We start from the raw sequence: 143,342 nt of genomic DNA on the forward strand, positions 1-143,342 counted from the left end.
GGTAGATGGTTAAGAATCGAGCAAATACTGTGGAAAATTGTGCTTCTTGGTGCCAAAGAATAAAGAATAACATCTTTCAGCATTATAAATCCAAAATGTGAGTATCTTTAAACGTTATTAAACCTTAGCGTTATTCTCGGGCTGTATAATTATGAACTTTTCTTTGTTATAACTGGTTCACATGTAATAAATAAGGTCCATAAAAGAAAAGTAACAGTGTTAATGCTTAATACACTACGAAAGTGATGACATCACACCTCAAGTGGGTAACCGTGAGGAAGGGGATTACTTTCCAAACAACGAGTGTTGGGTTATAACGTCAAAAAAGGTCATTTTGTTTCCATGTAAACGCTGTAACTAACTGTTTTAATAGGTAAGTGAGTGTATGTTACTAATCATGGAACCTTTAAGCAGTGAAAAGACGTGTTGGGATGGCTGCAATGTGGTTTAAATCGCCAACCATGTGGTGGGTGTGTCAGCCATCCTTAACGCTATAATGCTTGCAGTTGGGAGCACAGTACATAACAATATTCAAATGTCCCATGGCAGAAAGAGGAAAAAGAAAACCCTCAGGAGTTGAGTATTGGAAACGAAAGGCTGAGAAAGAAAAGGACCAAGCAAAACACCAGGGATCCTTCCTGAAATATCTTCTCTTTAATAATCCAAATAAAGATGGAAGCAGTTCACAGCATCCAGATGAAGGACTTTTACTTGGAGAGGAGGTTAGCTCACATCCGCATGGAAGCAGTTTGGACCATCAAGATGAAGGTATATTACTTCGAGATGAGGGTAGCTCACATCCATAAAAAAGCAGTTTGGAAACTCAAGATGATGGAAACTTACTTCTAGATGAAGGCAGCTCACAGCATCGGACTGATATGGAAGTGGAGAAAATGTATTCGCCTTCAGAGAGACATGTAGAAATTGAAGTAAATGAAGTAGAAGGAAGAAAGGATGAGGAAGTTACAAACAAGTTACGATATGGGGACCCAGCTTCATGGCCCAGATGTGATGACAGCGTGCGGCAAATTCTCCTGGAACATGGACCCGAAGAAGTTCATGAATTTCCCTTCCCTAAGGATGGAAATAAAAGGAAATTCTCTGCTCAGCATTACAAGAGGAAACTCATTAATGGGGAAGAAATTCATCAAAACTGGTTACAATATTCAGTGTCGAATGACTCCGTGTTTTGCTTTTTCTGAAAGTTGTTTAGAAATCAAGCAATTGGTACATCACTTACTGAAAATGGTTCGAAGGACTGGAAAAACATATCTTCAATTCTCTCTTCACATGAAAGAAGTACAGAACATTTGGAATGTTTTCAAAATTGGAAAGAACTTGAATTACGATTGAAAAAAGGAAAAACTATCGATGAAGAAACTGTATGTGTGATCAAGGAAAGAAGAATATTGGCAACAAATATTAGAGTGTCTCATTGCTTTAGTGCGATTTCTCAGTGGGCAAAATTTAGCATTCTGCGGCCCCGGTAGAAATGAAAAATTATAACTCCAGGTAATGGAAACTTTTTAAAATTTGTTGAATACCTAGCTTTGTTTGATCCAGTCATGAAGGAGCATCTACTTAAAATAACTGATCTTGAAACCCAGGGTAATCGATTTATCGGGGATCGATATATCGCATCTTGTTAAGACGCGATATATCGATCCCCGAACGCGCTCCCCGTCGACTCCGGAACTCCACCGGAGCGAGCGGCGGTAGCGGAGTTGACAGGGGAGCTGCAGCCGTCGATCCCATGCCGTGAGGACGGGAGGTAAGTCGGAATAAGATACGTCGACTTCAGCTACGATATTCCCGTAGCTGAAGTTGTGTATCTTACATCGACACTCCCGCCCCAGTGTAGACCAGGCCCCAGGTTTATTACTTAGGGAAAATATGCAGAATGAACTGATTCAAATCCTAGCAAATGCCATTAAAAAGAAAATTGTAGAAGCTGCCCTTTCTGCAAAATACTTTTCAATAATACTGAACTGTACACCAGATGTGAGTCTTATTGAACAAATGACGATGATCATTCGTTTTGTGGGTATGGAAAAGTCTGCAGATAAAGATAATGTTGGAAGTGCTCAAAAAGGAACATTTTTGGGGTTTCGTACCACTGAAGGAGATGACTGGAGCATTTATGACTGAAACCATTCTATAAGAGCTTGAAACAATGTCATTATCTGTTGAAAACTTACGTGGCCAAGTCTATGATAATGGGAGTAATATGAAGGGTAAAGACAATGGTGTGCAAAGGAGAATGATGGAAATCAATCCTAGGGCCTTTTTCGTTCCTTGCAATGCGCGTTCTCTGAATTTGGTTGTCAGTGATGCTGCTAGATGCTGTTTGGAGGCAAGCAGTTTCTTGGACCTGGTCCAATGTGTTTGTGTTTTTTTCAGGCTAAACACGTCATTGGGAGACTCTGACTCGCCATGTGAATTCTCTAACTGCGAAACAACTTAATCAGACAAGATGGGAGAGTCGCATTGATGCTTTGAAGCCTCTTCACTATGAACTTGGAAACATTTATGATGCCCTAATTGAAATTTCTGATGATACTGCCTTTACTGGATCATCTGGCAATATGGCACATTCAGATGCAGAAGCTCTTGCAAGTGGCCTTTCCAAGTTCAGATTTGTGACTTCACTCATTTTGTGGTATAATATCCTTTTCGAGATTAACCTCACTAGTAACCAGCTTCAGGAAAAGAACCTGAGCATACATTCTGCTATCAAAAACTGCAGAAAACTAAAAATATTCTGGAAGAATTCAGAAATGATGAAGGGTTTGAAAGAACACTGGTAGATTCACTCGAGCTTGCTGAAGAAATAGACTTTCCGACAGAATTTGAGCCAGAGCCAGTTCGCATTCCGCAAAAGAAACAGCAATTTTCATATGAAGGATGAGACATACCCATTCAGAACCCAAAACAAAGGTTCAAAGTGAATTTCTACTTTGCAGTCCTTGATACTGCTATTCACTTGGTTGACAAAAGATTTCAACAGATGCAGCAGCTAGAGTCTGTACTTGGATTTCTATATGATATCCACAGCTTGCAAAAGAAAACAGCAAAACAGATAAGAGAATTTTATATGAAACTGGAGTTGGCATTGACTCATGAAAATTCAAAAGACATAGATGCTACAGATTTGTGTAGTGAGCTTGAGGCTTTTTCATGCCAACTTAAGAAACATTCCACTCCTGAAGAAGTACTGAAGTTTGTTTGTGAAAATAAACTCTCAGACAGTTTTCCAAACATTTTTATAGCTCTACGCATTCTTTTAATTTTGCCAGTTACTGTAGCTAGTGGGGAATGTAGCTTCTCAAAGTTAAAATTGATAAAAACTTATCTGCTTTAAAAATGGTGCAAGAGAGACTTGCTGGACTTGCAACAATGTCTATAGAGCATGAAATAGCTGGAAAACTGGATCTAAGGGTATGTCTACACTACCCACTGGATTGGCGGGTAGTGATCGATCTATTGGGGGTTGATTTATCGCGTCTAGTCTAGACACGATAAATCAATCATCGATCGCTCTGCCATCGACTCTGATACTCCACTGCCACAAGAGGTGGAAGCGGAGTCGATGGGGGAGCGGCGGCAGTTGACCCCATGCCATGAAGATGCTGTGGTAAGTCGATTGAGGTATTCACGTAGCTGAAGTTGCATACCTTATGTCGAGTCCTCCCCCTCCCCCCCCCGTAGACCAAGGCTAAAAGAACTAGTGTCTGAATTTTCAAAACTCAAAGCAAGAAAAGTCATGTTTTAAGAGCACAATGTGTTTTTTATTCAGAGTTTTGTAAATACAGGTTAAAGCTCATTGAAGAGTTTTCTTATTTCTTTCTATATTGGATGTGGTGGTAAAGGAAGTTAAAGCCATTTAGCGTAATGGATGATTTTGGATTTGTAATAATAAAAATTATAATTAACATTTTAATACATTTTTATTTGAAATTGGACTGAAATATCATCTAGCTCTCATGTACAAATCTATTCTGAAAATTTCGTGTCTCTATTTTATCTGATCTCAGAAACATTAGTTGGAAAGTAGTGTGGACGGATAAACTGAATAATTACACCTTTGTTTAAAAGAAAACACTTAAAAAATGATAAAAGGGAAAAAGGGGCAAAATGTTTCCCAGTTTATGGAAATCCTCAGCCTACATCTGCCCTTGGGGTTTGGGGTTGGGGGCACCGATTGCATGGTTCACCTAGGGCACCTAGTCTAGGGCCGCCCCTGCATTCTGATGTACGACAGAGGTAACAGACAATGCTGTCTGTCTACGTTACATTTCCCGGGCAGTGCCTAGTTACAAGGGAACTATCCACAGGCACCCCCCTCCCTTCCCGCACACACACTGCTCCCAGGTTACATTGGATTTTTTAAAAGAGACAAACTCATGATTTTTGGGGCTCTGATTCCTGAATGTTCAGGGCTGTCCTAGATCTGGTCTGATTTCCAGGCAGGTTTTAGACCTCAGCCACACTGGAGTCAGACCAGAGTCACTGCTGGCTCTGGCAGGGGGTGAGTGCAGATGGGCCAATGGGATCAGCCTCTGCTTGCCTCTCCCTGGGAGTTGCTGGGGGAGTCCAGGGCAGCTCATTCTTCAGGTGTGGCCACCAGAGGGCTCCGACTATTGCTAAGGGAGAGGAGTTTACACTGCAAATTGGGGCAATCCCTCAAAATGGCCCCTTTGATTCTGCTCTTTTTCTAGCATTTGGCTCAGAGATGCTGTTACTGGGAGGGTCTAAAGAGCTTGGGGGGAACCGGGGTGTGACATGGACCGAAGTCCCTTCCGTAACCTCCCCCATCACCCCTCCTGCCCTGACAGGCTGAGGAATCACGTCCACATTTCGCTCCAGATCAGCCCATTTTCTAGGAGACAGGGAAGGGAAATGGCTGTGATGGAGCCAGCTCAGGTAGGGGATTTTCAGGGAGCTGCTGGGTAGGGGGAGGGAGAGGGAGGAAGGAGACAGGGTGTGAGAAACCTACTCATTTTCTGAGTAGGACCATTTGTGATGGGGAGGGAGGGACATTCGCCCATTTCAAAAAGAGGACACAACCCCCCTGCACAGGGATGGAGCCTGAACCCACTAAACAGAGGCTACTGTGAAATACAAAGGGAAGCTCTTGGGATTCCTGTCCCTGGCTCAGAGCTCGGCTTCCAGTATCAGCCTGTGGCTGGCAGGTGTGTGGGAAATGAGAAGACCCTGCCCTGCTCCGTGTGCTGGGGGGGACAAGGAGCTCTCACCTTCTCCCACCCCATGAAGCCTCCTGGCTGCTCTGAGCAGGGTGGGGGTGGGATTCTGCTATTCTGGCCCTCCCAGAGCTTCCATTTCTTTATGCTTTCTCCCACATGACTAGCGAGACTGTGGCTGGGGCAGCAGGTGCTCAGTGGGGGACTCTTGTTGCAGATGCCGGCGACCTTCGAGGAGGTGGCTGTGTATTTCACCCAGGAGCAGGGGGCTCTGCTGGACCCTGCTCAGAGAGCCCTCTACAGGGACGTCATGCAGGAGAACTACAAGACTGTGATCTCGCTGGGTAAGGGATTCCCATCCCCTCGGTTATTAGAAGCCGTTGAGTTTGTATGTATGAATCTGGTCAGGTTCTTCCCTGATCAGTTAGATCCAAGGGGAATGTTTTGCGTAATGAACAGCTGCTGTGTGAGAGAGACTTGCATCTCTGCGCCCTCTCCAGTGAGACACGGTGTCAAAACTTAATGGACATCTAGCTCATCCCCACCCCTCCAGCTTTCAAAGGGGCAGAATTAATTCATTGTCCTTTATGTATTGATTCCCATACACACCAAATCCTTATTTACCTCCCTTCTTGGGAATAGCTCCAGCCACTGGGAAGGCTTAGAAATAGGCAGAGGTTTCATGCGAGAGCTGTGTGTGAGTCAGCAAGGCCCCTAGGCTGCGCAGATCTTGGGAACACCTAATGAGAGTGTAAAAATTCCCGTCACCTCCCCAGACGTCTGCCTCTCCCAAGAGGGCTCAGCGACCACGTTCCTGTCCTCTTGGGTTCCATGTTCCCCAGCAGAGCACAGGGACACGTTCCGCTCACAGGATGTCCTTTGTGACAGATGCGCTCTCAATCCTCCATGCACCCTGATCTGTCTGATTTCCACCCCCTGCGCAGGATTCCCCATTCCCAAACCTGAGCTGATCTCCCGCCTGGGACGAGGGGAAGAGCCATGGGTCCCGGATCTCCAGGCCTCCGAGGAAAGAGAGAGCCTGAGAGGCGATCACACAGGTGAGGACTGACACAGAAATCATCTGGGGAATGAAGAAAAAGTTGAGAATCCTAAAAATGTGGTGTGAGTAATGCCCTCAGTTCTTCCTCATCTTACCCAGGGCAGCACTGTAGTCAGCAGATATTGCTCACGGCTTTCCACCCACCCTCTTAGCTGCAGGAGTTTCCTTCCTGTCTCTCCTTCCCTGTGAATGTTTGTGTGGGATGTGGAATCAGAATCCAATTACTGATTCTTCCCAGATTTAGTGAGCTGGGTTTTCCTGTGCTATTCCTCCTTCTCCGCAGCACAATGATTCCTGTCTGGATTGTCTCTCTCCCACCAGGTGATGAGGCGATGAGTGAGAAGGAGGAAGGGAATCATCATGAGGAAGTCCCTGGGAAAGTGGAACCACAGGGGACATTTGTGGGAAGAGCTGAAGGGAATTTTTTCCAGTGCTTCGATCACGAAGAAGCCTGGGGAAATTGGCACAGGTCAGAGAGGCTGCAGGGAAACCACCCAAGGAAGAAAGTGGATGAATCTATTAAATGTGGGGGAGGAGACAAGGATCCCACAACCCAGCAGATAAACCCCAAGGAGGAGAAACCCTATCAGTGCCTCAACTGTGGAAAAGGATTCATTGTAAGATCACAGCTTGCGACACTTCGGACAATCCATACTGGAGAGAAACCCCTTCAATGCTTGGACTGTGGGGAAAGCTTCAATAATCGCTCAGCCCTGAGTAATCATGGGAGAAGCCACAGAAGAGAGAAACCCTCTCAATGCCCCGAGTGCGGGAAATGTTTCATTTGGAAGTCAGAACTAATTAGACATCAGCTAAGCCACAAAGGAGAGAGACCCCATAAGTGCTTAGCCTGTGGGAAAAGTTTCAACTGGAAATCAGTCCTTGTTAATCATCAGGCAATCCACACAGGAGAGAGACCCCATAAGTGCTTGGATTGTGGGAAAAGTTTCAGTTGGAGGTCAGTTCTTGTTAGACATCAGGCAATCCACACAGGAGAGAGACCCCACAAGTGCATGGACTGTGGGATAAGTTTCACATGTAGGTCAGACCTTGTTAGACATCAGGCAATCCACACAGGAGAGAGACCCCATAAGTGTTTAGACTGTGGGAAAAGTTTCACATGGAGGTCAGTCCTTGTTATACATCAGAGAATCCACACAGGAGAGAGACCTTACAAGTGCTTAGACTGTGGAAAAGGTCTAATGTGTAGGTCACACCTTGTTAGACATCAGTCAATCCACACAGGAGAGAGACCCCACAAGTGCTTGGACCCTGGGGAAATTTCACACAAAGATCACACCTCATTAAACATGGGAGAATCGACACAGGAGCTAAACTTCTCTGACACAGAGACAGAAGGTGTTAAGGAAATTGCATGTAATTCCTAGATTCAACCTTTAGAGACACGTTAGAAAAGTGTGTCCTCCTTAGACAAACTAGAGCTTCGAGAGGTAAACGTGTATTGTTAAAGACATGGAAGAAGATGGTAACTTAAGTTGTCTTTGTTTAGCTGTATCTTGTTAGAGGTTAACAATGGAAATAAACGGTTCCTGTCTAGGGCTGTATTCTGTGAATTCAGAGATCAAAAGGGAATATTAACATTTAGACAAAACTTGGTTGTAATAATGTCATTGTTTATCTCCTGAAAGTTTGTGGTAAACTGTCTATGAACTGCTTTATGGAGAATCACCTCATGTTAATCCATGTAATTAATTACCAGTGATGTTTAGGAAATAGAAGGTTACTTCTGTGACGAACTGGGACTGTTCTTAATGTGGTCTTTGAATGCTGAGTGGGGAGTTTGGCTGGGACAGTCTGCATTGGGGGATAGGAGACTGGCCTGAGCATGTAACATGAGAACCCAGGAAGGTGGTTGGAGCTAGGTGACACCTCTGCCTAGGAAACTGGACAAAGGCTGGGGGAGGAGCCGGGGGAGGAGGGGTGAGAGACGCTGGAGGGAGTTGGGGTTGGTCAGGAGCTGGCTGGTAATGGAGGAGAGCCAAGACGGGGTTCTGACCCCCCAACGGGGCTGTGGTGCCCCTGGGACCCCAAGATGGACCTAACTGAGGGGGTCCTGTTGTCTGTGCCTGCAAGACCTGCCTTGGACTGTGTTCCTGTCATTTAAATAAACCTTCTGCTTTACTGGCTGGCTGAGAGTCATGGTGAATCGCAGGAAGCCGGGGGTGCAGGGCCTTGTGTCCCCCCCCACTCCGTGACAACTTCAAAATCCTATTGTTCAGCCAAGGACTGTGTGCTGTCGAGACGCTGCAAAAATGATCCTTTCTTTTCTGATCTGCCTAACCTTTATACAGGGGGAGTGTGAGTCAGAAGACGGGGATCTGCAGTCCTGTCTGGATTGCCCTGACATTGAAATTGGACATTGGACTAGAACTTGATGAAATGATTCTGTAAAGGACTCTTTGCAATTCTAAAGCATCATCTCTACAATGAAACTGGCCGAACGACTCTATGCATGTCTGTATGTATAATGATCGTTTAACCAACACACACTCTCTCTTTTCTTCTTTTAATAAATCTTAGTTGAGTTAATAAGAATTGGCTGTAAGAGTATATTTGGGTAAGAACTGAAGTATTCCTTAACTTGGTGGATAATATATTGGATCCTTTGAGATTGGTGGGACTTTTTAATGTGATGAATAAGATTTTCAGTAATCCCCATCATGTTAACTGGGCTGTCTGGGAGGGAGCCCAAGGCTGGGTTGCTTCAAGCTGTGCTTTTTCCTCTGTGTAGCCAGTAAGGTATTGTAGAAGCTGTTTTGTTGCTGGCTTGGAGAATCTAAGTATTGGACTAGCCACCAGTTTTGAGGATTGTCGGTTCCATTCTTTGCAGTTTGCCCTAATTGAGCAATCTCAGTGTTGCCCCTGGGACCCTGGTCACAACGTAATAAATGCTTTGTGTGTGGGGAAAGTTTCATTCAACCATCGTGAAACACCCCCGTAGCTCGCAAGCCACCACCAACCGAGGTGGGGGAGTCCGCCAATGGTCCCCAGTTCTTGCGGGCCCATGACTCCCCACTCTTCCCGGGCACTGGGGAATGCCCTTCGGTTCCCCACTACCCGCGGGGATTGTGGGATCCATCTCAGTTCTCCAGTCACCATGCGTGCCTGGGACTACTGGAGTTCCCAAGGGCCCGCGGATGCGGGGGGAATCCCGAGTAGCTCCCCAGAGGCTGGGGGCATGGGGGAATCCCCTGTTGCTCCCCAGTCCCCCCTGGGCTTTGGGGAGTTCCCTGCAGCTCCCCAGGCCCTGCAGATGGGGGGAAATCCCCCTTAAACCTCTCCAGAGGTCATGGGGTTGGGAATCCCCCTCGGAAATCTGTCCCCAGCTTTATAGTGCAAGGTGCAGGGAGGAAATCTTTTGAAGCTCCCTATTCCCCATGGGTGTGGGGGAATCCAGTCTCTGTGGGCATTGGGGATCCCCCCGTGGTTCTCCTGGCCCCACAGACAAGAGAGGGTTGTCCCTCGCGGCTGCCCAGTGTCTGCGGGCCTTGCATTATCCCCCGTGGCTCTGCAGTCCCAGATAACATGGGGGAATATCCCGTGGCTCCCCAGTCCCCACCGGTGAGGGAGAAATCCCCCACACCTCCCCAGCCATCAAGTCCAGGGTGGGAAATGCCCCACAGCTCTCCAGCTGCCACAGGCAGAGGGGATCCTCCCAGGGCTCTGCACTCCACACTCACAGGAAGTTCCAGAATCGCAAATGAGCTCCAGCATGGACTGAATGGGAGACACTGGATCTGATTGCTGTATGGGGAGAAGAATCTGTGCAGGCAGAACTCCGTTCAAAAAGTCGAAATGCTGATATATATGCCAAAATCGCACAGGGCATGGTGGACAGGCTACACCAGGGACACACAGCAGTGCCGCGTGAAAATTAAGGAGCTCCTAAAAAACAAAGGAGGCAAACGGTCGCTCCAGGTCAGAGCCCCATACATACCACTACTTTGATCAGCTGCATGAAATTCTAGGGGGGGACATAGGCGGCGAGTTCCATATCCACGTGGTGCTCGGGCACCAGCAATATTCAGAACCAGGGGCCGAGCTCCACCAAAATTTGGGGCCGGGGCACCCCCCCCAGCCCCACCTGCGTCTCCCCTGAGTGTCCTGTGGCCCCAACTTGCTACCCCTGTCCCCCCCGCTCGCCTTTCCTGGGCCCCGGAGCAGAGTGTCTCTGTCTTTGGCCTGGTCTACACTAGGAGTTTATGTCGAATTTAGCAGCGTTACATCGAATTAACTCTGCACCCGTCCACACAACGAAGCTATTTAGTTCGACATAGAGGTCTCTTAAATTCGACTTCTGTACTCCTCCCCAACGAGGGGAGTAGCGCTAAATTCGACATGGCCATGTCGAATTAGGCTAGATGTGGATGGAAATCGACGGTAATAGCTCCGGGAGCTATCCCACAGTGCACCACTCTGTGGACGCTCTGGACAGCAGTCCGAGCTTGGATGCTCTGACCAGCCACACAGGAAAAGCCCCAGGAAAATTTGAATTCCTTTTCCTGTCTGGCCAGTTTGAATCTCACTTCCTGTTTGGACATCGTGGCGAGCTCAGCAGCACTGGCAACGATGCAGAGCTCTCCAGCAGAGATGGCCATGCAATTTCAGAATAGAAAGAGGGCCCCAGCATGGACTGATCGGGAAGTCTTGGATCTGATCGCTGTGTGGGGCAATGAGTCCGTGCTTTCCGAGCTGCGCTCCAAAAGACGGAATGCAAAGATCTACGAGAAGATCTCAAAAGCCATGGCAGAGAGAGGATACAGCTGGGATGCAACGCAGTGCCGCGTGAAAATCAAGGAGCTGAGACAAGGCTACCAGAAGACCAAAGAGGCAAACGGACGCTCCGGATCCCAGCCCCAGACATCCCGTTTCTACAAGGCACTGCATTCCATCCTAGGTGCGGCCGCCACCACTACCCCACCACTGACCCTGGACTCTGAGGATGGGATATTGTCGACGGCCGGTTCCTCGGAGATGTTAGTGGACGGGGAAGATGAGGAAGGAGATGAGGAGGACAAGGCAGTCGACAGCGCTTACAACGCTGATTTTCCCGACAGCCAGGATCTCTTCATCACCCTTACAGAGATCCCCTACCAACTGTCCCCAGGCGTTAACCCGGACACAGAATCAGGGGAAGGATCAGTCGGTAAGTGTTTTAAACATGTAAACATTTATTTTGAACAGAACAGGAATATTAACAATATTAACAATGGGTTTTTCATGATTAGTTTGCCCTAGGCGCTTAACGTTTCAGTCCTTGGCAGTGCAACTACTGCAAAAAAATCTAACAATGTCCGGTTTAGCATGATTGGTTTGCCCTAGGCACTCTACTGTTTAGTCCTTGCCAGTGCAGCTACAGTAAAATCCGGTCTATATGTCCGGGGATAGAGCTGAAATCCTCATGGGACATCTCCATGAAGCTCTCCTGGAGGTAATTGGAAATCCTTTGCATGAGGTTCCTTGGGAGAGCGGCCTTATTATGTCCTCTGTAGTAGGAAACGTTTCCGCGCCAGGAGATAAGCAAGTACTCGGGGATCATTGCCTTGCAGAGCATGGTGGCATACGGCCCTGGTCTTTGCAGGCTTTCCCGAAGCATCCTTTCTTTCTCGGTCTCTGAAATCCTCATCAGAGTGATGTCGCTCATGGTGACCTGCTTTGAATTAGGTAGGGGAATGTTAGTATTGGGACTGCTTGCCTGTTCCTTTACAGAACTGTAACCGGCGGTTTACAGCCACGCGGTGGAGGCGGGAGAGGGGCAGCATACAGGGATCTTTCCCTGGGACAGCCGCGAGGGGGTGGGACAGGGGCAGAGTTCATGCTTGCCGGATTGCTATCAGCAGGAACTGGCCGACGCTAGGAGCATTGCTTTGAACGTGAAAGGAGGCCAGTGCTATTATTAAAGTTTTAAGCAGCCACAAGTCTATGGCTTACCATGTCAGCCTGCTACCAAAATTCTGCTGTCCTGCCCCGCTTGTGTGATCTGCACTGCAAGACCCCAGGCACTGAATGCGAAGGCCAAAAATTCGACCTTGTCCTGAGTGCGCATGTGATAGGTGCTGTGCATGGTCTTGTTCACAGAGAAAGACTATGTTCTTTGTTCCCAACAAAATTTATCTTTCTGAGGAATTCACTCCCTTTTCCCCATCCCACAGCTGCGACTGTCTCCCGACCTACCCTGGCATCACACTCCCAGAGGCTAGCGCAGATTAGGCGTAGAAAGAAGAGGACACGGGATGACATGTTCTCGGAACTTATGGGCTGCTCCCGAGCCCAGGCAGCCCAGCAGACCCAGTGGAGGGAGAACTTGTCCCAAATCCATAGATCACACATTGAACGGGAGGAGAGGTGGCGGCAGGAAGACCAGCAGGCGACTCAAACGCTGCTTGGACTAATGAGGGAGCAAACGGACACGCTCCGGCGCCTTGTGGATGTTCTGCAGGACCAGAGGCAGGAGGACAGAGCCCTGCTGCAGTCTATCTCTAACCGCCCTCCCCCGCCACAAAGTCCCATACCCCCCTCACCCAAAGTCCCAAGAAGGAGGGGCAGCAGAGTCCGTGAAAACTCTCACTCCACCCCTGCAGACTGCTCAAGTAGCAGAAGGCTGTCATTCCCCAAAATTTGATAAGTCCTTTCCTTCCCGCCTCACCCAAGCCCCCGTCCCAGTTTCATCCCCCAGTTTCATGTGTAGTTGCTAATAAAAAATATGTTTCTGTTAATTACTGTTTCCATCATGTTCTTTTAGAGGAGAGTCTGTTTGAAGGGGGGGAAGGGGGTTGGTAATTGGACAGGACAGTCACCTTTACCAGGGTACAGACGCGGGGGCAGGTTCAGCAGCAGGGCACACACACATTGCAGTCACTAGTTACCCTGGTCAGTCTGGGAGGTGGTTTTCATGTTCTGTGTGTGTGTGTGGGGGGCTATGTGACTTTGTGGCGGGGGAGGGCGGTTAGAGATCTTATGCAGCGGTCCTTATCCTGGATCACAGAGCCACGCAGCAGGGGATCTGTAACCGTCCTCCCCCTGCCACAAAGTCACATAGCCCCCACACACAGAGTCCCGAACAGGAGGGGTGGCAGGCTCCGTTGAAACAACCAGTCCACCAGTGCGGACCGCTCTAGGAGCAGGAGCCTGTCATTCCTCGAGTTTAGAAGCGTCCTTTGCATCACTACACTACACCCGCTCCCCACCACAGTCTGCGTGCCAGTTTCAACACTTTACCACGAAAACAGTAATAAAGAAAATGGTGTTCATTAACAAATTTCCAGTGATTTTATTTTTAAACGTGTGTTGGAAGGGGGTGAACGGGGTATGTGACTGGAGAGGATAGTGAACATTCACTGGGTAAAGAAACGGGGCCAGGTTCAGCTTCTCTGTAAACAAACTTCATAGTCACAGGTTACCCTGCTCACTCCGGAACCTAGCTTTCAAAGCCTCCCGGATGCACAGCGCGTCCCGCTGTGCTCTTCTAATCGCACGGCTGTCTGGCTGGGCGTAATCAGCAGCCAGGCTATTTGTCTCAACCTCCCACCCCGCCATAAAGGTCTCCCCCTTGCTCTCACACAGATTGTGGAGCACACAGCAAGCTGCAATAACAATGGGGATATTGGTTTCGCTGAAATCAGAGCGAGTCAGTAAGCTTCTCCATCTCCCCTTGAGATGTCCAAAACCACACTCCGCCACCATTCTGCACTTGCTCAGCCGGTAGTTGAAGAGTTCTTTTTCACTGTCCAGGGCGCCTGTATAGGGCTTCATGAGCCAGGGCATTAGCGGGTAGGCTGGGTCCCCGAGGATCACTATAGGCATCTGCACATCTCCAACAGTTATTTTGTGGTCCGGGAAGTAAATACCTTCCTGCAGCCGTCTAAACAGACCAGAGTTCCTGAAAACACGAGCGTCATGAACCTTGCCCGGCCATCCGACGTTGATGTTTGTAAAACGTCCCCTATGGTCCACCAGTGCTTGCAGCACCATTGAAAAGTAGCCCTTTCGGTTAATGTACTGGCTGGCCTGGTGGTCCGGTCCCAGGATAGGGATGTGAGTTCCATCTATAGCCCCACCGCAGTTTGGGAATCCCATCGTGGTGAAGCCATCTATGATGACCTCCACGTTTCCCAGGGTCACTACCGTTGACAGCAGTACCTCAACGATTACGTTGGCTACTTGCATCACAGCAACCCCCACGGTAGATTTGCCCACGCCAAAGTGGTTCGCGACTGACCGGTAGCTGTCTGGCGTTGCAAGCTTCCAGAGGGCTATGGCCACTCGCTTCTGGACAGTCAGGGCTGCTCGCATCCAGGTGTCCTTGTGCTTCAGGGCAGGGGACAGCAACTCACAAAGTTCCAGGAAAGTTCCCTTCCGCATGCAAAAGTTTCGCAGCCACTGTGATTCATCCCAGACCTGCAGCACTATGCGGTCCCACCAGTCCGTGCTTGTTTCCCGGGCCCAGAATCGCCGTTCCACAGCATCAACATGACCCATTGCCACCATGATGTCCTCGGCGCGGGGTCCCGTGCTTTGTGACAGATCTGTGCCACTCTCAGACTTCAGGTCCTCACCGCTCTGCCGTAGCCTCCTCGCCCGATTTCTCAGCATCTGCCTCTGGGAAAGGTGGATGATAAGGTGCGAGGTGTTGACAACGGCCATAACTGCAGCGATGGTCGCAGCGGGCTCCATGCTCGCAGTGCTGTGGCGTCCGCGCTGTCACTGACCAGAAAAGTGCGCGAACTGATTGCCCGCCGGCGCTTTCAGGGAGGGAGGGCGGGAGTGACGGTTGGATGACGACAGTTACCCAAAACCACCCTCGACACATTTTTTTCCCCAGAAGGCATTGGGGGCTCGACCCAGAATTCCAATGGGCAGCGGGGACTGCGGGAACTGTGGGATAGCTGCCCACAGTGCACCGCTTCCAATGTCGATGCTTGCCCCATTAGTGTGGACTCACAAAGTCGAATTACTGTCCTTAGTGTGGATACACACGTTCGACTTTATAATATCAATTCCACATATTCGATTTAAGTAAAATCGAACTACTCTCGTAGTGTAGACATACCCTTTGTCTCCTCCATGCTGCTTCCCTGCAGCAACTGCTGCCTCAGGGTCCTAGTGCCCCCCTACTCCACTGCCAGGGCAGACTGACTCTGAGCCTGCCCTTCCCCCTCAAACCCTTGACTTTTCCGGCAGGACCCTCCAGCAGCTCAGCCCCCGCCCTCCCACCCACAATCACTGCTCCTGCCCCATGCTGGGCAAGGAGGCAGCCCCATCCCTCACCCCCAGTGAGGCTACAGTCAGGGGCAACAGCGGGGGAGGAGGCGCACGCAGCACCACCCGGCACCCACCACGGGGGAGGCAAGGGAGATTCCTGGACCTGAGATGGGCCCTAGGAGCACATGCAGTGATAGTGGTGGGGGTGAGTGTGCTGCTGGGGGGTCAGGAAAGGGGGACTCCTCCCCCAGAGCTCATTGCTGCTGGCAGGGAAAGGGCTGGGGGGAGTCCTCCTCTCTGGCCCCTGTCCCGGAGCAGCCTGCCTGCAGCCCAAACTCATCCCCAGCCCTGCCCCACCCAGAGTCCACACCCCCAGTCATAGCTTTCACCCCCCCACCACACCCTCAACCCTCTACCCTAGCCCTGAGCCCGTCCAGCACCCCAAACACCTTATACCCAATCCCATCCAGAGCCCTCACCCCTACACCCCTACTCTCACCCTGAGCCCCTCCCACCCTCCAAACCCCACATCTGCAGCCACACCCCACCACCCTCACCCCTGCACCGCATCCCTCTGCACCCCTCCCATCCCCAAACTCCCTCCCAGAGTCTGCACCCCTGCCCCAGCCTAGGGCCTGCACCCCAGACCTCCTCCCTCATCCAAACTCCCTCCCAGAGTCTTGGGCAGGTGGGGGGGGAGGAGTTGGGGGTGGAGTTTGGGCAGGGGCCGGTACTGGGCACCACCAAAATTTCTACAAATATGCCACCCTTGGGGGGTGGGGGGACCCTACCACTACCCCACCACTGTCCGTGGACACCTGCAAGGGGGGAGTCTCAGAAAAGGGAGGAGGATTTTGTGGATGAGGAGGAGGAGGAGGAGGAGGAGGAAAATGCACAGCAGGCAAGCAGCGAATCCATTCTCCCTGGCAGCCAGGAACTTTTAATCACCCTGGAGCCATACCCTCCGAAGGCGTGCTCCCAGACCATGAAGCCGGCGAAGGCACCTCTGATGAGTGTACCTTTGTAAATACACTACAGCAGGGGTCCCCAATGCGGTGCCCACAGGCACCATGGCGCCCGCCAGGGCATCTATGTGCGCCCACCTACTGGCCGCCGGAGAAGCAGCCGCCAAAATGCTGCCGAGAAGTGCTGCTGCCGAAATGCCGCCAATTTTCTGTGGCATTTCGGCAGCGACGCCTCTTGATGTTACCACTTCTCGGCAGCATTTTGGCAGCTGCTTGTCCGGCAGCCACAGTCCTCGGTGGCTAGTTGTCTGGTGCCCGCCACATGGAAAAGGTTGGGGACCACTGCACTACAGGGTTTAAAAGCAAGTGTGTTTAATGATTCATTTGCCCTGAAGACTTGGGATGCATTCACAGCCAGTACAGCTCCTGGAAAAGTCTGTTAACTTGTCTGGGGATGGAGCAGGAATCCTCCAGGGACATCTCCATGAAGCTCTCCTGGAGGTACTCTGAAAGCCTTTGTAGAAGGTTTCTGGATAGGGCTCCATGGTAGGACACTTTACCACGCCAAGCCAGTAGCAAGTATTCTGGAATCATTGCAGGACAAAGCATGGCAGCGAATGGTCTTGGACTTTGGTTGCATTCAAGCAACATTCAGTCTTTATCTCTGTGTTAGCCTCAGGAGAGTGATATCATTCATGGTCACCAGGTTGAAATAGGGGAATTTGTTTAAGGGGACAGTCAGAGGAGTCTGTTCATACTGAGCTGTTTGCGTTTGGCTGAAAGGGATCATCCCTGATAATAGCCACGCGGTGGGGGAAGGGGTGAAGGGATCATCCCAGAGAATTGGGTGGGGGGAGGGTTTGTGCTGCACATCCACCCGAAAACCGCAGCCCCTCCTTTTAAATGGCCAACCCAACAGGCATTGCTTGGTATGGGAAAGGAGGGCGCCGCAGTTCGAAAGCATTCCAACATGTTATGAAGGCGGAAGAAGCCAACCCCGCGTACCCTCTGGCTTACCATGGCTGCCTGCAAACCGAATTCTGTTGCCCAGCCATGTGTGATGTCTCACACCATACCGGCAGGCACTCGATATAAAAGGCAAAATGCGACCTTGTACCTAAAGCACATGTGCTGTCTGCTGAGAATTGCTTGATTCACTGTGAAAGAGTCTCCCTTTTGTTTTCTGAAATTTATCTTTTAAAATTCTACTTTCCCTTTTTTTCCTCCCGCAGGTGCAAATGTTTCTACGCTCCCTCTATTATCTCCGTCCCAGAGGTTATAGCAGATTACAAGGCAAAAAAAACCCCGCACTCGCGATGACATGTTTTCCGAGCTCCCGCACTGATAGAGCACAGTTGAATGTGTGGAGGCAAACAATGGCAGAGTCCAGGAAAGCATTAAGTGAGTGCAATGAGAGGAGGCAGGATGCGATGCTCAGGTTAATGGGGGAGCAAACGGACATGCTCAGGTGTCTGGTGGAGCTGATGTGGGAAAGGCAGCAAGAGCACAGACCGCCGCTGCAGCCCCTGTATAACCGCCTGCCCTCCTCCCCAAGTTCCATATCCTCCTCACCCAGACGCCCAAGAACGTGGGGGAAGGGGGGAAGGCTCCAGGCACCCAGCCACTCCACCCCAGAGGATTGCCCAAGAAACAGAAGGCTGGCATTCAATAAGCTTTGATTTGTAGTGTGGCCTTGTCCTTCCCTCCTCCCCTCATCCACCACCCCACCCGGTGCTTCTCTCCTCCCCCCACCCCACCCCACCCGGGCTACCTTGTGAGTTATCTCCCTATTTTTTTAATCAATTAATAAAGAATACATGGTTTTGAAACGATAGTGACTTTATTTCCTTTGCAAGCGGTGATGGAATGGGGGAGGGTGGTTGGCTTACAGGGAACTAGAGTCAACCAAGGGGGCGGGTTTGCATCAAGGAGAAACAAACAGAACTGTCACACCGTAGCCTGGCCAGTCATGAAACTGGTTTTCAAAGCTTCTCTGACGTGCAGCATGTCCAGCTGTGCTCTTCTAATTGCCCTTGTGTCTGGCTGTGCGAAATGGGCCGCCAGGCGATTTGCCTCAACCTCCCACCCTGCCATAAACGTCTCCCCCTTACTCTCACAGAGATTGTGGAGCACACAGCAAGCACTAATAATGATGGGAATATTGGTTTCGCTGAGGTCTAACCGAGTCAGTAAACTGCACCAGTGAGCTTTTAAATGTCCAAATGCACATTCTACCACCATTCTGCACTTGCTCAGTCTATAGTTGAACTGCTCCTTATTATTGTTCAGGGTGCCTGTGTACAGCTTCATGAGCCATGGGAGCAAGGGGTAGGCTGGGTCTCCGAGGGTAACTATTGGCATTTGAACATCCCAAACAGTAATTTTCTGATCTGGGAAGTAAGTCCCTTCCTGCAGCTGTTCAAACAGACCAGAGTTCCTGAAGATGCGATCGTCATGCACCTTTCCCAGCCATCCCACGTTGATGTTGGTGAAACATCCCTTGTGATCCACCAGTGCTTGCAGCACCATTGAAAAGTACCCCTTGCGGTTTACGTATTGGTTGCCAAGTTGGTCCAGTCCCAAGACAGGGATATGTGTTCCGTCTAGCGCCCCACCAGAGTTAGGGAATCCCATTGCAGCAAAGCCACCTACTATGACCTGCACATTTCCCAGAGTCACTACCCTTGATAGCAGAAGGTTATTGATTGCGTTGGCTACTTGGACCACAGCAGCCCCCACAGTAGATTTGCCCACTCCAAATTGATTCCCAACTGACCGGTAGCTGTCTGGCGTTGCAAGCTTCCACAGGGCTATCGCCACTCGCTTATCAACTGTCAGGGCTGCTCTCGTCTTGGTATTCTTGTGCTTCAGGGCGCGGGAAGCAAGTCACAAAGTTCCATGAAAGTGGCCCTACTCATGCGAATGTTTCGCAGCCACTGGGAATCATCCCATACCTGCAACACTATGCGGTCCCACCAGTCTGTGCTTCTTTACTGGGCCCAGAATCAGCGTTCCATGGTATGAACCTGCCCCAATGCCGCCATGATGTCCCAATCGCCACATCCCGTGCTTTGAGGGAAGTCTGTGTCCATGTCCTCATCACTATCGTCATCACGCTGGCGTCGCCTCCTTGCCAGGTTCTGCACATTCTGCAGGATAATGCGCAAGGTGTTTACAATGCTCACAACTGCTGCGGTGATCTCAATGGGCTCCATGCTTGCAGTGCTATGGTGTCTGCATGGGTTATCCATGTTTGCCGTTGCTTACACGGAGGGAGGGAGGGGAGACTGATGACATGTACCCAAAACCATCCGCGACAATGTTTTTGCCCCATCAGGCATTGGGAGCTTAAGCCAGAATTCCAACGGGCAGTGGAGACTGGGGGGACTGTGGGATAGCTACCCACAGTGCACCGCTCCGAGAGTTGATGCTAGCCATGGTACTGTGGAATCACTCCGCCGACTTAATGTGCTTAGTGGACACACACACACAATCGACTGTATAAAATGGATTCCGAAAAATCGACTTCTATAAAATCAACCTAATTTTGTAGTGTAGACATACCCTTAGGCCTTGTCTACACTACGAGAGTACTTCGATTTTAGTTAATTCGACTATGTGGAATCGATATTACTAAGTCGAACGTGTGTGTCCACACTAAGGACAGTAATTCGACTTTGTGAGACTTTGTGAGTCCACACTAACGGGGCAAGCGTCGACATTGGAAGCGGTGCACTGTGGGCAGCTATCCCACAGTTCCCGCAGTCCCCCCTGCCCTTTGGAATTCTGGGTCGAGCCCCAAATGCCTTCTGGGTAAAAAAATGTGTCGAGGGTGCTTTTGGGCGCCTGTCGTCATCCGTCCGTCACTCAAGCCCTCCCTCCCTCCCTGAAAGCGCCGGCGGGAAATAATTTCGCGCGCTTTTCTGATTACTGACAGCGCGGACGCCACAGCAGTGCGAGCATGGATCCCGCTGCGACCATCGCTGCAGTTGTGGCAGTTCTCAACGCCTCGCAGCTTCTCCTCCACCTGTACCAGAGGCAGCTGCAGATCAATCATGAGAGGAGGCTACGGCACTACCGTGACGGCATGAAGTCGGACACTAGCTCCGACCTCTCTGAGAACATGAGACCCAGCGCCCAGGACATCTCGCTGTCACTGGGTCTTGTTGATACTGTTGAACGGCGATTCTGGGCCCGTGAAACCAGCACGGAATGGTGGGACCGCCTAGTGCTGCAGGTCTGGGATGAATCCCAGTGGCTGCGCAACTTTCGCATGCGGAAGGGGACTTTCCTCGAACTGTGTGAGTTGCTGTCCCCTGCCCTGAAGCGAAAGGACACCCGGATGCGGGCAGCCCTGACTGTCCAGAAGCGAGTGGCCATAGCCCTCTGGAAGCTCGCAACGCCAGACAGCTACCGGTCCGTCGCTAACCAGTTTGGCGTGGGCAAGTCTACCGTGGGGGTTGCTGTTATGCAAGTAGCCAGGGCAATCGTCAAGCTACTGCTATCTAAGGTAGTGACCCTGGGAAACGTTGAGCTCATCAGAGATGGCTTTGCCGAGATGGGATTCCCAAACTGCGGTGGGGCTATAGATGGGACTCACATCCCTATCCTGGGACCGGACCACCAGGCCAGCCAGTACATAAACAGAAAGGGATACTTTTCCATGGTGCTGCAAGCACTGGTGGACCATCGGGGACGTTTTACCAATATCTACGTTGGATGGCCTGGCAAGGTTCATGACGCTAGGGTGTTCAGGAACTCTGGTCTGTGTAGACGGCTGCAGGAAGGTCTTTACTTCCCGGACCACAAAGTAACTGTTGGGGATGTGGAGATGCCTACAGTCATCCTCGGGGACCCTGCATACCCGCTAATGCCCTGGCTCATGAAGCCCTACACTGGCGCACTGGACTCAGGGAAAGAACTATTCAACTACCGGCTCAGCAAGTGCAGAATGGTGGTGGAGTGTGCTTTTGGCCGTCTCAAGGGCAGATGGAGAAGCCTACTCACTCGCTGTGATCTCAGCGAGACCAATATCCCCATTGTGATAGCTGCTTGCTGTGTGCTCCACAATTTGTGTGAGAGCAAGGGGGAGACCTATATGTCAGGGTGGGAGGTTGAGGCAAATAGCCTGGCTTCTGATTACGTCCAGCCAGACAGCAGGGCGATTAGAAGATCACAGCGGGACGCACTGTGCATCAGGGAGGCTTTGAAAGCCAGGTTCCTGACTGAACAGGGTCTACAGTGACTTTTTACTTTGTGGACACAGATGCTGAACCTGCCCCCGTTTCTTTACCCAGTTACTGTTGACTATCCTTCCAAGTTACATACCCCCTTCCCCACCTTCCCAACAAATAAAATCTGTTCTGTTCTGTTAATGAACAAGGTTCCCTTTTCTACTGTTTTCGCGGGAATGTTTTAAACCGGGGACGCAGACTGTGGCGGGGGGCGGGCTTACTGGTTTGATGCAAATGATGCTTCTAAAGTCTGGGAATGACAGGCTCCGCAGTGCTGCGTTGGTTGTTTCAACGCAGCCTGCCAGCAGTCCTGGGCGGGACTGGATGTATGTGTCGGCCAAGTGACTTTCTGGCAGGGGGTGGAGGGTAACAGATCCCCTGCTGCGTGGCTCTGTGATCCAGGATAAGGACCGCGGCATAGGATCTCTAACTGCCCTCCCCCGACACAAAGTCACAGATCAACCCCCTCGCACCCCAGAACAAGAAAACCGCCTCCCAGACTGACCAGGGTAACTGGTGACTGTGCTGTGTATGTGTCCTGATGCTGGACCTGCCCCCGCCTCTGTAGCCTGCTACAGGTGACTGTCCTGTCCAAGTAACAAACCCCTTCCCCCCCTTCAGACAGAATCCCCTCCAAAAGACACTCTCGGAAACAGTACTTAACAGAAACAGATGTTTTATTACGAACCGCACATGAAAAGGGGGGGGGGAAGGAAACTTGGACATGGGCTAGTGTGAGATGGGTAGGAAAGGACTTTTCAAAGTTTGGAACGAGAGCCTTCCATTGCTGCAGCAGTGTGCAGTGGCCGACTGACAGTTTTAACGGCCCTTGCCGCCCCTCCTTCTTTGGACTTTTGGTGAGGGGGGTGTGGGACTTGGTGGCGGGGGAGGGCGGTTAGAGATAGACAGCAGCAGGGCTCTGTCCTCCTGCCTCCGGTCTTGCAGAACATCCACTAGGCGCCGGAGCGTCTCCGTTTGCTCCCTCATTAGTCCAAGCAGGGTTTGAGTAGCCTGCTGGTCCTCCTGGCGCCACCTCTCCTCCCGTTCCATGACTGCTCTGTGCATTTGTGACAAGTTCTCCCTCCACTGTGTCGTCTGGGCTGCCTGCTCTCGTGAGCACTCCATAAGTTCATAAAACATGTCTTCACGAGTTTTTCTCTTCCTTCTTCTAATCTGCGCTAGCCTCTGGGAGTGTGATGCCAGGCTGGGTTGGGAGACAGTCGCAGATGTGTCTGTGGGAATGGGAAAAAGGGAGTAAATTCCTGAGCCAGATAAATGAAGTTGCTAACAAAGAGCATAGTCTTTCTCTGTGAACAACACCATGCACTGCACCTTTCACATGCGCACTCAGGACAAGGTCGAATTTTCGGCCCTCGCCTTATGTGTCTGGGGTCCTGCAGTTGCGATCAGAGAAGCGTTGCAGGACACCTCTACTTCTGCTGCGGGCAAACATGGTAAGCCGTAGACTTGTGGCAGCTTAAACATGTAATAGTAGCACTGGGCTCCTTTCGCACTGAATGCAAGGCCACTCTCTGCTGGCAGCAATCAGGGAAGCATGAGCTCTGCCCCTGTCCCACCACCTCGCGGCTGTCCCCGGGAAAGATCCCTGTATGCTGCCCCTCTGCCGCCTCCACCGCGTGGCTGTAAAGCAGTCCAAATACTAACATTCCCCTCCCTAATTTAAAGCAGGGCGTCATGTGTGACATAACCCTCATGAGGATCTCGGAGACCGAGAGGGGAAGGATGCTGCGTGAATGCATGCAGAGGCCTGGGCCATATGCCGCCATGCTGTGCCGCGCACTGATCCCCGACTACCTCATGGACTCATGGCGTGGGAACGTGTGCTACCACGGGGGACCAAACAAGATTGCCCTGCCGTTGAACCTCGTGCGCATGCTGGAGCGGTACCTCCAGGAGAGCTATGCGGAGCTATCCCAGGAGGACTGTCTGTCCATTCCCGGGCACATTGACCGCCTTTTCCTTTAAGTTGAGCATAACGGACTACAGAGTGGAGGGGCCGTGTTGTGGACTAATCATGAATATCCGGACAGTACTTGATTTTCTATACATAGTTAGTAGTAAAAAGTTTACTAAGCCAAATAAATCATGAACAACAAATTACTGATATAGTTATTATTCCTGTTTTGTTATAAATAAAAGTTTCTATGTTTAACTGAGTGACTGAAAAGCCCATTCTTAACAATATAAATATTCCACTTATGTTAAAATGAAATGTTTAGATGTTTAAAGCACTCACTGCTTGATCCTTCCCCTGATTCGGTGTCCGGGGTAAGGGCTGTGGACGGTTGGTAGGGGATCTCGGTAAGGGTGATGAAGAGCTCCTGGCTGTCGTTGAAATCAGCGGTGCAAGCGCTGTCGACTGCCTCGTCCTCCTCATCTCCTTCCTCATCTTCCCCGTCACCTAACATTTCCGAGGAGGAACCGGTCGTGGACAATATCCCATCCTCGGAGTCCACGGTCACTGGTGGGGTAGTGGTGGCGGCCGCACCTAGGATGGAATGCAGTGCCTCGTAGAAACGTGATGTGTGGGGCTGGGATCCGGAGCGTCGGTTTGCCTCTTTGGTTTTTTGGTAGCCTTGTCTCAGCTCCTTGATTTTCACGTGGCACTGCGTTGCATCCCGGCTGTATCCTCTCTCTGCCATGGCTTTAGAGATCTTCTCATAGATCTTTGCATTCCTTCTTTTGGAGCGCAGCTCTGAAAGCACGGACTCATCGCCCCAGACAGCGATGAGATCCAACACCTCCCGATCAGTCCATGCTGGGGCCCTCTTTCTATTAGATTGCACGGCCAACTCTGCTGGAGAGCTCTGCATCGTTGCTAGTGCTGCTGAGCTCTCCACGCTGTCCAAACAAAAAATGAGATTCAAACTGGCCAGACAGGAAAAGGAATTCAAATTTTCCCGGGGCTTTTCCTGTGTGGCTGGTCAGAGCATCCGAGCTCGAAGTGCTGTCCAGAGCGTCAACAGAGTGGTGCACTGTGGGATAGCTCCCGGAGCTATTAGCGTCGATTTCCATCCACACCTAGCCTAATTCGATATTGCCATTTCGAATTTAGCGCTACTCCTCTCGTTTTCGAGGAGTACAGAAGTCGAATTTAAAAGAGCTCTATTTCGAACTAAGTAGCTTCCTGGTGTGGACGGGTGCAGGGTTAATTCGATGTAACGGCGCTAAATTCGATATAAGCTCCTAGTGTAGACCAGGCCTTAGATTCACCAAGCCAGCAACAAAACAGCTTCTACAATATCTTACTGCTACACAGAGGCCAAAGCACAGCTCCGTTAAAGCAACCCAGCCTTGGGCTCCCTCCCAGACAGCCCAGTTAAACATGATGGGGCTTACTAAAAAATCTTATTCATCATATTAAAAAGTTCTACCAATCCCAAAGGATCCAATACATTATCCACCAAGTTAAGGAATACTTCAGTTCTTATCAAATACATGCTTACAGCCAATTGCGCTGCAGCATCTCTGTGTCTGGCTTCTGTTACACTCACAGGCTCTAAGGTGAGAAGGGCCCATCATGAGCATCTAGCCCAGGGGTTCTCACAATCAAATTTTTGGTGGCCTCAGAGTGTGGCCAGCAACTCTCGCTGGTGGCCGCTCTGACACATTTTCCTAAAATACTTAATTATCTTTAGGAGAAACCAATAAATATGCACAGTGATAAGTGGGGGAAGGGTCCCACCATCCCACCCAGACCTTTGAGGTTTTTTCCTTCCCCTGTGACTAGCAGGATTGTGGCTGGGGCAGCAGGTGCTGAGTGGGGGACTCTTTTTCTTTCAGATGCCGGTGACCTTCGAGGAGGTGGCTGTGTATTTCACCCAGGGGCAGGGGGCTCTGCTGGACCCCGCTCAGAGAGCCCTCTACAGGGACGTCATGCAGGAGAACGACGAGATGGTGACCTCCCTGGGTAAGGGATTTCTTTGCCCTCGGTTATTACAAGCTATGGAGTCCGCATTTCTGAATGTGGTCATTTCTTTCCTGGTAAATTAGATTGGAGAGGAATGGGTTTTATAACCCACAGCTGCCCTGTGAGAGAGACTTGCATCTCTATACCCTCCCCAATGCAGTGCCGTAACGAGGGCAAGGTGAGTAAGGCACTTGCCTCAGGCACGGGAAGCCGAGGGGGCAGAAAAGGCCTTCCCTGCTGGAAGGAAAGCTGCGGCGCTCTCTGCTGCTGCCGCCTCTATGGCAACAAGAGACACTGGCTGGCAGAGGGCTGAGGGTGAGCAGCCAGCTACATTACGTCAGGAGGGGGAGGAGGGAGGCACACACGTGCTTCACAGCCCTCCCCTCCCCCGGCATCCACCTGGAGGAGACGCCGAGGGGGCTTCCGGTGGGAGACAGGATCATCGGCAGTGGGCCTCACTCACCTGAGCAGCTGCTGGGGCTTCCGGTGAGTGTTTGACCCTGTGATCCGCCCCCCCTCCACCCAGCCACCAGTCCTGCAAACTGGGCAAGGGGAAGCCCCATCCCCCATCCCCAGTGAAGTTATGGCAAGAGGCAGCAGGGGAGGAAGGAAGCCACATGTGATGGCAGTCCCCTCCCCCCCAGCATCCACCACCCCCTCTCCGGCCCCCAAACGCTGTCCCAGAGCCTGCACCCCACCCTGTGACCGCAGGGCCGGTGCAAGGATATTGCACCCTAGGCGAAACTTCCACCTTGTGCTCCCCACCCCCACCCCTCCCCCTGGAGCATTGCTTATTATAAACTTTCAAACATGAATAGTGCATAATGTGGCATTGTTCATTAGAATTAATTCACGTTCGGCTTGAAAATTTATTAATTTCATTATTTAGTCTACATATTTAATGAAAATAAATGAAGAAGCCGACAGGGTGTGGGGCTAGCTGGCTTCGGGCAGGGGGTTGCTGGAGACAGGGGATGTGGGGCTCACTGGAGGCAGAGCAGTGGGTGCAGCAGGGGCTGGCTGGAGACAGGGGGTGTGGGGCTAGCTGGCTTTGGGCGGGGGGTGCGGCAGGGGCTGGCTGGAGACGGGAGCGTGGGGCTGGCTGGCTTCGGGCATGGGGGTGCGGTAGGAGCTGGCTGGAAAAGGGGTGTGGGGCTAGCTGGCTTTGGGCAGGGGGGTGCGGCAAGGGTTGGAGACAGGGGGTGTGGGGCTAGCTGGCTTTGGGCAGGGCAGGAGGTGTGGGGCTAGCTGGCTTCGGGCAGGGGGTGCAGCAGGGGCTGGCTGGAGACAGGGGGTGTTGGGATGGCATGGGGGTTTCTGGCAGGGGAGGGAGAAGGTGAAAGGAGGCGAGTGGTGGGTGGGGGACTGACTAGGAGGGACGCAGCAAGCCAGCAGGGGGCTAGGGGGTGAAGAGGGTTGTGATGGTGGGGCCGAGCAATTATCAGACCAATTCTAGTAATGAATCCTTAATTGATATCCAAATATTGAAGCAGCCTAGTTGCATTGTGAGTTCCCTGGAAGAAAACACCCCCCATAGCCAAGAGTGATCAGCTCCTATTGTCTAGGCTAAAGCAAACTCTTGAGTCATCAGCTTACCGATGTAAGCAGAGTCAGGATGAGCTCTACCCTGACATCTGGTGGTGAATTATGGCGAGTGTGGAAAAGAACTCCAGGGGCTGATCTTGTTTGCATTGGCACACCCACTCGCCTGGCATGAAACAACAGCAACTGAAAGTGGTTACTTTGGCTGGTGTGGGATCCCCAGTTTCTCTGTTATTGGGGCAGGAAGAATAAAGTTTTGTTACCCAGATTCTGTGAATCAAGGCCAGTGGAACTGTTGTATGACAGAAGGACTGAGTGAGTCCTTCACCATTACCTAAGTAGCACTTGCTTGACAAGGGGCATGGGTTACAAAACCCAGTGAATTGAGAGAGGATTGCTTCTTGGCTCATTGAGCTAAGATCAAGTGTAGGTAGTCTCTTGGTCTATCCAAGGCCGTGATCAAGTGTCTTGATGTTTTGGTCTTTTGGCCTCGAGATGAAAACCTTGCCTTTGTTTCTGAGACCTTGAAGTGAAAAAATTCTCTAAGTTATATCTGTTCTTATCAGTTTAGTACCTGATGGTATGGTTCCCCTCTGAGGGTTTGAAACACCAATTGCACCACCTCCTCTTTCCACTGTTGAATGTCAGACCTAACTTTGATTCCATTAGGAGTCTAGTTACAGGCTGCTGAGCTGAATTCATTTTGGGCCAATGGTGCACCAGCACTGGGGCTCCCCTACTATACTATGAGCTGAAATCACAAAAGAGCTAAAGTTACTAAGAGCTGAGATCACTGAGTGAAGTGTTAACTAGTGGGGGAGCCTGAAGCTATATTGCTCAGCAGCTGGTGGAGCAATTTGTGGGGACGACTGGAGGAGCAGCGAGCGGTGCGGAGCCTTGCGGGGCCGGTTGGAGTGGCCCAAGGAACGGCGAGTGGAGCTGTTTGCGGGGACGGCTGGAACGGCTCACAGGTCGGTGAGCGGAGTGGAGCGGAGCAGCTTGTAGAGCGGAGCAGTTTGTGGGATGGCAGGAAAGTGGACTGGCTTGTGGTGAAGGCTGCGGCTTAACCCCCATGGGGAAACAGACGGCTGGCCAGCCTCGGATCACGTAAGGTGCCCCTTAACACCCTGCGTGCCCCCCCTTTTACTCTGGGGCTGCACTGACCAGGGACAGAGACTTTGGGGGGTTGTTGGACTTTGGGGACTTTGGGTGGTTGCTGGACCCAAGAGACTTTGGGGGTGTTGGACTTTGGGGACTCTGGGTGATTTTTGGGTTGCTGGATTCAAGAGCCAAAGGGAAAGGACACAGCCCAATTTGCTGGGGTGGGTTTTGCTCATGGTTTGTGTTATGAATCCTGTTTGTGGTGTTTTTTCCAATTTTATGCTGATGTCGTTTACCTCATGTTATTAAACATTTTCTGCTACACTCAGACTCCGTGCTTGCGAGAGGGGAAGTATTGCCTCTTAGAGGTACCCAGGGGGGTGGTATGTAATTGTCCCAGGTCACTGGGTGGGGGCTCGAGCCGGTTTTGCATTGCGTTATTGAAACGGAACCCCTAGATACAGAACCCGGCCCTTGTTGCTGCCAACTTAGATGGGCAGAAGGGTTACACCTATAAACAAATCTAGTGTTCTCCCTTGAACCATTGTATTTTCTCTACAAAAATCCCTACTCACCCTCTGGTCAGGGTTCTGATGCTTAGATCCAAACTAGGGAATCCATCTTCTCTTGACTGATCATGCTGGGGACTCTGCCTGCCTCTTGCTCTCAGGACCCTCAGCTACCACCATCATCTGGGAACCCCGACCAGTTCAAGCTTCAGGGAGCGGTGAGACCCCCTTCTCTTTCTCTGTCTCTTCGTTTTTCTGTCTACCTTAGGTATTAACCTTTAATCATGTATGTTATGTTGGTTTAGCTCTCCTTGTGTAGTTATCACTATTATTCAATAAACAACTTCTATGGTTAAGTTGGTTGCTTCTCTCTCTCTTGCTGAACTTTACTCGTTTGTGTTTTTAGCTTCCCCCATTCACTCTACAGCAATGCTTCTTTTACCTAAGCTAAACATCCCTGCAGCGCCCAAAATACTGTGGGGTTTGCTCAACAAGTAGGTTAGTGCCAGTACAATTGTGTTGGGGGAGTGGGGATAGTGAATCTGGGCCGCATAAGGGTAACAGCTTGAAAGTGCTGCTTGACCCAGTCCATGGACCCCAGGGGCATATAAGGAGAGACAGCTTGAAAGTGCTGCTTCCTCCAGCCCAGTGAGTCCAGAGACATATAAGGGGTCAGCTTGACAGTGCTGGTTGACCTGGTCCGCTCAGACTTGCTCTGTTAATGTATGTGTGGGTGTTCATCCGGTTCCGGGGCTGGAGTAACCCAGCCCTAGGCCTTGGCTACACTTGCAGATGTACAGCGCTGTGAGTTAGGCCTTGGCTGCACTTGTAGCTGTACAGCGCTGTGAGGTAAACCTGTCTTCGTACAGCTGAGTAGGGAAAAGTGCTGCAGTCTGTCCACACTGCCAGCTGCCAGCGCAGTGACGTGGCCACACTTGCAACATTTGCAGCTATGTTGGGAGCAGTGCATTATGGGCAGCTATCCCAGCATTCATGTGGCTGCAACGTGCTTTTCAAAACGGGGGTGGGGTGGGGTGGATTGTGACAGGGAGTGTGGGGGGAGAGAGAGTGCTTTTTGGAGCATGTCAGCTCTCTATTTTGCAAGTTCCGAGCTCCCGGCCCCCTGCTCATTCATTTACTCACTCAAAGCAAGCTGCAAACTGTTTGCTTTTCTCTGCGGTACGAGATTTGAAACCGGCACTTCCGCATTCCTGCAGCCGGTCACAACAATGGAGAGGATTGGCCACTTGACAAGGTGATTAGTACAGCGCTGCAAGTGAGTCGTAGCCACTCCGCTGCAGCTGTTATTCCTCTTGGGGAGGTGGAGTACCTGCAGCGGTGTACCCAGGGAGATACAGCGCTGTAACTGCCCTGCCAATGTGGACAGAGAGTGAGTTAAAGCGCTGGGGGAGGCTTTACAGCGCTGTAACTCACAAGTGTAGCCAAGGCCTTAAACCTGACTTTGTGCAGCTGAGTAGGGAAAGCGCTGCAGTCTGTCCACACTGACAGCTGCCCAGCGCACTGTCGTGGCCACATTTGCAGCATTTGCTGCGCTATTCGGAGCGGTGCATTATGGGCAGCTATTCCACAGGGCACCTCTTCCCATTGTGGTGCTGTGGGTTGTGGGAAGGGGGCGTGGGTGCGGGGGATTCTGGGTCCTGTCCCAATGCCCCGTGATGCATCTCTTCACGTCCCAGAAATCCCTTTGTTTCCATTCACCATTGGCACCATCTTTCAACGGTTTCTGTGCAGCGCGATCTGCCTGCGGGAAATGGAGCCCAAACTGCTGAGGCGTATGCTGACGAGTCTCGCCAGCACGTCACGTTTGGCTGTCGAACTATTCCTTAAGATCCAAAGTGACAGTGAGAGTGAAGAGTCCCACGATGCTATCGAGCAGTGTAACGCGTACGACACGAAATTGCTGGCCCATATGCAGCTTGCCTGTGTGCAGCAATGGTCCCCCCGCCCCTCGTGGCACAGTGGCGTGGACACGTTAGCCTGGCTGGGACAAGGACCACGGTGGCTCTCCCAATAAACCTGCGCAAGCGCATTGCAAACGTACTGGATGAGACATACGAGGAGATTACCGAGGCCGATTACCGCGATGTGATAAACCACATCAATGCACTATTCCGCATCTAGGCATGCATGCCTAACCCTCCTCTCCCAAAGAGCCCGCACCGAAAAAATTCCTTCCCGAAAAATAAACAACGCTTACTGGGAACCTGCTCTTCTGTTTGTCCTCCACCAAGTACCGGCCGCTGCGACTGGCTACCTTCCTCCTGGCTCGAGAAGAGCTCCTGGCTGCATGGCTCCAGGGATTCCGGGGTGTCTCCATCCGCCCCACCACCCTCACTCCCATTTTCCTCCTCCTCCCACCCCGGCTCTGAAGTGTCCATGGTGGTGCTTGGAGTGGAGGTGGGGTTAACCCCAAGTATCGCACCCAGCTCTTTGTAGAATCGGCAGGTCGCGGGAGGAGCACCCGAGCAGCCATTTGCGTCACGGGCTTTGCGGTAGGCGCTCCGCAGCTCCTTCACTTTAATCCTGCACTGCAGGGCGTCCCAGTCATGGCCCCTTTCCATCATGTCCTTTGATACCTTCCCGAAGGTATCGTAATTCCTACGGCTGGAGCGCAGCTGGGACTGGACAGCTTCCTCCCCCCAAACACTGATGAGGTCCAGCAACACGCCATTGCTCCATGCTGGGGCTCGCTTGGCACGTGGAGGCATGGTCACCTGGAAAGATTCGCTGATAGCACTCCACGCCATGCCAGGCTGAGCAAACAGGAAGGGGATTTTTTAAATTCCCCGGGGAATGTAAAGGGTGGGTCACATGGTTGGTTACCTGAGGCCAGGGCAGTAGAGTTTGAACTGATGACCAGAGTGGCTAGAACAGGTATTGTGGGATACTGCCGAATACTTCTGGAGGCCAGTCACCGCTCATTGGGCGGCCACACTGGTGCTGCAGCGGCAGCACAGTACACGCTATTCCTCTCTGTGACGTGGAGTACATGCAGCGCCGTAACAATGGAGATACAGCGCTGCAAATGCCTTGCCAGTGTGGACGGGGAGTGAGCTACAGTGCTGGGGGCGGCTTTACAGCACTGTAAGTCGCAAGTGTAGCCAAGGCTCTAGAGAACCTAGGTCCTGCAGGATAGCTCCATTGGGAGGGGACTTGCAGAAGGGAGAAGTAGAGCTCCATATGAAAACACAAGTGACACAAGCAGTACATTGACAGGATTGCAGAATCCCCTTCCCCAGAAGAGTAACCCGAATAAATGAGCATACCCCAAAGTAAGGGGCAAATCTGGTAACAGTTCCTCATGGAAAAGTACTTGATTTAAGATGGATTCCAGTATCAGGTGACATGGTCACATGTCTCTGTAAGACCCCAGTCTCCATACTTCATGGGCTGACACACAGGTCCACAGGAAGGCTTACAAAAACCATTCACAGCTCATTGTTTCTTGCTTAAGAGTCATCACATTCTTGAAGTACTATTAATGGCCCTCACTTAGCATAACTAAATTATTAACTCAGGTTTACACCTCATATTTCTAACTTCGGATATAGGAATGATACACACACACACACATAGAAAAATCATATTCAGTAGATTACAACTTTTTCGATGAGACTTTACATGGGGACTCTCGCATAAAGCATATTCCAGTTATGTCATATTCATAAGCATATTTTCATAAAGCATATGGAGCACCCCATAACAAGGAGCATCGTATCTAATTCCTATATCAAGAAATAAAATTAAATAAATATTATGCCCACTCAGCTCTAATACTAACACATTCTGACTTCTTGTGTCAAGGCACTTATGGGACACTGGTTAGGTTTACAATTGTAATGTATATTCTTACTCAGATACACTTACTAAAGTCAGAAGGGACCATTGTGATCATCTAGTCTGACCTCCTGCACCTTGCAGGCCACAGAACCTCACCCACCCAGTCCTGTAAAAGACCCTTAACATCGGGCTGAGTTACTGAAGTCCTCAAATCATGGTTTAAAGACTTCATGTTACAGAGAATTCACCATTGACACTAGTTTAAATTTGTAAGTGAGCCCATGCCCCATGCTGCAGAAGAAGGTGAAAAAAATCCAGGGTCTCTGCCAATCTGACCTGGGGAAAAATTCCTTCCTGACCCCAAATATGCTGATCAGTTAGACCCTAAGCATGTGGGAAAGACCCACCAGGCAGATACTTGGGAAAGAATTCTCTGTAGTAACTCAGAGCCCTCCCCATCTAGTGTTCCATGTCCAAACGTTGGGGATTTTTGCTACAGGCATTTGCTGATGGGCCACACCATTGTAGGCAATCCTGTCATACCACCCCCTGCACAAATTTATCAAGCTCAGTCTTGAACCCAGTTAGGTTTTTCCCCCCCACTGCTCCCCTTGGGAGACTTTTCCAGAACTTCACTCCTCTAATGGTTCACTTAATTTAAAGCCTAAACTTGTTGACGGCCAGTTTATATCTATTTGTTCTGGGATCCACATTGATGTTTAACTTAAATAATTCCTCTCCCTCCCTGGTATTTATCCCACCCCCCGACATATTTCTACAGAGTAATCATATCTCCCCTCAGCCTTCTATTGGTTAGACTAAACAAGTCAAGCTCTTTGCATCTCCTCTTATAAGATGGATTTTCTATTCCTCAGATCATCCTCTGCCGACATAAACTGTAGTGTAGACATAGCCTCAGGGGCTTATCTTTGAGAGAGGGGTGGGGCTTAGGATGCACCCTGTTGTTAGCATTCCCCGTTGGCTAGTCTAGATGGCTCCCCACTTAGCATGCTGGCTCTTGTGGATGGCATTTTAAGGCACCTGTCTGTCTCTGTTCATCGTATAGAGACTAAGCACCTATGTCAGGCTTTGTGGGTCGCAGTGTTGTTCTTGTGATGTTCTAGACACCTAAAAATGTGGTCCAATGATGCTCAGCATTGCAACGCCTGAGTCCCTTCATGGATCCCACCCCACTCATTTAAATTAGAAGCTCACAGAAAAAAAAAGTCACAGCCCTGGCCGAGGTGGGGTGTCTCCTTCCTCACCATTTAGAGCTCATCTTTTAGCTCATGTCCACCCTAGGAGAAAGGTTTATTTCAATGCAGTACCAGATATGAGGCATTGATCTGATTATACAGTCCTAGTGGGGATGAGGCAAGTGATGCTTTCACCTCAGTGTAGCTAATCAGGGTGACTGGTAACCCTCCCATACACCCCCCCCCCCAACAGACAGATTCTTCTGACCAGTTACACTGAGGTAAAACCACCACTTGCCTTGTCTACACACAGATTGTATACAGAGTAATAAACCTGCATCCTAGTGTAGATACATGCCCAGAGACTGTCTCTCGGAGCAGGTCCGATCCCATGAACACCTCCTTGCACACCACAGCAATTGCTGATGGGCAGAAGAAATGCGAACAACATATTTCACAAACCTTTAGCCATTTTTGAATAAATTCAACATCTCACAAAACAAAGAAGAGAGTCAGCACTGCATGTTCAGCCATCTCTCCACAGAGCCCAGCTGAGGAATTCGGGATTTACGTGGCCTCATGCTGTGTCCCTGCCACCCCCACCTCTGCCTTCCCCAGCCCGGCTATTAGTTCTACCCCCTGCCCAGCCCCCACATATGCCCCTCAGGGCCCCTCTGCTCCTCTTGCAGCCCCAAGGGTTCTTCCTTCCCCCCCACCCCTGGAGCTGCAGGGAGGGGGAGGGGCTTCCACAGGTCATAGAGGAGGAGCCAGAGGGTTGGGTAGACAGGAGTCCTCCAAGATCATAGAAACAAGGGTGTCTCAGGCTAGAGGGACTGATCTCAGGGCCCCCAACTATTATTTGTAACTAGTGTCTTAGGGTATGTCTACACTGCCGCGCTAGTTCGGCGGCTGGGGATCGAAGTTCCGGGTTCAATTTATCGCGTCTGGTGTGGACGCGATAAATCGAACCAGGAAGTGCTCGCCGTCGACTGCGGTACTCCAGCTAGACGAGAGGAGTACCGCGGAGTCGACGGGGGAGCCTGCCTGCCGCGTGTGGACCGCGTCTGAACCGCAGTAAGTTCGAAGTAAGGTATGTCGAATTCAGCTACGTTATTCACGTAGCTGAATTTGCGTACCTTACTTCGACTTGGGGGGTAAGTGTAGACCAAGCCTTAGTGTATTAAGTTTAGCCTTGCATGTTGTTTTATTTTGCTTAGTGACTTTCTTTGTTCTGTCTTTTATTACCTAAAACCACTACTTTTTATACTTAATAAAATCACTTTTGCTTATTAATAAACCTAGTATAAGTTATTGTTACTGATGGGCGGGGCAAACAGTTTGTCCATATCTCTCTTAGTGATAAAGAGGGCGAACACTTAGGAAGTTACCCTATATAACCTTGATACAGAGTAACACCCAGAGAGGCTGCAGGGAAACCACCCAGGGCAGAAAGTGGATGAATCTATTAACGGTGGGGGAGGAGACGAGGATCCCAGAGCGCAGCAGACAAACCCCAAGAAAGAGACACCCTGGCACTGCCTGCAGTGTGGGAAAAGATTCATTGTGAGATCACAGCTTGTGAAACATCAGACAATCCATACTGGAGAGAAACCTCTTCAATGCTTGGACCGTGGGCAAAGTTTCAATAACCGCTTAGACCATAATAACCATGGGAGACGACACACAGAAGACAAACCTTCTCAATGCCTTGAGTGCGGGATGTTTTTCATTTGGAAGTCAGAACTAATTACACATCAGAGAATCCACACAGGAGAGAGACCCCATAAGTGTTTGGACTGTGGGAAAAGTTTCAGAATCAGATCATCCCTTGTTTTTCATCAGAGGATACACACAGGAGAAAGCCCCCATAAGTGCTTATACTGTGGAAAAATTTTCATACGGAGGTGTAGCGGGGTGGAGACCCGCTCCTGCCCTGCGCGGCTTGAAACAGCCCAGGAGAGGGCTGTGGCTTGGGCAAGAAGCCTGGGCTGATTGGGGGAAGTAGGCTCAGCTGTGGCCATGCCCCAATCAGGCCCAGATGGCCCCTATAAGTGGCTGTGAGCCAGAAGCCCAATCTGTCTCTCTCTGGTTGTAGAGGGAGAAGGGCCTGGCTGCAGGGACCTAAGCAAGACACCTAATTTGGGAGCAGGGCTGGGGAAGGGCCAGAGGAGCTGGGAGCTCCTGCCAGGAAAGCCCCTGGCTGAAGGCCTGACTATAGGCCAAATAGGTGCAGCGTTGCAACGGGGCAGCCCATGGGTAGGCAGAGGCAGCAGGTCTGAACCCCTTTGCCTGTGATGAGTGGCTTATACTGCAGTCTGCCCCAGTGAACGGGGGCTAGATGGCGACTGGGCAGTAGCCAAGACTGAGACGAAGTGGGGATAGTGGGGGGGGGTTCCCCTGGGAGGGGGAGACCCAGAACTGTGGGGGTACTGCCAGGGGGCATCACCCAGTTAAAGGGGAACTAGGGTCCTGGGAGGGACACAGGGGCCAAGCGGCAGCAGGACACCGGCCAACAGAGGGCGCTCCAGAGGCTGGATGCTAATTCCCGAGGACAACCAGCAGGAGGCGCCGCCAGGTGAGTCTGCGCACCGTTTACAAGTGGTGGAGAATGCAGGCATAGGCGGTCCACCCCTGACACAAGGGCTAGGGCAAGGACTGGGACTATTGCCTGAGACGGTGGAGAGACAGAAGCAGGGGATGATGGATCCCCGTTACACCGGGGTCTTCTTTGCCGAGACTCCGGGTGTCATCCCTGGGTGGGGCCCAGGGGCAGCGACCCGACAGAAGAGGGCAGAAGAGCTACTAGGGTGCCGGGAGACCCAACAGGGACTGTGGGAGGTGCTTTGCGCCCTCCACGAGCAGATGGACCATCCGGCAGCGGAGCAGCGGGCCCTACGGAAACTCCTTGGGAGGGAGTTGAAAGGAAACCGCCGAGCGCCGGGGGAGAGGCCCAATGCCAGGGCCAGGAGGCCTAGGGTGGGCCAACGGACATATTAACACTGCTTAAGGCTGGGACATTTGAGGCGGGACTGTCCCGACCGGGATGGGGGCGGGGTACCTCGCCCCAAAGAGAGACAGGGACAAGTCCCAAAGGTAGTCCGCTGGGTAAGGGAACCCAGACGGCTGCCAACATGCTGGGCTTGCGGGCGGCGAGGCCACATGCGCTGGACGTGCCCGGGGCCGAGGGTCCAGGTCCACCCTGACAGAAGGGTGGGACCCAGGAAGGCCCAAGGCAGGACAGGGGCGTTGAGCCTGCTGGAGCTGCCGGCTACTGGGTCATGATCAGAGGCACTGCCCCCTCAGAGGGACTGAGGGGCGCTAGGAGGAAGTGTCTGGGGGACCGGTGGGGCCAAACCTGGAGAAGGTGGGGGCCGGGATGGAGGGGACCCTGAAGGAGGTTGGGACCCAGACCATCGCCTGCCAGTAAAGACACCCAGACCGAGTGGACCCCGCAAGAGGCCGGGACCCAGGTGGGGGTGGAGAAGGTGGCTGAAAGAAGAGGGCCAGGGGGACCCCGACCTGCGGGCGTGACTAGAGGCCACGGAGTTGGCCCACAGGAAGGCCGAAGCCCAAACCCGGGAGATGGCCCGGGGCTGGGAGGCTGCAGAAAGGAGGGCGGCAGCCCTAGAGGGGCGGCCCTGGTGGGCCAACTTTGGGGAGCTGAGGCCATGAGTCTCCCCCCACCCCTAACCCCAGGGGTGGGGGTTTTGGGGCGGTGTAGCGGGGTGGATACCTGCTCCTGCCCTGCGGGGCTTGAAACAGCCCAGGAGAGGGCTGTGGCTGGGGCAAGAGGCCTGGGCTGATTGGGGAAAGTAGGTAAGCTGTGGCCATGCCCCAGTCAGCCCAGCTGGCTCCTATAAGAGGCTGTGAGCCAGAAGCTCAGTCAGTCTCCCTCTGCTTGTAGAGGGAGAAGGTCCTGGCTGCAGGGACCTAAGCAAGACACCTAGATTGGGAGCAGGGCTGGGGAAGGGCCAGAGGAGCTGGGAGGTCCTGCCTGGAAAGCCCCAGGCTGCAGGCCTGACTATAGTCCAAATAGGTGCAGGGTTATACTGCAGTCTGCCCCAGTGAACGGGGGCTAGATGGAGATTGGGCAGTAGCCAAGATTGAGGTGAAGTAGGGATAATGTGGGGGTTCAACTGGGAGGGGGAGACCCAGAACTGTGGGGGTACTGCCAGGGGGCAGCACCCAGTTAAAGGGGCACCGGGGTCCTGGGAGGGACACGGGGGCCAAGCGGCAGCAGGACAGTGGCCGACAGAGGGCGCTCCAGAGGCTGGATGCTAATTCCCAAGGACAACCAGCAGGAGGTGCCAGCGGGTGAGTCTGCGCACCGTTTACAGGATGGCAGACCTTGTTAAACATCAGGCAATCCACACAGGAGAAAGCTCACAATCCACACAGGAGAAAGTGGCCATTAATTGCTCAGCCGGGCATTCACAAGCTGTGCAGCTCTGAACAAGAGAGTTACAATTCAGGGGAAGGATGGCTGGACGCTCACTTAGGCCACACACTGATTGTCGCCTGCCCCCCGGCTGCGGGATGAACCTCAAAGAGGAGAGTGGTATAGAAGCACAAGGGAGAATTGCCTCCATTTTTATCTCTCCTCTCCCATCTTTACAGAAGTCAACAAGATGGCTTGAAAGGCAACAGGGGTCTTGGAGTGGAGAGGATGAACCAAGGCTGGAAGGAAATCCAGCCTGGGTACTAAGAACTGTGAACTGCCTGCAACATCGGGTGGGGTGGGAAAAGCTGTTTCCTTCCAATCTTCCTTTGCTTGGTAAAGTTTGGGATTTAAAATGTGTTTACCTTTTAGTTTTATTGTAACAAATTCAAACCTTTTATGCCTTTCTCATTTGTGATCCCTTAAAACAGGGGTCTCAAACACGCGGGCTGCATGCGGCCCACAGGGTTATTTTCTGCGGCCCGTCAGCACCCCATGGCCCCCCAACCCCCAACGTTTACCTAGAGCGGTTCCGGCCTGCCATGCACTGGGGGCAGGGCAGGCTCCCTGCCTGCCTGCCCTGCCCCCGCACCGCTCCGGGAAGCGGCCAGAACCTGGGGGAGGAGGGGCACAGGGGTCTGTGTGTTGCCCTTGCTTCCAGGCACTGCCCCCCACAGCTCTCATTGGCCGGGAATGGGGAACAGCGGCCAATGGGAGCTTCGGGGGAGGTACCCAGAGGAGCAGCCAGGGCAACACACCCTGTGCCCCTCCCCGCCAGGTTCCGGCCGCTTCCCGGAGCAGCACGGGGGCAGGGTAGGCAGGGAGCCTGCCCTGCTCCCAGTGCGTGCCGGGCCAGAGCCCGCCCCTGGTCGCCTCCTGCAGCCAAACCCCCTGCCCTGAACCCCAGGGCCGGTGCAAGGTTATTTTGCGCCCTAGGCGAAACTTCCACTTTGCACCCCCCCGAGCATGTATGTAGCAGGCCTCCAAAAAGGGGCTACAGAATTGGACCCCACAAGTATACACAAGAAGAGAGTTTGAGCGCAGCTATCATCCAACTTTCAGCGTGCCTGAAATTTACCAACCAGTGGCTAAACTTCCTATCTTCTTCCATACTGGCTGATTGCTCGAATCCGTTTGAAACAGAGCGCATGGAGGCGGCTGTCGTTAGAGAAAGCAACGTCTTGGAGGTGATATGGAGGCGATGTGCCATTTTAGTTTGTATCCAGTTCAAAGGCTGCTCAGCATGTGTTGCACGCGCACACACACACATATATACTGTGAATATCTATATATGAACTATCAGAAGTTCAGTTATTGCAGCAAACTCCTGTGAGGAGGTAGTGACGTAGGCAGTTTAGATCAGCTTGTGAAAACCCTGACATTAATCTCCTTTATAGAAACTCGCCAGGCGATCCTCCCATCTATTCCCCAAACTCCCATTCAACTCAACAAGACTCTGGAATGCAGGATCGGGTCCTGTATTAAGCAGATTCATGTCTTCCTGCACAAGACCAAACGTTGCACAGGGTCAGTTTTCCCCATTTCTTGTTCCAGATACGTTTTAAATGGAACTAATCCTGTCTGTCATGAAATGCCTTCTTCATTTTTTAACAAGACATCAGCATATTGCTCTTTGGCTGCAAACCTATCATTGATTAAGGCACAATAAACAGATGATATATTTAGGTCCCCCAGGATAAAAAAAAAGAGGTTGCAATTGTACATTTCTGTGATCCAATCACTTCAAATTAGAGTCTGTTCTAACAACAGGAAACAAACGTATTTCTATCCAAATGAGCTACAGATTTACCCAGTGTAACAAAGTTCCTCCTCTATCTTGGTGGGTCCTGCACTTATTGGCGGATTTTCTTGTCTCAAAGATTCACCATGTGGGTTGGGGAACAGCCCAGAGACCTTCCCCTCTGGAAGAACCCACAGTCCAGGTCAATTGGGAGGTTTGGGGGGAACCCGGGCCCGCCGTCTACTCCGGGTTCCAGCCCAGGGCCCTGTGGACTGCAGCTGTCTATGGTGCCTCCTGTAACAGCTGCATGACAGCTACAACTCCCTGGGCTACTTCCCCATGGCCTCCTGTGCTCTTGTTGCCAAGAAGGCTAACGGCATTTTGGGCTGTATAAGTAGGGGCATTGCCAGCAGATCGAGGGACGTGATCGTTCCCCTTTATTCGACATTGGTGAGGCCTCATCTGGAGTATTGTGTCCAGTTTTGGGCCCCACACTACAAGAAGGATGTGGAAAAATTGGAAAGAGTCCAGCGGAGGGCAACAAAAATGATTAGGGGTCTGGAGCGCATGACTTATGAGGAGAGGCTGAGGGAACTGGGATTGTTTAGTCTCCAGAAGAGAAGAATGAGGGGGGATTTGATAGCAGCCTTCAACTACCTGAAGGGGGGTTCCAAAGAGGATGGAACTCGGCTGTTCTCAATGGTGGCAGATGACAGAACAAGGAGCAATGGTCTCAAGTTGCAGTGGGGGAGGTCTAGGTTGGATATTAGGAAACACTATTTCACTAGGAGGGTGGTGAAGCACTGGAATGCGTTACCTAGGGAGGTGGTGGAGTCTCCTTCCTTGGAGGTTTTTAAGGCCCGGCTTGACAAAGCCCTGGCTGGGATGATTTAGTTGGGAATTGGTCCTGCTTTGAGCAGGGGGTTGGACTAGATGACCTCCTGAGGTCCCTTCCAACCCTGATATTCTATGATCTATCTCTCTATAGCTATCCATAACTAACATCCACATCTGCATTTATCTATACCTAAATATAGCTAGATTTTTAGATTAAATTTATGAAGGGCTCTGAACAATCTAAACTCTGAGTTTTTTTCTGGAGGAAGATCTATTCCTGAAAGGTGCAACTAAATGCGTTGCAGAGGGGGTGTGCTTTATTATACACCTAAACACTTGTTTTAGGAAGGGGTTACCCCGCACACCTTTGCTTCCTACTTCATAATTTGGGGAAGATTTCCCAAAGCACCCAAGGAATGTAGGAGTTCTTTTTTATGTATAAGCCCTTTCTGGACAATTTCACTTCCAGGATCTCCCGCACCAGCAATGCTCACATTGCAAACGGTGGGCCTGATTCTGCCCCCCCAAACAGCTCCCTGTCCCCCTTGATGTCGAAGACACCCTGCTGTGCTGAGATTATTACCCTGCCATGGGAAGGGAGGGATATCTCAGGAGTTTGTGCATTGGCCTGCTAAACCCAGGGTTGTGAGCTCAATCCTTGAGGGAGCCATTTAGGAAACTGGGGTAAAAATCTATCTGGGGATTGGTCCTGTTTTGAGCAGGGGGGTTGGACTAAATGACCTCCTGAGGTCCCATCCAACCCTGATATTCTGTGAAGAGGGGCTAAGCTTTTGAAGCAACAACAGGTTAATCCTGATTTTGGACAAAGGTATAAATGTCTCATTTGATGGCAAAGGATAGTCAAGGAGTGGCGCCAGTCAAATTCTGCACTGGAGTTAGTTTCCATGGGTAAATGTTCTCTAATTACGGGAACAATCGCATAGCAAAAAATATTTCTTTTCACCTCCTATCAACTCACCAAACGGCAATGTTACCAGAACACCTTTGGGTGTATGTGTAACTGCACAGGCTGCGTGGTGCTTTTTCTTTCAGCCAGCTAAAAGCTCTTCTCTTAATGACTTACTGAGTTAAAATTGGACAGCAGGCTTCATTAAAGCGTAGAGGCAACGTGTTTACCGCATTCTAATTGAACTCATTAGGGCTATGCCTTTTTGCTTTTTAAGCAGCCGCCTTCTTCTGCGCGTCAAATCTCTGGGAGCTGTTTATTAGGAAAGGGAAAATATATTGTAAATCAATTCTTCAGATGAAAAACGTGACTTTGGGGGAAAATAAAACACTGAATGATTTCTCTGCTGTTTCCTAGGCGGGGAGCAGGGATGAACCACGCTCCGCATTGCAAGCGGTGCTTGATAGACGTGCAGGAGGCTGGAAAGTTTGGGGGGACTTTTCAGTTGTGTTCTTTCCATGAGAAATGTGATGGGAGAGAAGTCAAGGGGGGAGAAGTATTCTTAGCAAGGAGTTGAGGTTGTGGCTCCAATACCACTGCAGTTTAGGCAACCCTGGGCTCTTCTGAGAGTTATTAGTGGAGGTGGGTGGGGATGCTTGTTTTAAAGAAAAGCATATTTCAAGTCTAGCCCCCACTGAGGGATCGTTTGTAGGGACAGTGCTGCCAAGGGGTCTGCCAGCCTGCTGAGACTCCTAGCCCCCCTCAGAAATGCTTATGTGGTGGAGAATCCGATTGTGTTATTAACTTTTCTATTCACTTAAACTAGGGAGAGGGGGGGCATGGGGAGCGGGGTCAGGAAATTGGGAAGAGGACAGGGCTAGGGTGCGGGGAGGTGGAAGGGAGTTTGGGGGCTGAGGGAGGGCAAAAATAGGGATATGGGGTGGGTGGGGGTGAAGTGGGGAGGGGAAATATATGGAGCTATACCTATCTCACAGAACTGGAAGGGACCCTGTCAAGGCTGTATCCCCACTTTGAACTTTAGGGTACAAATGTAGGGGCCTGCATGAGGACTTCTAAGCTTAACTACCAGCTTAGTTCTGGTCCGCTGCCACCATTCCCTACCCTGGGAAGCTTTTAGAAACCTCTCACCAATTCCCTGGTAAATACAGATCCAAACTCCTTGGATCTTAAAACAAGGAGAAATTGACTCTTCCCCCCTCCTTCCTTTCACCAACTCCTGGTGGATACAGATCCAAACCCCCTTGGATCTTAAAACAAGGAGAAATTAATCAGGTTCTTAAAAAGAAGGCTTTTAATTAAAGAAAAAGGTAAAAATTATCTCTGTAAAATCAGTATGGAAAATAACTTTACAGGGTAATCAAACTTAAAGAGCTCAGAGGACCCCCCTCTGTCTTAGGTTCAAAGTACAGCAAACAAAGATAAACACTCTAGTAAAAGGTACATTTATAAGTTGAGAAAACAAAGTAAAACTAAGACGCCTTGCCTGGCTTTTTTACTTACAAGTTTGAAATAAGAGAGACTTGTTTAAAAAGATGGGGAGAACCTGGATTGATGTCTGGTCCCTCTCAGTCCCAAGAGCGAACAACAACCTTAAACAAAGAGCATACCAAAGCCTTCCCCCCCCCCCAAGATTTGAAAGTATCTTGTCCCCTTATTGGTCCTTTGGGTCAGGTGTCAGCCAGGTTACCCGAGCTTCTTAACCCTTTACAGGTAAAAGGATTTTGGAGTCTCTGGCCAGGAGGGATTTTACAGTACTGTACACAGGAGAGCTGTTACCCTTCCCTTTATAGTTATGACATGCCCCCCAAATCACAGATAGTGTTGGACGTCCGGTTCCACACTGGCTGTGATTTTTTTCCTGGAGCTCTAGGAGAAAACAGAGTTAATAAGACACATGTACCTTTAGACATACTACTAATTATATAAAAACTAACAATATGTTTTATTTCAAGAACAATTGTTAACCAGTTAACTCTGGGAAACTTTCCCAGGAGAGTGCATCAGCCACTTTGTTAGAAGCTCCCGAAATGTGTTGTATTTCAAAATCAAAATCTTGGAGAGCTAAACTCCACCGAAGAAGTTTTTTGTTATTTCCCTTGGCAGTATGAAGCCACTGTAGCGCAGCATGGTCTGTTTGTAGTTGGAAACGCCGTCCCCAAACATATGGGCGTAGCTTTTCCAGCGTGTACACAATGGCGTAGCATTCCTTTTCGCTGATTGACCAGTGGCTTTCCCTCTCAGACAGTTTCTTGCTGAGAAACACGACAGGATGGAATTCTTGATCCGGTCCTTCCTGCATTAAAACTGCTCCTACGCCCCGCTCGGATGCATCTGTGGTTACTAGGAACGGTTTGTCAAAGTCTGGGGCCCTTAGAACAGGGTCAGACATGAGTGTTGCCTTAAGCTGGTTAAAGGCCTTTTGACACTCATCAGTCCACTGAACTGCATTTGGCTGTTTCTTTCTGGTTAGGTCTGTCAGCGGGGCGGCGATTTGGCTGTAGTGTGGTACAAATCGCCTATAATATCCGGCCAAGCCTAAGAAGGATTGGACCTGTTTCTTTGACCTTGGAACCGGCCACTTTTGGATAGCATCCACTTTGGCCTGTAGGGGATTTATAGTTCCTTGACCCACCTGGTGCCCCAGGTACGTCACTCTGTTTTGGCCTATTTGACACTTTTTAGCCTTAACAGTTAGTCCTGCCTGCCGGATGCGCTCGAAGACTTTTTCCAGGTGCTCCAGGTGTTCTGTCCATGAATCAGAAAAAATGGCCACATCATCGAGGTAGGCAACTGCAGATTCTCCCAATCCCGCTAAGAGACCATCTACAAGTCTTTGGAAGGTGGCGGGTGCATTTCGCAACCCAAAAGGGAGTACATTGAATTCATACACCCCTGCCTGGGTGACGAAGGCAGACCTTTCCTTAGCGGGTTCATCTAGTGGTACTTGCCAGTACCCTTTGGTTAAGTCTAAAGTAGAGATGAATTGGGCATGTCCCAATTTTTCCAATAGCTCATCTGTGCGTGGCATTGGATAGTTGTCAGGACGAGTTACAGCATTTAGCTTACGGTAGTCCACGCAAAAGCGTATTTCCCCATCTGGTTTGGGAACTAGAACCACTGGAGATGCCCATGCACTGCAAGAGGGGCGGATTATACCCATCTGTAGCATGTCCTGGATCTCCCTTTGTATAGCAGCTTGGGCATGAGGTGACTCCCGGTAGGGTGGGGTTCTAATTGGGTGAGCATTACCTGTGTCAATGGAGTGGTATGCCCGTTCGGTCCGTCCTGGAGTGTCTGAGAAAATCGGTGCAAAGCTTGTGCACAGCTCCTTGATCTGCTGTCGCTGCAGACGTCCCAGGGTCGTGGAGAGGTTCACCTCTTCCATGCCACCATTCCTTTTTCCTTCATAGTAGACACCTTCAGGCCACTCCGCGTCATCTGTTTCCTGGGCTGTAAACTGGCAAATGTTTAATTCTCTGGAATAAAAGGGCTTAAGAGAATTAACATGGTATACCTTAGGCTTTATGTTGGAGGTGGGGGAGGCTATGAGATAGTTAACAGCTCCTAGGCGCTCCTGGACCGTGAATGGTCCTTCCCACGACGCTTCCATTTTATGGGCCTGGAGCGCCTTTAAGACCACGACTTGGTCTCCTACTTTGAAGGACCGTTCTCTGGAATGTTTATCATACCAGGCCTTTTGCTCTTCTTGAGCATCCTTTAGGTTTTCTGTAGCAAGGGCTAAAGAGTGTCGGAGGGTGCTTTGTAGGTTGCTTACAAAGTCTAGAATGTTAGTTCCTGGAGAAGGCGTAAACCCCTCCCATTGTTGCTTCACCAACTGTAATGGCCCCTTAACCTCGTGGCCATACACAAGTTCAAATGGTGAAAACCCTAAACTGGGATGTGGTACAGCCCTGTAGGCAAAAAGCAACTGCTGCAACACTAGGTCCCAATCATTGGAGTGTTCATTTACGAATTTACGTATCATGGCCCCCAAAGTTCCATTAAACCTCTCCACCAGACCATTGGTTTGATGGTGATGAGGGGTGGCAACCAAGTGATTCACCCCATGAGCTTCCCACAGGTTTTTCATGTTCCCTGCCAGGAAATTAGTTCCCGAATCTGTAAGGATGTCGGAGGGCCACCCTACCCTGGCAAAAATGTCTGCTAATGCCTGGCACACACTTTTAGCCCTGGTGTTGCTTAAGGGTACAGCTTCCGGCCATCGGGTAGCAAAATCCATGAAAGTCAGTACGTACTGCTTTCCTCTGGGTGTCTTCTTTGGGAAAGGACCCAGAATATCCACAGCTACTCGCTGAAATGGGACCTCAATTATGGGTAGTGGCTGGCGAGGGGCTTTAACCTGGTCTTGGGGCTTTCCCACTCGTTGGCACACCTCACAAGACCGGATATAATTAGCAACGTCCTTGCCAATTCCCTCCCAGTGGAAGGACTTCCCCAACCAGTCTTTGGTTCTGTTCACCCCAGAATGGCCACTGGGATGATCATGGGCTAAGCTCAAGAGCTTTACCTGATACTTAGTGGGAACTACCAACTGTCTTTGAGGATGCCAGTCTTCCTGGTGCCCACCAGAAAGAGTCTCCTTGTATAAAAGTCCTTTTTCTACAACAAACCGGGATCGGTTAGAAGAGCTGAGAGGCAGTGGGGTGCTCCGTGCCGCCGTCCAAGCTTTCTGAAGGCTGTCATCTGCTTCCTGCTCGGCCTGGAACTGTTCCCTTGATGCTGGAGACATCAGTTCCTCCTTGGACTGTGGACTGGGGCTTGGTCCCTCTGGAAGCGATGCAGGTGCTGGGGCTGTTTCCACTGACTGTGAACCGCTGTCTGCTGGTGCACTATGTGGTATTTCAGGCTCTGGCTGAGCCTCTTGGGTAGGGTTATCTGCTGCTTCCACCAGTTCAGGCTCGCTGGTGCCCTCTGGCATTGGAGTTGTAGACGGGTTTGCAAGCGCTGGACTCAGTGCTGGCAATGGTTCTGGTGCTGGTTGCGTTGCCAGTTCCAGTTCTGGGACTGGCTTTGGCTGGGTCTCTGGGATTGGATCCACTATGGCTGTTGCAGTCGTTGGCAGGGGATCCGGTTCCACCACCTGTGTTTGGGTCTCCGGTAACACAGACGGGGCCCTGGTGGACGGCTCAGGAACAGGGATGGGGGTGAAAGCTTGCTTAGCCTGGCTGCGGGTGACTATTCCCACCCTCTTGGCTAGCTTCACATGGTGGGCCAAGTCTTCCCCCAGCAGCATGGGGATGGGATAATTGTCATAGACTGCAAAAGTCCACATTCCTGACCAGCCCTTGTACTGGACATGCAACTTGGCTGTAGGCAAGGTTACAGACTGTGACACGAAGGGTTGAATTGTCACTGTAGCCTCCGGGTTGATGAGTTTGGGGTCCACTAGGGATTGGTGGATAGTTGACACTTGTGCCCCAGTGTCCCTCCAAGCGATAACCTTCTTTCCGCCCACTCTCAAGGTTTCCCTTCGCTCCGAGGGTATGAGAGAGGCATCTGGGTCTGGGGATCTTTGGTGTGATTGTGGTGTAATGAACTGTAATCGGTTGGGGTTCTTGGGGCAGTGAGCCTTTATATGTCCCAGTTCATTACATTTAAAACATCGCCCTGCTAAGGTATCATCGGGGCGATGTTGGTTGATGGAGACTGGTGTGGTGGGGTGAGAAGGCGTCTGGGGTTTCCCTTGGGATGTGGGTGGGGCCTTGGGTTGTCCCCGGTGGTAAGGTTTTGTTTCGGCTTGCCCCTTCTGATATTCGCTCCAACTACTACTAGCTTTTTTCTTTTCTGTCACCTCCACCCATTTGGCTCCAATCTCCCCCGCCTCGGTTACAGTTTTGGGCTTCCCATCTAGGATGTACCTTTTATTTCCTCAGGAACACCCTCTAAAAACTGCTCCATTTGCAATAGGAAGGGCAACTCTTCCGTAGATTTAACATTTGCTCCTGATATCCAGGCATCCCAATTTTTCCCAATGTGGTAGGCATGTCGGGTAAATGACACATCGGGTTTCCACCTTAGGGCTCTGAACCGCTGACGGGCATGCTCAGGTGTTAGCCCCATTCTGATTCTGGCCTTGTTTTTAAAAAGTTCATAACTGTTCATGTGTTCCTTAGGCATTTCAGCCGCCACCTCTGCTAAGGGTCCACTGAGCTGCGGCCTCAGCTCTACCATGTACTGGGTTGGAGTGATCCTGTATCCAAGGCAGGCCCTTTCAAAATTTTCTAAGAAGGCCTCAGCATCATCGCCTGCCTTGTAGGTGGGGAATTTCCTGGGATGGGAAGTGGTACCTGGAGAGGAGTTGCTAGGATGGTCTGATGCATCCTGCTTAGCACTTGCTACTTCCAGTTCATGCTTCCTTTCTTTTTCTCTCGCCTCCTCTTTGGCTTTTTCCAGCTCCATCTCTCTCTTGTGGGCCTCCTCTTTGGCTTTTTCCAGCTCCATCTCTCTCTTGTGGGCCTCCTCTTTGGCTTTCTCTTCTCTTTCATGGGCCTCCTCTTTGGCTTTTTCTTCTCTTTTATGGGCCTCCTCTTCAGCTTCTTTCTCGAGTTTTTTAATTTGAAGCAGTCTCTGATGTTTTTTCTCATTTTCTTCTCCTTCTAGTCTGGCCAGTTCTATTTTGTTAGCTACTTCTTTGGTAGTCATTTTCCTGTTTTCTTGTGCTGGGTCACACCCCTCTGCAGTTGACTGAAAATGGGATGTACCCAGCTCTGGCTGCTGCTGAGTTAACAGAGATTTTCTATCTAGCTACTCACGAGGATGTAAAAAGAAAAAAAAAACAATTCAGCTTGTAAATTGCCTTTACCAGTCAAAGTTTGCTCACTGATTGAACCCTTCTCTTAACAAAGCCCCTTGTTAAAAAAACTTAACACCTCTGCCTTCAGGCAAGGAGAGATAAGATATGCATCTACCTTCAGCTCTGCTCCCAAGCAGCTAGAAGGGAAAAAAAAATCTCTTACTGGCTTTTGGGTTTAAAACGATCTCCACCGCTCTGCCACCATGTCAAGGCTGTATCCCCACTTTGAACTTTAGGGTACAAATGTAGGGGCCTGCATGAGGACTTCTAAGCTTAACTACCAGCTTAGTTCTGGTCCGCTGCCACCATTCCCTACCCTGGGAAGCTTTTAGAAACCTCTCACCAATTCCCTGGTGAATACAGATCCAAACTCCTTGGATCTTAAAACAAGGAGAAATTGACCCTTCCCCCCTCCTTCCTTTCACCAACTCCTGGTGGATACAGATCCAAACCCCCTTGGATCTTAAAACAAGGAGAAATTAATCAGGTTCTTAAAAAGAAGGCTTTTAATTAAAGAAAAAGGTAAAAATTATCTCTGTAAAATCAGTATGGAAAATAACTTTACAGGGTAATCAAACTTAAAGAGCTTAGAGGACCCCCCTCTGTCTTAGGTTCAAAGTACAGCAAACAAAGATAAACACTCTAGTAAAAGGTACATTTACAAGTTGAGAAAACAAAGTAAAACTAAGACGCCTTGCCTGGCTTTTTTACTTACAAGTTTGAAATAAGAGAGACTTGTTTAAAAAGATGGGGAGAACCTGGATTGATGTCTGGTCCCTCTCAGGCCTGGTCTACACTACGAGTTTAGGTCGACTTTAGCCGCGTTAATTTGAATTTAGCCTGGACACGTTCACACGACGAAGCCCTTTCTTTCGACTTAAAGGGCCCTTTAAACCGGTTTCTTTACTCCACCTCCGACGAGGGGATTAGCGATAAAATCGGCCTTAGGGGGTCGGAATTGGGTTAGTGTGGATGGAATTCGATGTTATTGGCCTCCGGGAGCTATCCCACAGTGCTTCATTGTGACCGCTCTGGACAGCACTCTCAACTCAGATGCACTGGCCAGGTAGACAGGAAAAGCCCCGCGAACGTTTGAATTTCATTTCCTGTTTGCCCAGCGTGGAGAGCACAGGTGACCACGCAGAGCTCATCAGTACAGGTAACCGTGATGGAGTCCCAGGATCGCAAAAGAGCTCCAGCATGGACAGAACGGGAGGTATGGGATCTGCTCGCCATATGGGGAGATGAATCAGTGCTGGCTGAACTCCGAAGCAGTAAACGAAATGGCAAAATATTAGAAAAGGTCTCCAAGGCCATGAAGGACAGAGGCCATAACAGGGACGCACAGCAGTGCCGCGTGAAAATTAAGGAGCTAAGGCAAGCCTACCACAAAGCCAGAGAAGCAAACAGAAGGTCCGGGGCTGAGCCGCAAACATGCCGCTTCTACGCGGAGCTGCATGCCATTCTAGGGGGTGCAGCCACCACTACCCCAACCGTGTGCTATGAGTCCCTCACTGGAGAAACACACAGGGAAGCGGGTTCAGGGTACGAGGAAGATGAGGATGAAGATAATGTAAATAGCTCACAGCAGCAAGGAAGCGGAGAAACCGGTTTCCCCAACAGCCAGGATATGTTTGTCACCCTGGACCTGGAACCAGTAACCCCCGAACTCACCCAAGACCCTGTGGGCACACAGGGGACCTCTGGTGAGTGTACCTTTGTAAATATTACACATGGTTTAAAAGCAAGCGTGTTTAATGATTAATGATTAATTTGCCCTGGCAATCGCGGCCAGTACAGCTACTGGAAAAGTCTGTTAACATGTATGGGGATGGAGCGGAAATCCTCCAGGGACATCTCCAGAAAGCTCTCCTTCATGTACTCCCAAAGCCTTTGCAAAAGGTTTCTGGGGAGGGCTGCCTTATCCCGTCCGCCATGGTAGGACACTTTACCACGCCAGGCCAGTAGCACGTAGTCTGGAATCATTGCATAACAAAGCATGGCAGCGTATGGTCCCGGTGTTTGCTGGCATGCAGACAACATCCATTCCTTATCGCTCTTTGTTATCCTCAGGAGAGTGATATCATTCACGGTCACCTGGTTGAAATGGGGCAATTTTATTAAGGGGACATTCAGAGGTGCCCCTTCCTGCTCTGCTGAACAGAAATATTCCCCGCTGTTAGCCACACGGTGGGGGGGAGGGGTGAAGTGATAATCCCAGAGAATTGGGTGTGTGGGGGAGGGGAATTAGTTGGGTTTGTGCTGCACGTTAACCCTGAAACCGCAGCCCCTCCTTTTACATTGCAAACCCATTTTAAATGGCCAACCCAACGGGTGCTTGGTATGGTTAATGAGAGCAGTACTGTTTTAAACCATCCCCATATGTTAACAAGGTTAAAAAAGCCAAAAGACTGTGTCTTACCATGGCTGCCTGCAAGCTGAAATCTGTGGCCTGGCACTGCGTGAGTGATCTCTCACACCAAACCGGCAGGCCCTCAATATAAGAGGAAAAATGCGACCTTGTAATGAAAGCACATGTGCTGTGTGATGTGAACAGCAAAATTTAACGTGAAAGAGTGTACCCATTGTTCTCTAAAATGTATCTTTTTTAACCACCTCTCCCTTCTCCTCCACCAGCTGCAAATCTTTCTCCTTCACAGAGGCTAGTGAATATTCGGAAGCGAAGGACGCGTGATGAAATGTTTAGAGAACTACAGACTGCCTCCCACGCTGACAGAGCACAGCAGAATGCGTGGAGGCAGTCAATGACTGATTATAGAAAAGCCCAATATGAGCGAGAGGAGAGGTGGCGTGCTGAATCGCGGGCTGAAGAGCAGAGGTTGCGTGCTGAATCGCGGGCTGAAGATGAGAGGTGGCGTCAGCTTGCACACAGAAGGCAAGAGTCGATGCTCCGGCTGCTGGAGCATCAAACTGATATGCTCCAGCGTATGGTTGAGCTGCAGGAAAGGCAGCAGGAGCAGAGGCCGCCGCTACAGCCCCTGTGTAACCAACAGCCCTCCTCCCCAAGTCCCATTGCCTCCTCACCCAGACGCCCAAGAACACGGTGGGGGGGCCTCCGGCCACCCAGTCACTCCACCCTAGATGATTTCCCGAGCAATAAGTGTTAAAGTTTTAAAGTTTTAAACTGCAGTGTGTCCTTTTCCTTCCCTCCTCCCCCACCCATCCCGGGCTACCTTTGCAATTATCCCCCTAGTTGTGTGATGAATTAATAAAGAATGCATGAATGTGAAGTAACAATGACTTTATTGCCTCTGCAAGTGGTGCTTGAAGGGGGGAGGGGGGGGGGAAGGTAGGGGAGGGGGGGGGGTTGGTTTACAGGGAAGTAGAGTTAACCGGGTTGGGGGGGGGCGGAGATTTCATCAAGGAGAAACAAACAGAAGTTTCACACCGTAGCCTGGCCAGTCACAAAACTAGTTTTCAAAGCTTCTCTGATGCGCACCGCGCCCTGCTGTGCTCCTCTAACCGACCTGGTGTCTGGCTGCACGTAATCAGCGGCCAGGCGATTTGCCTTTACCTCCCACCCTGCCATAAATGTCTCCCCCTTACTCTCACAGATATTGTGGAGCGCACAGCAAGCAGCAATAACAATGGGGATATTCTTTTCGCTAAGGTCTGAGCGAGTCAGTAAGCTGCGCCAGCGCGCTTTTAAACGCCCAAATGCACATTCCACCACCATTCGGCACTTGCTCAGCCTGTAGTTGAACAGGTCCTGACTCCTGTCCAGGCTGCCTGTGTACGGCTTCATGAGCCATGGCATTAAGGGGTAGGCTGGGTCCCCAAGGATCACGATAGGCATTTCAACATCCCCAATGGTTATTTTCTGGTCCGGGAAGAAAGTCCCTTCCTCCAGCTTTCGAAACAGAACAGAGTGCCTGAAGACGCGAGCATCATGTACCCTTCCCGGCCAGCCCACGTTGATGTCGGTGAAACGTCCCTTGTGATCCAGCAGGGCTTGCAGCAGCATTGAAAAGTACCCCTTGCAGTTTATGTACTCGGTGGCTTGGTGCTCCGGTGCCAAGATAGGGATATGGGTTCCGTCTATCGCCCCACCACAGTTTGGGAATCCCATTGCAGCAAAGCCATCCACTATGGCCTGCACGTTTCCCAGAGTCACTACCCTTGATATCACCAGGTCTCTCATTGCCCTGGCAACTTGGATCACAGCAGCCCCCACAGTAGATTTGCCCACTCCAAATTGTTTCCCGACTGACCGGTAGCTGTCTGGCGTTGCAAGCTTCCACAGGGCTATTGCCACTCGCTTCTGAACTGTGAGGGCTGCTCTCATCCTGGTATTCTGGCGCTTCAGGGCAGGGGAAAGCAAGTCACAAAGTTCCATGAAAGTGCCCTTACGCATGCGAAAGTTTTGCAGCCACTGGGAATCGTCCCACACCTGCAGCACGATGCGGTCCCACCAGTCTGTGCTTGTTTTCCGGGCCCAGAATCGGCGTTCCACGGCATCAACCTGCCCCAGGAACACCATGATTTCCACATTGCTGGGGCCTGTGACTTGGTCTAGGTCCATGTCCATTTCCTCATCACTCTCGTCGCCGCGCTGCAATCGCCGCCTCCTCGGCTGGTCCTGGTTTTGCTTTGGCATGTCCTGGCTCTGCATATACTCCAGGACAATGCGCGTGGTGTTCATAGTGCTCATAATTGCCGCGGTGATCTGAGCGGGCTCCATGATCCCAGTGCTAGCTATGGCGTCTGGTCTGAAAAAAGGCCCGAAACTAGTATCTGAAGGACCAGGGGAAGGAGGGAGGAAGGGGCGAGTGACAACATGGCATACAGGTACAGCGAATTAAAATCAAGAAAGGTGGCTGTGCATCAGGGAGAAATACAAACAACTGTCACACAGACATTCCCCCCCCCCCCCCCCGAGATTGAACTCCTAAGCCTGGGTTTAGCGGGCCATTGATTTGATGGAGGGAGGGGGGAAGGAAATGAATACAGAACAAATCTATTTTTTACATCTTAAGACGACGGTGCAGCATGACTGATAGCCCTCGGCATTTTCTGGGTTCTTGGCAGCAAATACTGGGTGCTTGGCAGTATGATGATGACGGATACCAGTCATAATATGCTATCTACTGCCAAAAGGCAAGGGGTTGCTGCTGTGTAGCAATGTAGCCCCACGTCTGCTAGCCCCATGTCTACCAGCACCCAGATTGCCCTCGGCCTCTTCTGGGTGCTTAGCAGAAAATACTCGGCACTTGGCAGAAAATAGTATACTACAACTGATACCCATCATTGTCAAGACAGTTCGATAGGACAGAGCATGTCTGCCCAGGTGCCAATGATTGATAGCCACTGCTGTACGACAAGGACGGTTACTAGTCATAATAAACCATCTACTGCCAAAAGGTAAGGGGCTGGTGCAATGCAGCCCTACGGCTGCCAGCCCCACAGCTACTAGCACCCAGATCGCCAATGAAGGCTACCAGGCATGCTGCACCGTCTACCGCCAAAAGGCAGTTAGCTGCTACTGCTGTGTAGCAATGCAGTCCCACGTCTGCCGGCACCTGGATGACATATGGTGACGGTGAGCTGAGCTGAGCGGGCTCCATGCTTGCCGTGGTATGTTGTCTGCACAGGTAACCCAGGTAAAAAGGCGTGAATCTATTGTCTGCCGTTGCTGTGACGGAGGGGGAGGGGCCTGACGCAATGTACCCAGAACCCCCCGCGGCACTGTTTTGCATCATTCGGGCATTGCGATCTCAACCCATAATTCCAATGGGCGCCGGAGACTGCGGGAACTGTGGGATAGCTACCCATAGTGCAATGCGCCGGAAGTCGACGCTAGCCTCGGTACTGTGGACGCGGTCCGCCGACGTAATGCACTTAGAGCATTTTATGTGGGGACACACACAATCGGCTGTATACAACCGATTTCTATAAAACCGGCTTCTATTTATTCGATCTAATGTCGTAGTGTAGACATACCCTCAGTCCCAAGAGCGAACAACAACCTTAAACAAAGAGCATACCAAAGCCTTTCCCCCCCCCCCCCAAGATTTGAAAGTATCTTGTCCCCTTATTGGTCCTTTGGGTCAGGTGTCAGCCAGGTTACCCGAGCTTCTTAACCCTTTACAGGTAAAAGGATTTTGGAGTCTCTGGCCAGGAGGGATTTTACAGTACTGTACACAGGAGAGCTGTTACCCTTCCCTTTATAGTTATGACAGACCCCAAGAGGTCATCGAGTCCAGCCCCCTGCCTTCACTAGTAGGACCAAATACTGATTTTGCCCCAGATCCCTAAGTGGCACCGTGAAAGATTGAGGTCACAACCCTCGGTTTAGCAAACCAATGCACAAACCACTGAGCTAGTAGTAATAATTCAACTCAGCTCCCCAGACAACTTCCTCTGCACAAGGGGACTCAGTGACCATTTTCCCATTCTCTTGGATTCCACGTTCCTCCAGAAGAACACAGGGACAGGTTCCACTCACGGAATGTCCTTTCTGACAAATACTCCACCAATGCTCCATGCACCCTGATCTGGTCTGATTTCACCCTCTGAACAGGATTTCCCATTCCCAAACCTGAGCTGAGCGCACAAATTTCCATCCATACTGTTAGCTGGAGGAAACGGGCCCAACCTTGTCGGGGTTTCAGACACCAGAGTGGAAGGGGAGTCCTCGAGGTCAGGCAGGTCTCCAGGTAAAGGGAGTGGGAGCGAGGACTCAGCTCCTTTTGCTATGGGCCTGGTCTACACTACGACTTTAATTCGGATTTAGCTGCCTTAATTCGAATTAACGCTTGACCCGTCCACACAACGAAGCCATTTAATTCGAATTAAAGGGCCCTTTAATTCGATTTCTGTACTCCACCCCGACGAGCGGAGTAGCGCCAAAATCGAATTTGTCAATTCGAATTAGCGTTAGTGTGGCCGCAATTCGATGTTATTGGCCTCCAGGAGCTATCCCACAGTGCACCATTGTGACCGCTCTGGCCAGCAATCTGAACTCGCATGCACTGGCCAGGTGGACAGGAAAAGCCCCGGGAACATTTGAATTTCATTTCCTGTTTGCACAGCGTGGAGAGCACAGGTGACCACAGAGAGCTCATCAGCACAGGTAACCATGCAGGCTGATAATCGAAAAAGAGCACCAGCATGGACCGTACAGGAGGTACTGGATTTGATCTCTATATGGGGAGAGGATTCAGTGCTAGCTGAACTGCGTTCGAAAAGACGAAATGCCAAAACTTATGAAAAAATTTCCAAGGGCATGATGGAGAGAGGCCACAATAGGGACACAGATCAGTGCCGCGTGAAAGTCAAGGAGCTCAGACAAGCCTATCAAAAAGCAAAGGAGGCAAACGGTCGCTCCGGGTCAGAGCCGCGGACATGCCGCTTCTACGCTGAGCTAAATGCATTTCTAGGGGGGGCCGCCACCACTACCCCACCTCTGACTGTGGATTCCGAGCTGGGGATAATCTCATCAGGTACACCTGATGATTCCGTGGAAGGGGAAGAGGAGGAGGAGGAGGACGAGCTGGCAGAGAGCACCCAGCTCTCCGTTCTCCCCAACAGCCAGGAACTGTTTCTCACCCTGACTGAAGTACCCTCCCAAGCCTCCCAAGCCAGCACCCAAGACCATGACCCCATGGAAGGGACCTCAGGTGAGTTTACCTTTTAAAATAGAAAACATGGTTTAAAAGCAAGCATTTTTAATGATTAATTTGCCCTGAGCACTTGGGATGCATTCGCCGCCAGTACAGCTACTGGAAAAGTCTGTTAACATGTCTGGGGATGGAGCGGAAATCCTCCAGGGACATCTCCATGAAGCTCTCCTGGAGGTACTCCAAAAGCCTTGCCACAAGGTTTCTGGGCAGTGCAGCCTTATTCCGTCCTCCATGGTAGGACACTTGACCACGCCATGCTAGTAGCAAGTAATCTGGTATCATTGCCTGACAGAGCCTGGCAGCGTATGGTCCCGGTGTTTGCTGGCATTCAAGCAACATCCGTTCTTTATCTTGCTGTGTAATCCTCAGGAGAGTGATATCGCTTAGGGTAACCTGGTTGAAATAAGGGAATTTAATTAAGGGGACTGAGGTGGCCGTTCCTACTGGGCTGTTTGCCTGTGGCTGAAAAGAAATCCTTCCCTGCATTTAGCCAAGTGCAAAGGGGGGGGGAGGATTGGCCCAGAGCTTTTCGCGTTTTGCTAGCAGGGATCTTCCCTGATACCAGCCACGCGGTGGGGGGAGGGAGAAAGCACTCATCCCAGAGAATTCATGGCGGGTGGGGGGGGGGGTTGTTAGTTTGGTTCCTGCAGGGATCTTCCCTGATACCAGCCAGGCGGTGGGGGGAGGGAGAAAGCACTCATCCCAGAGAATTCATGGCGGGTGGGGGGGGGGTTGTTACTTTGGTTCCTGCAGGGATCTTCCCTGATACCAGCCACGCGGTGGGGGGAGGGAGAAAGCACTCATCCCAGAGAATTCATGGCGGGTGGGGGGGGGGGGGGTGTTAGTTTGGTTCCTGCAGGGATCTTCCCTGATACCAGCCACGCGGTGGGGGGAGGGAGAAAGCACTCATCCCAGAGAATTCATGGCGGGTTTGGGGGGGGTGTTGTTAGTTTGGTTCCTGCAGGGATCTTCCCTGATACCAGCCACGCGGTGGGGGGAGGGAGAAAGCACTCATCCCAGAGAATTGGATGGGGGGGGGGTGTTAACCTTCAGCAGCAGAAAACAAGCTAACAGGAAAACTGCAGCACAACGGGCTTTGCTTGGTATGTGGGAAAGCAGGGCGCAGAAGCCTAAAGACAGTGGCTTACCATGGCAGCATGCAAGGTGAATTCTGTTGCCCCGACCTGCGTCTGTGATCTCTAGCAGCAAAGCCACAGGCATTCAATATTAAGAGGCAAAATGCGACCTTGCACAGAAATCACATGTGCTATGTAATGTGAATAGTATACACCGTGAAAGAGTATAAGCATTGTTCTGAAAAATGTATCTTTTAAAAAAATTCTCTCCTTTTTTCACTCCCTCCAGCAGGTGCAAATGTTTCAAGCCTCCCTCCTCCTTCCCGAAGGCTATCCCAGATAAGGCGTCGTAAAAAAAAGACGAGAGAAGAGATGTTTTCCGAAATCATGCAATCCACCAGGAATGAAAGAGCTCATCTGAATGAGTGGAAGGAGACGGTTTGCAAGTATAGGAAAGAAGCCAGTGACCGTGAGGACAGGAGGGACCAACGTGAGGACATGAGGGACCAACGTGAGGACAGAAGGGACCAACGTGAGGAGAGGAGAGACGCTCGAGATGAGAGGTGGCGGCAGGAAGATCAGAGGAGTCGGGAAGCAACGCTGGGGCTGCTGCGTGAGCAAACAGACATGCTCCGGCGTCTGGTGGAGCTTCAGGAACGGCTGCTGGAGAACAGAGTGCCGCTACAGCCCCTGTATAACCCCCCTACCTCCTCACCATGTCCCATAGCCTCCACACCCAGACGTGTAAGAACACGGGGGGGGAGGCTCCGTACACCCTCCCATTCCACCCCAGTGGACAGCCCAAGCAAAAGGCTGCCATTTTTTTAACCTTTTTTTACTGGGCTTTTCCTTCCCGCAGATCCTCCTCCCAAACCCCACTCAGGTTCTGTGCCGCTACAGCCCCTGTATAACCCCCCTACCTCCTCACCATGTTCCATAGCCTCCACACCCAGATGTGTAAGAACACGGGGGGGAGGCTCCGTACACCCTCCCATTCCACCCCAGTGGACAGCCCAAGCAAAAGGCTGCCATTTTCTTAACCTTTTTTTACTGGGCTTTTCCTTCCCGCTGATCCTCCTCCCAAACCCCACTCAGGTTCTCTCCCTCTTTTTATAATCAATTAATAAAGAATAAATGATTTTTAAACAATGGTGACTTTATTTCCTTTGAAAGCAAGCTGGGGGAAGGGGGAGGGTGGGTTCCTTACAGAGAATGAGTCAATAAAGGGGGCGGGTTTTCAGGAAGGATAAACAAACATAAATTTCACACTGTAGCCTGGCCAGTCATGAAACTGGTTTTCAAAGCTTCCCTAATGCGCAGCGCTTCATCGTGTGCTCTTCTAATCGCCCTGGTGTCTGGCTGCGAGTAATCAGCAGCCAGGCGATTTGCCTCAGCCTCCCACCCTGCCATAAAGGTCTCCCCCTTGCTCTCACAGAGATTGTGAAGCACACAGCAAGCAGTAATAACAATGGGGATATTGGTTTGGCTGAGGTCTGAGCGAGTCAATAAGGATCGCCAGCGACCTTTTAAACGGCCAAATGCACATTCTACCACCATTCTGCACTTGCTCAGCCTGTAGTTGAACAACTCCTGACTCCTGTCCAGGCTGCCTGTGTATGGCTTCATGAGCCATGGCATTAAGGGGTAGGCTGGGTCCCCAAGAATAACAATTGGCATTTCAACATCCCCCACGGTTATTTTCTGGTCCAGAAAGTAAGTCCCTTGCTGCAGCCGTTTAAACAGATTGGTGTTCCTGAAGACGCGAGCGTCATGAACCCTTCCCGGCCAGCCCACATGGATGTTGGTGAAACGTCCCTTGTGATCCACAAGTGCTTGCAGCACCATTGAGAAGTACCCCTTGCGGTTTATGTACTGGGTACCCTGGTGCTCCGGTGCCAAGATAGGAATATGGGTTCCATCTATTGCCCCACCACAGTTAGGGAATCCCATTGCAGCAAAGCCATCCACTATGACCTGCACATTTCCCAGAGTCACTACCTTTCGTAGCAGCACCTCCGTGATTGCTTTGGCTACTTGCATCACAGCAGCCCCCACAGTAGATTTGCCCACTCCAAATTGATTCCCGACTGACCGGTAGCTGTCTGGCGTTGCAAGCTTCCACAGGGCTATCGCCACTCGCTTCTCAACTGTGAGGGCTGCTCTCATCTTGGTATTCTGGCGCTTCAGGGCAGGGGAAAGCAAGTCACAAAGTTCCATGAAAGTGCCCTTACGCATGCGAAAGTTTCTCAGCCACTGGGAATCGTCCCACACCTGCAACACTATGCGGTCCCACCAGTCTGTGCTTGTTTCCCGGGCCCAGAATCGGCGTTCCAAGCCTATAACCTGGCCCATTAACATCATAATCTCCAAAGCACCGGGGCCCGCGGTCTCAGAGAATTCTGTGTCCATGTCCATGTCCTCATCACGCTGGTCGCTGCGCTGCAATCGCCGCCTCCTCCTCCTCGCCTCTTTTTTCTGGTCCTGTGTAAGCATAAACTCCACGAGAAAGCGCGAGGTGTTTATAATGTTCAAGACTGCGTTCTGGAGCACAACGGGATCCATGCTTGATGCAGAATGGAGTCTGCAGAGTTCACTCAGGAAAAAAGGCGCGAAATGGTTGTCTGCCGTTGCTTTCAGGGAGGGAGGGGGAGGCTGTACCCAGAACTACCTGCGACAATGTTTTTTGCCCCATCATGCACTGGGGTCTCAACCCAGAATTCCAAGGGGGGTGGAGACTGCGGGAACTATGGGATAGCTATGTAAAAGCTACCCACAATGCAACGCTCTGGAAATCGATGCTACTATGGTAGCTTGGACGCAAACCACCGAATTAATGGTGCCTAGTGTGGCCGAATACATTCGAATTTATAAAATCGGTTTCCTAAATTCGAATTATATAAATTCGAATTAATCCTGTAGTGTAGACATACCCGTATAAGCCAGAAGAGTTCCCCACAATAGTAAGACCGTTTCCCCCTCTTACCTCTCTGCATATTTATTGGCTTCTTGATAAATTAGTTAGGATTATAGGGGAAAGTGTCAGAGTGGGCACCAGTGAGAGTTGCTGGCCACACTCTGATGCCACCAAATTTGGTCGTGAGAATCCCTGGGCTAGATGCTCATGATGGGCCCTTCGGACCGTAGAGCCTGTGAGTGTAACAGCAGCCAGACACAGAAATGCTGCAGAGCGATGGGTTGATCGCTAGGACCCAGGAGCAGCTGGGAGGCGGCTCTGGGGGGAGCGATCGCTGGGCTCAGTCCCGGCAGCAGGAAGTGACTCGCAGCCGCTGCGGTGACTCTGGCTCCCAGGCTCCTGGCGAGATCCCCGAGCCCCGGCGGCTGGTGCTGGGAGCCCGGAGCCCTGGCTGCAGCCGGGAGAGGGGAATCTCCAGCAGGGCCCTTCCCGCTGCTCCCCAGGAGCCTCTCCCAGGGCAGAGCCCCCAGCCTGGCCAGGCCCCTTCCCGGCCCGGCCCCTGCCCCAGTGGGACCCCGGTCGGAGGGAAGGTAAGAGAAACTCGCCCCCCGGCACACCCGGGCTGCGGGGGGAGGAGGATAAAGAGGTGCAGGGGGGTGAGGGCAGGCAGGGGAGGAGGGCGCAGGAGGCGGGTGCTGGGGATGCGGGGGGCAGGCTGGGTTGGGTGCCGGGGCGCACTGAAGGGAAGATGGGGCCATGCGGTGGGATTGACGGGATTGGGGGGCTGAGGGGAGCGAGGCTGGAATTGGGGATGATGTGAGTGGGGGCACTGCGAGGAAAGGGGGGTGTGGGGAGACTGGGACAGAGGCAAAAACCCAGCCCCCACACTCAGACCCAGCTCCCAGTGTGTTATTGTCAGACACACCCGTGCTGGTGGGGTCTGTGTCTCATGAGTTTTGCGGTCGCCCAGGCCCTGGTCTGATGTCTGGGCAGGATTCACATCTCAGCCACACCAGAGTCACTGCTGCTTTGGCAGGCAGGGAGTGTGGATGGGCCAATGGGATCAGCCTCTCCCTGCCTGTCCCTGGGGGCTGCTGCAGGAGTCCAGGGCAGCTCATTCTTTTTAGGTGATGCCATCAGAGGGCTCCTGCTGTTCCTAAGGGAGAGGGGTTTACCCAGCAGTGTGGGGAAATCCCCCAAAGTGGCCCCTTTAGTTCTGCTTTTTACCTAGCATTTGGATCAGAGATACTGTTACAGGGAGGGTCTGAAGAGTCTGGGGTGGAATCGGGGGGTGACATGGACTGAAGCCCCTTCTGTAACCTTCCCAATCGCCCCGACAGGCTGAAGAATCACGTCCACATTTCGCTCCAGATGGGCCCGTCTTCCAGGAGACAGGGAAGGGAAATGTCTGTGATGGAACCAGCTCAGGTAGGGGATTTTCAGGGAGCTCCTGGGCAGGGGCAGGGAGGAGACAGGATGTGATAAACCTGCTGATTTTCTGAGTGGGCCCATTGGTGACGGGGGAGGGGAGATGGGACATTCCCCCATTTCTCAAACAGGATACAACCCCCTTGCACAGGGCTGGGAACATTTTCAAGGCTCCCAGTTCTGGAGCCTGACCCCACTAGCCTGAGGCTGCTGTGAAATATGAAGGGAAGTGTTGGGATTCCTGTCCCTGTCCCCGGCTCAGAGCTCTGCTTCCCGTATTATCCTTCTTCCCGTGTGACTAGTGGGATTGTGGCTGAAGCAGCAGGTAATGAATGGGGGCTTTTGGTGTTCCAGATGCCGGTGACTTTCGAGGAGGTGGCTGTGTATTTCACCCAGAGGCAGGGGGCTCTGCTGGACCCCCCTCAGAGAGCCCTCTACAGGGATGTCATGCAGGAGAACTACGAGATGGTGACCTCCTTGGGTAAGGGATTCCCATACCCTCAGATACTAGAAGCCGTGGGGTCTGCGTGTCTGAATCTGGTCAGGTTCTTCCCAAGTCAGTTAGATCAGAGGCGAGTGAGTTCCATAATGCACAGCTGCCGTGTGAGAGAGATTTTCATTTCTGTGCCATCTCCAGTGCCACATGTGTGTCAAAACCCAATGGGACAAGCTAAACCATCCCCACCCCTCCAGCTTTCAAAGGGGCATAAATCCAGCATTGTCCTGTCTGTGTTGTTTCTCGCTGCACACACAGTCCCTGTTCACCTCCCTCATTGGGAATAGCTCCAGCCATGGGGAGGGCTCTGGGCTCTGCAGGTTTAGAAAGAGGCAGGGGTTTAAGTGCAGAGCTGTGTGTGAGTCAGCAAGGCCCCCAGAGCGCACAGATCTTGGGAACACCTAGTGAGGGTGTAGTAATAATTCAACTCACCTCCCCAGACAAGTTACTTTGCGCAAGCGGGCTCAGTGACCATTTTCCCGTCCTCTTGGATTCCACGTTCCTCCAGCAGAGCACAGGGACAGGTTCCACTCACGGAATGTCTTTTCTGACAAATACTCCACCAATGCTCCATGCACCCTGATCTGGTCTGATTTCACCCTCTGCACAGGATTCCCCCTTCCCAAACCTGAGCTGATCGCCCGGCTGGAACGAGGGGAAGAGCCGTGGGTGCCCGATCTCTGGGACTGCAAGGAAAGAAGGCTTCTGAGATGCACCCATACAGGTGAGGACTGACACAGAAACAATCTAGGGAATGAAGGAAGAAGTTGAGAATCCCAAAATATGGTGTGAGTAAGCGCCCTCAGTTCTTCCTCATCTCAGCCAGGACAGGGCTGCAGTCATCAGATATAGCTCACGCCATTCCACCCAGCCTCTTAGCTGCAGAAGTTTGCTTCCAGCTTTCCTTCCCTGTGAGGGTTTGGGTAGGATGTGGAGGCGGAGTCCAGTTGCTCAGTCTTTGTGTTGGGTTTTCCCTTTGTGCTATTCCTCTTTCTCCCCAGCACAATGATTCCTGTCTGGATTGTGTCTCTCCCAGCAGGTGCTGAGCGAGGGAGTGAGAATGAGGAGGGGAATCACCATGAGGAAGTTCCCGGGGAAGCGGAACTGCAGGGGACCTTTGTGGGAAGAGCTGAAGGGAATTTTTCCCAGTGCTTGGAGCAGGCAGAAGCCTGGGGAAGATCGCACAGGTCAGACAGGCTTCTGGGAAACCACCGAGGGAAGAAAGTGGATGAATCTATTAACGGTGAGGGAAGAGAGGAGGATCCCAGAGCACGGCAGACAAATCCCAAGGAAGAGACACCCTGCCACTACCCTCAGTGTGGGAAAGGATTCATTGTGAGATCACAGCTTGTGACACATCAGACAATCTACACTGGAGAGAAACCCTTTCAATGCTTGGACGATGGGGAAAGCTTCAATAAGCTCTCAGATCTTAATAACCATGGGAGCAGCCACACTGGAGAGAGAACCTGTCAATCCCTCGAGAGCGGGAAATGTTTAATTTCGAAGACACAAATAACTAGACATCAGTTAAGCCACACAAGTGAGAGACCCCATAAGTGCTTGGACTGTGGGAAAAGTTTCATACAAAGGTCACACCTTGTTCAACATCAGGCATTCCACACAGGAGTGAGACCTTACAAGTGCTTGGACTGTGGGAAAAGTTTCATACAAAGGTCAGACCTTGTTAGACATCAGGCAATCCACACAGGAAAGAAACCCCACAAGTGCTTGGACTGTGGGAAATGTTTCACAGACAGGTCAACCCTTGTTAAACATCAGGCAATCCACACAGGAGAAAGACTCCACAAGTGCTTGGACTGTGGGAAAAGTTTCATAAGAAGGTCAGACCTTGTTAGACATCAGGCAATCCACACAGGAAAGAAACCCCACAAGTGCTTGGACTGTGGGAAATGTTTCACAGACAGGTCAACCCTTGTTAAACATCAGACAATCCACACAGGAGAAAGACCCCACAAGTGGTTGGACTGTGGGAAAAGTTTGATACAGAGGTCACACCTAGTTCGTCATCAGGCAAGCCACCCAGGAGAGAGACTCCACAAGTGCTGGGACTGTGTGAAAAGTTTCATAAGAAAGTCAGACCTTGTTAAACATCAGGCAATCCACATGGGAGAGAGACCCCGCAATTGCTTGGACTGTGGGAAAAGTTTCATAAGAAGGTCAGACCTTGTTAAACATCAGGCAATCCATACAGGAGACAGACCCCACAAGTGCTTGGACTGTGGGAAAAGTTTCATAAGAAGGTCAGACCTTGTTAAACATCAGGTAATCCACACAGGAGAGAGACCCCACAAGTGCTTGGACTGTGGGAAAAGTTTCATACAGAGGTCACACCTAGTTCGTCATCAGGCAATCCACACAGGAGAGAGACCCCACAAGTGCTTGGACTGTGGGAAAAGTTTCATAAGAAGGTCACACCTTGTTAAACATCAGGCAATCCACACCGGAGAGAGACCCCACAAGTGCTTGGACTGTGGGAAAAGTTTCATACAGAGGGCACACCTTGTTAAACATCAGGCAATCCACATAGGAGAGAGACACCACAAGTGCTTGGACTGTGGGAAAAGTTTCATACAGAGGTCACACCTAGTTCGTCATCAGGCAATCCACACAGGAGAGAGACCCCACAAGTGCTTAGACTGTGGGAAAACTTTCATAAGAAGGTCACACCTTGTTCAACATCAGGCAATCCACACAGGAGAGACTCCAGAGGTGTTTGGACTGCTGGAAAAGTTTCATATGGAGGTCTGACCTCATTAAACATGGAAGAATCCCCACTGGATCTAAACTTCTGTGACACATGGCATGAAAGGGTTAAGCATCTTGCATGTAATTGACTCAGATTCAACTTTTAGAGAGATTTAACAGTGTGTCGACCTTAGATAAAGTAGAGTTTGAAATGTAAATGTGTATTTTTAAAGACTTGGAAGAAGAGGGCAAGTCATGTCTGAGTAACCTAATTGCCTTCTATGAGGCGATAACTGGCTCTGAAGATGAGGGAAAAGCAGTGGATGCGTTTTTCCTTGATTTTAGCAAAGCTTTTGATATGATCTCCTACAGTATTCTTGCCAGCAAGTTAAAGAAGTATGGGCTGCATGAATGGACCATAAAATGGATAGAAAGCTGGCTGGATCGTCGGGCTCAAGGCGTAGTGGTCAATGGCTCCATGTCTAGTTGGCAGCCGGTATCAAGTGGAGTGCCCCAGGGGTCGGTCCTGGGGCCAGTTTTGTTCAGTATCTTCATTAATGATCTAGAGGATGACGTGGACTGCACCCTCAGCAAGTTTGCAGATGACACTAAACTGGGAGGAGTGGTACAGACGCTGGAGTGCAGTGATAGGATACAGAGGGACCTAGACAAATTAGAGGATTGGGCGAAAATAAATCTGATGAGGTTCAACAATGATAAGTGCAGAGTCCTGCACTTAGAATGAAAGAATCCCATTCACTGCTACAGACTGGGGACCGAATGGCTAGGCAGCAGTTCTGCAGAAAAGGACCTGGGGTTACAGTGGATGAGAAGCTGGATATAAGTCAACAGTGTGCCCTTGTTGCCAAGAAGGCTAACGGCATTTTGGGCTGTACAAGTAGGGGCGTTGCCAGCAGATCGAGGGACGTGATCGTTCCCCTCTATTCAACATTGGTGAGGCCTCATCTGGAGTATTGTGTCCAGTTTTGGGCCCCGCACTACAAGAAGGATGTGGAAAAATTGGAAAGAGTCCAGCAGAGGGCAACAAAAATGACTAGTGGGCTGGAGCACATGACTTATGAGGAGAGGCTGAGAGAACGGGGACTGTTTAGTCTATAGAAGAGAAGAATGATGGGGGATTTGGTAGCTGCTTTCAACTACCTGAAGGGGGGTTCCAAAGAGGATGGATCTAGACTGTTGATGACAGAACAAGGAGTAATGGTCTCCAGTTGCAGTGGGGAAAGTTTAAGTCGGATATCAGGAAAACCTTTTTCTCTAGGAGGGTGGTGAAGCACTGGAATGGGTTACCTAGGAAGGTGGTGCAATGTCCTTCCTTAGATGTTTTTAGGTCAGGCTTGAGAAATACCTGGCTGGGATGATTTAGTTGGGGATTAGTCCTGCTTTAAGCAGGGGGTTAGACTAGATGACCACCTGAGGTCCCTTCCAACCCTGATATTCTATGATTCTAAGAGGGGTAACTGTAGTAATCTATGTTTAGCTATCCAAAGGGTTCCTGTATTCTCTTAAATCAGGGATCAATAAATTAGCGATTATACCCTTCGCCCATGCCACCTGCCCAATTCCAGCTCAGTCTCATTGAATTCGCTGGGGGTAGGGGCTGAAGGATGGAGGGAATGTTTATAGCTGAAATCACCAAAATGTGGTTTGCAAGGTTAATGTTAATCGGATCTGTTCCGCTCTCCTGCTCGGACATTTTCTCTGGGGATCCCGGAGACGGAAAGGAGCAGGTGTTACCATCTTGGCTACCAATCCCCACGGTGACTCTCTACACTAGCAATTCTCAAAGTGTGGGCAGAGCCTCCCAATGGAGGCACAGGAATGTGTCAAGGGAGGCGTGATCAGTGTGGGTTGTTTGTTTGTTTTTTAAAGAGCACTGGCTGTCGGCCCCAGTTGGCTGGGGCTCATGAAGAAGGAACAGGCCTAGCTAGGAGGTGAGGATAAATGCTCAGGCTCTCAAACCCAGGTGGAGCAGCAGCACAGAAGTAGGTGTGACAATGGGGTGATAAGTCTGCTGTGAACAGCGATATTGAGGAATATCACTTTTCACGTGGCCACCCTGACTTCTGTGCTGCTATTGGAGACCTTCAGAGCTGTGCACATTGCCAGCAACCACTCTGCCCTTAGAGCTTGGTGGCGATATATGTGCTTTTGAGGGTGGGGGCGTAAATGACCACAGACACACAGAAGTGGGGGGCAATGAAACACATCTGAGAACCACTGGTCTACACTCTTATGGGCAGCACGTTTATAAAATGATAAATCTTCTCCAAAGTATGTCTTGTGAGGTATCATAGGAAAAGTCATCGCCTGCTGAATATTAGTGTCCCGTTAAAATGTGTCTATCAGCACTGTCCATGGAGCTCTGAGAGTTTGCTGTATGTTTGTTACATGCTGTAAAGCTGGAAAATGCCCACAGACGAGCTCCTCAGAGACAATGGCACCTGCACACCAGCTAGGTGCTTGGTGGCCAGTAATTGCTTAGCCGGCCATTCTCCAGCTGTGGAGCTGGGAACAGGAGAGTTACAATTCACCGGGAGGATGGCTGGACGCTCACTTAGGGCACAGACTGATTGTCGGCTGCCCCCCGGCTCCAGGATGAACCTCAAAGAGGAGAGTGGTATAAAAGCACAAGGGGGAATTGCCTCCATTTTTACAGAAGGCAACAAGATGGCTTGAAAGGCAACAGGGGCCTTGGAGTGCGGAGGGTGGATCAAGGCTGGAAGGAAATCCAGGCTGGGTACTAAGAACTGCGAACTGCCTGCAACAGCGGGTGGGGTGCGAAAACCTGCTTGCTTCGCATTTTCCTTAGACTGGTAAAATTTAGGATTTAAAATGCATGTTTTAATTTTATAGTTTTAACCGTTTCTGACCTTTTACATCTTTCTCCCTTGTAATCCCTGAAAACCCCCTTGCTCTACTTACTAAACTGGTTTTAGTGTTTTGTCTGGACCTGTGTGTTTTCATTGAAGTGTTTGGGGGATTGGAGTGGAACAAGGCTGTGGCCTAATCCGGCCCTTTTTGGGGGCTGACCCACTAATTATTGAGTTTGTCCATCACAGTGAACAGACTGAGCAGTCCAAGATGCACATTCCCGGGGTGCAAGGCTGGGAGTAGAAAACTGGCTGATGTTGCTGTGTTGTTTGGTAAGTTCCTGAGTGTCTGGCTAGTCACATCCAGGACAGTGCAGCCAGGAGTGACTTTGAATGCTGGTGGCTGTGTGGAGGGGTTTGTTGTTCACACAGGGAAGCAGCAGGGTGGATTTGATTTAAATCACTAGTCAGGAAGACTCAATTTAATCATGGTTTTCTACATAAAAATGTATTCTTGTTAGTTTTTATAACCTTTAATACATATTCTTCACAACTCAGAAATAGATGTACGTTTCATTTTTAGAAGGTACACACTATACATTTTTAAACAGTGTGACAAAGTTCCTCCTCTATCTTGGTGGGTCCTGCGCTTATTGGTGGATTTTCTTGCCTCAGAGATTCCCCATGTGAGTTGGGGAACAGCCCAGAGACCTTCCCCTCTGGAAGAACCCACAGTCCAGGTCAATTGGGAGGTTTGGGGGGAACCCGGGCCCGCCGTCTACTCCGGGTTCCAGCATAGGGCCCTGTGGACTGCAGCTGTCTATAATGCCTCCTGTAACAGCTGCATGACAGCTACAACTCCCTGGGCTACTTCACCATGGCCTCCTCCAAACACCTTCCTTAGTCTCACCACAGGACCTTCCTCCTTGTGTCTGATAACGCTTGTGCTCCTCAGTCCTCCAGCAGCACACCCTGTCACTCTCAGCCCTGGTCTACACTACGAGTTTAGGTCGACTTTAGCAGGGTTAAATTGAATTAAGCCTGGACACGTCCACACGACGAAGCCCTTTCTTTCGACTTAAAGGGCCCTTTAAACCGGTTTCTTTACTCCACCTCCGACAAGGGGATTAGCGCTAAAATCGGCCTTTGCGGGTCGGATTTGGGGTAGTGTGGACGGAATTCGACATTATTGGCCTCCGGGAGCTATCCCACAGTGCTTCATTGTGACCGCTCTGGACAGCACTCTCAACTCAGATGCACTGACCAGGTAGACAGGAAAAGCCCCGCGAACTTTTGAATTTCATTTCGAGTTTGCCCAGCATGGAGAGCACAGGTGATCACTCAGAGCTCATCAGCACAGGTAACCATGATGGAGTCCCAGGATCGCAAAAGAGCTCCAGCATGGACAGAACGGGAGGTACGGGATCTGCTCGCCATATGGGGAGACGAATCAGTGCTAGCTGAACTCCATAACAGTAAACAAAATGGCAAAATACTAGAAAAGGTCTCAAAGGCCATGAAGGACAGAGGCCATAACAGGGACGCACAGCAGTGCCGCTGAAAATTAAGGAGCTAAGGCAAGCCTACCACAAAGCCAGAAAGGCAAACGGAAGGTCTGGGGCAGAGCCGCAAACATGCTACGCGGAGCTGCATGCCATTCTAGGGGGTGCAGCCACCACTACCCCAACCGTGTGCTTTGACTCCGTCAATGGAGAAACACGCAACAGGGAAGCAGGTTCGGGGTACGTAGAAGATGATGATGATGATGAAGACAATGAAGATAGCTCACAGCAAGGAAGCGGAGAAACCGGTTTCCCCAATAGCCAGGATATGTTTATCACCCTGGACCTGGAACCAGTAACCCCCGAACTCACCCAAGGCGTGCTCCCAGACCCTGAGGGCACACAAGGGACCTCTGGTGAGTGTACCTTTGTAAATATTACACATGGTTTAAAAGCAAGCGTGTTTAATGATTGATTTGCCCTGGCAATCACGGCCAGTACAGCTACTGGAAAAGTCTGTTAACGTGTATGGGGATGGAGCGGAAATCCTCCAGGGACATCTCCAGAAAGCTCTCCTTCATGTACTCCCAAAGCCTTTGCAAAAGGTTTCTGGGGAGGGCTGCCTTATCCCGTCTGCCATGGTAGGACACTTTACCACGCCAGGCCAGTAGCACGTAGTCTGGAATCATTGCATAACAAAGCATGGCAGCATATGGTCCCGGTGTTTGCTGGCATGCAGACAACATCCATTCCTTATCTCTCTTTGTTATCCTCAGGAGAGTGATATCATTCACGGTCACCTGGTTGAAATGGGGTGATTTTATTAAGGGGACATTCAGAGGTGCCCGTTCCTGCTCGGCTGAACAGAAATGTTCCCCGCTGTTAGCCACGCGGTGGGGGGGGAGGGGTGGGTGAAGGGATCATCCCAGAGAATTGGGTGTGTGGGGGAGGGGGTAGTTGGGTTTGTGCTGCATGTTAACCCGGAAACCGCAGCCCCTCCTTTTACATTGCAAACCCATTTTAAATGGCCAACCCAACGGGTCCTTGGTATGGTTAATGAGAGCAGTACTGTTTTAAACCATCCCCACATGTTAACAAGGTTAAAAAAGCCAAAAGACTGTGTCTTACCATGGCTGCCTGCAAGCTGAAATCTGTGGCCTGGCACTGCGTGAGTGATCTCTCACACCAAACCGGCAGGCCCTCAATATAAGAGGAAAAATGCGACCTTGTAACGAAAGCACATGTGCTGTGTAATGTGAACAGCAAAATTTAACGTGAAAGAGTGTACCCATTGTTCTCTAAAATGTGTCTTTTTTTAACCACCTCTCCCTTGTCCTCCACCAGCTGCAAATGTTTCTCCTTCGCAGAGGCTAGCAAAGATTAGAAGGAGAAAACGGCGGACTTGGGATGATATGTTCACGGAGCTCCAGATGTCCTCCCACGCTGAAAGAGCACAGCAGAATGCGTGGAGGCAGTCAATGTCAGACTACAGAAAAGCACAATATGAACGAGAGGAGAGGTGGCGGGCTGAATCGCGGGATGAACAGAGCAAGTGGCGGGCTGAAGATGATAGGTGGCGTCAGCTTGCAGACAGAAGGCAAGAGTCGATGCTCCGGCTGCTGGAGCATCAAACTGATATGCTCCAGCGTATGGCTGAGCTGCAGGAAAGGCAGCAGGAGCAGAGACCGCCGCTACAGCCCCTGTGAAACCAAATGCCCTCCTCCCCAAGTCCCATTGCCTCCTCACCCAGACGCCCAAGAACACGGTGGGGGGGCCTCCGGCCACCCAGTCACTCCACCCCAGATGATTGCCCGAGCATCGGAAGGCTGGCCTTCAATAAGTGTTAATGTTTTAAAGTTTTAAACTGCAGTGTGTCCTTTTCCTTCCCTCCTCCCCCACCCCTCTCGGGCTACCTTGGCAATTATCCCCCTAGTTTTGTGATGAATTAATAAAGAATGCATGAATGTGAAGTAACAATGACTTTATTGCCTCTGCAAGTGGTGCTCGAAGGGGGGAGGGGAGGGTGGGGTGGTTGGTTTACAGGGAAGTAGAGTGAACCGGGTGCGGGGGGCGGAGGGTTCATCAAGGAGAAACAAACAGAAGTTTCACACTGTAGCCTGGCCAGTTTCAAAACTCGTTTTCAAAGCTTCTCTGATGCGCACCGCGCCCTGCTGTACTCTTCTAACCGCCCTGGTGTCTGGCTGCGCGTAATCAGCGGCCAGGTGATTTGCCTCAACCTCCCACCCCGCCATAAATGTCTCCCCCTTACTCTCACAGATATTGTGGAGCACACAGCAAGCGGCAATAACAATGGGGATATTCCTTTCACTGAGGTCTGAGCGAGTCAGTAAGCTGCGCCAGCGCGCTTTTAAACGTCCAAATGCACATTCCACCACCATTCGGCACTTGCTCAGCCTGTAGTTGAACAGGTCCTGACTACTGTCCAGGCTGCCTGTGTATGGCTTCATGAGCCATGGCATTAAGGGGTAGGCTGGGTCCCCAAGGATCACGATAGGCATTTCAACATCCCCAACGGTTATTTTCTGGTCCGTGAAGAAAATCCCTTCCTCCAGCTTTCGAAACAGAGCAGAGTGCCTGAAGACGTGAGCATCATGTACCTTTCCCGGTCATCCCACGTTGATGTTGGTGAAACGTCCCTTGTGATCCACCAGGGCTTGCAGCAGCATTGAAAAGTACCCCTTGTGGTTTATGTACTCGGTGGCTTGGTGCTCTGGTGACAAGATAGGGATATGGGTTCCATCTATGGCCCCACCACAGTTTGGGAATCCCTTTGCAGCAAAGCCATCCACTATGGCCTGCACATTTCCCAGAGTCACTACCCTTGATATCACCAGGTCTTTGATTGCCCTGGCAACTTGGATCACAGCAGCCGCCACAGTAGATTTGCCCACTCCAAATTGATTGTCTGGTGTTGCAAGCTTCCACGGGGCTATCGCCACTCGCTTCTCAACTGTGAGGGCTGCTCTCATCCTGGTATTCTGGTGCTTCAGGGCAGGGGAAAGCAAGTCACAAAGTTCCATGAAAGTGCCCTTACGCATGCGAAAGTTTTGCAGCCACTGGGAATCGTCCCACACCTGCAAAACGATGCGGTCCCACCAGTCTGTGCTTGTTTCCCGGGCCCAGAATCGGCGTTCCACAGCATGAAACTGCCCCAGTAACACCATGATTTGCACATTGCTGGGGCCCGAACCTTGTGTGAGGGCTGTGTCCATGTCAATTTCCTCATCACTCTTGTCGCCGCATTGCAATCGCCTCATCGGCTTGTCCTGGTTTTTCTTTGGCATGTCCTGGTTCTGCATATACTCCAGGACAATGCGCGTGGTGTTCATAGTGCTCATAATTGCCGCGGTGATCTGAGCGGGCTTCATGATCCCAGTGCTATGGCGTCTGGTCTGAAAAAAGGCGCGAAACTGATGGATGGAGGGAGGGGCGACTGATGACATGGCGTACAGGTACAGGGAATTAAAATCAAGAAAGGTGGCTGTGCATCAGGGAGAAACACAAACAACTGTCACACAGAATGGCCCCCCCAAAGATTGAACTCAAAACCCTGGGTTTAGCAGGCCGTTGATTTCACGGAGGGAGGGAGAAGCAAATGAATACATCTATTTTTTACATCTTAAGCTGGCAGCAGATGGTGCAGCATGACTGATAGCCCTCGGCATCTTCTGGGTGCTTGGCAGAAGATACTGTACTACGACTGCTAGCCATCATCGTCAAGACGGTTCAATAGGACTGCCGGTAGGACTGAGTCTCCAGGAGACAAAGCATGTCTGCCCAGGTGCCTCTGATTGAACTGGAGTACGACGACGACGGATACCAGTCGTAATATACCATCTACTGCCAAAAGGCAAGGGGCTGCTGCTGTGTAGCAATGCAGTACCACGTCTGCCGGCACCCAGATGACATATGGTGACGCTGAGCTGAGCTGAGCTGAGCGGGCTCCATGCTTGCCGTTGTATGTCGTCTGCACAGGTAACCCAGGTAAAAAGGCGCGAATTGATTGTCTGCCATTGCTCTGACGGAGGGGGAGGGGCCTGACGACATGTACCCAGAACCCCCCGCGTCACTGTTTTTGCATCATCAGGCACTGGGATCTCAACCCAGAATTCCAATGGGCGGCGGAGACTGCGGGAACTGTGGGATAACTACCCACAGTGCAACGCTCCGGAAGTCGATGCTAGCCTCGGTACTGTGGACGCAGTCCGCCGGCTTCATGCACTTAGAGCATTTTATGTGGGGACATATACAATCGATTGTATAAAACCGATATCTATAAAACCGGCTTCTATAAATTCGACCTAATTTCGTAGTGTAGACATACCCTTAGTGTTGTTAAGAGACAGAGCAGAAGACAGGCTAACCTTTACCCTAACATCTCAAGATTTGTAGAAGCTGGGATTGTGCGAGGCGGATGGGAAACTACATGGGAACCTGTTTTCTAGCCTTGCTTTAAGATGAGAATGGACTGCTGACTAAGATAATGGGGAGGAAAATGTATAAACAAGATTCAGCTGTATCCGTTGACATATGTGACCTGCCTAAGGAAGGGGACCCCCCATCCGTAGGCTCCCCCTGCAATTGCTTGAAATAAACTGCCTCTGACTTGCTGCTAACAAACACGAAGAGTGAAGACTCCGTTTCTTCCACAGGAATCTGGGGGTGACATGGACTGAAGCCCCCTCTGTAAACTTCCCTCTCCCCCTGACAGGCTGAGGAATCACGTCCACATTTTGTTCCAGATTGTCCCGTCTTCCAGGAGACGGGGAAAGGGAATGGCTGTGATTCAGCCAGATCAGGTAGGGGATTTTCAAGGAGCTGCTGGGCAGAGGGAGGGAGAGGAAGGGCAGAGACACGGTGTGATAAACCTGCTGATTTTCTGAGTAGGCCCATTGGTGGCGGGGGAGGCGAGAGGGGACATTCCCCCATTTATCAAACAGGATATAACCCTACTCAACTGATTGGAATGTCAGAGTTGTTTCTGAGGCTGTGGATGGCGTTGCATTCTATATGGCTGAGGTTATGGGGCAAGTGATGCTGTATGTTCACAATCTAAGCCTGTGCACGTCTGTGGAAGCACTCTGTGTAGAAGTCCAGTCTGTCATTTCGACCATCAGAAGGAGTCCACACAGAATTCTTCTTGTAGTGTTGATAGGAGGGTTCCTTTGGGTCAGTGCGCTGTTCAATGGTATGTTGTAAATATACCTTCAGACGGAGACGACAAAAGTAGGCTTCCAGATCACCACAGAATTGTATCATACGTGGGCGGGTGGTGGGGCGGAAAGAGAGTCCCCGAGATAGGACAGACTCTTCTGCTGGGTTAAGTGTGTGGTTGGATAGATTAACAGTATTGTTGGGTGAGTTAAGGGTACCCTTGTTGAAGCCCCTGTGGCATGTAGGAGTTTAGATCGTTTACTGCCCTTAATAGGCATCAGAAAAAAAAAACACAGGAGAGAGACCCCATACGTGTTTGGACTGTGGGAAAGGTTTCACAGAGAGATCAGCACTTCTTACACTTAAAACAAATCAAAGGATCCACACAGGTGAGAGACCTCATCAGTGCTTGGACTGTGGGGAAAGCTTCATTCAGCGATCACCCCTCATTAAAAGTCAGAGAATCCTCAGAGGTATGAGAGAGCCTAGGAATAGCCGGACTGCAGGAAAAGATTCAATTTGACTTCACACCTCAGTGACCCACACAGTAGAGAGGCCTTGAATGTGCAGGATGCTTCATTAGGTGCTCCCGGAGTATCAAGCATCTAGAAATCTGTACAGGGAAGAAACCGCTGAGATGTTCTCAGTGCTGAAAATGCTCCAAGTGGAGCTAACACCACGTTGGACATCAGAGACTCCCCCACACAGCAGGGAAATTCTCTCAGGGCCCTGACTAGGCCATAGGAACAAACCCATTTCCTTGTTCCCACACACATCCGGGGCTTTTGGCTCCCAAGCATCCAGCTGCTCATCGCTTGGGTGAGGATCCAGCAGCAGCCAAGCATCAGCTGGTCAGTGACCCACTGGCTCTGCCTGGTCGAAGCAAACCCCAGACAAAGGAGGAGAAGACCTGATCAGCCCCTCCTCCCTGTTGCAGCCCTGCTTGCTGAGCTGATGGGCCACAGGTCGGGGAAGTGAGAGAGAGAAACTCCTCCAGCAGCTCCGTCTGCCTGGCTGAAGTTCCACCCTCTCCCTTCCCCTCCCAGCCAGGATCCCCCTGCCATGGAGATGAGGAGAATTACACTTGGGCCAGGCACCACCTTCACTCTAGACACCTGTACCCATCCCCCATCTTCCACCAGCCCCTGAGCTGGGCTCCCCCACTGACTTGAGCTGTTCCCTTTTAGGCAAGTGTCCCTGGGGGCTGGTAATTCCTCCCCTCCCCCAATCCCCTAGGGTGCTGGGCTCTGGGGGAATGAAATGTTAAGGGACCAGGACTTTGGGTTCTGTGGATGTCTCTGGGGATTGAATGGCTGGGGCTGGTGGAGCTTGATATCGGGGGAACTGGGTGCTGGGGTATCGAGTGTTTGGGCATCATGGGATAAGCGCATTCAGACCACGCCACTGAGAGGCACTGATTCCCACAGGACCTTTTGTCAGAGGCCTGGAGATCCCACCTCTGGCTTCGTAGCATCAGCCTCTGAAGTTCTGGCTACGCGAGGATGTGTGGTCGGGATTAGCCAGCAGATCTCTGTGACCCTCCAGCATATTTCCTAGTGTAAACTCACTCTGAGCATTTTATATGTTCTGACTAGTGTTCCCTCATTTTTTATGTCCATGTGTGGAATGAATTTGGTTCTATGCACCAGTATGTGACACATCATCTCCATACTGGTGCACAGAACTTAATTCATGTGGTGGGGGTGGGGCCAAGGTGTTTGGAGTGTGGGAGGGGGCTCAGGGCTGGGACAGAGGGATGTGGTGCGGAGGGTTGAGGGCTCTGGCTAGGCGTGCAGGTGTGGGGTGGGGCTGGGGTGAGGGCTTTGGGGTGCAGATTGTGGTGGGGAGAGGACTGCCCCCAGCTCTCTCTCACCACAGCAGCTTGGGAGTGGGTGAGAGGCAACTCTCCCCAGCCGTGGCAGCTCCTGTGGTCCTGGGCTGGGGTGAGGGAGGGTTTCCTCTCCCCAGCAACTCCAGTGGACCTGGGCCAAACCTGCAGAGGGGCTCCTCTCCCAGCCTGCCTTCACGGCCCTCGATAGCGAGCAGGTACGTGTGACACCAGTGCATGTAGAATGGTGAGATTTTAATGTATGTTTGTTGCTAGGCTGACCATATTCCAGGTGCCCCAAAAGAGGACATTAATGCGGGGCAGGAGCTGATGGGGGGTGTAGAGTTAGGGGTGCTGGAGGGGGTGCGGTTGGAGTACTCATGAAGTGAGGGCGGTGTTGGCCGCTGTCACAGTGGCGGGGTGCTGGCAACAGCTATCAGTCAGCGCCAACCTGCGGGACGTCCCCCTCAGGGCTGGGAGTCTGGGCCTGGGTGGGCGGGATCTGGCAGCAATCAATCAGCTGTGGATGCAGGGCAATTGGCTAGTTGGGAAGGTGACTAATCAGGGATATGTCTGAGCTTCAGCCCTTCTGCTCTGCAAACACCCCCGAACATTTGCTGTTATGGCAAAATGCGCTCAGTAAGCTCAAAGCCGAGGATCTGTCCATAAAGACCCAGACATATGTCAAAGTTTTGTTACTGAAATATGTGATAGTTCTGGGGATTGTCCCACTCAAACTCCTCAGAGACGACAAAGGACCAACTGTGGGTATTAGAAAACTCTTATCTGGCCGTCCATCACCAACAGGAAGAAAGGGGTAAACAAAGACATTTATAATTCACCTGCAGGATGCTTTCGAGCTAACACACACCATGAAGTTGCCTGACCCCATGACTGTTGGCCCCCTTCTGAAACTTAGTGGGGGGGTTGGTTGGCTTCTCCCAGTACCAAAAGACAGGAAGGGCCAATGAGAAACGAAAACCCTGAGACTAGTCCCCAGGGCGAATGGAGAGAGGCCAAGGCACTAGATCAACCTTGTTGACAGGGCAGGCAGGCCAATGAGGGACTCAGGTGCCCGTTCTCTGTGTGAGCTGGAGTTGCCTGCCAGAGAAGGGCAGAGCTAAGGGCAGAGGAGCAGCCAGAGCTGGGTTGGAGGCAGAGCAGCAGAAGCACTGATGCAGAGGGAAGCTGGGTCTGGAGCAGTCTGGAGCTGGGTGTGGTGAGCAGCTGGGGAGAGCGAGGGGGGGACCCCTGGGCAGCGTGGGATGACATCATGTTTTCCTTTCCCCTTTCCCATTTTTTCCTTAATTTTTTTTATTACTTGCTGTTTAATAAATCGTATTTGTTCTGAACTCTATGCAATGCTGAATGGCCACATCAGGGATGTGTTCGGAGTGAAGAGAGCACCCCAGAGTGGGGATACGACACCCTAGCCTCTGTCCTGAGTGATCGCAACAAAATTGGGGATGAAGACCCCGCAGGAATCTTGGGGCCAGCCTTGTCGGGGTTTCAGACACCAGAGTGGAAGGGGGGTCTCCAGGTAAAGGGAGTGGGAGCGAGGACTCAGCTCCTTTTGCTAGTCGATTCTATCAGGGTGGTGTATAAGCCAGAAGAGTTCCCCACAATAGTAAGACCGTTTCCCCCTCTTACCTCTGTGCATATTTATTGGCTTCTTGATAAGTTAGTTAGGATTATAGGGGAAAGTGTCAGAGCGGCCACCAGTGAGAGTTGCTGGCCACACTGTGAGGCCACCAAATTTGGTCGTGAGAATCCCTGGGCTAGATGCTCATGATGGGCCCTTCTGACCGTAGAGCCTGTGAGTGGAACAGGAGCTAGACACAGAGATGCTGCAGTGCGATGGGTTTATCGCTAGGACCCAGGAGCAGCTGGGAGGCGGCTCTGGGGGGAGCGATCGCTGGGGTCAGGCCCGGCAGCAGGAAGTGACTGGCAGCCGCTGCGGGTCTCTGGCTCCCAGGCTCCTGGCGAGATCCCCGAGCCCCGGCGGCTGGTGCTGGGAGCCCGGAGCCCTGACTGCAGCCGGGAGAGGGGAATCTCCAGCAGGGCCCTTCCCGCTGCTCCCCGGGAGCCTCTCCCAGGGCAGAGCCCCCAGCCTGGCCAGGCCCCTTCCCGGCCCGGCCCCGGCCCCTGCCCCAGGGGGGCCCCGCTCGGAGGGAAGGTAAGAGAAACCCGCCCCCACCCCCAGCTCACCCGGGCTGCAGGGGGAGGAGGGCGCAGGAGGCGGGTGCTGGGGAAGCGGGGGGCAGGCTGTGATGGGGGCTGGGGTGCACTGAAGAGAGGATGGAGGGATGGGGGGATTGTGGGGTGGAGGGGAGCGAGGCTGGTATGGGGAAAGATGTGAGTGGGGGCACTGCGAGGGAAGGGTGTGTGTGGGGAGACTGGCGGTGGACAGAGGCAAAAACGCAGCCCCCACACCCACACCCTGCTGCCAGTGTGTTATTATCAGACACACCCAGGCTGGTATGGTCTGTGCAGGGCTGGCTCTAGATATTTTGCCTCCCCAAGCAAAAAAAAAATATGGCTGCCCCCACCCCAGAGCCCTGGGCTCTCCCCCCCACACCCTTCTGCTCCCCTAGCCCTGGGCTCTCCCCCCCCACACACACACCCTGCCACCCCAGCTCTTGGCCTCCCCCGACCCGCACCCCCCTGCCGCCCCAGCCCTGGGCTCTCCCCACCCTCACCCCCTGCCACCCCAGCCCTGGACTCTCTCCCCCCTCCACCTGCACCCTCCTTCCGCCCCAGCCCTGGATCACTGGTAACTTGCTCCCAGGGTGAGTCATTCAGCAGGAATTTTGGATGTGCACAGAACACAGACAGGATTGGTTCCCATATGGTTACAGAACTGCAGTAAAGTGGAACCATTTTCAGCTTGTGTGATTGGCGGATATCTGGATGCATATTATAAGACTGTCCTACATGAATGAGGAAAAGTTGAGGTGCCTTTATTATTCTTTTGTTCCACTCTTTGTTTCTATGGGGAATTTGCCAATGCGATATCACTGTCTTCCTTTCAAACAAGTAAAACTAAAAAAAAAAAAAGAAAAGGCAATGGCTGTTGAAAATAGCAATTCCAGTCCTAATAACCACTGAGAAGAATTTCTTGCTCAATTTTATCCTACTTTTTCTACAGCAAATTACAGTGGATCAGTATATTTGATTTGGGAGAATTGAAGTAACAGCTGCCCAAATTGAGCTTGAGCAGTCCTGAATTTTGAGGTGTTCAGATCTGGAAGGCAGGTGCTAGATTCCCTTTCTGAATATTAGCTCAATCTGGAAAGGAAAAGTCAATTTCTGCTTCCATGGCTCAGAAGTGGAAATCCTCCTAAGTGCCTGATACTGTATCTAAAGCTGCCCAGGTCCTCTAGCAGAGCCTCCCCTCCCTTACTTTTCATTTTAAATGCTAGTGGGATCCACATACCTCCCTTGCTAGGTTTCAGATAGACAGGGGCACTGTCCATTTAGTCCACCCAATTCCTTCTTTGCGGGCTGCAAGGTGGGGTCACACCAGGATCCCTAATCCAGTCTGGGGAAGTCTTCTGAAGGGAATATCTGGGCCAAAGCCTTCTACTCCTTGGGCACACTTGTTCCCCATTCACAGTGCCACCCCGCTCTAGCAATGAGCTCTCCCTCCACAACCAGCTGCAGCATGAGGTTTCAGCTACCATACTCCCTCCCCCTCCCTTTCCTGTTAATAGCGGCCAAGAGAATGCTGGGAAATGTAGTTCTTTCCCTGCTCCAGGGCTGGCTCTATAGGCAGGGAGCTAACCAAGGAACTACAGCTCCCAGGGCCCCCTGTTGGCTCTCAGCTCCCAGGCTGGATCCCTGCCCGCTGCTGCCCCTGCCCCAAGCAGGTGCTTGCTTTGCTGGTGCCTAGAACCTCCCCTGGGTCTGTTTCTCATGAGTTTTGGGGTCGCCCAGGGCCCTGGTCTGATTTCTGGGCAGGATTCACATCTCAGCCACACCGGAGTCACTGCTGCTTTGGGCAGGCAGGGAGTGTGGATGGGCCAATGGGATCAGCCTCTGCCTGCCTGTCCCTGGGGGCTGCTGCAGGAGTCCAGGGCAGCTCATTCTTTAGGTGATGCCATCAGAGGGCTCCTGCTGCTCCTAAGGGAGAGGAGTTTACACGGCAGTGTGGGGAAATCCCCCAAAGTGGCCCCTTTAGTTCTGCTTTTTTTCTAGCATTTGGCTCAGAGATACTGTTACTGGGAGGGTCTGAAGAGGCTGGGGGGAATCAGGGTGTGACATGGACTGAAGCCCCTTCTGTAACCTCCCCCATCCCCCTCTCGCCCCGACAGGCTGAGGAATCACGTCCACCTTTTGCCTCACATGGGCCCGTCTTCCAGGAGACAGGGAAGGGAAATGTCTGTGATGGAGCCAGCTCAGGTAGGTGATTTTCAGGGAGCTCCTGGGCAGGGGCAGGGAGGAGACAGGATGTGATAAACCTGCTGATTTTCTGAGTGGGCCCATTGGTGACGGGGTAGGGGAGAGAGGGCATTCCCCCATTTCTCAAACAGGATATAACCCCCTTGCACAGGGCTGGGAACATTTTCAAGGCTTCCAGTGCTGGAGCGAGACCCCACTAGCCTGAGGCTGCTGTGAAATACGAAGGGAAGCTGTTTGGATTCCTGTCCCTGTCCCCGGCTCAGAGCTCTGCTTCCCGTATCAGCCTGTGGCTGGCAGGTGTGTGGGAAATGAAAAGACCCTGCCCTGCTCCGTGTGTTCGGGAGGACAAGGAGCTCTCACCTTCTCCCCACCCCCTGAAGCCTCCTGGCTGCTCTATGCATGGTGGGGGTGGGATTCGGCTACTCTGGCCCTCCAAGAGCTTCCATTTCTTTATCCTTCCTCCCGCGTGACTAGTGGGATTGTGGCTGGAAAGCAGGTGCTGAGTGGGGGACTCTTTTTCTTTCAGATGCCGGTGACCTTCGAGGAGGTGGCTGTGTATTTCACCCAAGGGCAGGGGGCTCTACTGGACCCCGCTCAGAGAGCCCTCTACAGGGACGTCATGCAGGAGAACTACGAGACCGTGACCTGCCTGGGTAAGGGATTCCTGTCCCCTCAGATACTAGAAGTAGGGTGACCAGATGACAGAGGTGAAATATCGGGACGCGGGTGGGAGCAAAAAAAAACCAAACAAGCCGGCGGTGGAGCAAAAAAAAAAAAAACCCGCCGGAGCACAGGAAAAATTGATGGGGGCTGAGAACCCACCGGCAGCTCCACGCCCCCCCCCCCGCACCAGCTTGCCTCCATTCCGTCTCCACGTCCCCCCTCAGGGAGGGAGGGGGTCAGCACGCAGAGCCCCTCCCCCAGCCAGTTGGACCCGCCAGGGGCCAGGTGAGTCCCAGCAGTGCTAGCCTTACCTGGAGCGGCTCCCAGGAAGCATCCAGCAGGCAGGTCCTGTCCCTCTGGCTCCTAAGGTCGCGCGGGTTGGGTTGGGTCGGGTCGAGGTGGGTGGGGGCGGGTGGGCTCTCTGCCCGCTGCCGCCGCCTACAATCCCAGCCCCTGCAGCACGCAGCGGAGACCTCCTCGCCGCCTCTGTGCGTGCCTGGGGAGTGGGGCTGCACCACTCTGCAGGCTCCTGCCAGCCGGTGGGCGAGCGCCGGGAGTTCAGCCATGCTTCCCCAGGGCCCAGGAAGAAGACGTGAGTGGCGCCGTCTTGCGTCCTCCACCAGATGGTCCCCAGATATCAGGAGAAAGTGCTTCCCCACCGATGTAAGGTCAGGGCACGGGACAAGTCCCCTAAAATCGGGACTGTCCCAATAATATCGGGACATCTGGTCACCCTAACTAGAAGCCGTGCGGTCTGCATGTCGGAATCTGGACAGGTTCTTCCCTGGTCAGTTACATCAGAGGCGAGTGGTTCCATAATGCACAGCTGCCATGTGAGAGAGACTTGCATCTCCGTGCCCTCTCCAGTGGGACATGGGTGTCAAAACCCAATGGACAAGCTAAACCATCCCCACCCCTCCAGCTTTCAAAGGGGCATAAATCCAGTATTGTCCTGTCTGTGTTGTTTCTCGGCTGCACACACAATACCTGTTCACCTCCCTCCTTGGGACTAGCTCCAGCCATGGGGAGGGCTCTGGGCTCTGCAGGTTTAGAAAGAGGCAGGGGTTTAAGTGCAGAGCTGTGTGTGAGTCAGCAAGGCCCCCAGAGCGCACAGATCCTGGGAGCGCCTAGTGAGGGTGTAGTAATAATTCAACTCACCTCCCCAGACAACATCCTCTGCACAAGGGGGCTCAGTGACCATTTCCCCATCCTCTTGGATTCCACGTTCCTCCAGCAGAGCACAGGCACAGGTTGCACTCATGGAATCTCCTTTCTGACAAATATTCCACCAATGCTCCATGCCCCCTGATCTGGTCTGATTCCACCCTCTGCACAGGATTCCCCTTTCCCAAACCTGAGCTGATCTCCCGGCTGGAACGAGGGGAAGAGCCGTGGGTGCCCGATCTCTGGGACTGCAAGGAAAGAAGGCTTCCGAGATACACCCGTACAGGTGAGGACTGACACAGAAACAATCTAGGGAATGAAGGAAGAAGTTGAGAATCCCAAAATATGGTGTGAGTAACGTCCTCAGTTCTTCCTCATCTCAGCCAGGACAGGGCTGCAGTCATCAGATATAGCTCACACTATTCCACCCAGCCTCTTAGCTGCAGGAGTTTGCTTCCCAGCTTTCCTTCCCTGTGAGTGTTTGGGTGGGATGTGGAGGCGGAGTCCAATTGTTCAGTCTTCGTGTTGGGTTTTCCCTAGGTGCTATTCCTCTTTCTCCCCAGCACAATGACTCCTGTCTGGATTGTGTCTCTCCAAGCAGGTGCTGAGCGAGGGAGTGAGAATGAGGAGGGGAATCATCATGAGGAAGTTCCCGGGGAAGTGGAACTGCAGGGGACCTTTGTAGGAAGAGCTGAACGGAATTTTTCCCAGTGCTTGGAGCAGGAAGAAGCCTGGGGAAACTGGCACAGGTCAGAGAGGCTTCTGGAAAACCACCCAGGGAAGAGAGTGGATGAATCTATTACCAGTGGGGAAGGAGACAAGGATCCCAGAGCACAGCAGACAAATCCCAAGGAAGAGACACCCGGGCACTACCCTCAGTGTGGGAAAGAATTCATTGTGAGATCACAGCTTGTGACACATCAGACAATCTGTACTGGAGAGAAACCCTTTCAATGCTTGGACAATGGGGAAATCTTCAATAAGCTCTCAGATCTTAATAACCATGGGAGCAGCCACACTGGGGAGAAAACCTGTCAATCCCTCGAGTGGGGGAAATGTTTCATTTCGGAGACACAAATAATTAGACATCAGGCAATCCACACAGGAGAGAGACCCCACAAGTGCTTGGAGTGTGGGAAAAGTTTCATAAGAAGGTCACACCTAGTTCGTCATCAGGCAATCCACACAGGAGAGAGACCCCACAAGTGCTTGGACTGTGGGAAAAGTTTCATAAGAAAGTCAAACCTTGTTAAACATCAGGCACTCCACACAGGAGAGAGACCCCACAAGTGCTTGGACTGTGGGAAAAGTTTCATAAGAAGGTCACACCTTGTTAAACATCAGGCGTTACACACAGGAGCGAGACCCCATAAGTGCTTGGACTGTGGGAAAAGCTTCATACAAAGGTCAGACCTTGTTCAACATCAGGTAATCCACACAGGAGAGAGACCCCACAAGTGCTTTGACTGTGGGAAAAGTTTCATAAGAAGTTCACATCTAGTTCGTCATCAGGTAATCCACACAGGAGAAAAACCCCATAAGTGCTTGGACTGTGGGAAAAGTTTCATAAGAAGGTCACACCTTGTTAAACATCAGGCATTACATACAGCAGTGAGACCCCATAAGTGCTTGGACTGTGAGAAAAGTTTCATACAAAGGTCAGACCTTGTTCAACATCAGGCAATCCACACAGGAGAAAGACCCCACAAGTGCTTGGACTGTGGGAAAAGTTTCATAAGAAAGTCAAACCTTGTTAAACATCAGGCACTCCACACAGGAGAGAGACCCCACAAGTGCTTGGACTGTGGGAAAAGTTTCATAAGAAGGTCACACCTTGTTAAACATCAGGCATTACACACAGGAGCGAGACCCCATAAGTGCTTGGACTGTGGGAAAAGTTTCATACAAAGGTCCAACCTTGTTCAACATCAGGCAATCCACACAGGAGAAAGACCCCACAAGTGCTTGGACTGTGGGAAAAGTTTCATACTGAGGTCACACCTAGTTCGCCATCAGGCATTACACACAGGAGAGAGACCCCACAGGTGCTTGGACTGCGGGAAAAGTTTCATAGAGAGGTCGAACCTTGTTCAACATCAGGCAATCCACACAGGAGAGAGACCCCACAAGTGCTTGGACTGTGGGAAAAGTTTCATAAGAAAGTCACACCTTGTTTGTCATCAGACAATCCACACAGGAGTGAGACCCCACAAGTTTTTGGACTGTGGGAAAAGTTTCATACAAAGGTCAGACCTTGTTAAACATCATTCAATCCACACAGGAGAGAGACCCCACAAGTGCTTGGACTGTGGGAAAGGTTTCATAAGAAGGTCTCACCTTGTTAAACATCAGGCAATCCACACAGGAGAGAGACCCCACAAGTGCTTGGACTGTGGGAAAAGTTTCATACAAAGGTCAGACCTTGTTAATCATCAGGCATTACACACAGGAGAAAGACCTCACAAGTGCTTGGACTGTGGGAAAAGTTTCATAAAAAGTCAAATCTTGTTCAACATCAGGCAATGCACACAGAAGCGAGACCCCACAAGTGCTTGGACTGTGGGAAATGTTTCAAAGTGAGGTCAAACCTTGTTCACCATCAGGCAATCCACACAGGAGCGAGACCCCACAAGTGCTTGGACTGTGGGAAAAATTTCATATGGAGGTCTGACCTCATTAAACATGGAAGAATCCACACAGAATCTAAACTTCTGTGACACATGGGAAGAAAGGGTTAAGCAACTTGCATGTAATTGACTCAGGGTTAACATTTAAAGAGAGATTTTAAAAGTGTGTCCACTTTAGATAAGCTAGAGTTTGAAATGTAAATGTGTATTTTTAAAGACTTGGAAGAAGAGGGCAAGTCATGTCTGAGTAACCTAATTGCCTTCTATGATGAGATAACTGGCTCTCTGGATGAGGAAAAAGCAGTGGATGTGTTATTACTTGATTTTAGCAAAGCTTTTGATATGATCTCCTACAGCATTCTTGCCAGCAAGTTAAAGAAGTATGGGCTGGATGAATGGACTATAAGGTGGGGAGAATGCTGGCTAGATCAACGGGCTCAAGGGGTAGTGATTAATGGCTCCATGCCTAGTTGGCAGCCGGTATCAAGCAGAGTGCCCCAGGGGTCGGTCCTGGGGCCGGTTTTGTTCAGTATCTTCATTAATGATCTGGAGGATGACGTGGACTGCACCCTCAGCAAGTTTGCAGATGACACTAAACTGGGAGGAGTGGTAGATACGCTGGAGGGTAGGGATAGGATACAGAGGGACGTAGACAAATTAGAGGATTGGGCCAAAATACATCTGATGAGATTCAACAAGGACAAGTGCAGAGTCCTGCACTTATGATGAAAGAATACCATTCACTGCTACAGACTAGGGACCGAATGGCTAGGCAGCAGTTCTGCAGAAAAAGACCTGGTGTTACAGTGGATGAGAAGCTGGATATAAGTCAACAGTGTGCCCTTGTTGCCAAGAAGGTTGACGGCATTTTGGTCTGTACAAGTAGGGGCATTGCCAGCAGATCGAGGGACATGATCATTCCCCTCTATTCAACATTGGTGAGGCCTCATCTGGAATATTGTATTCAGTTTTGGGCCCCACACTACAAGAAGGATGTTGAAAAATTGGAAAGAGTCCAGCGGAGGGCAACAAAAATGATTAGGGGGCTGGAGCACATGACTTATGAGGAGAAGCTGAGAGAACGGGGATTGTTTAGTCTACAGAAGAGAAGAATGATGGGGTATTTGGTAGCTGCTTTCAACTACCTGAAAGGTGGTTCCAAAGAGGATGGATCTAGACTGTTCTCAGTGGTACCAGATGATAGAACAAGGAGTAATGGTCTCCAGTTGAAGTGGGGAAAGTTTAGGTTGGATATTAGGAAAAACTTTTTCACTAGGAGGGTGGTGAAGCACTGGAATGGGTTACCTAGGGAGGTGGTGGAATCTCCTTCCTTAGAGGTTTTTAAGGTCAGGCTTGACAAAGCCCTGGCTCGGATGATTTAGTTGGGGATTGGTCCCGCTTTAAGCAGGGGGTACACAGGCTGCACAGGCTCCCCTCCCCCCTTCGTGCACCGCTTGCAGAGGCAATAAAATCATTGTTACTTCACATTCATGCATTCTTTATTAAGTCATCACACAAGTAGGGGGATAACTGCCAAGGTAGCCCGGGAGGGGTGGGGGAGGAGGATAAGCGCCCGGTGGGGAGGGGGAAGAGGGAAGGACAAGGACACACTGCAGTTTTAAACTTTAATACTTTGAAGTTGCAAGCTTCCACAGGGCTATCGCCACTCGCTTCTCAACTGTGAGGGCTGCTCTCATCCTGGTATTCTGGCACTTCAGGGCAGGGGAAAGCAAGTCACAAAGTTCCATGAAAGTGCCCTTACGCATGCGAAAGTTTCACAGCCACTGGGAATCATCCCACACCTGCAACACTATGCGGTCCCACCAGTCTGTGCTTGTTTCCCAGGCCCAGAATCGGCGTTCCACGACATCAACCTGCCCCAGTAACACCATGATTTGCACATTGCTGGGAAGGTCTATGTCCATGTCAATTTCTTCATCACTCTCGTCGCCGCGCTGCAATCACCTCCTCGCCTGGTTTTGCTTTGGCATGTTCTGGCTCTGCGTATACTCCAGGACAATGCGCGTGGTGTTCATAATGCTCATAATTGCCGAGGTGATCTGAGCGGGCTCCATGATCCCAGTGCTATGGCGTCTGGGCTTGAAAAAAGGCACGAAACTATTGTCTGACGGAGGGAGGGAGGGGCGAGTGAGGATGTGGCTTACAGGTAATTAAAATCAACAAGGGTGGCTGTGCATCAGGAAGAAACACTAACAACTGTCACACAGAATGGCCCCCCCAAAGATTTAACTCAAAACCCTAGGTTTAGCAGGCCGTGGATTTCACGGAGGGAGGGGGAAGCAAATGAATACAGAACAAATCTGGTCCATTTACTGTTTGCATCCACTCCATCTATCTCTTACATCTTAGGCTGGCAGCAGACGGTGCAGCATGACTGATAGCCGTCGGCATCTTCTGGGTGCTTGGCAGAAGATGCTGTACTACGACTGGTAGCCATGATCGTCAAGACGGTGCAATAGGACTGCCGGCAGGACTGAGTCTCCAGGAGACAAAACATGTCTGCCCAGGCACCTCTGACCGAACTCACTGAGGAGTATGACGACGATGGATATCAGTCGTAATACACAAGGAGCTGCTGCTGTATAGCAATGCAGCCCCACGTCTGCCAGCACCCAGATAGCCGAGGACAGCTACCAGTACCGTCTACTGCCAAAAGGCAATTAGCTGTTGCTGTGTAGGAATGCAGTACCACGTCTGCCGGCACCCAGATGACATATGGTGACGGTGAGCTGAGCTGAGCGGGCTCCATGCTTGCCGTTGTACGTCGTCTGCACAGGTAACCCAGGTAACCCAGGTAAAAAGGCGCGAATTGATTGTCTGCCATTGCTCTGATGGAGGGGGAGGGGCCTGACGACATGTACCCAGAACCCCCCGCATCACTGTTTTTGCATCATCAGGCACTGGGATCTCAACCCAGAATTCCAATGGGCGGTGGAGACTGCGGGAACTGTGGGATAGCTACCCACAGTGCAATGCGCCGGAAGTCGATGCTAGCCTCGGTACTGTGGACGCGGTCCGCCGACTTAATGCACTTAGAGCATTTTATGTGGGGACACACACAATCGACTGTATAAAAACAATTTCTATAAAGCTGGGTTCTATAAATTCGACCTAATTTCATAGTGTAGACATACCCTAAGCAATTACTGGCCACTTAGCACTTAGCTGGTGTGCAGGTGCCATTGTCTCTGGGGAGCTCGTCTACGGGCGTTTTCCAGCTTCACAGCATGTAACAAACATACAGCAACCTCTCAGTGCTCCATGGACAGTGCTGATAGACATATTGTAATGGGACACTAATATTCAGCAGGCGATGACTTTTCCTATGATACCTCACAAAACATACTTTGGAGAAGATTTATCATTTTGTAAACGTGGTGCCCATAATAAGGTAGACCAGTGGTTCTCTGATGTGTTTCATTGCCCCCCACTTCTGTGTGTCTGTGGTTATATAGGCCCCCACCCTTAAAAGCACATATATCACCACCCAGTTATCTCGTCATAGAAGGCAATTAGGTTACTCAGACATGACTTGCCCTCTTCTTCCAAGTCTTTAAAAATACACATTTACATTTCAAACTCTAGCTTATCTAAAGTGGACACACTTTTAAAATCTCGCTCTAATTGTTGACCCTGAGTCAATTACATGTAAGGTAGGGGATCTTGGGGGACAACTACTGCACTGGTGGGGTGCAAAATAAACTTTATTAAAAAAATACAAAAACAGGGAAAATTCAATAGTGAGGGGTATGGGGTTTGTTAAGGTAGACAATTGGGGAGGGGTTTCTTTTAGTAAATAGGATAGGGGGGTTTCAATAGTGGGGTACAATACAGTTGGTAACCAATTAACACTGAAGTATAAATGTAACAGATAGCTAACAATTTCTATGTAAAGAGTATGTCACAGCAGCATATAACCAACTAACAGTATGGGTAAAATGTGTTAAATAACCAACAACTTTAGGTAAAAATGTGTCACAGTGGTGTAAATGTAAAATGTGAGGTGTGTTAGAGAGAAAAGGGGTAACCAATGGGGTTTTATGCTAGACTTCAGTAATACAATTGAGGTTTGGTAGCAGTAGGAGCAGGGTGAGCACGTGGTGGAGGGAGATTTAAACTCAGGGAGACACAGAGAGCAGACAGGCTGCAAGTTTAAACAGCAGAGAGAAAGAGAAAGAGAGAGAGAGAGACAATTATACAGAACACAGCAAAATCTTATCTATGATTTAACTTAACCAAGACTACACAAATTTGCAAGTAACAAAACACAATGCAACAATGCTTTAAGACTAACTTACAGAGTACAATGCAAGCAATTTCCTAAACCTAACTTAACCACAACTATGCAAAATGAAATTACAATTTATCTAGACTAAAGGCTAAATCTAACCTAATGGGTGCACCTTATACTAGGGGTAGTTCCAGAGGGCAGAGTGGTGTGTGCCCAGGATACAGCTCCAAGGGGCGGGGGGGGGGGGGTGTTTAACTAGTGGTGGCTGCAAGCAGGGGGGTGGCTGCAAGCTGGCAGCCCAGGATACAGTCCAGGAAGGCACAGGCTTATTTCTAGCAGTAAAGGCACTGCGGAGCAAGAAACAGATTACAGATACAGACCAAGGAGTTAGCTTGGGTCTGCCTGCTGGGGGAAAGAAAGCCAGCAGCTAAAACAAGGGGAGTGTGCAAGAGGTTTTTCCTTACCAATCCCCAAAGCAGCAGCAGGAACAGCAGTTTCAACATCAGAGTGTCGGAGAATAACAGAGTTCTCACTTTTTGTTTGGGTACAGCAAGTCAGATACTTTATTTTCTCTCACAATTGCGCAGAGGGAGAGAGCTAAGCAGGTCTCTCTACAGGTAAACAATTACAGCAAACCTTTATACCTTTCATTACAGACAATAACAAGCAACAGCTGCATTTTGTTTATACATAGGCCATCTTGATATCTTATTTTTCTCACTTGTTTTGACTCTAGCCTACATACAATATTTTCTACACATTATCTACACAAGGTAGCAACTTCTCACACAGTTCTTTCCCACTCGCCTCACACAATCCTCGCTTCTACAAATCTCGCGTTATTAGGGTTATAGTTAGCCTGACTCTTGCTAACCAACTGTCATGCATTGCAGTTCCTTCCTGTCAGTTCTTTCTCTGCTTCCACAACCCCCCCCTTTTGTATTACTAGTACAACAGACATTTTCAAATCTCTATTTGCATTAAATCTTGGAATTCAGATTCTACATCAGATGCTTCAATCTTAGGGGTTTTGATTGGATGTAATGACAATGCATGATTAGCATGAACATGAAAGGTATTACTATTATTATGTCCTTTACAACAACAGTAACATAATCCTAAGCTAACTAATAGCAACACAAGCAATAACATTCCCATAGCAATAATATGATGGGGTTGTTGTACAATCTTAGTCATAGAACACAATGCATCATACTTAGTACATAAGGTGGATACTCTATAAGCTGTCTGAAAGGCATACTTTTCAACTTGATATATATTTTGAAGCATGTGAATTTGCCCTTGTACTTCAGAGATTTTCTGAACCTCTGGTAACAGTGAAAACAAATTCTGAAATCTATCAGGTACTAAACTAGTCCAATTAAAGGGTATCTGGAACCTAAGGGCTACTTGCAAAACTCTATCTGCAGGCCAGTAAATAATATGATTGCCTGCAGTGGTAGTGAGATTAAAATGCATGTCTTGCAATGTGGTGGCATTAACATACACACAGCTGTCATTAGCTTGAAAAAGTAAGTGTCCCATCAGGGTAGTTCCTTGTCCCCTACCCTCCCAGCAAACGTAGTCATGAACAGTGACAACTTCTCCTGGCTTCAGTTTATGTATACACTGAAGCTGTGGGGGTTCTAACGGCCAAAATGTCCATTGACTTCCTAACCCCATCCAAATGTCTGGTGTAATCCCAGGAGCACTAACTAAAAATTGATTGGGCATACCAGGTGGTCTAATTTCCCAGATGTCTCAGTGAATTACCCAATCCCACATGCATCCTCCCCATGGACCCGGCAGGATTTGGTATGTGGGAGCCCACACCCCCTCAACCGGTCCATATGCTTGGAAGGAGCACTGAGAACGTCCGCACCTCTACCCAGACAGTCTCCAAGTATGTCTCCATGGCCACAGATCAGATGGTACTCCTGATGTGTCTGTAAGGGCAGTGGGCCAAGCCTGATGCTCTAGATCATTCCGAATGGCCATTAGCTGGTCATTCAAGAAATCCTGAATTTCTGAACATGCTAGATCCCACTGCAATGCCTTCCCAGCCTCAGTGATATTCAATACCATCTCTGTCAGCAACTTCTGGGTCATAGAACTAAGGGCGGAAATAACATGTAACTCACGAACTCCAGCCTGTACCTGGGTTAGTTGTGCTCCAGAAACAAGGCCAATGGCCTTCTCTAGTTGCCCCAATTTCTTATCATGTTCTTGGTTCTTAAAAATATTCCAAACTGCTGCTGCACTATTGGCCCCATCCCACAGGGATCCGGTCAAGTCTCTTCTTTCTAGAGGAAATAACCCAAGCCCTCTGTTGTGCTAATCTAATAGCAGCCCCCTGTGAACAATTTGGGTATGTAGAGGTAATCTGGAAACTGGATAAGGGTAATGAAAATTTAACAGTCCCTAATGTAGTGTTAATCACAGTCCACCGATATCCTAATACATCTCTCTTTGGTGTAGTACTATACCACATCTGTTGGTTGAGCATCTTTATGTACTTCCAGGAGGCATTAATATTAATGGCATAAGAGGGGGTATATTGCAATAAGGTACAGGTCACATTATCAGTCACTGGAATAATTTCTATGCAGGTAAAATTTCCAGTGGCAGAACAAACTCTTTGGGTATTTGATTATTCACTAATTGGGTGACCAAATAACAATAAGGGCCTCTCTCATTTAACACAGTACAAATTCCAGGAACAGCCATCATATCTACTTCACTATAGAACCCATCAATTGCAATTATTAATTCTTGGGGTTCGCTGGTAGTGATATGTATTTCTATCTCCACTGATCCATTTGTTTTCCATTCAATTGTTCGCTCATATACATTATCCTGAACTTTAAAGAATAATTTCTCTGAACAAAATTTCAGTAAATCACTAAGATGTGAAAGCCTTGGCCAATGGGTTTCATTGGAATATACAGTACTGTTTGTATCTGGGTAAGTTACAGTGGTGGTGGCAGGGGTCAGGGGACTAGTGGGTGTAGTCCTAGTGGTGGCAAGGCGGTTTTGATATTCATCTTCTGAAAGCCAATTAGGAAGGGCAGTGCATCCTGAAGGTACCTGTCCATAAGCACAAAATCCTGCCCCTGGAAAAAATCCACCCCACCACTCGACCCCGCATTCCCAGGAACGATCCCCACAATTCCCTCCTTGCCAATAAACAATGCTCCGTCTCTTCCACCAGGGCCAGTTCTTAATGTCTCTTGTAGTCAGGAATCCCTGGACTTTGGTGGTTTCAGCAGAGCGAGTGTTTCTTCTTTTCTTCTTCAAAGGCAGTTGTGATTCAACATAGTGCAGGGGAGCGGTTACTAGCACTTCACCCTGTACTGGTGTGATTCCTTTAAAAAAATCCAAAGGCATTGTAGATCTGTCAGTGGACAAGGGAGAGGTTACTAGCACTTCACCTTGTCCTCCTTCCCTGCTGTCCAGAAGGCACAGCAGAGCTAGCAGGAGAAATAGGCTGATCATCAGCTGGAGAATCCTCTCTAGGTGGAGGGGTCTTTTAGCAGTGAGAAGCATGGGTCCAGGCAGGTAGTCCTTGGCACTTCACAGCAGTGTTGGTGGTTAACAGGACTTGGAAAGGGCCCTTCCAGCGTGGAGCCAGAGCAGTCTTTCGCTGATGGACTTTTATGTAGACCCAGTCTCCTGGTTCCAGCGAGTGGCAGGGTTGCACAGGATCCTTGGGTAGTGCTTCTTTCACCTGTGTATAAAAAGACTTAACACATTTCATTAGTGCCTGGCAATACTTAAGCATTGTGTCATCCATTAAATGAATGTCCATCTGAGCTAGGGTCAGTGGGGGCACAGTTGGTAGTCACATCGGGCGCCCTGTCAAAATCTCATGAGGGCTGAGTCCAGTCTTTCGATTGGGAGTGGCCCTCATACTCATTAGTGCCAGCGGAAGGGCATCTGGCCACTTTAAGTTTGTTTCAGCACAAATCTTGGCCAGTTTATTTTTCAGAATTCCATTCTGGCGTTCCACTGCCCCGGCAGACTGCGGAGGGTGGGGGCAGTGAAGGTTGTGTTGGATCTGCAAAGCTGCACATAACTCTTTTACAATCTGTCCGGTAAAATGAGTTCCACGGTCACTGTTGATACTCACAGGGATGCCAAATCGTGGTACAAAATCTTTACGCAGAAGTTTCACAACAGTCCTGGCATCTGCTTTCCTGCAGGGAAAAGCTTCAACCCAATTTGAAAATACATCAACTAAAACCAATACATATTCATAACCACAGCATTTAGACAGTTGAATAAAATCAATCTGAATATTTACAAAAGGTCCCCAAGGGGGAGGGTGAGCTGCCTGCCTAACTTTAACAGCTTTACCAATGTTATGCTGCTGACAAATCACACATTGTTGACAGTAGTGATGTGCAATGACTGGGAAACCGAATGCACACCAATCTCGGTTAACTGCAGCAACCATCCCCCCTTTGCTCACGTGTGCCATTCCGTGGTATACACGAGCAAGATAGGCCATTAGCATCTTCGGTGCAACCAGGCGACCAGCTGGGGCACGCCAAAGATGGTCAGGGTGTAGAACACAGCCATTAGCACTCCAAAAACGTTTCTCAGCTGCTGGTGCTGCTTCCTGGATCTTGGCCAGACCCTCAAGGGAGGCTAGTGGAGGCTGCTCAATCAAAGCACAAGTATATTCAGCCTGAGGTGCAGAAAGGGCCGCTGCTTTGGCTGCAGAGTCTGCCAAAGCATTTCCACGGGTAACTTCATCATGAGGGGTCTGGTGAGCTATACATTTAACAACAGCTATAGCTTTGGGCAATAAAAGGGCATCCAGAAGAGCAGATACATACAGACTATTCTTAATAGGAGAACCAGTGGATGTAAGAAAACCTCTATACTTCCAGAGCAAACCATAATCATGTACCACTCCAAAAGCATAATGAGAGTCTATATAAATTGTAACTGCTTGATCCTGAGCTAGAATGCAGGCTTGAGTTAAAGCCGCAAGTTCGGCCACTTGAGAAGAAAACACAGAAGGAAGAAAAGCACTTTCAATAACAGCATAGGCAGAGCACACAGCATAACCAGCAACCAATTTACCCTTAGAATCTCGCAAGCATGAACCATCCACAAAGTAAATAAGATCAGGATTTTGCAAAGGCACATCTAGCAAATCATCTCTTGGACGGGAGAGGACCGACGTTACAGACACACAGTCATGTGGGTCTCCGTCCTCTGGCCCAGGCAACAAGGAGGCAGGATTTAGAATGCTGTAATAAAGACTCCATTACTGGGGCTATACCTTCCTCTGCCTCAGGACGCAGAGGGTATTTAGAAGGATCAACAAAAATCTTAACCAGCGCAGCTGTCCGAATCTGTCCCACTTCATTTGCAAGCCGAGACCAGAGATGGGGGGTGGGGGGAACTTGTGACAACAAATGCACAAGATCAGGGCTAAGAGTTGTTGGTAATTTAGCTGGCTCCTCTATGTGGAGTGTAGCCAACACTAGATTAGTATTCTCATCAGGAACTTGTAAGAATACGCCATCTGGTGTGCAATAGATAGTACAGCCTAATTTACACAAAAGATCCCTTCCCAGCAAATTCACAGGAGAGGAGGGGCTGAGCAAAAATGCATGCTTGTTAGCAAGGGGCCCTAGTGAAACCGCAAGGGGTTTTGTGACAGGATGCGAAACAGGTTGATTTGAAATGCCAACGGCATTTACGGACAAAGTTGACAAAGGAACAGAGGGAAACTCTGAGGATCTTAGAGCAGATCTACTAGCTCCAGTATCCACAAGACAAGTAACAGATTGTCCTGCAATTTCACAATTTACATAGGGACCTTCTTGATTAATGGGAATTAAAGGATTCATGATGTAGTTACGTTCCCTCAGGCTGTCCTAGTAAGAGGTAGTTTGTGGGGTAAAAGTAGACGCTTCAGGATTTGGGAAAGGAGGTGGAGGGTTCTGAGCTAGTCGGGTTGGGCACGCATTTCTCCAGTGTCCCTCTTGGCCACAAAAGTAGCATGCAGTGTACCTGGACTGGGCAGGATACGAGGGTCCTTTCCCTCTTCCTCGCCCGCGACCTCGTTCTCGTCCTCCTTTCATTCCCCCACGGCCCTGGTTTTGATAAGTTTCTAACTGCAAGGCCAAAAGTTTTGTTTCAGTATTCTCTTTCTTCTGCTCTATGCAAGCTGTACAATGATTGGCGACTGTCACCAATTCAGAAAGGGGTTTAGTTTGCCAGCCAATACAGATAGTTCTTAACTGCTGCTGAATCTTTGGTAAGAGTCCCTGAACAAAAGCAGCCCCTACTGCCTCTCTGGCATTTTCAGCTGGCTGAACAATTCCCAAATGTTGTTCAAAAACCTTAGTCAGTCTATCTAGATAATCAGCAGGGGACTCTCCTTTATTCTGTTTACAGTAGGTAATCTTTGTCCAATCTGTCTTCTTAGGGCAGACTTCTGTAATAGAATTTAAGAGACGGTCCCTAGCCTCTCTTAGGCCTGGTCTACACTACGACTTTAATTCGGATTTAGCTGCTTTAATTCGAATTAACGCTTGACCCGTCCACACAACGAAGCCATTTAATTCGAATTAAAGAGCCCTTTAATTCGATTTCTGTACTCCTCCTCGACGAGAGGAGTAGCATCAAAATCGGTATTGTTAATCCAAATTAAGGTTAGTGTGGCCGCAATTCGATGTTATTGGCAATTCAATGTTATTGGCTACCCACAATGCAACGCTCTGGAAATCGATGCTACTACGGTAGCTTGGACGCACACCACCGAATTAATGGTGCCTAGTGTGGCCGAATACATTCGAATTTATAAAATCGGTTTCCTAAATTCGAATTATATAAATTCGGATTAATCCTGTAGTGTAGACATACCCTTAAATCACGGTCAATTCCAGGGTCGGCACCTGGCCAAGCTGCCTGTCTGGTAAGCCGTTGTCGAACTTCGGCTGGCATAATCACCCGTAAGAGTTGATTAATGTCTGCCCAAGATGGATTATAACACTGAACCACTGTCCGGAGCTCGTCTCTAAATTTTTCTGGCTCCTCCCTAACATTAGGAAATTCCTTCACCAAGTTTCTCAAATCTCCTGGTGACCACGGGGCATGCACTGTAACCAACTGTCCTGCAGTCCCGGGCAGTTCTCTTAAAGGAGCCTGGAGTGTCTGTGCTAGGCTTCTAGTAAAGTAACGGGTACCCTCCTCAGAAGGACCAAAGTCGGGAGAGCTACTGGAAGGATCAGAATCATCCCTTTGTGGTGAAGAGGAGGGTTCTCTCACAGGAGAAGAAAGAACAATTTGTGCAGCTGATACACGCGGTGGTGAAGCTGACACTGCCGGGTGAGGTTCGTTAGCACGCACAGCCGGCGGAGGGGGAGGAGGCACGGGCTGCTGCTGCTGAATGTTACTGAAAAAGTCTACAATGTCCTCAGCAGTTTCCTCTTCACTCTCAGCCCTAACTAATTGGGATAAAGAGGAGCAGAAGGAATTGCTCGAGCAGGAAGACAGACGGATGCCTTACATTTAAGTTGTAAATTGTGTACTTGGGCTTTTAATTTTTCCTGGGAGTACTTTAGACTCCGCACCCGAGACTCGTGGAGTTTCTTTGTTGCTTCCTCCCACCAACAGACAAATTGCTCCCACTGCGTATCAGAGGCTTTTGGCGAAGCCAGGGTTTCTCTGAGATATGTAAGGCCTGGTCTACACTACGAGTTTAGGTCGACTTTAGCCGCGTTAAATCGAATTTAGCCTGGACACGTTCACACGACGAAGCCCTTTCTTTCGACTTAAAGGGCTCTTTAAACCGGTTTCTTTACTCCACCTCCGACGAGGGGATTAGCGATCAAATCGGCCTTAGGGGGTCGGAATTGGGTTAGTGTGGACGGAATTCGACGTTATTGGCCTCCGGGAGCTATCCCACCGTGCTTCATTGTGACCGCTCTGGACAGCACTCTCAACTCAGATGCACTGGCCAGGTAGACAGGAAAAGCCCCGCGAACGTTTGAATTTCATTTCCTGTTTGCTCAGCGTGGAGAGCACAGGTGACCACGCAGAGCTCATCAGCACAGGTAACCGTGATGGAGTCCCAGGATCGCAAAAGAGCTCCAGCATGGACAGAACGGGAGGTACGGGATCTGCTCGCCATATGGGGAGATGAATCAGTGCTGGCTGAACTCCGAAGCAGTAAACGAAATGGCAAAATATTAGAAAAGGTCTCCAAGGCCATGAAGGACAGAGGCCATAACAGGGACGCACAGCAGTGCCGCGTGAAAATTAAGGAGCTAAGGCAAGCCTACCACAAAGCCAGAGAAGCAAACGGAAGGTCCGGGGCTGAGCCGCAAACATGCCGCTTCTACGCGGAGCTGCATGCCATTCTAGGGGGTGCAGCCACCACTACCCCAACCGTGTGCTATGAGTCCCTCACAGGGAAGCGGGTTCGGGGTACGAGGAAGATGAGGATGAAGATAATGTAAATAGCTCACAGCAGCAAGGAAGCGGAGAAACCGGTTTCCCCAACAGCCAGGATATGTTTAGCACCCTGGACCTGGAACCAGTAATCCCCGAACTCACCCAAGACCCTGTGGGCACACAGGGGACCTCTGGTGAGTGTACCTTTGTAAATATTACACATGGTTTAAAAGCAAGCGTGTTTAATGATTAATGATTAATTTGCCCTGGCAATCGCGGCCAGTACAGCTACTGGAAAAGTCTGTTAACGTGTATGGGGATGGAGCGGAAATCCTCCAGGGACATCTCCAGAAAGCTCTCCTTCATGTACTCCCAAAGCCTTTGCAAAAGGTTTCTGGGGAGGGCTGCCTTATCCCGTCCGCCATGGTAGGACACTTTACCACGCCAGGCCAGTAGCACGTAGTCTGGAATCATTGCATAACAAAGCATGGCAGCGTATGGTCCCGGTGTTTGCTGGCATGCAGACAACATCCATTCCTTATCGCTCTTTGTTATCCTCAGGAGAGTGATATCATTCACGGTCACCTGGTTGAAATGGGGCAATTTTATTAAGGGGACATTCAGAGGTGCCCCTTCCTGCTCTGCTGAACAGAAATATTCCCCGCTGTTAGCCACGCGGTGGGTGGGAGGGGTGAAGTGATCATCCCAGAGAATTGGGTGTGTGGGGGAGGGGAATTAGATGGGTTTGTGCTGCACGTTAACCCTGAAACCGCAGCCCCTCCTTTTACATTGCAAACCCATTTTAAATGGCCAACCCAACGGGTGCTTGGTATGGTTAATGAGAGCAGTACTGTTTTAAACCATCCCCACATGTTAACAAGGTTAAAAAAGCCAAAAGACTGTGTCTTACAATGGCTGCCTGCAAGCTGAAATCTGTGGCCTGGCACTGCGTGAGTGATCTCTCACACCAAACCGGCAGGCCCTCAATATAAGAGGAAAAATGCGACCTTGTAACGAAAGCACATGTGCTGTGTGATGTGAACAGCAAAATTTAACGTGAAAGAGTGTACCCATTTTTCTCTAAAATGTATCTTTTTTAACCACCTCTCCCTTCTCCTCCACCAGCTGCAAATCTTTCTCCTTCACAGAGGCTAGTGAATATTCGAAAGCGGAAGCGAAGGACGCGTGATGAAATGTTTAGAGAACTACAGACTGCCTCCCACGCTGACAGAGCACAGCAGAATGCGTGGAGGCAGTCAATGACTGATTATAGAAAAGCCCAATATGAGCGAGAGGAGAGGTGGCGTGCTGAATCGCGGGCTGAAGAGCAGAGGTTGCGTGCTGAATCGCGGGCTGAAGATGAGAGGTGGCGTCAGCTTGCACACAGAAGGCAAGAGTCGATGCTCCGGCTGCTGGAGCATCAAACTGATATGCTCCAGCGTATGGTTGAGCTGCAGGAAAGGCAGCAGGAGCAGAGACCGCCGCTACAGCCCCTGTGTAACCAACAGCCCTCCTCCCCAAGTCCCATTGCCTCCTCACCCAGACGCCCAAGAACACGGTGGGGGGGCCTCCGGCCACCCAGTCACTCCACCCTAGATGATTTCCCGAGCAATAAGTGTTAAAGTTTTAAAGTTTTAAACTGCAGTGTGTCCTTTTCCTTCCCTCCTCCCCCACCCATCCCGGGCTACCTTTGCAATTATCCCCCTAGTTGTGTGATGAATTAATAAAGAATGCATGAATGTGAAGTAACAATGACTTTATTGCCTCTGCAAGTGGTGCTTGAAGGGGGGAGGGGAGGGGAGGGTGGGGTGGTTGGTTTACAGGGAAGTAGAGTTAACCGGGTGGGGGGGGGGGCGGAGATTTCATCAAGGAGAAACAAACAGAAGTTTCACACCGTAGCCTCGCCAGTCACAAAACTAGTTTTCAAAGCTTCTCTGATGCGCACCGCGCCCTGCTGTGCTCCTCTAACCGCCCTGGTGTCTGGCTGCGAGTAATCAGCGGCCAGGCGATTTGCCTCTACCTCCCACCCCGCCATAAATGTCTCCCCCTTACTCTCACAGATATTGTGGAGCGCACAGCAAGCAGCAATAACAATGGGGATATTCTTTTCGCTAAGGTCTGAGCGAGTCAGTAAGCTGCGCCAGCGCGCTTTTAAACGCCCAAATGCACATTCCACCACCATTCTGCACTTGCTCAGCCTGTAGTTGAACAGGTCCTGACTCCTGTCCAGGCTGCCTGTGTACGGCTTCATGAGCCATGGCATTAAGGGGTAGGCTGGGTCCCCAAGGATCACGATAGGCATTTCAACATCCCCAACGGTTATTTTCTGGTCCGGGAAGAAAGTCCCTTCCTCCAGCTTTCGAAACAGAACAGAGTGCCTGAAGACGCGAGCATCATGTACCCTTCCCGGCCAGCCCACGTTGATGTTGGTGAAACGTCCCTTGTGATCCACCAGGGCTTGCAGCAGCATTGAAAAGTACCCCTTGCGGTTTATGTACTCGGTGGCTTGGTGCTCCGGTGCCAAGATAGGGATATGGGTTCCGTCTATCGCCCCACCACAGTTTGGGAATCCCATTGCAGCAAAGCCATCCACTATGTCCTGCACGTTTCCCAGAGTCACTACCCTTGATATCACCAGGTCTCTCATTGCCCTGGCAACTTGGATCACAGCAGCCCCCACAGTAGATTTGCCCACTCCAAATTGATTCCCGACTGACCGGTAGCTGTCTGGCGTTGCAAGCTTCCACAGGGCTATCGCCACTCGCTTCTCAACTGTGATTGCTGCTCTCATCCTGGTATTCTGGCGCTTCAGGGCAGGGGAAAGCAAGTCACAAAGTTCCATGAAAGTGCCCTTACGCATGCGAAAGTTTTGTAGCCACTGGGAATCGTCCCACACCTGCAGCACGATGCAGTCCCACCAGTCTGTGCTTGTTTCCCGGGCCCAGAATAGGCGTTCCACGGCATCAACCTGCCCCAGGAACACCATGATTTCCACATTGCTGGGGCCTGTGACTTGGTCTAGGTCCATGTCCATTTCCTCATCACTCTCGTCGCCGCGCTGCAATCGCCTCCTCCTCGGCTGGTCCTGGTTTTGCTTTGGCATGTCCTGGCTCTGCATATACTCCAGGACAATGCGCGTGGTGTTCATAGTGCTCATAATTGCCGCGGTGATCTGAGCGGGCTCCATGATCCCAGTGCTAGCTATGGCGTCTGGTCTGAAAAAAGGCGCGAAACTAGTATCTGAAGGACCAGGGGAAGGAGGGAGGGAGGTAGGGAGGGGCGAGTGACGACATGGCGTACAGGTACAGGGAATTAAAATCAAGAAAGGTGGCTGTGCATCAGGGAGAAACACAAACAACTGTCACACAGAATGCCCCCCCCCCCCCCGAGATTGAACTCCTAAGCCTGGGTTTAGCGGGCCGTTGATTTGATGGAGGGAGGGGGGAAGGAAATTAATACAGAACAAATCTATTTTTTACATCTTAAGACGACGGTGCAGCATGACTGATAGCCCTCGGCATTTTCTGGGTGCTTGGCACCAAATACTGGGCGCTTGGCAGTTAGCCTTCAGGCCTATTGCACGATCTGATACCCACTGCAGTATGATGATGACGGATACCAGTCATAATATACTATCTACTGCCAAAAGGCAAGGGGTTGCTGCTGTGTAGCAATGTAGCCCCACGTCTGCCAGCCCCATGTCTGCCAGCACCCAGATCGCCCTCGGCCTCTTCTGGGTGCTTAGCAGAAAATACTGGGCGCTTGGCAGAAAATAGCATACTACGACTGATAGCCATCATCGTCAAGACAGTTCTCACTTTTTGTTTGGGTACAGCAAGTCAGATACTTTATTTTCTCTCACAATTGCGCAGAGGGAGAGAGCTAAGCAGGTCTCTCTACAGGTAAACAATTACAGCAAACCTTTATACCTTTCATTACAGACAATAACAAGCAAAAGCTGCATTTTGTTTATACATAGGCCATCTTGATATCTTATTTTTCTCACTTGTTTTGACTCTAGCCTACATACAATATTTTCTACACATTATCTACACAAGGTAGCAACAATTTCTCACACCGTTCTTTCCCACTCGCCTCACACAATCCTTGCTTCTACAAATCTCGCGTTATTAGGGTTATAGTTAGCCTGACTCTTGCTAACGAACTGTCATGCATTGCAGTTCCTTCCTGTCAATTCTTTCTCTGCTTCCACAAGAGGACACAGAGAGGACTCGATTCGCTTACAATAATCAGGAGATCTCCAGGCACAAATTCGTTGTTCGTGGGAGGGGAGTTTAAAAACGGGGGTACGCTCAAAAACAAACGAGAGCGGGGAGAGGGCCCCCCCAAAGACCCCTAGCTGATCAGACCAGGTGGCAAAGCAAGGACCTTCTCCGGGGGTGTGATCAGAAAATGTCTGTTTTTAAGGGCAAACTCAGGCAGTTTCCCGCCAGTAACTTTGATTGGTTCCCCTTAATCCAGGGGAGGAGAGAAGGCAGGGAAAACTGCAGGTAGGCACAGGACATGCCTGGGCAAGTTCTGAGTTACGGGTATGACTCATATGCTCAGCTATGTGGCCACTTTAGGTCTTGCATACCTGGGCAGAGCACCCTACACCGAGCCGGGTCCAGACAAAGAAGCTAGACAAAGGAGCGAAAAGCACCCGGAGCAGAGCAATGGCTCCAGTCAGTCTGCACACGCCATTTCCATGAGCAGGGCCAGGCTGTGACTTTGGTTAGTTCCATGGCCGGGGGGGCGGCCACACAGCACAAACAGAACAGCAGGGGGACAGCTGTAACAGACACCACAGAGCCAGTTATCTCGTCATAGAAGGCAATTAGGTTATTCAGACATGACTTGCGCTCTTCTTCCAAGTCTTTAAAAATACACATTTACATTTCAAACTCTAGCTTATCTAAAGTGGACACACTTTTAAAATCTCGCTCTAAATGTTGACCCTGAGTCAATTACATGCAAGTTGCTTAACCCTTTCTTGCCATGTGTCACAGAAGTTTAGATTCTGTGTGGATTCTTCCATGTTTAACGAGGACAGACCTCCATATGAAACTTTTCCCACAGTCCAAGCACTTGTGGGGTCTCGCTCCTGTGTGGATTGCCTGATGTTGAACAAGGTGTGACCTTTGTATGAAACTTTTACCGCAGTCCAAGCACCTGTGGGGTCTCTCTCCTGTGTGTAATGCCTGATGGCGAACTACGTGTGACCTCTGTATGAAACTTTTCCCACAGTCCAAGCACTTGTGGGGTCTCTCTCCTGTGTGGAGTGCCTGATGTTTAACAAGGTTTGACTTTCTTATGAAACTTTTCCCACAGTCCAAGCACTTGTGGGGTCTTTCTCCAGTGTGGATTGCCTGATGTTGAACAAGGTCTGACCTCACTTTGAAACATTTCCCACAGTCCAAGCACTTGTGGGGTCTTTCTCCTGTGTGGATTGCCTGATGTTGAACAAGGTCTGACCTTTGTATGAAACTTTTCCCACAGTCCAAGCACTTATGGGGTATCTCCCCTGTGTGGCTTAACTGATGGCAAACTAGGTGTGACCTTCTTATGAAACTTTTCCCACAGTCCAAGCACTTGTGGGGTCTCTCTCCTGTTTGGATTGCCTGATGTCTAATTATTTGTGTCTTCGAAATGAAACATTTCCTGCACTTGAGGGATTGACAGGTTTTCTCTCCAGTGTGGCTGTTCCCATGGTTATTAAGATCTGAGAGCTTATTGAAGCTTTCCCCATCATCCAAGCATTGAAAGGGTTTCTCTCCAGTACAGATTGTCTGATGTGTCACAAGCTGTGATCTCACAATGAATTCTTTCCCACACTGAGGGTAGTGCCCGGGTGTCTCTTCCTTGGGATTTGTCTGCTGTGCTCTGGAATACTTGTCTCCTTCCCCGCCGTTAATAGATTCATCCACTCTCTTCCCTGGGTGGTTTTCCAGAAGCCTCTCTGACCTGTGCCAGTTTCCCCAGGCTTCTGCCTGCTCCAAGCACTGGGAAAAATTCCCTTCACTTCTTCCCACAAAGGTCCCCTGCAGTTCCACTTCCCCAGGAACTTCCTCATGATGATTCCCCTCCTCATTCTCACTCCCTCGCTCAGCACCTGCTTGGAGAGACACAATCCAGACAGGAGTCATTGTGCTGGGGAGAAAGAGGAATAGCACCGAGGGAAAACCCAACACGAAGACTGAGTAATTGGACTCCGCCTCCACATCCCACCCAAACACTCACAGGGAAGGAAAGCTGGGAAGCAAACTCCTGCAGCTAAGAGGCTGGGTGGAATGGCGTGAGCTATATCTGATGACTGCAGCCCTGTCCTAGCTGAGATGAGGAAGAACTGAGGACGTTACTCACACCATATTTTGGGATTCTCAACTTCTTCCTTCATTCCCTAGATTGTTTCTGTGTCAGTCCTCACCTGTACGGCTGTATCTCGGAAGCCTTCTTTCCTTGCAGTCCCGGAGATCGGGCACCCACGGCTCTTCCCCTCGTTCCAGCCGGGCAATCAGCTCCGGTTTGGGAAGGGGGAATCCTGTGCAGAGGGTGGAATCAGACCAGATCAGGGTGCATGGAGCATTGGTGGAATATTTGTCAGAAAGGACATTCCGTGAGTGGAACCTGTCCCTGTGCTCTGCTGGAGGAACGTGGAATCCAAGAGGATGGGAACATGGTCACTGAGTCCCCTTGTGCAGAGGAAGTTGTCTGGGGAGGTGAGTTGAATTATTACTATACCCTAATTAGTATCAGAGGGGTAGCCGTGTTAGTTTGAATCTATAAAAAGCAACACCGGGTCCTGTGGCACCTTTAAGACTAACAGAAGTATGTTATACTTCTGTTAGTCTTAAAGGTGCCACAGGACCCTCTGTTGCTGTACACCCTAACTAGGCGATCCCAGGATCTGTGCACTCTGGGGGCCTTGCTGACTCACACACAGCTCTGACTTAAACCCTACCTCTTTCTAAACCTGCAGAGCCCAGGGCCCTCCCCATGGCTGGAGCTAGTCCCAAGGAGGGAGGTGAACAGGGATTGTATGTGCACCCATGTCCCACTGGAGAGGGCACGGAGATGCAAGTGTCTCTCACACGGCAGCTGTGCATTATGGAACCACTCACCTCTCATCTAACTGACAAGGGAAGAACCTGACCAGATTCAGACACGCAGAACACACGGCTTCTAGTTAGGGTGACCAGACATCCCGATATTATCGGGACAGTCCCGATTTTAGGGGACTTGTCCCGTGCCCCGACCTTACATCGGTCGGGAAGCACTTTCTCCTGATATCGGGGGACCGTCTGGTGGAGGACGCAAGCCGGCGCCACTCACCTCTTCTTCCTGGGCCCTGGGGCAGCGCAGCTGAACTCCTGGCGCTCCCCCGCCGGCTGGCAGGAGCCTGCAGAGTGCTGCAGCCGCACTCCCCAGGCACGCACAGAGGCGGCGAGGAGGTCTCCGCTGCGTGCTGCAGGGGCGGGGCTTGTAGGCACCGGCAGCCGGCAGAGAGCCCACCAGCCCCCGCCCCCGTCGACCCGACCCAACCCGCGCGACCTTAGGAGCCAGAGGGACGGGACCTGCCTCCTGGATGCTTCCTGGGAGCCGCTCCAGGTAAGGCTAGCACTGCTGTGACTCACCTGGCCCCCTGGGGGGTCCCTCTGGCTGGGGGAGGGGCGCGGTGTGCTGCCCCCCTCCCTCCCTGAGGGGGGAGATGGAGACGGAACTGAGGCAAGCTGGTGCAGGGGGGGGGCGGGGCGTGGAGCTGCCCGTGGGTTCTCAGCCCCCAACAATTTTTCCTGTGCTCCGGCGTTTTTGTTTTGTTTTGCTCCACCGAAGGCTTGTTTTGTTTGTTTTTTTGCTACCCCCCCCCCCCCCGCGTCCTGATATTTCACCTCTGTCATCTAGTCACCCTACTTTTAGTATCTGAGGGGACAGGAATCCCATACCCAGCGAGATCACCGTCTCGTAGGTCTCCTGCATGACGTCCCTGTAGAGGGCTCTCTCAGCGGGGTCCAGCAAAGCCCCCTGCCCCTGGGTGAAATACACAGCCACCTCCTTGAAGGTCACCGGCATCTGAAACACCGAAAGCCCCCTCTCAGCACCTGCTGCTCCAGCCACAATCCCACTAGTCACGCGGGAGGAAGGATAAAGAAATGGAAGCTCTGGGAGGTCCAGAATAGCAGAATCCCACCCACACCCTGCTCAGAGCAGCCAGGAGGCTTCAGGGGGTGGGGAGAAGGTGAGAGGTCCTTGTCCTCCCCAGCACACAGAGCAGGGCAGGGTCTTCTCATTTCCCACACACCTGCCAGCCACAGGCTGATACGGGAAGCAGAGCTCTGAGCCAGAGGCAGGGACCGGAATACGAACAGCTTCGCTTCATATTTCACAGCAGCCTCAGGCTAGTGGGGTCTCACTCCAGCACTGGGAGCCTTGAAAATGTTCCCAGCCCTGTGCAAGGGGGTTGTATCCTGTTTGAGAAATGGGGGAATGTCCCGTCTACCCTCCCCCATCACCAATGGGCCCACTCAGAAATTCAGCAGGTTTATCACACCTTGTCTCGTCCCTGCCCAGGAGCTCCCTGAAAATCCCCTACCTGAGCTGGCTCCATCACAGACATTTCCCTTCCCTGTCTCCTAGAAGACGGGCCCATCTGAAGCAAAAGGTGGACGTGATTTCTCAGCCTGTCGGGGTGAGAGGGGTGATGGGGGAGGTTACAGAAGGGGCTGGAGTCCATGTCAAACCCCAGTTCCCCTCCAGGCTCTTCAGATCCTCCCAGTAACTGTATCTCTGAGCCAAATGCTAGAAAAAAAGCAGAACTAAAGGGGCCACTTTGGGGGATTTCCCCACACTGCCGTGTAAACTCCTCTCCCTTAGGAGCACCAGGAGCCCTTTGATGGCACCACCTAAAGAATGAGCTGCCCTGGACTCCTGCAGCAGCCCCCAGGGACAGGCAGGCAGAGGCTGATCCCATTGGCCCATCCGCACTCCCTGCCTGCCCAAAGCAGCAGTGACTCCGGTGTGGCTGAGATGTGAATCCTGCCCAGAAATCAGACCAGGGCCCTGGGCGACCCCAAAACTCATGAGAAACAGACCCAGGGGAGGTTCTAGGCACCAGCAAAGCAAGCACCTGCTTGGGGCAGCCTATTTGCAGGGGCAGCAGCGGGCAGGGATCCAGACTGGGAGCTGAGAACCAACAGGGGACCCTGGGAGCTGTAGTTCCCAAGGCCTGGTCTACACTACACCTTTAATTCGGATTTAGTGGCTTTAATTCGAATTAACTCTGGAACCGTCCACACAACGAAGCCATTTAATTCGAATTAAAGGGCCCTTTAATTCGATTTCTGTACTCCACCCCGACGAGCGGAGTAGCGCCAAAATCGAATTTGTCAATTCGAATTAGCGTTAGTGTGGCCGCAATTCGATGTTATTGGCCTCCAGGAGCTATCCCACAGTGCACCATTGTGACCGCTCTGGCCAGCAATCTGAACTCGCATGCACTGGCCAGGTGGACAGGAAAAGCCCCGGGAACATTTGAATTTCATTTCCTGTTTGCACAGCGTGGAGAGCACAGGTGACCACAGAGAGCTCATCAGCACAGGTAACCATGCAGGCTGATAATCGAAAAAGAGCACCAGCATGGACCGTACAGGAGGTACTGGATTTGATCTCTATATGGGGAGAGGATTCAGTGCTAGCTGAACTGCGTTCGAAAAGACGAAATGCCAAAACTTATGAAAAAATTTCCAAGGGCATGATGGAGAGAGGCCACAATAGGGACACAGATCAGTGCCGCGTGAAAGTCAAGGAGCTCAGACAAGCCTATCAAAAAGCAAAGGAGGCAAACGGTCGCTCCGGGTCAGAGCCGCGGACATGCCGCTTCTACGCTGAGCTAAATGCATTTCTAGGGGGGGCCGCCACCACTACCCCACCTCTGACTGTGGATTCCGAGCTGGGGATAATCTCATCAGGGACACCTGATGATTCCGCGGAAGGGGAAGAGGAGGAGGAGGAGGAGGACGAGCTGGCAGAGAGCACCCAGCTCTCCGTTCTCCCCAACAGCCAGGAACTGTTTCTCACCCTGACTGAAGTACCCTCCCAAGCCTCCCAAGCCAGCACCCAAGACCATGACCCCATGGAAGGGACCTCAGGTGAGTTTACCTTTTAAAATATAAAACATGGTTTAAAAGCAAGCATTTTTAATGATTAATTTGCCCTGAGCACTTGGGATGCATTCGCAGCCAGTACAGCTACTGGAAAAGTCTGTTAACATGTCTGGGGATGGAGCGGAAATCCTCCAGGGACATCTCCATGAAGCTCTCCTGGAGGTACTCCAAAAGCCTTGCCACAAGGTTTCTGGGCAGTGCAGCCTTATTCCGTCCTCCATGGTAGGACACTTGACCACGCCATGCTAGTAGCAAGTAATCTGGTATCATTGCCTGACAGAGCCTGGCAGCGTATGGTCCCGGTGTTTGCTGGCATTCAAGCAACATCCGTTCTTTATCTTGCTGTGTAATCCTCAGGAGAGTGATATCGCTTAGGGTAACCTGGTTGAAATAAGGGAATTTAATTAAGGGGACTGAGGTGGCCGTTCCTACTGGGCTGTTTGCCTGTGGCTGAAAAGAAATCCTTCCCTGCATTTAGCCAAGTGCAAGGGGGGGGGGAGGATTGGCCCAGAGCTTTTCGCGTTTTGCTAGCAGGGATCTTCCCTGATACCAGCCAGGCGGTGGGGGGAGGGATAAAGCACTCATCCCAGAGAATTCATGGCGGGTGGGGGGGGGGGTGTTAGTTTGGTTCCTGCAGGGATCTTCCCTGATACCAGCCACGCGGTGGGGGGAGGGATAAAGCACTCATCCCAGAGAATTCATGGCGGGTGGGGTGGTGGTGTTAGTTTGGTTCCTGCAGGGATCTTCCCTGATACCAGCCACGCGGTGGGGGGAGGGATAAAGCACTCATCCCAGAGAATTCATGGCGGGTGGGGGGGGGGGTGTTAGTTTGGTTCCTGCAGGGATCTTCCCTGATACCAGCCACGCGGTGGGGGGAGGGATAAAGCACTCATCCCAGAGAATTCATGGCGGGTGGGGGGGGGGTGTTAGTTTGGTTCCTGCAGGGATCTTCCCTGATACCAGCCACGCGGTGGGGGGAGGGATAAAGCACTCATCCCAGAGAATTCATGGCGGGTGGGGTGGTGGTGTTAGTTTGGTTCCTGCAGGGATCTTCCCTGATACCAGCCACGCGGTGGGGGGAGGGATAAAGCACTCATCCCAGAGAATTCATGGCGGGTGGGGGGGGGGTGTTAGTTTGGTTCCTGCAGGGATCTTCCCTGATACCAGCCACGCGGTGGGGGGAGGGATAAAGCACTCATCCCAGAGAATTCATGGCGGGTGGGGGGGGGGGTGTTAGTTTGGTTCCTGCAGTGATCTTCCCTGATACCAGCCACGCGGTGGGGGGAGGGATAAAGCACTCATCCCAGAGAATTCATGGCGGGTGGGGTGGTGGTGTTAGTTTGGTTCCTGCAGGGATCTTCCCTGATACCAGCCACGCGGTGGGGGGAGGGATAAAGCACTCATCCCAGAGAATTCATGGCGGGTGGGGGGGGGTGTTAGTTTGGTTCCTGCAGGGATCTTCCCTGATACCAGCCACGCGGTGGGGGGAGGGATAAAGCACTCATCCCAGAGAATTGGATGGGGGGGGGGTGTTAACCTTCAGCAGCAGAAAACAAGCTAACAGGAAAACTGCAGCACAACGGGCTTTGCTTGGTATGTGGGAAAGCAGGGCGCAGAAGCCTAAAGACAGTGGCTTACCATGGCAGCATGCAAGGTGAATTCTGTTTCCCCGACCTGCGTCTGTGATCTCTAGCAGCAAAGCCACAGGCACTCAATATTAAGAGGCAAAATGCGACCTTGCACAGAAATCACATGTGCTATGTAATGTGAATAGTATACACCGTGAAAGAGTATAAGCATTGTTCTGAAAAATGTATCTTTTAAAAAAATTCTCTCCTTTTTTCACTCCCTCCAGCAGGTGCAAATGTTTCAAGCCTCCCTCCTCCTTCCCGAAGGCTATCCCAGATAAGGCGTCGTAAAAAAAAAACGAGAGAAGAGATGTTTTCCGAAATCATGCAATCCACCAGGAATGAAAGAGCTCATCTGAATGAGTGGAAGGAGACGGTTTGCAAGTATAGGAAAGAAGCCAGTGACCGTGAGGACAGGAGGGACCAACGTGAGGACATGAGGGACCAACGTGAGGACAGGAGGGACCAACGTGAGGAGAGGAGAGACGCTCGAGATGAGAGGTGGCGGCAGGAAGATCAGAGGAGTCGGGAAGCAACGCTGGGGCTGCTGCGTGAGCAAACAGACATGCTCCGGCGTCTGGTGGAGCTTCAGGAACGGCTGCTGGAGAACCGAGTGCCGCTACAGCCCCTGTATAACCCCCCTACCTCCTCACCATGTTCCATAGCCTCCACACCCAGACGTGTAAGAACACGGGGGGGGAGGCTCCGTACACCCTCCCATTCCACCCCAGTGGACAGCCCAAGCAAAAGGCTGCCATTTTTTTAACCTTTTTTTACTGGGCTTTTCCTTCCCGCAGATCCTCCTCCCAAACCCCACTCAGGTTCTGTGCCGCTACAGCCCCTGTATAACCCCCCTACCTCCTCACCATTTTCCATAGCCTCCACACCCAGATGTGTAAGAACACGGGGGGGGGAGGCTCCGTACACCCTCCCATTCCACCCCAGTGGACAGCCCAAGCAAAAGGCTGCCATTTTCTTAACCTTTTTTTACTGGGCTTTTCCTTCCCGCTGATCCTCCTCCCAAACCCCACTCAGGTTCTCTCCCTCTTTTTATAATCAATTCATAAAGAATAAATGATTTTTAAACAATGGTGACTTTATTTCCTTTGAAAGCAAGCTGGGGGAAGGGGGAGGGTGGGTTCCTTACAGAGAATGAGTCAATAAAGGGGGCGGGTTTTCAGGAAGGATAAACAAACATAAATTTCACACTGTAGCCTGGCCAGTCATGAAACTGGTTTTCAAAGCTTCCCTAATGCGCAGCGCTTCATCGTGTGCTCTTCTAATCGCCCTGGTGTCTGGCTGCGAGTAATCAGCAGCCAGGCGATTTGCCTCAGCCTCCCACCCTGCCATAAAGGTCTCCCCCTTGCTCTCACAGAGATTGTGAAGCACACAGCAAGCAGTAATAACAATGGGGATATTGGTTTGGCTGAGGTCTGAGCGAGTCAATAAGGATCGCCAGCGACCTTTTAAACGGCCAAATGCACATTCTACCACCATTCTGCACTTGCTCAGCCTGTAGTTGAACAACTCCTGACTCCTGTCCAGGCTGCCTGTGTATGGCTTCATGAGCCATGGCATTAAGGGGTAGGCTGGGTCCCCAAGAATAACAATTGGCATTTCAACATCCCCCACGGTTATTTTCTGGTCCGGAAAGTAAGTCCCTTGCTGCAGCCGTTTAAACAGATTGGTGTTCCTGAAGACGCGAGCGTCATGAACCCTTCCCGGCCAGCCCACATGGATGTTGGTGAAACGTCCCTTGTGATCCACAAGTGCTTGCAGCACCATTGAGAAGTACCCCTTGCGGTTTATGTACTGGGTACCCTGGTGCTCCGGTGCCAAGATAGGAATATGGGTTCCATCTATTGCCCCACCACAGTTAGGGAATCCCATTGCAGCAAAGCCATCCACTATGACCTGCACATTTCCCAGAGTCACTACCTTTCGTAGCAGCACCTCCGTGATTGCTTTGGCTACTTGCATCACAGCAGCCCCCACAGTAGATTTGCCCACTCCAAATTGATTCCCGACTGACCGGTAGCTGTCTGGCGTTGCAAGCTTCCACAGGGCTATCGCCACTCGCTTCTCAACTGTGAGGGCTGCTCTCATCTTGGTATTCTGGCGCTTCAGGGCAGGGGAAAGCAAGTCACAAAGTTCCATGAAAGTGCCCTTACGCATGCGAAAGTTTCTCAGCCACTGGGAATCGTCCCACACCTGCAACACTATGCGGTCCCACCAGTCTGTGCTTGTTTCCCGGGCCCAGAATCGGCGTTCAAAGCCTATAACCTGGCCCATTAACATCATAATCTCCAAAGCACCGGGGCCCGCGGTCTCAGAGAATTCTGTGTCCGTGTCCATGTCCTCATCACGCTGGTCGCTGCGCTGCAATCGCCGCCTCCTCCTCCTCCTCGCCTCTTGTTTCTGGTCCTGTGTAAGCATAAACTCCACGAGAAAGCGCGAGGTGTTTATAATGTTCAAGACTGCGTTCTGGAGCACAACGGGATCCATGCTTGATGCAGAATGGAGTCTGCAGAGTTCACTCAGGAAAAAAGGCGCGAAATGGTTGTCTGCCGTTGCTTTCAGGGAGGGAGGGGGAGGCTGTACCCAGAACTACCTGCGACAATGTTTTTTGCCCCATCATGCACTGGGGTCTCAACCCAGAATTCCAAGGGGGGTGGAGACTGCGGGAACTATGGGATAGCTATATAAAAGCTACCCACAATGCAACGCTCTGGAAATCGATGCTACTATGGTAGCTTGGACGCAAACCACCGAATTAATGGTGCCTAGTGTGGCCGAATACATTCGAATTTACAAAATCGGTTTCCTAAATTCGAATTATATAAATTCGAATTAATCCTGTAGTGTAGACATACACATGGTTAGCTCCCTGCCTATAGAGCCAGCCCTGGAGCAGGGAAAGAACTACATTTCCCAGCATTCCCTTGGCCGCTATTAACAGGAAAGGAACAGGAAGGGAGTATGGTAGCTGAAACCTCATGCTGCAGCTTGTTGTGAAGGGAGAGCTCATTGCTAGAGCGGGGTGGCACTGTGAATGGGGAACAAGTGTGCCCAAGGAGTAGAAGGCTTTGGCCCAGATATTCCCTTCAGAAGACTTCCCCAGACTGGATTAGGGATCCTGGTGTGACCTCACCTTGCAGCCCGCAAAGAAGGAATTGAGTGGCCTAAATGGACAGTGCCCCTCTTTATCTGAAACCTACAAGGGAGGTATGTGGATCCCACTAGCATTTAAAATGAAAAGTAAGGGAGGGGAGGCTCTGCTAGAGGACCTGGGCAGCTTTAGATACAGTATCAGGCACTTAGGAGGATTTCCACGTCTGAGCCATGGAAGCAGAAATTGACTTTTCCTTTCCAGATTTAGCTAATATTCAGAAAGGGAATCTAGCACCTGCCTTCCAGATTTGAACACCTCAAAATTCAGGAGTGCTCAAGCTCAATTTGGGCAGCTGTTACTTCAATTCTCCCAAATCAAATATACTGATCCACTGTAATTTGCTGTAGAAAAAGTAGGATAAAATTGAGCAAGAAATGCTTCCCAGTGGTTTGTTGGACTGGAATTGCTATTTTCAACAGCCATTGCCTTTTTTTTTTAGTTTTATTTGTTTGAAAGGAAGACAGTGATATCGCATTGGCAAATTCCCCATAGAAACAAAGAGTGGAACAAAAGAATAATAAAGGCACCTCAACTTTTCCTCATTGATGGAGGACAGGCTTATAATATGCATCCAGATATCCTCCAATCACACAAGCTGAAAATGGTTCCACTTTACTGCAGTTCTGTAACCCTATGGGAACCAATCCTGTCTGTGTTCTGTGCACATCCAAAATTCCTGCTGAATGACTCGCCCTGGGAGCAAGTTACCAGTGACCCAGGGCTGGGGCGGAAGGAGGATGCAGGTGGGTGGGGGAGAGCCCAGGGCAGGGGGTGTGGGTCGGAGAGGCCAAGAGCTGGGGCGGCACAGGGTACAGGTGTGGGGGGGGGGGAGAGCCTAGGGCTGGGGAGCAGGAGGGTGCAGGGGGGGGGAGCCCAGGGTTCTGGGGTGGGAGCAGCCACATTTTTTTTTGCTTGGGGCAGCAAAAAATCTAGAGCCGGCCCTGCACAGACCCAACCAGCATGGGTGTGTCTGACAATAACACACTGGGAGCAGGGTGTGGGTGTGGGGGCTGCGTTTTTGCCTCTGTCCCCCTCCAGTGTCCCCACACAAACCCTTCCCTCGCAGTGTCCCCCACTCACATATTCCCCCATTCCAACCTCGCTGCCCTCAGCCACACAATCCCCCCGATCCCTCCATCTTCCCTTCAGTGCACCCCCGCCCCCATGGCAGCCTGCCCCCCATATCCCCAGCACCCGCCTCCTGCTCCTGCAGCCTGGGTGTGCTGGGGGGGTGGGTTTCTCTCACCTTCCCTCCTGGGGCAGGGGCCGGGCCGGAAAGGGGCCCTGGCCGGGCTAGGGGCTCTGCCCTGGGAGAGGCTCCTGGGGAGCAGCGGGAAGGGCCCTGCTGGAGATTCCCCTCTCCCGGCTGCAGCCAGGGCTCCGGGCTCCCAGCACCAGCCGCCGGGGCTCGGGGATCTCGCTGGGAGCCAGAGTCACCGCAGCGGCTGCGAGTCACTTCCTGCTGCCGGGCCTGAGCCCAGCGATCGCTCCCCCCAGAGCCGCCTCCCAGCTGCTCTTGTGTCCTAGCGATAAACCCATCACCATGGAGCATCTCTGTGTCCGACTCCTGTTACACTCACAGGCTCTATGGTCAGAAGGGCCCATCAGGAGCATCTAGCCCAGGGATTCTCACAACCAAATTTGATGGCCTCAGAGTGTGGCCAGAAACTCTTACTGGTGGCTGCTCTGACACTTTCCCCTATAATCCTAACTAACTTTACGAGAAACCAATAAATATGCCCAGAGGTAAGAGGGGGGAACGGTCTTACTATTGTGGGGAACTTTATGGGTTATACACCACCCTGATAGAATCGAATAGCAAAAGGAGCTGAGTCCTCGCTCCCACTCCCTTTATCTGGAGACCTGCCTGACCTGGAGGACTCCCCTTCCACTCTGGTGTCTGAAACCCCGACAAGACTGGCCCCAAGATTCCTGCGGGGTCTTCATCCCCAATTTTGTTGCGATCACTGAGGACAGAGGCTAGGGTGTAGTATCCCCACTCTGGGGGGCTCTCTTCACTCCGGACGCATCTCTGATGTCGCTATTCAGCATTGCATTGAGTTCAGAACAAATACGATTTATTAAACAGCAAGTAATTAAAAAAATTAAGGAAAAAATGGGAAAGGGGAAAGGAAAACATGATGTCATCCCATGCTGCCCAGGGTCCCCCCCTCACTCTCCCCAGCTGCTCACCACACCCAGCTCCAGACTGCTCCAGACCCAGCAACCCTCTGCATCAGTGCTTCTGTTGCTCTGCCTCCAACCCAGCTCTGGCTGCTCCTCTCCGCTTAGCTCTGCCCTTCTCTGGCAGGCAGCTCCAGCTCACACAGAAAACGGGCATCTGACTCCCTCATTGGCCTGCCTGCCCTGTCAACAAGACTGACCTAGTGCCTTGGCCTCTCTCCATTCGCCCTGGGGACTAGTCTGAGGGTTTTCATTTCTCATTGGCCCTTCCTGTCTTTTGGTACTGGGAGAAGCCAACCAAAACCCCCCCACTAAGTTTCAGTAAGGGGACAACAGTCATGGGGTCAGGCAACTTCACGGTGTGTGTGAGCTCCAAAGCATCCTTCAGGTGAATTATAAATTTCTTTGTTTACCCCTTTCTTCCTGTTGGTGATGGACGGCCAGTTAAGAGTTTTCTAATACCCACAGTCGGTCCTTTGTCGTCTCTGAGGAGTTTTAGTGGGACAATCCCCAGAACTATGACATATTTCAGTAACAAAAACTTTGACATATGTCTGTGTCTTTATGGACAGATCCTCATCTTTGAGCCTGGTGAGTGGGTTTTGCCATGACAGCAAATGTCCGGGGGTGTTTGCAGAGCACAAGGGCTGAAGCTCAGAAACATCCCTGATTAGTCACCTTCCCAACTAGCCAATTGCCCTGCATCCATAGCTGGTTGATTGCTGCCAGATCCCGCCCACCCAGACCCAGACTCCCAGCCCTGGGGGAGGGGGGGCATCCCGCAGGTCGGCGCTGACTGACAGCTGCTGCCAGCGCCCTGTCACTGTGACAGTGGCCAACACTGCCCTCACCTCATGAGTACCCCCACCGCACCCCCTCCAGCACCCCTAACTCTACACCCCCCATCAGCTCCCACCCCCCATTAGTTTCCTCTTTTGGGGCACCTGGAATATGGTCAGCCTAGCAACAAACTTACATTAAAATCTCACCATTCTACATGCACTGGTGTCACACGCATTTCAACGGCAAAACATTCAGCAGATCATGAGTTTTCCAATGATCCCTCACCAGGCACACTTTGCACACAAAATATCATAACCATACACAAGTGGTGAACATGGGGTGCTGAGGTTATCACAAGAGGGATCCGTGTGGGGCGAGTGGAGCAAAGAAACTCTCTGTCATTCCAACGCAGGACACGGTGGGACATGGGGAGGGCGTGACCGGCTGGCTATCGAGGGCCATGGAGGCAGGCAGGGAGAGGAGCCCCGCCCCAGGCTTGGCCCAGGTCCACTGGAGTTGCTGGGGAGAGGAACCCCTCCCTCACCCCAGCCCAGGACCACAGGAGCTCCCACGGCTGGGGAGAGGTGCCTCTCACCCAGTCCCAAGCTGCTGTGGTGAGAGAAGGGTGGGGGCAGTCCTCTCCCCACCGCAGGCTGCACCCAAAAGCCCTCACCTCCAGCCCCACCCCACAGCCCACACACCAAGCCAGATCCCTCACCCGTTCTGCATCCCTCAGTCCCAGCCCAGAGCCCCCTCCCACACTCCGAACCCCTTGGTCCCACCCCCACCACATGAATTATGGAGATGATGTGTCACATATTGGTGCATAGAACCAAATTCATTCCACACATGAGGGAACACTGGTCAGAACACATAAGAAGCTCAGAGTGAGTTTACACTAGGAAATCTGGTGGAGGGTCACAGAGATCTGCTGGCTAATCCCGACCACACCTCCTAGCGTAGCCAGAACTTCAGAGGCTGATGCTATGGAGGCAGAAGTGGGATCTCCAGGACTCTGGCAAAAGTTCCTGTGGGAATCAGTCCCTCTCAGTGGCGCTGTCTGAATGTGCATATCCCATGATCCCCAAACACTCGATACTCCAGCACCCAGTTCCCCCTGATATCAAGCTCCACCAGCCCCAGCCATTCAATCCCCAGAGACATCCACAGAACTCAAAGTCCTGGTCCCTTTTGATTCATTCAGAGCCCAGCACCCTGGGGGATTTGGGGAGGGGAGGAGTTACCAGCCCCCAGGGACACTTGCCCAAAAGGGAACAGCTCAAGTCAGAGGGGGAGCCCAGCTCAGGGGCTGGTGGAAGATGGGGGGTGGGTACAGGTGTCTTGAGTGAAGGTGGGGCCTGGCCCAAGTGTCTTTCTCCTCATCTCCATGGCAGGGGGATCCCGGCTGGGAGGGGAAGGGAGAGGGGGGAACTTCAGCCAGGCAGAGGGAGCGGCTGGAGGAGTTTCTCTCTCTCCCTTCCCCCACCTGTGGCCCATCAGTTCAGCAGCCAGGGCTGCAGCAGGGAGGAGGGGCTGATCCGGGCTTCTCCTCCTTTGTCTGGGGTTTACTTAGACCAGGCAGAGCCAGTGGGTCACTGACCAGCTGATGCTCGGCTGCTGATGGATCCTCACCCCAGCCATGGGCAGCTGGATCCTTGGGAGCCAAAAGCCCCTGACGTGTGTGGGAACGAGGAAATGGGTTTGTTACTATGGCCTGGTCAGGGCCCTGAGAGAATTTCCCTGCTGTGTGGGGGAGTCTCTGATGTCCAACATGGTGTTAGCTTCACTTGGAGCAGTTTCTGCACTGAGAACATCTCAGAGGTTTCTTCCCTGTGCGGATTTCTGGATGCTTGATACTCTGGGAGCACCTAATGAAGCTTCCCCCGCATTCAAGACCTCTCTGCTGTGTGGGTCACTGAGGTGTGCTTGAATCTTTTCCTGCAGTCCGGCTATTCCTAGGCTCTCTCATACCTCTGTGGATTCTCTGACTTTTAATGAGGGGTGATCGCTGAACGAAGCTTTCCCCACAGTCCAAGCACTGATGAGGTCTCTCTCCTGTGTGGATCCTTTGATGTCTTATAAGGGCTGACTTCTACAGGAAACATTTCCGACAGTCGAGGCAATTCTGAGGTTTGTGTTAAGAAGGAATGTGAGGTGTGCAATAAGACGAGAGCTCCAATTAAACTTTTCCCACTTTCAAGATATTTAAAGTGTCTTTTTCACATGTGGGTTTTCTGATGTTGAGTGAGTTTTGAGCTACAGTTACAATTTTTCTCACAGTGCAAGAACTTAGGAGGTCCCTCTCCTGTCTGAAGTGTCTGATTTGTAAGTGCTGCTGATCTCTCTGTCAAACCTTTCCCACAGTCCAAACACTTATGGGGTCTCTCTCCTGTATTTATTTTCTGATGCCTATTAAGGGCTGTCATAACTATAAAGGGAAGGGTTACAGCTCTCCTGTGTACAGTACTAAAATCCCTCCTGGCCAGAGACTCCAAAATCCTTTTACCTGTAAAGGGTTAAGAAGCTCGGGTAACCTGTCTGACACCTGACCCAAAGGGCCAATAAGGGGACAAGATACTTTCAAATCTTGGGTGGGGGGAAAGGCTTTTGTGTGTGCTCTTTGTTTTAAGGGGTTGTTCGCTCTTGGGACTGAGAGGGACCAGACATCAATCCAGGTTTTCCCCATCTTTCTAAACAAGTCTCTCTTATTTCAAAATTGTAAGTAAAAGCCAGGCAAGGCGTCTTAGATTTACTTTGTTTTCTCAACTTGTAAATGTACCTTTTACTAGAGTGTTTATCTTTGTTTGCTATACTTTGAACCTAAGACAGAGGGGGGTCCTTTGAGCTCTTTAAGTTTGATTACCCTGTAAAGTTATTTTCCATACTGATTTTACAGAGATGATTTTTACCTTTTTCTTTAATTAAAAGCCTTCTTTTTAAGAACCTGATTGATTTCTCCTTGTTTTAAGATCCAAGGGGGTTTGGATCTGTATTCACCAGGAGTTGGTGAAAGGAAGGAGGGGGGAAGGGTCAATTTCTCCTTGTTTAAGATCCAAGGGGGTTTGGATCTGTATTCACCAGGAGTTGGTGAAAGGAAGGAGGGGGGAAGGGTCAATTTCTCCTTATTTAAGATCCAAGGAGTTTGGATCTGTATTCACCAGGGAATTGGTGAGAGAGTTTCTAAAAGCTTCCCAGGGTAGGGAATGGTGGCAGCGGACCAGAACTAAGCTGGTAGTTAAGCTTAGAAGTCCTCATGCAGGCCCCTACATTTGTACCCTAAAGTTCAAAGTGGGGATACAGCCTTGACAAGGGCAGTAAATGATCTAAACTCCTACATGCCACAGGGGGCTTCAACGGTGGTCCCCTTAACTCACCCAACAATATTGTTAATCTATCCAACCACACACTTAACCCAGCAGAAGAGTCTGTCCTATCTCGGGGACTTTCTTTCTGCCCCACAACCCGCCCGCACATGATACAATTCTGTGGTGATCTGGAAGCCTACTTTTGTTGTCTCCGACTCAAGGAATATTTGCAACACACCATTGAACAGCGCACTGACCCAAAGGAACCCTCCTATCAACACTAGAAGAAGAAGAATTCTGCGTGGACTCCTCCTGATGGTCGAAATGACAGACTGGACTTCTACACAGAGTGCTTCCGCAGACATGCACAGGCTCAGATTTTGAACAAACAGCATCACTTGCCCCATAACCTCAGGCGCACAGAACGCAACACCATCCACGGCCTCAGAAACAACCCTGACATTCTAATCAAAGCGGCTGACAAAGGAGGTGCTGTAGTCATCATGAACAGGTCGGATTATGAATAGGAGCCAGCCAAGCAACTCTCCAACACAACATTCTACAGGCCACTATCCTCAGATCCCACTGAGACGTACCAAAAGAAACTACACCAACTGCTCAAGAAACTCCCTGCTATAGCACGGGAACAAATCTACGCAGACACACCCCTAGAGCCCTGACCAGGGGTATTCTATCTGCTACCCAAGATCCATAAACCTGGAAATCCTGGATGCCCCATTATCTCAGGCATTGGCACTCTTACAGCAGGATTAACTGGCTACGTGGACTCTCTCCTCAGACCCTATGCTACCAGCACTCCTAGCTATCTTCGAGACACCACTGACTTCCTGAGGAAACTACAATACACTGGTGATCTTCCTGAAAACACCATCCTGGCCACCATGGATGTAGAAGCTCTCTACACTAATATTACACATGAGGATGGGCTACAAGCTGTCAGGAACAGTATCCCTGATGAGGCCACAGCATACCTGGTGGCTGAGCTTTGTGACTTTGTCTTCACCCACAACCATTTCTGATTTTGGGACAACTTATACATTCAAGTCAGTGGCACTGCTACGGGTAACCACATGGCCCCACAGCATGCCAACATTTTATGGCCAACTTAGAACAACGTTTCCTCGGCTCTCATCCCTTAGAGCCCCATCCTCTACTTGCGCTACATTGAGGACATCTTCATCATATGGACTCATGGGAAGGAGGCCCTTGAAGAATTCCACCAGGATTTCAACAATTTCCACCCCACCATCGACCTCAGCCTGGACCAGTCCACACAAGAGATCCTGGACACCACAGCAAATAAGTGATGGTCACATAAACACCACCCTATACCAGAAACCTACTGACCGCTATACTTACCTACCTGCCTCCATCTTCCATCCAGACCTTGAGAGGCAGGCCAGTCCTCGCTTACAGACAGCCCCCAATCTGAAGCAAATACTCACCAGCAACTACACACCACAGAAACACTAACCCAGGAACCAATCCCTGCAACAAACCCCGTTGCCAACTCTGTCCCCATATCTACTCTAGCGACACCACCATAGGACCCAACCATATCAGCCACACTATCAGGGGCACATTCAGGTGCACATCTACTAACGTAATATATGCCATCATGTGCCAGCAATGCCCCTCTGCCATGTACATTGGCCAAACCGGACAGACTCTACGTAAAAGAATAAATGGACACAAATCAGGAATGGTAACATACAAAAGCCAGTAGGAGAACACTTCAATATCCCTGGACATTCAATAACAGATTTAAAAGTAGCCATCCTTCAACCAAAAAACTTCAAAAACAGACTTCAGAGAGAAACTGCAGAGTTACAATTCATTTGCAAACTTAAAACCATCAATGTGGGCCTCAATAGGGACTGGGAGTGGCTGGCTCACTACAAAAGCAATTTTCCCTCTCTTGGTATTGACCCCTCCTCATCAGTCATTGGGAGTGGACCACATCCGCCCTGACTGAATTGGCCTTGTCAACACTGGTTCTCCACTTGTAAGGTAATTCCCTTCTCCTCATGGGCCAGTATATTTATGCCTGTATCTGTAATTTTCACTCCATGCATCTGAAGAAGGGTTTTTTTTTACCCACGAAAGCTTATGCCGAAATAAATTTGTTAGTCTTTAAGGTGCCACCTGACTCCTCCTTTTCTTATTAAGGGCTGATTTCCAATGGAAACCATTCCCGCAGTCCAGACATTTATAGGGTCTCTCTTCTATGTGCATTCTTCAATGATTATTAAGATTTCTGCTGTTACTGAAGCAGTTCCCACATCCCAAGCATTAATAAAGTCTCTGTCCTGTTTGGCTTGCCTGATCTGAGTCAATTAAATGCAAGCTCCTTAATCCTTTCTTGTCATGTGTCACAGAAGTTTAGATCCTGTGTGGATTCTCCCATGTTTAATGAGGTGTGATGTCTGTCTGAAAATTTTCCCACCGTCCAACCTGTTATTGGGGTCTCTCTCCTGTGTGGATTGCCTGATGTTTAACAAGGTGTGACCTCTGTATGAAACTTTTCCCACAGTCCAAGCACTTGTGAGGTCTCTCTCCTGTGTGGATTGCCTGATGACTAACAAGGTCTGACCGCGTGGACAGCGCTCTGGGGGCTGGACTGTGCGCTTCCGCAGAGCAGTGTGTCTAGATCCGCGTGGAGCCAGACACGCTGCTCTGAGTAGCATGGTAGGGGAGACAGGGATGTCGGGTTGGATAAGTGGCAGCAGCTCCCGGGGGGCAGTCAGGGAGCAGGGGCGGTTGCATAGTGGTTCGGGTTCCGGGGTGGTGGTTAGGGGCGGGTGGGTCTCTGGAGGGGGCGGTCAGGGAGCAGGGGGGTGGATAGGGGTTGGGGCTGTCAGGGGACAGGGAGCAAGGGGGATTGGGTGGGAGAGTTCTGGGGGGGGCAGTTAGGGTGGGGGGTCTCCAGAGGGGGTGGTCAGGAGAGAAGGAGCGGGGGGGTGTTAGATGGGGTTGGGGATTCTGAGGGGGGCAGTCAGGGGGTGGAAAGTGGGAGGGGGCAGATAGGGGGCGGGGCCAGGCTGTTTGAGGAGACACAGCCTTCCCTACCTGGCCCTCCATACAATTCTACAACCCTCATGTCGCCCTCAGGCCAAAAATGTTGCTCACCCCTGTGCTAAGTCCTTTAAGTTACTTTCACCCCTGACCATTGGGAAGGAAACAGACGCATGAGGGGATGGCTGGCAGCAGAACCTCAAGTCTCTCATGCCAGGGGGAGTTCAGGATTTAGCCAAAACCAACATCGGTGGAGTTGAGGATGTCGGCTGGTTCCTCTTCTCTGGTTTGCCCTGCTTAGCTTCCCTTTCAGGACCAGCATGATGAAAGCCCAATGGTGCCAGGAGACAGCGGGTGTGAGACATTCCCCAGGGTACAATCTGGACTGTTGAACTGCTTAATTCTCCATCCCAGGGCATGTTTTACACTGCTTCCCAGAGTCAATAAAAATCAATGATTTAAAAAAAAAAATCAAGAAAATCAGATTTTTGTTATTTAAATTGGATTTTTTTTTGATAATTATTTTCCTCAAAAACCATTTTATCTAAAGATAGTTTTAATTAAGATACATTATAGCTCAAATCTCTCTCATCATGGAATAGGGATTATACATTCCAATTCTATAGTATGAGACAATATAGACATGTCATGTTTAAGAAAAGTTTTGTAAATGAGTTCCTGTAGTTTATGCATTAAGGACCCAGTCTTATGAGGATCCACAGGCTTCTGTATAGATTACTTAGGTTCATCTTTCTATCTACCCAATGGGACTCAGTGCTCAGTCTAGAAGATACCATCAGAGATGCTTAGTTTGCCAGTTCTCAAACTGTGGCGTTCTGTCTCCAAAGGTAACATGCTTGTTAACAGTAAAAATGTTTTAAAATAAATTAATATATAGAGGTGAGAAATAACAGACCTCACCTCTATTGTCCCTCTGCAAATTAGTGTACAAAGAGTTAATCCCTTACCGCTCTCCAAAATTGCAAAGTTTCAAAAAGTTCAATGAATACAAGACTGTTGGAGGCGGAATAGATCTGGACAAGGAGAAGTCTGGAGACAAATGTGAGAAGAGAGGGACATACACTTTTCTGTTAAAATATTATACGCTTGCTGTTGAAGAAACAAATCCAGAATACTGAACGTTGTTGTTTTAGTTAAATAAAACAATTTAAATGTCAGTCTGGTGATGTTCTCCTCCTAATACAGCATGGCAAGAAAATCCTCCAACTATTAATGATTAACCTGTTGAATTGGAGATAGTTCACCTCCTAATGACTTCATAAATATCTGCTTCAATTACCTTTGGTAATGAAATAACCAAACAAACATTCATTGTCTGATATAGCTGTAAAACTCATCTGAAAAGTTTTCAAAATAAATCACTGTTTAAAAATGTATAGTGTGTACCTTCTAAAAATGAAACCTACATCTATCTCTGCATTGTGAACAGGGCCGGTGCAAACATTGAGGCGACGTAGGCAGTAGCTTAGGGCGCTAGGATTTGGGGGGCACCATTTTCTTCAGCAGCGACCGCGGCGGCCGGATCTTCAGCCGCCCCGGCCACCGCCGGCATTTAGGTGGAGGGAGCTGGGGCAATGGAGCGTGGGGAGGGCCGCCTGCAGCAAGAGGGGTGGGGCGGCACGCAGGGGAACTCCCCGCCCCAGCTCACCCCTGCCCCACCTCCTCCCCGAGCATGCCGTGGCTCCTTCACTTCTCCTGCCTCCCAAGCTTGCGGTGCCTGAGCTGATTGGCGCCGCAAGCCTGGGAGGGGGAGAAGTGAAGCAGCCACGGCGTGCTCGGGGAGGAGGCGGGGCAGGGGTGAGCTGGGGCGGGGGGGTGCCTCAGGGTGGGGGGTGGGGAGCTGCCGCGGTGGGGGCCTCAGGGCGGAAGGGGGGAGCTGCAGGGAGGGGGAGCTGCAGGGAGGGGGGGCACCCCAGAGCGGGGCCTCGGGGACGGGGGGGGCGCAAGGTGGAAGATTCACCTAGGGCGCGAAACATCCTTCCACCAGCCCTGGTTGTGAAGAATATGTATTAAGGTTATAACAACCAACAAGAATACATTTTAATGTAGAAAACCATGATTAAATCGAGTCTTCCTGACTAGTGATTTAAATCAAATCCACCCTGCTGCTTCCCTGTGTGAACAACAAACCCCCCCACGCTCTGCTCCCACACAGCCACCAGCCTTCACAGTCACTCCTGGCTGCACTGTACTGAGTGCGACCAGCCAGACACTCAGGAATGTACCAAACGACACAGCAACATCAGCCAGTTTTCTACTCCCAGCCTTGCACCCCGGGAATGTGCATCTTGAACTGCTCAGTCTGTTCACTGTGATGGAAAAACTCAATAATTAGTGGGTCACCCCAATAAAGGAGCCGGATTAGGCCACAGCCTTGTTCTCTCCAGTCAAATCCCCCAAACACTTCAATGAAAACACACAGGTCCATACAAAACACTAAAACCAGTTTATTAACTGGAGCAAGGGGGTTTTCAGGGATTACAAGGGAGAAAGATGTAAAAGGTCAGAACCGGTTAAAACTATAAAATTAAAACATGCATTTTAAATCCTAAATTTTACCAATCTAAGGAAAATGCGAAGCAAGCAGGTTTTCGCACCCCACCCGCTGTTGCAGGCAGTTCACAGTTCTTAGTACCCAGCCTGGACTACCTTCCAGCCTTGATCCACCCTCCCCAGTCCAAGGTCCCTGTTGCCTTTCAAGCCATTTTGCTGCCTTCTGTAAAGATGGGAGAGGAGAGGTAAAAATGGAGGCAATTCTCCCTTGTGCTTTTATACCACTCTCCTCTTTGAGGTTCATCCCCCAGCCGGGGGGCAGGGGACAATCAGTCTGTGGCCTAAGTGAGCGACCAGCCGTCCTTCCGGTGAATTGTAACTCTCCTGTTCCCAGCTCCACAGCTGGTGAATGGCCGGCTAAGCAATTACTGGCCACTTAGCACCTAGCTGGTGTGCAGGTGACATTGTCTCTGAGGAGCTCGTCTGTGGGCGTTTTCCAGCTGTACAGCATGTAACAAACATACAGCAAACTCTCAGAGCTCCATGGACAGTGCTGATAGACACATTATAATGGGACACTAATATTCAGCAGGCGACGACTTTTCCTATGATACCGCACAAGACATACTTTGGAGAAGATTTATCATTTTGTAATCGTGGTGCCCAGAAGAGTGTACACCAATGGTTCTCAGATGTGTTTCATCACCCCCCCCTCCTTCTTTGTGTCTGTGGTCATTTACGCCCCCACCCTCAAAAGCACATATATCACCACCCAGCTCTAAAGGCAGAGTAGTCACTAGCAATGTGCACAGCTCTGAAGACCTCCAATAGCAGCACAGAAGTTAGGGTGGCCACGTGAAAAATAATATTCATCAATATCGCTATTCACAACACTTATCACCCCATTGCCACCCTTACTTCTGTGCTGCTGCTGCACCTGGGTTTGAGAGCCTGAGCATTTATTCCCACCTCCCAGCTAGGCCTGTTCCTTCTTCATAAGCCCCAGCCAACTGAGGCCGACAGCCAGTGCTCTTTACAAAAAAACCAAACAACCCACACTGTTCACGCCTCAACGACACATTCCTGTGCCTTCATTGGGAGGCTCTGCCCACACTTTGAGAATTGCTAGTGTAGAGAGTCACCGTGGGGATTGGTAGCCAAGATGGTAAGACCTGCTCCTTTCCATCTCCGGGATCCCCAGAGAAAACGTCCGAGCAGGAGAGCGGAACAGATCCGATTAACATTAACCTTGCAAAACACATTTTGGTGATTTCAGCTATAAACATTCCCTCCATCCTTCAGCCCCTACCCCAGTGAATTCAAAGAGACTGAGCTAGAATAGGGCAGGTGGCACGGGCGACGGTTATAATGGCGGAATTATTGATCCCTGAAATAACAGAATACAGGAACCCTTTGGATAGCTAAACTTAGACTACTACAGTTACCCCTCTTAGAATCATAGAATATTAGGGATGGAAGGGACCTCAGGAGGTCATCTAGTCCTACCCCCTGCTTAAAGCAGGACCAATCCCCAACTAAATCATCCCAGACAGGGCTTTGTCAAGCCTGACCTTAAAAACCTCTAAGGAAGGAGATTCCACCACCTCCCTAGGTAACCCATTCCAGTGCTTCACCACCCTCCTAGTGAAATAGTGTTTCCTCAAATCCAACCTAAACTTTCCCCACTGCAACGGGAGACCATTACTCCTTGTTCTGTCATCTGGTACCACTGAGAACAGTCTAGATCCATCCTCTTTGGAACTCCCTTTCAGGTAGTTGAAAGCAGCTACCAAATCCCCCATCATTCTTCTCTTCTATAGACTAAACAATCCCCGTTCTCTCAGCCTCTCCTCATAAGTCATGTGCTCCAGCCCCCTAATCATTTTTGTTGCCCTCCGCTGGACTCTTTCCAACTTTTCCACATCCTTCTTGTAGTGTGGGGACCAAAACTGGACACAATACTCCAGAAGAGTCCTCACCAATGTTGAATAGAGGGGAACGATCACGTCCCTCCATCTGCTGGCAACGACCCACTTGTACAGCCCAAAATGCCATTAGCCTTCTTGGCAACAAGGGCACACTGTTGACTCATATCCAGCTTCTCATCCACCGTAAACCCTAAGTCCTTTTCTGCAGAACTGCTGCCTAGCCATTCGGTCCCTAGTCTGTAGCAGTGAATGGGATTCTTTCATCCTAAGTGCAGGTCTCTCCACTTGTCCTTGTTGAACCTCATCAGATTTATTTTGGCCCAATCCTCTAATTTGTCTACGTCCCTCTGTATCATATCCCTACCCTCCAACGTATCTACCACTCCTCCCAGTTTAGTGTCATCTGCAAACTTGCTGAGGGTGCAGTCCACGTCATCCTCCAGATCATTAATGAAGATACTGAACAAAACCGGCCCCAGGACCGACACCTGGGCCACGCCACTTGATACGGGCTGCCAACTAGACATGGAGCCATTGATCACTACCCATTAAACCCGATGATCTAGCCAGCTTTTTATCCACTTTATGGTCCATTCCTCCACCCCATACTTCTTTAACTTGCTGGCAAGAATACTGTAGGAGATCATATCAAAAGTTTTGCTAAAATCAAGGAATAACACGTCCAATGCTCTCCCCTCATCCACAGAGCCAGTTATCTCGTCATAGAAGATAATTAGGTTATTCAGACATGACTTGCCCTCTTCTTCCAAGTCTTTAAAAATACATATTTACATTTCAAACTCTAGCTTATCTAAGGTTGACACACTGTTAAAATCTCTCTCTAAATTTGACCCTGAGTCAATTACATACAAGTTGCTTAACCCTTTCTTGCCATGTGTCACAGAAGTTTAGATCCTGTGTGGATTCTTCCATGTTTAATGAGGCTAGACCTCTATATGAAACTTTTCCCGCAGTCCAAGCACCTCTGGAGTCTCTACTGTGTGGATTGACTGATGTTGAACAAGGTGTGACATCTGTATAAAACTTTTCCCACAATCCAAGCACTTGTGGGGTCTCTCTCCTGTGTGTAATGACTGATGTTTAACAAGGTTTGACCTCACTGTGAAACTTTCCCATAGTCCAAGCACTTGTGTGGTCTCTCTCCTGTGTGTAATGCCTGATGTTGAACAAGGTTTGACTTTTTTATGAAACTTTTCCCACAGTCCAAGCACTTGTGGGGTCTTTCTCCTGTGTGGATTGCCTGATGTTTAAGAAGGTTTGACCTCTCTGTGAAACTTTTCCCGCAGTCCAAGCACTTGTGAGGTCTCTCTCCTGTGTGGATTGTCTGATGTTTAACACGGTTTGACTTTTTTATGAAACTTTTCCCACAGTCCAAGCACTTATGGGGTCTCTCTCCTCTGTGAATTGCCTGATGTTGAACAAGGTCTGAGCTTCTTATGAAACTTTTCCCACAGTCCAAGCACTTGTGGGGTCTTTCTCCTGTGTGGATTGCCTGATGTTGAACAAGGTGTGCCCTCTGTATGAAACTTTTCCCACAGTCCAAGCACTTGTGGGGTCTCTCTCCTCTGTGAATTGCCTGATGTTGAACAAGGTCTGAGCTTCTTATGAAACTTTTCCCACAGTCCAAGCACTTGTGGGGTCTCTCTCCTGTGTGGATTGCCTGATGTTTAACAAGGTTTGACTTTCTTATGAAACTTTTCCCACAGTCCAAGCACTTGTGGGGTCTTTCCCCTGTGTGGATTGCCTGATGTTTAACAAGGTTTGACCTTTGTATGAAACTTTTCCCACAGTCCAAGCACTTGTGGGGTCTCTCTCCTCTGTGAATTGCCTGATGTTGAACAAGGTCTGAGCTTCTTATGAAACTTTTCCCACAGTCCAAGCACTTGTGGGGTCTTTCTCCTGTGTGGATTGCCTGATGACGAACTAGGTGTGACCTCTCTATGAAACTTTTCCCACAGTCCAAGCACTTGTGGGGTCTTTCTCCTGTGTGAATTGCCTGATGTTGAACAAGGTTTGACCTTTTTATGAAACTTTTCCCACAGTCCAAGCACTTGTGGGGTCTCTCTCCTGTGTGAATTGCCTGATGTTGAACAAGGTCTGAGATTCTTATGAAACTTTTCCCACAGTCCAAGCACTTGTGGGGTCTTTCTCCTGTGTGGATTGCCTGATGACGAACTAGGTATGACCTCTCTATGTAACTTTTCCCACAGTCCAAGCACTTGTGGGGTTTCTCTCCTGTGTGGACTGCCTGATGTTGAACAAAGTTTGACTTTTTTATGAAACTTTTCCCACAGTCCAAGCACTTGTGGGGTCTCGCTCCTGTGTGGATTGCCTGATGGCGAACTAGTTGTGACCTTGTTATGAAAATTTTCCCACAGTCCAAGCACTTGTGGGCTCTCGCTCCTCTGTGGATTGCCAGATGTTGAACAAGGTTTGACCTCACTGTGAAACTTTTCCCACAGTCCAAGCACTTGTGGGGTCTTTCTCCTGTGTGGATTGCCTGATGTTGAACAAGGTGTGCCCTCTGTATGAAATTTTTCCCACAGTCCAAGCACTTGTGGGGTCTTTCTCCTGTGTGAATTGCCTGATGTTTAACAAGGTTTGACCTTTGTATGAAACTTTTCCCACAGTCCAAGCACTTGTGGGGTCTCTCTCCTGTGTGAATTGCCTGATGTTGAACAAGGTCTGAGCTTCTTATGAAACTTTTCCCACAGTCCAAGCACTTGTGCGGTCTTTCTCCTGTGTGGATTGCCTGATGACGAACTAGGTGTGACCTTTTTATGAAACTTTTCCCACAGTCCAAGCACTTGTGGGGTCTCTCTCCTGTGTGGATTGCCTGATGTCTCATTATTTGTGTCTTCAAAATGAAACATTTCCCCCACTCGAGGGATTGAGAGGGTTTCTCTCCAGTGTGGCTTCTCCCATGGTTATTAAGATCCGAGAGCTTATTGAAGCTTTCTCCATGGTCCAAGCATTGAAGGGGTTTCTCTCCAGTGTAGATTGTCTGATGTGTCACAAGCTGTGATCTCACAATGAATTCTTTCCCACTCTGAGGGTAGTGCCCGGGTGTCTCTTCCTTGGGATTCGTCTGATGCACTCTGGGATCCTTGTCTCCTCCCGCACCGTTAATAGATTCATCCATTTTCTTCCCTGCATGGTTTTCCAGAAGCCTCTCTGACCTGTGCCAACTTCCCCAGGCTTCTTCTTCCTGCTCCAAGCACTGGGAAAAAGTCCCTTCACCTCTTCCCACGAAGGTCCCCTGCAGTTGCACTTCCCCGGGAACTTCCTCATGATGATTCCCCTCCTCATTCTCACTCCCTCGCTCAGCACCTGCTGGGAGAGATACAATCCAGACAGGAGTCATTGTGCTGGGGAGAAAGAGGAATAGCACCGAGGGAAAACCCAACACAAAGACTGAGTAATTGGACTCCACCTCCACATCCCACCCAAACACTCACAGGGAAGGAAAGCTGGGAAGCAAACTCCTGCAGCTAAGAGGCTGGGTGGAATGGCGTGAGCTATATCTGATGACTGCAGCCCTGTCCTGGCTGAGATGAGGAAGAACTGAGGGCGCTTACTCACACCATATTTTGGGATTCTCAACTTCTTCGTTCATTCCCTAGATGGTTTCTGTGTCAGTCCTCACCTGTATGGGTGCATCTCAGAAGCCTTCTTTCCTTGCAGTCCTGGAGATCGGGCACCCACGGCTCTTCCCCTCGTTCCAGCCGGGCGATCAGCTCAGGTTTGGGAAAGGGGAATCCTGTGCAGAGGGTGAAATCAGACCAGATCAGGGTGCGTGGAGCATTGGTGGAGTATTTGTCAGAAAGGACATTCCGTGAGTGGAACCTGTCCCTGCGCTCTGCTGGAGGAACGTGGAATCCAAGAGGATGGGGAAACGGTCACTGAGCCCCTTGTGCAGAGGAAGTTGTCTGGGGAGGTGAGTTGAATTATTACTACACCCTCACTAGGCATTCCCAGGATCTGTGCGCTCTGGGGGCCTTGCTGACTCACACACAGCTCTGCACTTAAACCCCTGCCTCCTTCTAAACCTGCAGAACCCAGAGCCCTCCCCATGGCTGGAGCTATTCCCAAGGAGGGAGGTGAACAGGGCTTGTGTGTGCAGCCGAGAAACAACACAGACAGGACAATGCTGGATTTATGCCCCTTTGAAAGCTGGAGGGGTGGGGATGGTTTAGCTTGTCCATTGGGTTTTGACACCCATGTCCCACTGGAGAGGGCACAGAGATGCAAGTCTCTGTCACATGGCAGCTGTGCATTATGGAACCACTCGCCTCCGATCTAACTGACATGGGAAGAACATGACCAGATTCAGACATGGAGACCCCACGGCTTCTAGTTAGGGTGACCAGACGTCCGATATTATCGGGACAGTCACGATTTTAGGGTATTTGTCCCGTGTTCCGACCTTACATCGGTCAGGATGCTCTATTTCCCGATATCAGGGGACCGTCTGGTGGAGGACGCAAGCCGGCGCCACTCACCTCTTCTTCCTGGGCCTGGGGAAGCACAGCTGAACTCCTGGCGCTCGCCCGCCGGCTGGTAGGAGCCTGCAGAGTGCTGCAGCCCCACTCCCCAGGCACGCACAGAGGCGGCGAGGAGGTCTCCGCTGCGTGCTGCAGGGGCGGGGATTGTAGGCCCCAGCACCCGGCAGAGAGCCCACCCGCCCCCACCCCCCTCGACTCCACCCGCGCGACATTAAGAGTCAGAGGGACGGGACCAGCCTGCTGGATGCTTCCTGGGAGCCGCTCCAGGTAAGGCTAGCACTGCTGGGACTCACCTGGCCCCTGGCGGGTCCCTCTGGCTGGGGGAGGGGCTCTGCGTGCTGTCCCCCTCCCTCTCCGAGGGGGGACGTGGAGAAGGAACGGAGGCAAACTGGTGTGGGGGGTGGGCGGGGCGTGGAGCTGCCGGTGGGTTCTCAGCCCCCATCAATTTTTCCTGTGCTCCGGCGGGTTTTTTTTTTTTTGCTCCACCGCCGGCTTGTGTTTTGGTTTTTTTTGCTCCCCCCCACGTCCCGATATTTCACCTCTGTCATCTAGTCACCCTACTTTTAGTATCTGAGGGAACGGGAATCCCTTACCCAGCGAGGTCACCGTCTCATAGTTCTCCTGCATGACGTCCCTGTAGAGGGCTCTCTGAGCGGGGTCCAGCAGAGCCCCCTGCCCCTGGGTGAAATACACAGCCACCTCCTCGAAGGTCACCGGCATCTGAAAGAAAAAGAGTCCTCCACTCAGCACCTGCTGCCCCAGCCACAATCCCACTAGTCACGTGGGAGGAAGGATAAAGAAATGGAACCTCTGGGAGGGTCAGAGTAGCAGAATCCCACCCCCACCCTTCTCAGAGCAGCCAGGAGGCTTCAGGGGCTGGGGAGAAGGTGAGAGCTCCTTGTCCCCGCCAGCACACGGAGCGGGGCAGGGTCTTTTCATTTCCCACACACCTGCCAACCACAGGCTAATATGGGAAGCAGAGCTCTGAGCCAGGGACAGGAAACCCGACAACTTCCCTTCATAATTCACAGCAGCCTCAGTCTAGTGGGGTCTCCCTCCAGCACTGGGAGCCTTGAAAATGTTCCCAGCCCTGTGCAAGGGGGTTGTATCCTGTTTGAGAAATGGGGGAATGTCCCGTCTCCCCTCCCCCGTCACCAATGGGCCCACTCAGAAAATCAGCAGGTTTATCACACCTTTTCTCCTCCCTGCCCCGGCCCAGGAGGTCCCTGAAAATCCCCTACCTGAGCTGGCTCCATCACAGACATTTCCCTTCCCTGTCTCCTGGAAGACGGGCCCATCTGGAGCAAAACGTGGACGTGATTCCTCAGCCTGTCGGGGCAAGAGGGGTGATGGGGGAGGTTACAGAGACGGCTTCAGTCCATGTCACACCCCGATTCCCCCCAGCCTCTTCAGACCCTCCCAGTAACTGTGTCTCTGAGCCAAATGCTAGAAAAAAAAGCACAACTAAAGGGGCCACTTTGGGGGATTTCCCCACACTGCCGTGTAAACTACTCTGCCTTAGGAGCAGCAGGAGCCCTCTGATGGCATCACCTAAAGAATGAGCCGCCCTGGACTCCCCCAGCAGCCCCCAGGGACAGGCAGGCAGAGGCTGATCCCATTGGCCCATCCACACTCCCTGCCTGCCCAAAGCAGCAGTGACTCCGGTGTGGCTGAGATGTGAATCCTGCCCAGAAATCAGACCAGGGCCCTGGGCCACCCCAAAACTCATGAGACACAGACCCAGGGGAGGTTCTAGGCACCAGCAAAGCAAGCACCTGCTTTGGGCAGCCCATTTGCAGGGGCAGCAGCGGGCAGGGATCCAGCCTGGGAGCTGAGAGCCAACAGGGGGCCCTGGGAGCTGTAGTTCCTTGGTTAGCTCCCTGCCTATAGAGCCAGCCCTGGAGCAGAGAAAGAACTACATTTCCCAGCATTCCCTTGGCCGCTATTAACAGGAAAGGGAGGGGGAGGGAGTATGGTAGCTGAAACCTCATGCTGCAGCTTGTTGTGAAGGGAGAGCTCATTGCTAGAGCGGGGTGGCACTGTGAATGGGGAACAAGTGTGCCCAAAGAGTAGAAGGCTTTGGCCCAGATATTCCCTTCAGAAGACTTCCCCAGACTGGATTAGGGATCCTGGTGTGACCTCACCTTTGTTAGGCCAAAAGTCAAATATTCGCTTATTCAAACCCTTGCTTATTATCCCAGCTGCCCCTCTGGCATGCAAAGGCCTTCCCTTAGCCACGTATACAGGAAATATAGCAGAGGCCTTCCCTTACACGTATATAGGAAATATATGATGAATGGGGAACGAATCGAACAGATGCGTCCTAAATACCCTTGAGAAAGAATGGTGGGGAAGGGGAGTAACAAGTAACAGATGTATCCGGATTACTTCATGAAACTAATTTAAACAATGCATACGTTAGCAGAATTTAAGCACGATACGTTGTTTGTTACAGGGTATAAAACCCCCTGCTTTATGCCTGTGAGGTGTGTCTCTTTCTCTGGCATTAGCCGAGAAAGGCACCCGTTCAGCTGAATGAATAAAAGATCTGGTGACCGTCCTATTGTCTCTCCGTGCCTCCTTGGGGTAATTGGGTAAGCTCCAGGGTGAAACGAGCCCATTTGGCTAACAAAATGGCGACCACGAAGGGACTTCTCTCCCTGGAGGGGGCGCTGACCGGCGGTCGAGGACGACTCTGGAGAGTGGCCACCTCGGGCTGTTGGTTTGCCCAAGCTCCGGGTCGCCACAATCGACCGGGACGGCTGCGCCCCCTCTATAGAGAACTCCAAAGACACGGAAGCGAGACGGTACCAGAAAAAGGGGTGGTCCGACTGCTGGACGCAGCCACTCCGGGCTGTAAGTGCGTTTACCTCCTGGGTTTTGAGGAATAACGCCCCCGAAGTGTGGGTTGGACAGTGGAAGCCCCTTAGGCAGCCTGTGCACAGGAAGGGTATATGAGTGTTAAAAGCTGTGACAGTATTATGAATGTCTTGTTACTGTGTTGTTAAACGAATGAGTAACGTCCAATGAACAATTTAAACTACACCACGAATTCGTGGGCAGTTCTGGACAATTACTGGGACTTGGAACAGCCCCAGGGGCTGCTCTTGTTCCTAGTAGCGGTAATCCTGTTTCTCTTCTTAATGGTGTGTTGGAAACCGAAAATTTAAACAAAAAACTTGTGTGAAAGATGAATGACTGCCACTGACAAGGTCTGAGATATAAGCTGACTCCAGCCGCCCCAAGACTCCTGCGAGGGGAAACCCGGTGACCAGGATATCTTGATTGCAAGGGGGGTCAGCCGAGTCTCGTGACCTAGTGGATATTTGAGTGGAACTAGGTTCCTATCCTTCTCTTTGTTCTGATAAAGGTTGGGTAGAGCATAATGGGGTCCGGACAAAGTGCCTTCTCCGGGACACCCCTGGGATGTATGCTGGATAACTGGGGGGCATTTAGACACCAGGCTGATTATGGTATTGTATTATGTAAAGATAGCCTTGTAAAATTCTGTACTCTGGAGTGGACGATATTTGGGGTGGAGTGGCCAGAGGGGGGAACACTCAAACCAGAAACTGTGCAGGCTGTGCATAACATTGTAACATGAGATGGGCATTGGGATCAGTATCCTTACACAGACATCTGGCAGGACCTTGTGGCTAATCCTCCCCCATGCCTACAGGAATGCAGAGCACGAAGTATTAAAATCTTAATGACCCGTAACCCTGTTAGGAAACCCTGTCCCCCTGTTAAGAAATCTTGTCCACCGGCTGTGATTCCTTGTGTTCCTGATCCTATGCCCCCTCCCCCTTTGTATCCAGGCCTCCCGGTCCTGGCAGCCTCAATTGACAGCCCCCGTTCTTCCCCTGAGGGTAATGATCAGGGCCCCTCTAATCAGGAGCCCCCTCCGATCTCCGTAAGCTCTTCCGTGTCTGATTACACTAGGAGCAAAACGGGTCAGGCAGCAATTCACCTCAGCCCCGCAATAACTCCCAAAAGGAAAGTGTGGAAATTGGCATCTAATTATCCACCTGGGGACAATCGACTAACCCTTAATAGCTCCTCAGACACGAATGAGGGAAATTTGACACTCCAAATGCCCTTAAGGGAGACCGTGACCTCAGACGGTCAACTCACTATGCTTTATGTTCCTTTTACTACCAGTGACTTATATAATTGGAAGCACCAGAACCCCCCGTTTTCGGAAGATCCCGCCCCGCTAACAGCAGTATTTGAAACTTTAATCTCGGCCCATAATCCTACTTGGGGCGATATGAGAGTTGTTCTAAATACCCTACTTACTGCTGAGGAGAGGCGTTTAGTCCTCTCAAAGGCCCGTGAGGGACTTAGAGAAAGGGGAAGTAGCTCGGATGAAATAGCCGGACTGCTCCCTGAAAATAGGCCCGAGTGGAAGCATGAAGATGAAGGGAGTCGAAAGAAGCATCGCGACTACGCCACAGCCATAGTAGAGGGGATGAAGCGCTGTATAAGAAAAACACCAAATTGGGCCAAACTGTATAATATTCGACAGGAAAAGAGTGAAAAGAGTGAAATCAGCTGCCTTTTATGAGCGCCCGTGTAACACCTGTAAGAGGTACACAGACCTCAATCCGGAGGATGCCAATGGAAAGCGGGTATTGATTCCCCTCTTCATTGGACAATCCTATGAGGACATCAGGAAAAAGTTGCAAAAATTGGATGGGGCATCGGGGAAGAATATAGAGGAGCTCTTAGAGATTGCAATGAAGGTTTATGATCGCAGGGACGATGAGGAACGAAAGAAAGGGGCCCGCGTTTTGGCGCTGGCCCTAAGGGAAGGATATGAGGAGAAGGGGGGCAGGGTTAAAGGACGGCTGGGGCCACCGAGTAAGGGAAAGGGCCCCCGTTTGGGTCGAAATCAGTGCGCGATCTGTAAGGAAGAGGGACACTGGAAAAACAAATGCCCCCGGCGACATGCCAAGGGAAAAGAGTACAAAGAAAGAGTCCTGCCCTCCCCCATCTACTACCACAGTACAGGATGCTCAGGGGAGGGATCTTCCCCTTAGGGGGGCCGGGGGACCCAGCGGCCCCTCCTGGCAGCACAAGCTGCCAGCCTGGATCCCACGGTAAAAATTAAAGTGGAGGGCCGCCCAATTGATGCCCTGATCGATACTGGGGCCACCCTTAGCCTGCTCCCCCTCAACAAGGCTCCCCGGGGTAGAGCTTGGGGACGTACCCTTGTGCAAGGGATAGAGGGACAAACCACAGCCTTAGAGAAAACTCTCCCTCTCCTAGTAAAAGTCGGGGATCGACAGATTTCTCACCAGTTTGTTTGCAGTCCTTCCTGTCCCATTGCACTACTTGGACGAGATATCCTTACTAAGCTGCAGGCAGAAATCTCGTTCAATAGCGGGAATATGGAGGTTAAAATTCCTAAACAACAAATTTCTAATTACCAGATGGCTCTCATAAGTGCTGGAAATCACTCCCTGGAATGCCCGGAGAGTGATGGAAGCCAGCTGCCGGGGGTTAACCTAGAGGTTTGGGCAGAAGAGGGAGGGGTAGCACGAGCTCGGAATGCTTCGCCGGTGCACATCTCCCTTAAGGAGGGAAGCAGCCCGGCCCGAATTCGACAATACCCCCTTAAGTTAACCACTCGGATCGGGTTAAAACCTCTGATTCAAAAATTCTTGCAGTGCGGGTGGCTAAGAGAAGGCACATCTTCATACAATACTCCGATAATAGGAGTGCCCAAACCCAATGGACAATATCGATTAGTGCAGGACCTAAGACAGATCAACAAGTTAATAGAAGCCCCCTACCCAGTTGTCCCGAATCCTCATATGATTCTGGGTCACGTACCTAAAAACCACAGCTGGTTCTCGGTTATAGATTTAAAAGACGCCTTCTTCTCCATTCCCCTTGATTTAGAATCTCAAAAGTTGTTTGCCTTTGAATGGGAGGACCCAGACACCCACTACAAGGCCCAATATCTTTGGACCGTTGTCCCACAGGGACTTACCTGTGCACCTGAGATTTTTGGCAGCCAACTAAAGAGGGATCTCGCCCCATTCCTGGCTAGCCATCCTGCGTGCAACATAGTTCAGTACTGTGATGATCTGCTCTTAAGTACTGAGACAGAGGCAGCCTGCAAGAAGCAAACTATAGAGCTCCTTAATTACCTTGGGGCACAAGGATATAAGGTTTCAAAGGAAAAAGCTCAATTAGTTAAGCAGCAGGTCACCTTCCTTGGGTATCACCTCTGCCAAGGGAGTCGCAGCTTGGGTAAGGAAAGAATCCAGGTTATACTTGATAGCCCTCAGCCCCGGAACCCCCGAGAGCTAAGGGCATTTCTGGGACTGACTGGCTTCTGTCGACTCTGGATCCCTGACTATGGGGGAAAAGCCAGACCATTGTATGAGTCTCTAACTAAGGAAGGTCTGCTCCATTGGACATGGACCAGGGAAATGGAAAAAGCATTTCGAGAGCTTAAAGAAGCCTTGGTTCAACCGCCCGCTCTGGCCCTCCCAGATCCCCGGAAGCCATTCTCCCTATACGTCCATGAGAGAGGAGGGGTAGCAGCTGGAGTCCTGTGCCAGAGGTCAGGACCGACCTGGCGGCCAATTGGATACTATTCAAAGGTCCTGGACCCTGTCGCCAAGGGGTGGCCTGCCTGTTTACGGGCCGTAGCAGCAACCGCCCTCCTCGTTCAGGAAACCGAAAAGTTAACCCTGGGGGGGGATACTGAAGTTGTGGTCCCCCACGGGGTGCCTCAAATACTGGGAACAGGTGCTGGGGAAAAGCATCTAAATCCTAGTCGACATTCCAGATATGAAGTAGGGCTCCTGCTAGCCCCTAATTTAACCTTTAAGACAGTCAGTTCCCTTAACCCGGCCACCTTGTTGCCTGATCCCCAGGACTCCCATGAGGCTAGCCTCACTCATGACTGTATTGAGGTCTTGCAACAGGAAACCAAACCCCGACCTGACCTTTCGGACTTACCCTGGCCCGATCCTGATGTCGAGGGATATGTTGACGGGTCTAGCTATGTGGTAAATGGCAAGCGATTTACTGGGGCGGCCGTAGTAATTAAGGATAGGGGGATATACAAGTTTAAACTCAGCCCTAACCTGTCTGCCCAAGGGGCGGAGCTGGTAGCCCTTATCGAAGCCCTCCGATTGGGAGCCGGAAAAACCCTTAACCTATATACCAACAGTCGATATGCCTACATGGTGGTGCATGCACACAGGACCCTGTGGAAGGAAAGAGGATTCATTACGGCCTCAGGTCAAAAGATTGCACATGGGAGCCTCATTAAAACGCTCCTTGAGGCCCTGATGCTTCCTCTCCGGGTCGCCGTGATACATGTGCGTGCCCACGGGAAGGCCCCGGAAGCCGAACAGCGAAGATATAATCAATTGGCTGATCAGGCTGCGAAAGAGGCCGCCCACAATGGGGCCTCATGGCTTCTCATGGTTCAAGACACTAAAGCTAAAACCCCTCCTCCCCAATATACAGCCGAGGAAATAGGTCATGCTCAGGCTGCAGGAGGCCGACAGGTCTCCTCTGGATGGTGGAGATTGCCTGGAGGAGAGATTTTTGTCCCCAGGCCAGTACTCCAGGAAATTCTCCGACTCTTACATAAAGAGGGACATATGGGGTCTGGGGCAATGGTTGATTTGGCCACCAGATCCCTTAAGGGGCTGGGTATGCATATGGAAGCCCAGAGAATTGTTAATAATTGTCCTGTCTGTCAACGAACAACCAGAAGGGGTGCGGCCCTCCTGCCCCAATGGGAGGTCGACCATGGGCTATGTTCCCTTTCCAAAGATGGCAAGTTGACTTCGCTGAGATGCCCCCTTGCAGGGGCTTTAAATACCTGCTCGTATTTGTTGATCAACTTACCGGGTGGGTGGAGTGTTACCCCAGCCGGCATTGTCAGGCCCGGGCTGTTACCAAAGCCCTGCTACATGCGATACTTCCTCGCTTCCACCTTCCCGAGGTAATTGAGTCTGATCAGGGAAGCCACTTTACCTCACAAGTGGTCCAACAGGTGTCCCAGGCTCTCGGTATACAATGGAAGCTACATACGCCCTGGAGACCGCAAAGCTCGGGTCAGGTAGAAAGGATGAACAGGACTCTCAAAGATACCCTTACTAAGATATGCACAGAATCAAGCCTAAAATGGCTCGATGCCCTACCACTCGCTCTTACCCGCATTCGAAGGGCCCCGCGTAAGGGTCTTAGGCTTTCGCCCTTTGAACTGGTCTTTGGGTTTCCCCCCCGAATATTAATCCCTGGATTCCGGGAGGATGTAACCTGGGAAGTGGGAAATGACTCTCTATGGAAACAGGTTTCCGGGTTGCAATCTGTTTTGTTACAGCTGCATCGATACGCGGCGCCTTTTCAGACCCTTCCCTTGGACCAGCCCGTGCACTCGTTCCAGATCGGTGACCAGGTCCTTGTCAAGAAGTGGAAGCGCGACCCCCTCACGCCAAGGTGGGACGGCCCACACACTGTTTCGCTCATCAGCCAGGCCGCAGTTAAAATCCTCGGGAGCGACAAATGGACGCACCACACGCGGGTTAAGCGGTTCCTGAGCTCTGACCTGGACACCAACCCTTCGGAAGAGGCCATCAGCCCTCTGCCCGCCCCGGCTTCGGAGGCCCGGGGTGGTACAGGCAAAGACTCCATCTGGGAATACCAGGGACTAGACGGATTGAAAGGACTGTTTAAAAGAAAATGATAATGAATTTATTATTGATACTTTTGCTTATGCATTCCCATCCCTCCTATGGTTGGGAAAATAAGTTTATACAACTAGGGGAAACAATAGCAAAATCCTTTAACCTTAGTAACTGTTGGGTTTGTGGAGGTCCAGGGGATTGGAACGAGTGGCCTTGGGTAGCCCAGCCAGTGCAAGCTAAATGGTGGATCAGTAATTTAAGTATAGTCCGCGATGGCACAGGTGTTTGGACTGAGGATAGTAACCCTTGGCGACTCTACTCTTCTGGAGTGGGGATCCTTTGTCTCAATCGAACAAAACAAGAGGGGGTATATGTGGGAGAAAGTCAATGTGACTGGACTCTGTCTCTAGGATTTGACTGCTATGATCACCCTAGTTGCCATACGTATGACTGTTCTAAATATCAAGGACGATGGAATCAGACTCACGTGAAACTTACTAATAATAACTGGGTAGAATGTTTCTACCAACAACATACCGGCGAAGGGTGTAAGGCCGTGGGACAAGATGGGTTCTTTGATGCCCTCTTTTTAAGTTGCCAGCGAGATAATACCACCAGTAAGGACCACGTGGTACGCTGGTATCAGTGGGCATGGCAACACTCGAATGGAACTCGGGTAACCCATTTTAAACATTTTTGGTCTACCACTAATAGCCCTAAATTTGGGTGTAATTGTGCCTGGAGGGAAGGGGCCGGGGCATGGAAATGTGACTACTGTAACCCTGACGGTACATCAATTGTATTAGGGGGGGCCCCTAGAAACGGGTAGCCCTTTGTATTATGAAGAACCAGGCCCCGAAGACTACCCCGAGGCCTGGGATGGCCCCTTTGCGAAGGGAGCATGGGCCCTCAAAGGCCACTATTGGATATGTGGGCAGCACGCTTATCGAAGATTGCCTCCAAATTGGTCAGGGATATGCTACGTGGGATATATCAGACCCTTGTTCTTTTTATTACCCCAATTACAGGGGAATAAATTGGGGATCAAGGTTTATGATGACTTGATTAGGGAAAGGCGGTCCGTTGATTCCGCATTGACCGCCCGAAGCTTCCAGACGTGGGGAGCTCAAGAATGGCCTCCTGAGAGAATTATAAAACATTATGGGCCAGCCACGTGGAATCCAAATGAATGGATCTCAGGGGCAAGGGAGCCCATTTACAATTTAAATCGGATAATCAGGCTGCAAGCCATTTTAGAAATAATAACTAATCAGACGGCTGCAGCTCTTGATCTTTTGGCCGATCAATCCACCCAGATGAGGAATGTGATCTACCAGCACCACCTAGTTCTCGATTATTTGCTGGCAGAGGAAGGGAGAATATGTGCAAAACTAAATGAATCTAATTGCTGTTTACAAATAGATGATAATGGAAAAGCGATAAAACAGCTAACTAAAGAAATGAGGTTAGCCCATGTCCCGGTCCAGACATGGGGTGGGTGGAATATGGACTGGTTCACGTCCTGGCTACCGCGATTGGGATGGCTCCGAGAAGGCTTCCTCCTCTTTGTACTCTTTATTACTACCTTATTAATCCTGGCTTGCTTTGCTCCTTGCATAGTTGCATTAATCCGACGAATGGCTAATCAAGTTATACACCAACGAATGATGGCGCTATACCTGCCAGTAAAGGCCGAAGATTGGGGGCCATAAGGCTCTCAAAATGCTTTTGAGGGGGGAGAATCTTGTTAGGCCAAAAGTCAAATATTCGCTTATTCCAACCCTTGCTTATTATCCCAGCTGCCCCTCTGGCATGCAAAGGCCTTCCCTTAGCCACGTATACAGGAAATATAGCAGAGGCCTTCCCTTACACGTATATAGGAAATATATGATGAATGGGGAATGGGGAACGAATCGAACAGATGCGTCCTAAATACCCTTGAGAAAGAATGGTGGGGAAGGGGAGTAACAAGTAACAGATGTATCCGGATTACTTCATGAAACTAATTTAAACAATGCATACGTTAGCAGAATTTAAGCACGACACATTGTTTGTTACAGGGTATAAAACCCCCTGCTTTATGCCTGTGAGGTGTGTCTCTTTCTCTGGCATTAGCCGAGAAAGGCACCCGTTCAGCTGAATGAATAAAAGATCTGGTGACCGTCCTATTGTCTCTCCGTACCTCCTTGGGGTAATTGGGTAAGCTCCAGGGTGAAACGAGCCCATTTGGCTAACACCTTGCAGCCCGCAAAGAAGGAATTGAGTGGCCTAAATGGACAGTGCCCCTCTCTATCTGAAACCTAGCAAGGGAGGTATGTGGATCCCACTAGAATTTAAAATGAAAAGTAAGGGAGGGGAGGCTCTGCTAGAGGACCTGGGCAGCTTTAGATACAGTATCAGGCAGTTAGAAGGATTTCCACATCTGAGCCATGGAAGCAGAAATTGACTTTTCCTTTCCAGATTGAGCTAATATTCAGAAAGGGAATCTAGCACCTGCCTTCCAGATTTGAACACCTCAAAATTCAGGAGTGCTCAAGCTCAATTTGGGCACCTGTTACTTCAATTCTCCCAAATCAAATATACTGATCCACTGTAATTTGCTGTAGAAAAAGTATGATAAAATTGAGCAAGAAATTCTTCTCAGTGGATTTTAGGACTGGAATTGCTATTTTCAACAGCCATTGCCTTTTTTTTTAGTTTTATTTGTTTGAAAGGAAGACAGTGATATCACATTGGCAAATTCCCCATAGAAACAAAGAGTGGAACAAAAGAATAATAAAGGCACCTCAACTTTTCCTCATTTATGGAGTACAGGCGTATAATATGCATCCAGATATCCTCCAATCACACAAGCTGAAAATGGTTCCACTTTACTGCAGTTCTGTAACCCTATGGGAACCAATCCTGTCTGTGTTCTGTGCACATCCAAAATTCCTGCTGTATGACCCGTCCTGGGAGCAAGTTACCAGTGACCCAGGGCTGGGGCGGAAGGAGGGTGCAGGTGGAGGGGGGGGAGAACCCAGGGCTGGGGCGGCAGGGGGTGTGTGGGTGGGGGGGCACTGGTGGGGAGGAAGAGGGGAGCCCAGAACTGGAGTGGCAGGGGGTGCGGGTGGGGGGGGAGAGCCCAGAGCTCGGGCCGCATGCGGTGAGGGGGGAGAGCCCAGGGCTGGGGTGGCAGGGGGGTCCGGGTCGGGGGAGGCCAGGAGCTGGGGCGGCACGGGGTGCGGGGGGGGGAGAGCCCAGGGCTGGGGCAGCAGAAGGGTGCAGGGGGGGGAGCCCAGGGCTCTGGGGTGGGGGCAGCCACATTTTTTTTTGCTTGGGGCGGCAAAAAACATAGAGCCGGCCCTGCACAGACCCAACCAGCACGGATGTGTCTGACAATAACACACTGGGAGCAGGGTGTGGGTTTTTGCCTCTGTCCACCGCCAGTCTCCCCACACACACCCTTCCCTCGCAGTGCCCCCACTCACATCTTTCCCCATACCAGCCTCGCTCCCCTCAGCCCCACAATCCCCCCATCCCTCCATCCTCTCTTCAGTGCACCCCAGCCCCCATCACAGCCTGCCCCCCGCTTCCCCAGCACCCGCCTCCTCCCCCTGCAGCCCGGGTGAGCTGGGGGTGGGGGCGGGTTTCTCTTACCTTCCCTCCGAGCGGGGCCCCCCTGGGGCAGGGGCCGGGGCCGGGCCGGGAAGGGGCCTGGCCAGGCTGGGGGCTCTGCCCTGGGAGAGGCTCCTGGGGAGCAGCGGGAAGGGCCCTGCTGGAGATTCCCCTCTCCCGGCTGCAGCCAGGGCTCCGG

At 50.9% G+C, this 143,342-nt stretch overlaps 2 protein-coding genes across 2 annotated transcripts; one reads left to right on the top strand and one right to left on the bottom strand.

Annotated features, from left to right (window-relative positions):
- Positions 1 to 5,418: 5,418 nt before the first annotated feature.
- LOC135888227 (zinc finger protein 34-like) lies at positions 5,419 to 120,207 on the top strand. The gene is made up of 14 exons (XM_065416035.1): positions 5,419 to 5,545; positions 6,146 to 6,259; positions 6,583 to 6,878; positions 61,936 to 62,062; positions 62,688 to 62,801; positions 63,117 to 63,264; positions 73,852 to 73,939; positions 76,263 to 76,340; positions 81,050 to 81,176; positions 82,523 to 82,636; positions 83,708 to 83,924; positions 84,009 to 84,344; positions 119,679 to 119,874; positions 120,040 to 120,207. Exons 1-14 carry the CDS (start codon positions 5,419 to 5,421, stop codon positions 120,205 to 120,207), a joined length of 2,250 nt encoding a protein of 749 aa, XP_065272107.1.
- Positions 120,208 to 127,912: 7,705 nt separating this feature from the next.
- On the bottom strand, positions 127,913 to 131,510 carry LOC135888229 (zinc finger protein 436-like; the record flags this gene model as incomplete). The annotated part of the gene is made up of 5 exons (XM_065416038.1): positions 131,477 to 131,510; positions 130,881 to 131,012; positions 130,025 to 130,138; positions 129,410 to 129,708; positions 127,913 to 128,446 (listed from the first exon to the last, which is right to left on the bottom strand). Coding segments are annotated over exons 1-5 (1,113 nt in total), but the record flags the coding sequence as incomplete, so codon positions are not given.
- Positions 131,511 to 143,342: the final 11,832 nt, after the last annotated feature.

Source organism: Emys orbicularis, chromosome 13 (assembly GCF_028017835.1).
Source record: "Emys orbicularis isolate rEmyOrb1 chromosome 13, rEmyOrb1.hap1, whole genome shotgun sequence".
Taxonomy (NCBI): Eukaryota; Metazoa; Chordata; order Testudines; family Emydidae; genus Emys; species Emys orbicularis.

What these genes read in the sequence shown, in the direction of transcription:
- LOC135888227 (XM_065416035.1), top strand. Translation starts at nt 5,419, where the DNA reads ATGCCGGCGACCTTCGAGGAGGTGGCTGTGTATTTCACCCAGGAGCAG. An exon ending in ACTGTGGAAAAGGATTCATT is followed by an intron (nt 6,879 to 61,935) that starts GTAAGATCACAG and finishes TTGGTGTTCCAG; the next exon opens with ATGCCGGTGACTTTCGAGGA. An exon ending in CTGTGATTCAGCCAGATCAG is followed by an intron (nt 73,940 to 76,262) that starts GTAGGGGATTTT and finishes TCCTCTCCCCAG; the next exon opens with CAACTCCAGTGGACCTGGGC.